We start from the raw sequence: 144,179 nt of genomic DNA, 5'->3' as shown, positions 1-144,179 counted from the left end.
TTAATAAAATTTGGTAGAGATAAAGTAGACTTAATGATGAACTACTACAAAAATAATTAAAATAATATACTCACTAAAAGTGCCAAAAAAAATGTAGAACTACCCAAGGACTGCATCCTATAGTATAATTTAGGAGAAATTTAGTTAAGTGTTAAACTGAATAATCAATGGATTAAGCTTGGGCCATCATTTTCACAAATGAGAAGGCCTAAAACCATTAATACCACTGACTCAACATCACTCAAATACATAGGAAAAATCCAAAAGCCTGTCACTCTCGGGAGTACATTGAAACTCCATATCGGACCTGGACCGCACGTCGAAAGTCCGAAGACCACAAAACTATAAGGTTATATCTGTCCTACTGGGCTTGACAACCATCGCGAGAATCGAGCCCAAATGGTGTCCAGAAACGCATAACTTGAGTCTTGAGTAAAGTGTGTGAGAAACATGAATATCTATAGAAAACATAATGAAACTCAAGTAAATTGGGCCATTCGCTTACGCACGAATTGAAGATTTTGGACCATCAGTTTCTGACCAAACTTCACCCATGGGAAAAGAAAATTTCTCTACAGGAATCTGTTTAGTTGTGGCCCCGATCGAATAAGTATGAACGTTAATCTGATACGGGTCCTCCACGGTCGATTGGCCTATCTAATCGCACCGAAACCACATCCTGGCATAAATTCATTGTCAGAGAACTTACACTATGAGGTATGTGAGTAATGGGCTTTCCTATGAACCCTGTTTGTCGAAAATAGTCACCCTTTGGATAGAAACTAAGTATACCATGGCCCTGGGGTCATTTGCATCACTTATGTGCCTATGTATAGCCCTTAAACCACCACATATCTCTCCCATACGAATTTCTCCAAACCCTAGGAGAGAGAAGAGAGAAAAGAAGGGAAAAGAGGAAGGAGAGAAGAGAAATCTTTGGAGATTGCTGCAGTGGTTCTCTCCCACTACCCCACGTACTGATTCACCTCCCCACTTCACTAAACAATCGTTTTCGGCTACGATTTGGGTAAGAAAAACTAACCCAAGTATCGTTGTAAAGATCCAGATTGAGTAATCAATAAACTAGCTAACCTATTTCATGATTTAGGTACCTGTCGTTCCATTTTTGGGAACGTAAAATTCAAACCGAGTCCGAATAGAGTACTCCGACAAAAGGTGCGGACTACAAATGTTTAAGTTATGGTTTTCAATGCTTTCAATGTTAGCTAGTGATTTATGTCTGACTTGATTGCTGCCATATTGTCTTAGATACACCGCTTTCGATACAATATACATGTGCGAACTATGTTGAGCAAAAATATGCATCTCATGTGTTTGTTGAAATGTTTGAATGAACATGAAAATATGATTTGTTCTTACCATGACTACTAACCTAGGATTCATGTTTGTCATACGCATGATGACCTCTTTGTATAAGAAATTACTAAGATGTATGGTATAACTAACCTAGTCTATGTATTTGGTGAAGCATAGCTTAAGTGTTTGATAAATTGTCTGAATGAGAAAAATATTGATAATTTGTATTTATTAAGAGTATTAAGATAGGATTCTCAATTACTTTAATCATATGTATAGTTTCTTTCATGTAATCATATTTGCCGCTACACAATTTATGGATAAAATGCAAGTGTTTGGTGACATGTTCAATGTGTTTGATAAAATGCTCAAATGAGATATTTATTTGGACTATTTGTTAAATGTTGATATGATTATCACATGTGTCTACCTATTGCATCTGAGTAAGATTGGGGCTACAACGTAGCCCAAGCAATTGGTAACAATCCATGTACAGGTGGCTGAATTAGTCTTGCCACCTTAGGTAATTCGACAAATCCATGTCGCACGATGATTGTCGACAGTGCTTAGGCCACAAGGGGTGCTTATGCGTTCCATGTCGATTAAGTCAATGTGTGCTCATACCAATCGAACTTACCAAAGAAACCGATTGGCATACTGTGTGTTTACCATGTATGGACATCACTACTTGAATCTAAGGTACCACTTACCAATGTAAAGGCTCGTTTCAACCATGGACCATGATCCGCTAAGACTCATGAGCCGGGCATGGTGGTATAGGACACTGTGCTCAAGCTGTCAGCCTACGCTGGGGTGACGAGCCTCCCCATAGTGACCAGTGAGCACCCCAAACTCGTGAGGCGGGCATGGTGGTATGGGACACCGTGTTCGAGCTGTCGGCCTACGCTGAGGTGACGAGCCTCCCCGTAGTGACCGCGAGTATAAACTATTGAATTTGCCTATCGACTGCTTTCCATTAGGGGTGATGCCCTATAACTTGCCTATCGTATGTGATTAACTAGGATTGACGACCCTAGATGAATCCTTCAGTTTGGTTCAATGATAAAAAGGGAGTACCTTAGCTTCCCAAATATGTTGTATGAATGAGCCTAATTAATTACTTGGAACACGACCATGCACCGCATTGCATGTGCTTTAGCGAGGAAGGTGCACTTTAGGGAGGTTGTCATGCATGAATTTGGTTGTTGGAGTCACTTGTGAGGAAGCTTTGTGTGAGGGCATACATCATTACTGCATACCATCCCTGCATTAACAAGAGTTGATTGTTGTGTTGCTTTATCATTACTGCTTGATTGCCTTGATAACATGTTAACCTTTGCCTTATAGTACCACTGAGTTGATCATTCACTCCCACCCTAGGACGGTGTTTTATAACACCAACCAGACTCTAGTTTAGATGTAGGTGATGATGAGGCCTATGCAGCAGAGTTGGACTTCATAGACGAGGAGGAAGAATTCTCCTACGTTCAGCTCTCAGGCAGGTCTATGTAGACCCCGCGCTCATTTGACGAGATTACCACGACATATGGATTAGTGAAACACTTTACATTTTGATATTTTATCTATTTTGAAATAATACATGTATATATTCATCCCGGTTATATAATTATACTCTAGAGGTTGTGAAACACTTACCTGTTCAAACATATATGTTTCAGTCTTCCGCTTGCTTAATTACATTATCTCTAGAGTATGATATGTTGTTTTGGTATAATCACACTCATGTTTAACTCATTAATATGGATAAAATCTGAACATCAATATCCATGTTGTATAAGTGATGTGCTGGATCTCGGGAGTAGAGCTTTGCTCGACCCTTAAAATTCAAGGCGTTACATGGGGTGGCCCACTTCTTCCAGAAAGTCAGTTGAATATAGTGTTTTCTGCCATACTGTATTGCTGAACTGTCCAAAAATTTCTGGACAGTTAGACATCTTTGGCCCAACCCATGGGCCTCAAACATGAGAGGTAGGGTGTGAGCCCTATGCCACATTAAAGTGGGGTCCACACACTACAAAACCCCTAAAGAAATTTGGGATAAAAAGGCCTGCAAATAGGTCTAAAAGTAGCTCAAAACACATGATCCAACTAGACTTGAAATCTAGACAGCAACATAGGCTGTTCGTATTTCAGCCCATGCAAATAAATCAAAGGGGTACATAGCCCTGATTCCTCATATGGGGTCCACCCTAATAGGTTTAAAAAATTCCAGACCCATCAGAGCTCTCAAGCCTCCATGAAAATCCATTTTTGAGGCCATCCAAACCATGCATGCATGATTGGGCCTGGACGTCCAATGAAGGTGGGCTTGGACATCCCATCTTACTAGGGGCCTGGGATGTTGCTGACCTACTTTGGTGGGCCACACATCATCAGAGAATGTACAGAAGAAGATAAGGAAAAAGGGGGGAGAGAAGGAGTAAGATCGGCCATAGGTGGGAGGTCTGGCCACTAATGGACCACCCACACGCAAATCCACACCATCATTATATCATACACTTATATGTAAGCCAAGATACATCAAAATAAGTTGGTGGATGGTAGGGATCCCTCCCCTACATGCATGCAAAGGCCTAGGTGGCCCATGAGATGCAAGAAATAAGAGGAGATCATCATGGTGGGTCCATAAAAAATGACCCTCCATGGAATGGATTATGAAGGATCTAGGCCCTTGACTTTCATCCTAGGAACCATATAGGGCCTCCACCATGGATTGGTGGGCCCTACTTGCTTCCATGCATGTAGCAAAAAGGAAAGGAAGAAGGGAAAGAAGAAGAAGGAGAGATGAAGCCAAGAAGAGCACCCACCTCAAAGATCTCCACCAAAACTCTAAATCTAGGCTTCTAAGGCTCCAAGCAAGCAAGATTGAAGCGGTGAGATGTGATTTTGATGGATGGATTGAGGAGAAATGGAGGAGAAGGGGGCTAGAGTGTCGGAAGCTTGTAAGAGGGAGAGGAGAGGGAGAGATAGAGAAAATGAGAAGAAAGAGAGAGGGAAAGAGAGTTGTAAGAGAGTCACCATTGCTCTCTCCACCTAGGTTAAAGAAAACCATCATACCCTATGATGATACAAACAATGTTACTAGGGTAGGGTAGGTTTGGGTGGTGTGGGTGGTGTTAGTAGTGTGGGTGGTGTAAGAGATGTAGGTTTGGGTAGTGTTGGTTGGAAAATGTGTAGATGGAGTGGACCACCTTAGGAAACGTGTACACCACTCTAGGTTGGCCACACAATCATGATCAAAGGGCTAAAATGATGAAATGCCTACAACTTATGATCTACACATCGGATGGACACACGGGACGTGGCATCGGAACCACGGCGTGATGTGAATAAGATGGCATAGGTCTCGGGTCGATCCGAGTCGGGTATACGTGACTGAACTCAAGGATGACTGCAAACACAATCCGAGGGTCGTGAGTCGCCAGAATTCGATCAGTAGAACTGGAAAACCACAAGAAATGAAATACATACCTACACACATATATACACACAAGAAATCTTGAGTCGGGTCTTACAATCCTCCTCACCAATAAAAAAATTTTGTCTTCAAAATTGCCAAAATCAGAACAACAAAAATGCATAAACATCTTCATATATATCTCAATCATCAATTACAAGAGAAGGCAATACAAGTAATCAATCATCGAACAAATGGGGATAACGGTCTCTAATTTTGGCCTCGCGCTCTCAAGACACCTCAGCCTCTGAATGATGACCCCATTGCACCTTTACCAAGGGAATGACCTTGGTCTTGAGGACCTACTCCTTCTAATCAGGAATACGAATCGACTGCTCAATGTAGGAAGCATCCTCACGGACCTCAAGTGGCTACCAATCAATCACAGGAATAGTGTCCGACCCACATTTTCGTAACATAGAAACATGAAACAGGTCGTGGATCATAGACAACTCAGGAGGTAAGGCAAGCCTATAGGCCACAGCACCCACGTACTCGATAATCTCAAAAGGTCCAATGAATCTCGGGGCAAGCTTGCCCTTCACACCAAAGCGAACCACACCCTTTATAGGCGAGACCTTAAGATATACTATGTCCCCAACTCTAAACTCCAAGGGTCGACGCTGACGATCAGCAAAACTCTTCTACTGGCTCTGAGCTGTGCGCATCCTCTGCCTGGTAACATCAATAGCCTTCGACGTCTACTACACAAGCTCGGGACCTAAGAGACGACTCTCTTTAACCTCGGTCCAACAACTAGGAGATCTACATGGTCTATCATAAAGTGCCTCAAAAGGAGTCATGTCAATAGTCGCCTAATAGCTATTGTTGTACGTGAACTCGGCAATGCGCAAATGCTCATCCTAACTACCCGCAAAGTCGATCACATGAGCTCTGAGCATATCCTCAAGGATCTGGTTGACCTTTTCGGTTTGCCCATCCGTCTGCGGATGATAAGCGGTGCTGAGACGCAAGGTGACCCCCATCGCCTGCTAAAAACTCCTCCAAAACTAAGACGTAAATCTAGAGTCTCGGTCTGAAACGATCAAAACTGGGATGCTGTGCAGTCTCACTATCTCCTTAATGAATACCTTTGCAAATTGGTCCATAGACCAGGAAGAGGCATCGGGATGAAATGAGCCGACTTTGTCAGATGATCGACGATAACTCAGATGGTATCGTGACCACGCTGAGTCCTCGACAAACCTGGGATGAAGTCTATTGATACATGCTCCCACTTCCACTCTGGAACGCTCAACGGCTGCAAGGGACCAGGGGGTCTCTAATGATTGGCCTTGACACGCTGGCATATGTCACACTCGGCCACAAAACTAGCAATCTGGTGCTTTATCCCCTACCAAAAGTACTGTCTCCTCACATCACGATACATCTTCGTGGAGCCCAGGTAAATACTAAGTTTCGATCGGTGTGCCTCGGTCATCAGATCATGACGCAACTCTATCACGTCCGGGACACACAATCGGCCTCTTAAGCGTAATCCACCATAGGACCAATCTGCCAGTCTGACTGCTCCACGGATGTGGCCTCTACTCGGTACTCCTAAAGTGAATCGTCCCTCTGCTGAGCCTTGATCGCCCTAGCCACCAAAGAGGGTTGAATCGATAAGCTCAAAAGCTGAACAATGGAAGACTGCAAACTAAACTCAAAGTCAAACTCTGAAACATCCTCGAGCATCTGCTACTCACGCACCATCATCTGTGCCACCAGGCCTCGTAGCTGATAGCTAAGCGCATCCGTTACCACGTTCGCCTTGCCCGGGTGATACTGAAGATCAAAATCATAATCCTTCAACAGCTTCATCCATCGCCTCTGACCCGGGTTTAACTCAGACTGCAAAAGTAGATACTTCAAGCTCTTATGATTTGATAAGAGCTCGAACCTGACCCCATATAGATAATGCCTCCACACCTTTAGTGCAAAGACAACCGCTGCAAGCTCCAAATCATGGGTGGGGTAGTTCAGCTCATGGACCTTGAGCTGGTGCGAGGCATACGCCACTGGCTTCCCGTGCTGCATCAGGATAGCACCCAAGCCAACTCTAGAGGCATCGGTAAAAACAACAAAACCCTCACTCTCATCAGGAAGAGTGAGAATAGGAGCGGACGTGAGGCGGCCCTTCAACTCCGTAAATGCCTCCTCGCAGGTGTCACTCCACTGGAAGACCTCGTTCATCAGCTGCATAAATATAGTGGGCACATTAGTTAGTCTGAATGACATGACCAGGAACTCGAAGTGACCATAGCGCGTCCAGAAAGCCGTCTTCGGAATATCCTCCTCTCGGACCCGAATCTGATGGTAACCGGAGGGCAAGCCTATCTTGGAAAAATATTATGCACCCTATAACTGGTCAAACAGATCATCAATACAAGGAAGCAGGTATTAGTTCTTGATGGTGACTCTGTTGAGCTCTCGATAGTCTACACAGAGCTGCAACGAGTCATCCTTCTTCTTCACAAACAATACCGGGGCTCCCCAAGGTGAACTGCTGGGACGAATGAAGCCTAACTCTCGGAGCTCATCCAACTGCTCTTGCAGTTCCCTCAACTCCAACGGTGCCATCCGATAGGGGGCCTTTGAGATAGGCATGGTATCGGGCACCAAATCAATCTGAAATTCCACCTATTGACGCGGCGGTAAACCCGGGATCTCCTCGAATACATCTGAGTACTCACAAACAACTGGCAGCTGCACAATACACTTTGCCACAGAATCTTCAACGACAAAAGCCAAGAAACTAGATAACGCCTCTCCTCTGGGCTCGGTGACAAACTGGAATACTGGTAAGCCGGGAATGTGAAACGTAACTATCCTCGCGGCATAGTCCAAGACGGCACAATACACTGCAAGCTAGTCTATACCCATAATAACATCAAAGCCTGTCATCGGCATCACGAGCAGATCGGTGGGAAGAAATATCTCACCCACTAACACCGAGCAAGAAGGATAGTGACGGGTCAACACAACGGACTTCCCCATAGGAGTCGAAACTACCAAGACCTCAGACACGGACTCCGATGGAATACTGGTTGATCGGTAAAACTGCTTGGCCACAAAAGAATGGGAGGCACCAGAGTCAAATAAAACATGGGCTACGCAAGCAGAAATAAGAAGAATACCTTCAACGACTCCACCAGTCGATAACTGCGGGTCCTAGCCTGGCACTTGCTACGCGGGATAAAACTGGCCCTGAGCTGGTAAGGGTAGCAAACCAGAAGACTGTGGATCCGGAGTCTGTGCCTGCTGGGCTGTAATACACACTCGACCCAGGGATTAGACATACGGATATCCCCTCTGCTGCTGTCTCTGTAGTTGCTGTCTCTGCTTCTGATGTCTCTGCTGGGGAGGTCTACTTGGTTGCCCCCACTGTTGAGGAGGAGCCTTAGGAGGGGTAGCTGGAAGCTGTGCTCACTGCTGCTGCTGCTGCTGAGGAGGAGGCAACTACGGTGACCTCTGCTATTGTATGGGGAGAGGGCACTCACGCCTCCGATGCCCGGCTTGTCCATAACCGAAGTAAACACCAGAAAAGGGGCTGGAAGATAGAGCGACTGGCGGTGCTAATGATGGTGATGGAGTTACTGACTGATCCGTGGGCTGTTGATACTCTGATCTGCCCCTCCATCTCTACTGACGGTGCTGCCTGGAACGGTCGGCCGGTGCTCTCCTCTTCTGGTCTCCACCGGAACTTTACTCTCTCGACCTCTGTGTTATAACCCAGTCTTCCTCATAGACCAATGCCCGATGGACAACCTAATCGAACGTCTCCAAACAATGTCCCACCACAAGGCTACAAAGGGCAAGACACAAGTCAGTCACAAAATGACGAACCCTCATCTTCTCATCGCCGGTGAGATGAGGAGCAAATCGATACAAGGCCAAGAAAAGGGCCTCATACTGTGACACTGACAAATCTCCCTGAACTAGGGTCTCAAAATCGATCGCCCTCTGAATCTGAACATGCTCTGGGAAGAATATCTAGTCGAAACGGACCACAAATTCCTCCCAAGTCCAAATAAACTTGTAACACCCTGAAAATCAGGGGTCGATCATAGACTCAACTCCCGAGTTCCAACGCATCACTTATACAACATAAATAATAATGATTAAATGTTGTCCGTATTAATGCCTTAAACATGAATGGGATTATACCAAAACAGCATATCATACTCCAAAGGTAATTAAAGTACGCTAGCAGAAGACTGTGATATGTATATAAACTGTACAAAAGTAATAGTAAGCCCTCAGAGTATGAATGTCACTAGCTTAAATAATTACAAGTTTAATTCAAAATATACAAAATCAGAATGTGTTATGTTCTCTATCCAAAACACTGTAGCCCCGTTAGTGCAACTCAAGGTCTAAATAGACCCGCCAGAGAGTTACATATAGGAAACCTCCTCCTCGTCATCGTAATAGTCCGGCTCTACCTCATAAGCATCGTCATCACCTGCAGCTAAGACAGAGTCTGGTTGGTGTTTAAAACACTGTCCCAGAACGTGGAAGTGAGTGATCAACTCAGTGGAACTATAAGGCGGAGGTTAACATGTTATCAATTCAATCAAGTAGTAATAATAAAGCAATACAATTAAGCATCCCTAAGTACTCTGGTTAATACAAACATGATATGTATTAATGATGCATGCCCTCGCCTGCACTCCCTCTGCGATCTTCCTCTTACGGTCGCGACATGCACTCCTTCCTCTATGCACTTCCTCACTAAAGCACCATGCAATGCGATGTATGGTCGTGTTAGCCAAGTTCTTAATTAGACATATTCATACAACAGGATTGGAAAGCTAAGACACCTCCCTTTACATCATAACTCAAATATTGATCCATCTAGGGTTGTCAATCCTAATAGTCACATACGATAGATGGTTTCCAGGTCGCTACGGAGAGGCTCGTCACCGTCAGCATAGGCCTGGTTTATACTCTAGTTTACTATAGAAAGGCTCGACGCCTCAACATAGTTTCTAGTATATACTCGAGGTCACTACGGGCTCGACGCCTCAACATAGTTTCTAGTATATGCTCGAGGTCACTACGGGCTCGTCACCTGATCATAGGCCGATAACTCGAATACAGTGTCCCATACCACTGTATTCAGCTCACGAGTTTGGTTTGCTCACTGGACAGTACGGGGAGGCTCGTCACCCCAGCGTAGGCCGACAACATGACCACGGTGTCTCATACCACCATGCCTGGCTCATGAGTCTTAGCAAATCAAGGTACCAAGGTTAAACGGGTTTGGCACTAGTAAGTTGGTACTTTAGATTCAAACATTAGCGTCCATACATAGTGAACATACATCGGGTCAATCGGGTTACTTTACAAGCTCAACTAGTATGAGCGTACGTCGACTTAATCGACATGAAATGCATAAGCATTCCGTGTGGCCTCACCACTGCCATCAAACGAATTACGACTCGGATTCGTCGAACGTAACCGTCGTGGCTAAATCAATTCGGCCACATATCATAAACCATTACCGATTTCCTGGGCTATATTGTAGCCCCAATTATACTTCAAACATTAAAATTCACATATAACAACAAAAGCCAGCATGTGACAACCAAATCTGAATATAAATCTTATCTGAGCATTTTAACATAACACATACTACACATGTTACAATACATAAGCAATTCATCCATCAATCACATAGTAGTAAGGTAGGTTACATAAAGAAGTTGTAAGCATAGATAAGGGGATTGAGAATCTCATCTCAACACCCTCATTACATACATTTAAACCAACATTTTCTCATTCAGGCATTTTATCAAACACTTAGTCTACACATATTACATACATGTAATAAATCAATTAAAGCATATGTTACAGCAAATCCTCCTACATAGGAGTTTCCACATGCACAACGATCATGTATTAGCAATCAATAATCATAGCAAGCACAAATCATTATTCCATATTCATTCAAACATTTTAATAAACACTTAGAATGCATTCAAAATAACCTAACCTACATATATGTGTAATATGCTGAAACATCTTAACTACGCATATGTGATAGCACTCAAGTCTATCATAAATCATTGACTGACATTGAAAGCCTTAAAAACCATAACCTAAATGTTTATAGTCCGCACCTTACGCTGGTAGACTCATAACGAACTTAGTTTGTACACTGACTCGCTATCTACGTCACAACGGCAACCTAAAGTATGAAATAGGTTAGCTATTTCATCATTTACTCTATTTGAAACCCTAAAATAGGTCAGGGTTAGGATTTTGTACCCAAAAATGGAACCAAAATCGCTGGTATAGTGATACGGTAGCGGTGATACGATACGTAGAGCAACAGGGAAGGATCTGTGCAGTAAACCCTAACTATCCCTCACACTTTCTCTCTTTCCTTCTCTTTCTTTTTCTCTTCTCTCACCTATGGTTAGAAATTCGTATGTGAAGGGTGAGAGAGGGTTTTAGGCCTCTATATAGGCCCAGGACTGATGAAAATGGCCCCAGGGCCATGGTATACTTAGGTTATAGCCAAAAGTTGGCTGTTTTGATCCAGTGGAGCTGTTCTGGAGGCCCCTTTTCCACATGCGGTTGGACTTAAGCTTCCTGATGTTGGATCTATGTCGAGTTAAGTTTTCGGTCTAATTGGATTTACAGATCGACCGCCGAGGACCAGTTTCAGTTCAACGATCACCGGTACTCGATCAGGGTCACAAGTACACTGACTTGTGTTGAAAATTTTCCCAGATCCGAGGATGTAATTGGGTTAGATTTTGATGGTCTGAATCCTTAGATTCGGCCTGCAAGCGAATGACTCAATTCACTTAAGTTTTAGTTCATTTCCGAAAGATATTCGCGTTTCTCACACACTTCACTCCGGGCTCAAGTTGTGCATTTCGGGATACTATTAGGACTTGATTTTCGAGATAGTTGTCAAGCCCAGTAAGGCAGTCATAACCATATACTTTTGAGGTAATCAGACTTTCGACGTGTAGTTCAGGTCCGATACGAAGTTTCATGATGCTCCCCAGAGCAACTGGGTTTTGAGATGGATCTTAATTTTTTAGATAATATAGTGTTAGGGGTTCTACTCATTTTGGGTCTTGCAGATCGTATTTAAAGCCATTAGTGCTAATTCCACAGATAATTTAGTTTGGCACTTAGCTAATCATCGACTAATTTCTAAAGGATTTGTTCCTTAGTGATTTCTACCTGAGGTGGTAATCGGGTCTTTGTACGGATTTTTTCGTGACGTTACAATCTACCCCTCTTAAAGAAAAAATTTATCCTCAAAATTAGTACCTTTTCGCACTCCTCGAGAATCCGAGGGTAGTTCTTTCGGACCTCGGCTTCTGTTTTCCAAGTAGCCTCCTCCTCAGTTTGGTGTGTCCACAGAACCTTCACAAGTAGAATCACCTTACTGCACAACACCTGCTCCTTCCTATTTAAAACATGCGTCGGTCCCAGTATATAAGTAGCATCCTCACTCAACGACACCTGCTCCCACTTGATAATGTGGGAAGGATCAGGAACGTATTTCTTAAACGTCGATACATGAAATACGTTGTACATGCCTACGAGTGGTGTGGGTAAAGCCAGGCGGTACGCTACCACCCCCACTCGATCCAGTATCTGGAATGGGCCAATAAATCTCAGCGTGAGCTTCCCCTTCTTGCCAAATCGAAGGACTCCCTTTATTGGAAAAACTTTCAGGAATACGTGGTCCCCGACCTCGAACTCTAGCTGTCGCCGCCTCTTATCGGCGTAACTCTTCTGTCTGCTCTGCGCTGCAAGAAGTCGATGCCTGATAATGTCGATCTTCTTTGAAGTCACCTGAACTAACTCAGGGCTAATCAAGCTCTTCTCACCAATCTCTGCCCAACAATGCGATGCCCGACAAGGGCGCCCATATAAGGCCTCATAGGGAGCCATGCCAATACTCACCTGAAAAATGTTGTTATATGCGAACTCTGCATACGGAAGACAGTCGTCCCAACCGTCCTTGAAATCCAGCACACAAGCTCGCATCATATCTTCCAATACCTAATTTACCCGTTCCGTCCGCCCGTCAGTCTGTGGGTGGAACGCGGTACTAAACTTCAATTTCACACCCATTGCTTCCTGGATACGAGTCCAAAAGATAGATGTGAATCGTGTGTCTCGGTCCGACACGATCTCCAAAGGAACTGCATGTAGACGCACAATTTCCTTGATGTACAACCTGGCCAACTCGTCTACGGAGTTCGAAACTCTAATAGGGAGAAAATGGGCCGATTTCATCAACCGATCCACGATCACCCATATGGAATCATGTCCCTTCCTTGTCTTTAGCAGCCCTGAAATGAAATCCATAGAGATGAAGTCCCACTTCCATTCAGCTATAGGCATAGGCTAAAGTAAACTAAGAGGTCGGCGATGCTCAGCTTTGACCTGTTGGCACGTGAGACAACGGGATACATACTCTGCTATGTGGGCCTTCATGTTGTCCCACGAGTACGATCGCTTCATGTCGTGATACATCTTCGTCTTACCAGGATGCATTACCATCCTCAAATTATGAGCAGCCTCGAGAACTTCCTTCCTCAAATTATGAAGATTTGGGATGCATAGGTGGCCACGATAACTTAAACCCCCATCCGTGCTAACTCTCCATTTTGAGTCCTCATCTGCACTAACTTGCTCTCTCATCTTCGCCAATAGCTCGTCGTCTTTCTGAGCAGCGATGATCCTATCATCAATAAGTGGTTGTACCCTGAATATGTGCGATGCTCTCGAATAGCTCAAGTTTTTGCTCAAAGTCTCGCACAAACTCTACCATATCCCACTCTGCTATCATCAGCGGAGCCGCAAATGCTATCATATTCTTGCGGCTCAACACATCTGCCACAAGGTTAGCCTTACCAGGATGGTAGGAGACCTCGAACTTAAAGTCCTTCAAGGTTTCTATCAACCGCCGCTGTCTCATATTCAAGTTCCTCTACGTGAATATGTACCTGAGGCTCTTGTGATCGCAAAAGAGCTTGAACTCCTCTCCATAGAGGTAATGTCTCCAGAGCTTCAATGCAAAGATGACGGCTGTTTACTCCAGGTCATGCATGGGGTAATTTTTCTCTTATTTTCTCAATTACCGCGATGCATAGGCAATAACCCTATCCTTCTGCATAAGGACACAACCCAAATCAACACGAGACGCGTCGATATATATCGTATACTTGACCCCTTGCTCTGGCAATACTAACACAGGGGTGGACGTCAACTTGTCCTTTAGCTCACGAAACGCTGCTTCTGCCTTCTCATTCTAGACAAACTTAAGATCCTTCCGAGTCAGCTGAGACAATGGCTTGGCTATCTTGGAGAAATCTCTAACGAATCGATGGTAGTAGCCTGTCAGGCCAAGAAAACTCCTCACCTCAGTAACCGAACCGGGCTACTCCCAGTCCTGAACTGCGGCCACCTTAGCAAGGTCCACAGCTACCCCTTCCTTGGACACCACATGTCCCAGGAACTTAACTTCTTCTTTCCAGAAGTCACACTTCTTGGACTGTGCAAACAATTGGTTCTTCCTGAGAGTATCGAAGACTACTCGCAGGTGCTCCTCATGATCTTCCCAACTCTTAGAGTAGATCAGAATGTCATCAATAAACATGATGATGAATCGGAAAAGAAACAGCTGAAACACCCTGTTCATCAAGTCCATGAACACAGCCAGTGCGTTCGTAAGGCCGAACGACATAACAAGAAACTCATAATGCCCAAAACTGGTCCTGAAAGTTGTCTTTTGCATGTCCTCATCCCTGACGCGCAACTGGTGATACCCTGACTGTAAGTCGATCTTCATAAAATACTGCGCCCTCTTCAACTGATCGAACAGGTCATCTATCCTGGGCAAAGGATACTTGTTCTTCACTGTCACTTGATTTAACCTGCGATAATCAATACACAATTGCAAAAATCCATCATTCTTCTTCATAAACAGCACAAGTGCTCCCCACGGAGCCACGTTAGGCTGTATAAAGCCCACGTATAACAGATCATCTATCTATTTCCTCAATTCCTCCATCTCACATGGAGGCATGTGATAGGTCGGTAATGAAATGAGCATCACACCTAGCACAAGATCAATCGTAAAATCAATCTCACACTGAGGAGGCAATCCAGGTATCTTCTTGAACATGTCCTCAAAATTCCGAACTACTGGCGTGTTCCCAAGTGTTGGACCATCGTCCTTCTTCAGTAAGGAAGCATAACAAAGAATTCGAAAAAGGCAACGGACCTGCATGGGAAAAGTAAAAGTCATGCCGTCAGGCCCGAAGGCTGTCACTAGTTGGGTCCGCAGTCAATCTCGGCCCTCATTTCAATAAGCCAATCCATACCAAGGATGACGCCGAAATGGTATATCGTGGTAACGATCATGTCAATGCATATCGTCCTGCTCCCTAGATCTACCAAGCAACCCTCACACATCTTAGTGGCATCTGTAAAAGTTCTTGGTGCTGCAATAACTCTCACCCCAACCATCAAGGTCGTATTTATCCCTAGGCGTTTGACTGCAGAACATGATATCACTGAAATAGTGGACCCGGAGTCCACCAGCAGAAATATGGGGTTACCTTAGATGTGGGCAATGACCTCGAAAGCTAAAGGCACCGAAGCTGCTGAATCAGACGCTTCAGCTATAAGCACATGTACTCACGCCTGCTGAGAACGGTTGGGTTGCGGTACCATAGGTCACTTAGGTGGCCTAAATCGAGGTGCAGGCGGCCGAAAAGATGGATGTGCTGGTGCTGACCGTAGAGGTGGAGCTATAATCATCTGAGGAAGCGGGCAGTTGATCCTCTAAGGCGGCGAGAAGCCGTTGTCCCTCATCTTGGTGAAACAGTAGGTATCTGCATGGCCCAACCTCTTGCAGTAAGTGCACCACAAGTCTGGTCGTCTCACAAGGGCTGGTGGAGCTGCAAGTCTAGGAGGTGAGTCTACACGGGGCCTCTTACCAAGGAACGGCCTGCTCAACAAATCTGGTCGCGGCCTAGGAACCATAGGCATGCACGTGCGGAATCTCTTCTCCCACTTACTAGCGCAATCCTTCTCACTAGCATGCACCAATCCCTTCTCGACACCCATAACACGAGCAATATCATCCACACCAATCATAATCTCCTGCCTACCTAAAGGAATGGTAAACTGGAGGGGCTTATATATCGGATTCCAAATGAGGGCATAAAAAGTGCGCACAGTGTTTGCACTTGCAGGAGCTTTTCCCTCGAATATGGGACCCCACCTATTTTTGCGAGAAAGTCGATGACCAGATACGTCCCAAACATCTTCACATCGACATATGCTTCAAACATGACCTTTCGGTTGCAGAACTTACCGAGACCAATGTTCGGTAGTAGGGATATCTCCAACAGAATCTGAGGATCGAGGTCCCACTTGGACCTCCGTTCATGCTCGGCACTAGTACTTGCTTCGGCGCCCACCCTCCTCATAGGACGACGTGATCGGCTTGGCCCAGCCTCATCCGGGGCCGCTCTTTTCCTCGTCATGAGAGACAAGAGCATAGAGATGGAGAAGATGGCGGTGACCACTTCAAAGAAAGCCATTGGGAATAGGATGGGTTGATGGGTCTTGGAGTTTTGAGACACACAAGTGGGTTTGTGTACTCAAATGGGAAGGAAAGAGGGAGATGGTGTGAAAAATGAAGGAAAAGGTGGTGTTTGGAAGATATGGAAAAAGATTTGAGAGGGATTGAAAAAGTTAATGGGATTTGAGCCACTTGGAAAGGGAGATAGAGAGGTAACGATGATGAAAGAAGAAGATTTGAAGCTTGAAGATGGGTTTTGTGCAATGGGTTAGAGAGGAAGAAAGATTTAAGGGGTTTGGGAGAGAATATGGAGTAGAGGGTGGTTGAGATTTTGTAAAAACACCCAAAAATGGGTTTTTAGAGAGGGGAGAGGGGTCCCACACGTGTGTGGAGGACCCTACAGTCGGTCGGTTGGCGGGGCCCCGCCGGGCGGGCGGAGGCTCCGCCCGGGCACTGTTTAGCCGAGTGGGGCCCAGCCGATCTGGCGGAGGCTCTGCCCGGGGTCTGTCTAGTCGGCAGTGGCTCTGCAAGGGGGCGGTGTCCACCCCCCCCCCCCCCGCATTCGTCCGATGTACATTCGCACTCTAACTTGCGAGTATTCACGCTTTTGACGTGTTTTATACATGGGATTGACTGAATTGACGTCCATACTCATCAATTGATGGACTAGAGGGAGATTAGGATCGTTTTACACGATCAAAGGTGCCTACGGGGTGAACTACGATGGTTAGTTTCGGTCGAATCAAACGACCGATGAAACTAGAAATCCTATAACCGTTTCTATATTTTATCACACCCTCCTAAGTCAAAGTACGTTAGTGGGCGTCATGTGACCCTAACCCAGGTCCAGTTTAATCCAAATCATGCTCTGATACTAATTTATAACACCCTGAAAATTGGGAGTCGATCATAGACTCAACTCCCGAGTTCCAACGCATCACTTATATAACATAGATAATAATGATTAAATGTTGTCCGTATTAGTGCCTTAAACATGAATGGGATTATACCAAAACAACATATCATACTCCAAAGGCAATTAAAGTACGCTAGCGGAAGACTGTGATATGTATATAAACTGTACAAAAGTAATAGTAAGCCCTCAGAGTATGAATGTCTCTAGCTTAAATAATTACAAGTTTAATTCAAAATATACAAAATCAGAATGTGTTATGTTCTCTATCCAAAACACTGTAGCCCCGTCAGCGCAACTCAAGGTCTAAATAGACCCGCCAGAGAGTTCCATATAGGAGACCTCCTCCTCGTCATCGTAATAGTCCGGCTCTGCCTCATAAGCATCGCCATCACCTACAGCTAAGACAAAGTCTGGTTGGTGTTTAAAACACTATCCTAGAACGTGGAAGTGAGTGATCAACTCAGTGGAACTATAAGGCGGAGGTTAACATGTTATCAATTCAATTAAGCAGTAATAATAAAGCAATACAATCAAGCATCCCTAAGTACTCTGGTTAATACAAACATGATATGTATTAATGATGCATGCCCTCGCCTGCACTCCCTCTATGATCTTCCTCTTACGGTCGCGGCATGCACCCCTTCCTCTATGCACTTCCTCGCCAAAGCACCATGCAATGCGATGTATGGTCGTGGTAGCCAAGTTCTTAATTAGAAGCTAAGACACCTCCCTTTACATCATAACCCAAACATTGATCCATCTAGGGTTGTCAATCCTAGTAGTCACATACGATAGATGGTTTCCACGTCGCTATGGAGAGGCTCATCACCGTCAGCATAGGCCTAGTTTATACTCTAGTTTACTATAGAAAGGCTCGTCGCCTCAACGTAGTTTCTAGTATATGCTTGAGGTCACTATGGGCTTGTCACCTGATCATAGGCCGATAGTCGAATACAATGTCCCATACCACCATATTCGGCTCACGAGTTTGGTTTACTCACTGGACAGTACGGGGAGGCTCGTCACCCCAGCGTAGGCCGACAACATGACCACGGTGTCCCATACCACCATGCCTGGCTCATGAATCTTAGCAGATCGAGGTACCAAGGTTAAACGGGTTTGACACTGGTAAGTTGGTACCTTAGATTCAAACAGTAGCATCCATACATGATGAACATACATCGGGTCAATCAGGTTACTTTACAAGCTCGACTAGTACGAGCGTACATCGACTTAATCGACATGAAATGCATAAGCATTCCACGTGGCCTAACCACTGCCGTCAAACGACTTACGACTCGGATTCGTCGAACGTATCCGTCGTGGCTAAATCAATTCGGCCACCGATCGTAAACCGTTACCGATTGCCTGGGCTACATTATAGCCCCAATCATACTTCAAACATTAACATTCACGTGTAACAACAAAAGCCAGCATGTGACAACCAAATCTGAATATAAATCTTATCTGAGCATTTTAACATAACACATACTACACATGTTACAATACATAAGCAATTCATCCATCAATCACATAGTAGTAAAGTAGGTTACATAAAGAAGCTGTAACCATAGATAAAGGGATTGAGAATCTCATCTCAACACCCTCATTACATACATTTAAACCAACATTTCTTATTCAGGGATTTTATCAAACACTTAGTCTACACATATTATATACATGTAATAAATCAGTTAAAGCACATGTTATATCAAATCCTCTTACATAAGAGTTTTCACATGCACAACGATCATGTTTTAGCAATCAATAATCATAGCAAGCACAAATCATAATTCCATATTCATTCAAACATTTTAATAAACACTTAGAATGCATTCAAAATAACCTAACCTACATATATGTGTAATATGCTGAAACATCCTAACTACACATATGTGATAGCACTCAAGTCTGTCATAAATCATTGACTGACATTGAAAGCCTTGAAAACCATAAGCTAAACATTTATAGTCCGCACCTTATGCCGGTAGACTCGTAACGATCTCAATTTGTACACTGACTCGCTATCTACGACACAGCAGCAACCTAAAGTATGAAATAAGTTAGCTATTTCATCATTTACTCTATTTGAAACCCTAAAATAGGTTAGGGTTAGGATTTCTTACAAGAAAATGGAACCAGAATCGCTGGTATAGTGATACGGTAGGGGTGATACGATACGTAGAGCAACAGGGAAGGATCTCTGCAGTAAACCCTAACTATCCCTCACACTTTCTCTCTCTTTCCTTCTCTTTCTTTTTCTCTTCTCTCACCTAGGGTTAGAAATTCGTATGTGAAGGGTGAGAGAGGGTTTTGGGCCTTTATATAGGCCCAGGACTGATGAAAATGGCCCCAGGGCCATGGTATACTTGGGTTATAACCAAAAGTTGGTTGTTCGGTCCAGTGGAGCTGTTTTGGAGGCCCCTTTTCCACATGTGGTCGGACTTAAGCTTCCTGACATTGGATCTAAGCTTCCTGACATTGGATCTATGTCGAGTTAAGTTTTCGGTCTGATTGGATTTACAGATTGACCGAGGAGGACCAGTTTCAGTTCTGGATCACTTCAGACAAAACAAAATAGAGAGATTTTTTTAGCACAATCTCAACGAAAGTGTAACGCCCTGAAATTCGGGGGTCGAGCATAACTCAACTCCCGAGTTTCAAAACATCACTTATGCAACATATTGAATGATGGATGTATGTTGTCTATATGAGTGCATAAAACATGGAATAGATTAAGCCAAATAGCAAATATAATTCAGGGATAAGTGTAGAAAGTAAGCGGAAGACTTATAGAAATATATATGTACATGTGCAAATCCCTGAAATACATATACATACCAGGTCATATTACAAGTGTTGCTATCAAAATTACAAGTATTAAATTACATCATTTAATCCCAAAAGAAATCCCAGCATCCCGCGCGTCAGAACAAGGCTCACTAGAACCCGTCTGAAAACTGCATAAAAGAGAAAGCAGCCTCATCATCCTCGATCTCCCGCTCTGCCTCAGAAGTCTCATCAACATCTACAGCTAAGACAGAGTCTGGTGGGTGTTTAACACCGCCCCAGAATGTGGGAGTGAGTGATCAACTCAGTGGAACAATAAAGCAAAGGTTAACATGTTATCAGTTCAATCAAGCAGTAATGATAAAGCAGAACAATCAAACATGTCCTAAGTACTCTTGTTAATGCAAAGATGTATGCAGAATGATGCGTGCCCTCGCGCGTACACCCTCAGCGTCTTCATCTTACGTTCCGCATGACATCGCCTCAAAGTGCGCTACGTCTACAAAGCACATGCAAATGCGGTGCATGAACATGATTACCAAGTTGTTATTAGTCCTTTTCATACAGCAGGATTGGAAAGCTAAGGTACCTTCCTCATATCGTCATCCAAACAGTGATCCATTCTAGGGTCGTCGGTCCTAGACATCTCATACGATCATATGGTTTTAGGTCGTTGCAAATGGCTCGTCACCAATCAATGCACGCCTATCATACCTTCGTTACTACAATAAGGCTCGTTACCTCAATGCGGTATCCAGGCATGCTCGAGGTCACTACAAAGGGCTCGTCACCAATCAATGTAGGCCGACAGCACGAATATAGTGTCCCATACCACCATAATCGGCTCACGAGTTTGGTTGCTCACTGGTCACTACGGGGAGGCTCGTCACCTCAGCGTAGGCCGACAGCTCGACCTCGATGTCCCATACCACCATGTCCGGCTCATGAGTCTTAGCGGATCAAGGTACCATGGTTAACAGGATTTCATTGGTAAGTTCGGTACCCTAGATTCAAACAGTAGCGTCCATACATGGTGAACATACATCGGACAATCGAGTTACTTGACGAACTAGACTAACACGAGCACATGTTGGGTTGAACGACATAGAGTGCACAAACACTCCGTGTGGCCAAACCACTGCCAACAACTCTAATACAACTCGAGTTCGTCTAATCACGTCCTACATGACGAAAACAACCTCAGCCACAATCTCAAGGCCGATTACCGATTTCCTAGACTATTCATAGTCTCAAACATATTCCACTATAACAGATATTGATATCAACAATTTATAATAGTAATGGAACAACAACTCAAATCATGCGGTATGTAAGCATTTGAAGAATGTCAACTTAACATGGATTTAAGCACAAGTAAGACTTGAAATTAAACAACAAGGAATGTAACTTGCATGAAGGAAATCATACACACTAGTGGGAGAGTTGAGAATCGCTTCTCAACGCCCATACTAGGTTGATATATCACACTTTAGATCATTCAGACATTTCTACAAACACTTAGAATACGTAATACAACATACATGACTTATGTTGAAATACATGCATTTGGACAATTCCTTTTACCGAGGAGTTGTCACACATACATCTAGCATAAATACACGACAGTTAATCATGGCAATCACATATTCATATTTTATACGTATATGGTACTTTATACATACACATAGAATACACAAATCTCAATGTAACACATGCATATCAGGAATGCAAAATAAACATAACATTTGGCATGTGAAATCTCATCCATAGGAAGAATAAATCATTCACTAGCATTGAAAGCCTTGAAAACCATAACCTATACAATTAAAATCCGCACCTTAACCAGAAATAGACACTGAACTGATTCAGACGATATGTCTTCGTCAACGGCGACAAGACAACCTAAAGCAAGAATAGAAATGAGCTACAACAATACAAGGACTATTCTAAGCTCTAATATAGATTAGGGTTAGGTTAACTTACCCAAAGATGAACTCAGAATCGCCGGAATAACGATTCTAAAGTGAAGGTTTAAGGATGAAGGAGAACAGGAAAGAATCTAAGATGATTCACCAACTTCTCTCTCACTTTCTCTCTCTTTTCCTCTCTCTTTCTTAACTAGGGTTAGGAAATTCGTATGAAAAAGAGAGCTAGGGTTTTAAGGTCTATATATAGGCCTAACATTGATGAAAATAACCCCAGGGCCAAGGTATACTTAGGGTATAACCAAAACAGGCCTCTCTCGATCCAACGGAGCACTTCCAGTGGGCCTATTACCACGAAAGGTCGGGCTTAAGCTCACTGACCATGGATCTAGGTCAAGTTGAGTTTTCGTACCGACCAGATCTTCAGATCAGCCGTGACGGACCACACTCAATACAACGGTCACCAAAACTCGATCAGGTCCACAAGCACCAGGACATGCCTGGGCCACCTTCCCTGATCAGAGGGTGAAATTGGGTCAGAATCCAACGATCAGATTGCTTAAAATCGTCGCGCAAGCGACACGACTTAGATTTCATAAAATCTTATTTAATTTCTCACCGTTCTCACACTCTTCATTCCAGACTCAATCAAATTGACCCAGAACATCATCTGGACTTGATTTTTGAGGTGATGGCCAAGTCCAATATGGTGACCAAAACAGCCTAAGATCATCGCTATCGGACTTTCGACGCGCGGTCCAGATCCGATCCAGAACTTCCAAAAATTCCCAAGAGCAACTGGCTTTAGCGATGGATCCCAGATTTCAGAGTAACCTAGCACTAACCATTCTACAGATTTAGAGTCATGCAAATCAAATTTAAAGTGATTGATGCAAATTTCACAAGCAATCGAGTTTAGTGCTAATTACCCCAATAAGCTTCTAAGGAAAAATAGAGGTAGTACTCGGGTCTTGGCACAAAATTTTTCGGGTTATTACAAATGGTGTAATTGGGTTAGATTCCGACAGTCTGAATCCTTAGATTCGGCCTGCAAGCAAAAAACTCAATTCACTTAAGTTTTAGTTCATTTCCTAAAGATATTCGCGTTTCTCACACACTTCGCTCCGGGCTCAAGTGTGTGTTTCAGAATACTATTAGGACTTGATTTCTGAGATGGTTGTCAAGCCCAATAAGGTGATCATAACCGTATAGTTTTAGGTCAATCGGAATTTTGACATGCAGTCCAGGTCCGATATGAAGTTTCATAATGCTCCCGAGAGCAACTGGGTTTTGAGATGGATCCTAAGTTTTTAGGTAATATAGCATTAGCAGTTCTACTCATTTTGGGTCTTGGAGATCATATGTAAAGTGATTAGTGCTAATTTCACAGATCATATAGTTTGACACTTAGTTAATCCTCGACTAATTTCTAAAGGATTTGTTCCTTAGTGATTTCTGCCTGAGGTGGTAATCGGGTCTTTGTACGGATTTTTTTGAGACGTTACAAAACTGAGGCCCGACCATCCTGGATACAGATGACCACCAATGATGGGCCTCACCCTGAAGAAGATAGGTCGCAAGGGAAACTCTCTGATCCGCAGGACAATGCATAGTGTCGAAAATCCTCGCGATCTTAGTGCGTCATGCCTCAGCGGCAGAAGGGTCGGGGTCACCACTAAACCTCGGAGGATCATGCTGCCGGAACTCTCGAGATATCGCGCTCACACGCGGTAAGTCAGACTGCTCAGGAACCTTGGCGGTAGTAAGCTAACAGGTCTGCAACGTGGTAGCGGCAAGCTACATCAGGTACTGAAAATGCTCGACACCTACTGGCATTGTCGGGAAAATAGGAGCAGCCTGCTGGCGGAGCAGGAGCCTCTAAACTGGAACAGCAGGCTCAGGAGGGGGAACCGATGAGGGAACTGGAGCAACTGAAGGAACGGGGACTACAGGCTTAACCGGAGGAACAAGCTGAATCGGGACCTCGGGAATAGGATCCTCTACGACGGGAGCGGGATGCGCTCGAGTAGAACGGGTATCTCGGGTGCCTCATCCACGGGCACCACAACCACGGGCGTCACGACCATGGGTGCCACGACTAATGGTGCCACGTCTAGGCGGCATCGTCTATAAAATAACAATGATGCAAGGAATCTGGACAATTACAGGCTCAACACGGAGCGAAAGGAAGGGCCTTAGGACACTACTTGTCCTATGCTCTTAGCACACATGCGATGTTATCCCGAGTTACTCTAGAATTACTTACTATGCTCTAATATCAACTCCTATCACACCAAAGACTCGGTAACCGGACTCACAAGGAACCCGATAGCCGGTTCTGGCTGCAACAGCCTCCGTAATACCCCATTCTTGGCTCCTGAGGCAGGTTCCGATCCTAGGATCCTACAAGGAGGATTTCCATAATAGTATAATCATTACCAATACAAGCATACCTAAGAACATAACAAGTATATCTGAGAATAACAAAGGCACACATCACAAAATCTACTATGAATTTGAACTTTTACAAGTCTTCATAAGGTCCAACAGGGCATACATAAGATAATAGAAGGAGAGAAAAGTCTGCAACACTAGGGTCCTTAAGCTCAACTCTAATCCAAGCACTGCCGCTATGACACCTGCCTAGGATCTCCTGCACACATCAATCATACATAAGCTTATAGAAGCTTAGAGGGTGGTGAAAGTGTGTGACCATGGTGCACAGAATAATAGTAGGAGGTATAGGAAAGGAAACTTGCTCAATGACAATATCACCAGCCTTACCAAGGCTTGTCGTGAATACGATGCAATGAGTATTGGGAGCCTTACCAAGGCGATGCATAAAGCGGCTTATACAGCTGATGCAATGCGATGCAAAGTGATGTCAGTGCTCATATCCAATCCGCATATCAAATACATTTCCAATCATAAGAAAATCACCAGGGTCCATTACACTGCTAGATGACTGTCACTCTACAGATGCCGCACAATCAAACCAGCGTAAAAGACCTTACTACCCGCTCGTGGACAGCCAATCACCAGCAAGGCTTGATGGTAGCGAACCCATTTATGAGCTGCTTAGACTCAGCCTAACAATGCCTCCTTACATCAGGCGAGTAACGCCACACCCTTACCCAATCGACTACATGACAGTGGGAGTCGCTGCCTAACGATATAAGGCCCTCGTGCGCTCATAGTTTGTACTCGATCACGGCGTTGGGGCAGATCCTTGGTACCATGGAAGTTTTAAAAATTTCACCCATGGGTGTCCTATGCACGCGGTATGCTCAAATAATATTTTTAGTGTCCACACATACGACCATCCACGAATGTCCCTGTGGAGACAAGGCCCTGGTGAAGCAAGGGTGGTATCATCATGAAATGCGATGCCAATGCATGAGTCACACATACAAATCATGCACAAGCTTCAAGCACTGAATGTGTACAAGGGAAGAAACTTCATCCCTCTATGGCCACCACACAATGCAATCAATTCACACAGATGATGCATATGGGTCACAATGATGTAAGTGCGCTACCTGTAGAATATATTCCTCCTTCCCAAAGAGGGATAAGGTCTAGATATATAGACAGGTACTCTAAGGAGAATTGAAGTCCTCTAGTGGAGGCCCAATACTTTGGGGTGGCCCACAAGCTAAGAGAGTCATAAAGTCTCAATGGAGGAAATGGTCCTAACAAGCTCCAAGGTGGGCCTTCAACCACCTATAAGGGTCCTATGGGCCTACCTTAGGGCCACTAAGGAGGACATCCAACCTCAACCGGGTCCCAAAAGGTAGCCCGCTACGCATATAAAGTAAGGTCCAAGGCCCAAGCAATCCATGGCCTAATGGGCCATACACTAAGCCCAATACATAAGCAAGATGGTAGGCCCTCAAGCAAGGTTTGGACCCAACCGTAAAGATCATAAGACTACTCATTGTGGTGGGCCTAATGGGCAGCCCATTATTCCAACATATGGGTAACCCTTATATTTAAAATAAGTAAGTTGGGCCTCACATCTCGGCCCAAGTATGGATTTATTTTAATGAGCAAGCAAGGGCCCAAGTACTTGAATATTGGCCCATAAAACCCATCACAATGGCATAAATAAATATAAGCCCCAAGGGTCTAATGGGCCTATCAAGAGTTTCAAGGTAATGGGCCTAGGAAAACCCAACAAATAACTAAGAAGACTAGTCCAATAAAAACTCAATTGGAATGGGACTTAAATATACACTAATTAAGCCCAAAAAAATCTAACTGAAATGGAGCAAGATATGTGTAATAATTTTCCCAAATTTGGTGGACTATGCTGCCCCAAAACATTCATTTATGGGCAGCAATCATGGGCCCATTGCTAAAATTCCAGCCCACCCACAATCTGGGCTTGCTGAAAATTTCAAAATAATTAATTCATAAATTTATTTTAGTCCTTGGTGACCCATACATGTCATAGGGGTCCACCAGATAAAGGGATTGAATTTAACACATAAACCAGATGGGCCATGTTGCTGGACTAGACGTCCAGCAGAAGCCCAATGGGCTGGGCGTCCCATGCATAGGGAGCTCTATGGGCCTGGGTATATGGCCCAAAAACTCATCCAATGGGCCCCAATTGAATGCTACTGAAGGGGAGGATGATCAAGTCCCCTATAGACCCCACATGGATGAATGGTGGGATATAAAATACATTAAGGTGGGCCCACAAAGTGGCTTGAACGGCCAGCCAAGGCTGGACGCCCCAGCCTGGGTGTCCCAACCTGGTGGGCCACTCTAGGCCGTACCATGGACGGTAGAGGGACCCGTTAGCCCTAAATTTTTGTAAGTTGGTACTTCCATGAGTGGCCCATACTTTCACAAAATTTTACAATTTTTTGATAACTAGAAGTATTTTAATAAATTTAAAGAAAACAGTCTGCCTAGAAAAATTTGTCTGACCAGGACGTCCCAACGTGGTGGGGTAGTCCAGCCCTTGGCACGGTATACGCAGGGGTCCGTTGGCCCCAAAAATTGGTAGGTGGGTCCTAACATGGGTAAGACACCTCTATATAAATGTTTCATGATTTTTGGATACTCAAAAGTATTTTAATTAAATTCAGAATTACAATCTATCCAGGGTGAAATGTTGCTGAAATTATAACTGTCCCTATGTTTGGGACCACATGGAGTGGGCCTGGACCCACCCAAACCCTTAGAAAATTAGGGGAAAAGGTGTCCCTACATATGAAAAATAATTAGAGTCCACTGGGGTGGCCCAATTCTTCCAGAAAGTCAGGTGAATATAGTGTTTTCTGCCATACTATATTGTTGAACTATCCAAAAATTTCTAGACAGTTAGCCATCTTTAGCCCAACCCATAGGCCTCAAACATGAGAGGTAGGGTGTGGGCCCTATACCATATCAAAGTGGGGTCCACACACTACAAAAATCCTAAAGAAATTTGGGATAAAAAGGCCTGCAAATAGGTTTAAACAATAGCTCAAAACACATGCTCCAACTGGACCTGAAATCTGGACAGCAACATAGGTTGTCCATATTTCAGCCCATGCAAATAAATCAAAGGGGTCCATAGCCCTGATTCCTCATGTGGGGTCCACCCTGATAGGTTCACAAAATTTCAGACCCATCAGAGCTCTTAAGCCTCCATGAAAATTCATTTTAGAAGCCATCCAAACCATGCATGCATGATTGGGCCTGGACGTCCAATCAAGGTGGGCTTGGACGTCCCATCTTGCTAGGGGCTTGGGATGTTGCTGACTACTTTGGTGGGCCACACATCATCAGAGAATGTACAGAAGAAGATAAGGAAAAGGGAGGAGAGAATGAGGAAGATCGGCCATAGGTGGGAGGTCTCGCCACTAATGGACCACCCACACACAAATCCACACCATCATTATATTATACACTTACATGCAAGCCAAGATACATCAAAATAAGTTGTTGGATGGTAGGGATCCCTCCCCTACATGCATGCAAAGGCCTAGGTGGCCCATGAGATGCAAGAAATAAGAGGAGATCATCATGGTGGGTCCATAAAAAATGGCCCTCCATGGAATGGATTGTGAAGGCCCTTGGCCTTCATCCTAGGAACCATATAGGGCCTCCACCATGGATTGGTGGGCCCTACATGCTTCCATGCATGTAGCAAAAAGAAAAGGAAGAAGGAAAAGAAGAAGAAGGAGAGATGAAGCCAAGAAGAGCACCCACCTCAAAGATCTCCACCAAAACTCCAACTCTAGGCTTCTAAGGCTCCAAGCAAGCAAGATTGTAAGGGGTGAGATGTGATTTTGATGGATGGATTGAGGAAAAATGGAGGAGAAGGGGGCTGGAGTGTTGGAAGCTTGCAAAAGGGAGGGGAGAGAGAGAGATGGAGAGAATGAGAAGAAAGAGAGAGGGAGAGATAGTTGTAGAAGAGTCATCATTGCTCTCTTCACTTAGGTTAGAGAAAACCATCATACCCTATGGTGATACAAACAATATTGCTAGGGTAGGGTAGGTTTGGGTGGTGTGGGTGGTGTTGGTAGTGTGGGTGGTGTAAGAGATATAGGTTTAGGTGGTGTTGGTTGGAAAATGTGTAGATGGAGTGAGCCACCTTGGGAAACATGTACACCGCTCTAGGTAGGCCACACAATCATGATCAAAGGGCTAAAATGATGAAATGATTACAACTTATGATCTACACATCGGATAGACGCACGAGACACGGCATCGGAACCGCGGCGACAATGCAAACAAAATGGCATAGGTCTTGGGTTGAATCGAGTCTGGTCTACATGACCGGACTCAAAGATGATCGCAAACACAATCCGAGGGTCATGGGTCACCGAAATTCGATCGGTAGGACTACAAGAAATGAAATGTATACCTACACACACATGCACATACAAGAAATCTCGGGTCGAGTCTTACAAAAACCCTTTAGTTGTTCAAAGTAAACTCTTCCTCACTTAAATCACCATTTAGAAAAGTACTTTTTACATCCATTTGATATATTTTGAACTTTTTATAACATGCAATGGAATTAAATAATCTGATCGATTTAAGACACACGATTGGCACAAATATTTCATCGTAATCAATACCTTCAATTTGTGTATAACCTTGTACAACCAGTCGTACCTTATTTCTTATAATATTTCCTATTTCGTCAGTTTTATTTTTTAAAATCCACTTGGTTCCAATCAAATGTTTATTGGAAGGTCTAGGAACCAGATACCATAAATCGTTTATAAAAAATTGATTTAATTCATCTTGCATGACAAATATCCACTTTCATCAACAGGTGCCTCATTTACATTACCCAGTTCAATCCAGGAAGTAAAGCAAACATGATTACATATATTTTCAAGCTGTCTTCTGGTTTGAACACCAATGTGAGGGTTACTAAGTATTTGATCAATCGAATGGTCTTTGACTAACCTTAAGTTACTATTATCTGATTTAGATGAGAATTCTGGTTAATTAACCAAGTTGATGTCATCATTAACATCTTGATCAAGACTGGGCGTGATCGGTTGATCATCTATTACAACATTTATCAATTCTTGTATAACCCTAGTTCTTTTATTTAGTACTTGGTATGCTCAACTATTTATAGCATATAAAAGAATATTTCCTCATCACTTTTGGCTTTAAATTTTTCCAATTTTTCATGGTCACGTAAAATAAAGTATTTGCTTCCAAAAGTTTGAAAATATTCAATAGTGGGCTTTTTGTTAAACCATAGTTCATAAGATGTTTTGTTTTTAGCATTCTAATGTAAACACGATTAATTATATAACATGCAGTATTAACAACTTCAGCCCATAAATATTTAGGTAAATTCATGCTATTTAGCATTACACTAGCCATTTCTTATAAAAATCTGTTTTTTCTTTCAACAACCTTATTTTGCTGAGGTGTTTTAGGAGTAGAAAATTCATGCTGTATTCCATAGTCATTACAGTATTTCTCAAAATTGCTATGTTCGAATTCAGTTCCATGATCACTTCTAATTCTAATCACAGATAGTTCCTTTTCAGTCTAGATATGTTTTATAAGTTTTCTGACTTTGTCAAGATCATCTGACTTTTCTCTTAGAAAGACTACCCAAGAATATCTAGTGTAGTCATCAACTACATCCATAAAATATACCTTTCCGCCTCTACTCTCCATTCTAGTTGGTCCGATTAAATCCAGATGGAGTAGTTCAAGAGGTATTATCATGGCTAATGACTTCACTTTCTTGTGACTACTCCTAATTTGCTTACATATCTAACAAACACCACATTCTTTATTTTCAACCTATTTTCAATTTGGGTAAGGCACGCAAGTGATCTCTTTTGCTAAATTTATATAAATCTCTATAATTTATATGTCCAAGACGTTGATGCCATAATTCAGTCTCGTCTGTTTGGACCATGTAGCATGAATGATTTGTTAAGCAAGAGTCATCAATTATATAACAATTTTCAGATATTCTGCAACCATTTAATTTTACATGTCCTTTCTCATTAATTATCTCAGTTTCATGATCAGAAGTTTTACACTATGTTTGTTATCACAAATTTGAAATATGTTCAGAAGATTATGTTTTAGCACTTTAAACTATAAAACATTTTCGAAGAGAGCTAAATTAGGAAGTTGTATATTACCTTGGCCAATAATCTTGCAGTTGCTTCCATCTCTAAATGTAACCGAGCCACCATTAATTTAGTTGATGTTTGGATTATAACTTTATCACCTGCCATGTGTCTCGAACATCCACCATTCAGGTACCATCTTGAATGAATACTTGCTTTGAAATCTGTGTGGATAACAGGACACTTAAACCTTTGGAACCCATTTCATTACGGTGCTAGGTTTAGGAGGGTCTTTTGCTTTTTACTGTGTTTAGGGTTAGGATTTCTCCTGTTTCTATTTACTCTAGTCTTACTAGAGTTGGATTTCAATAGCTTTTTAAGCAAGTCCACAATTTTATTAGCTAAAGGAGGATTTCTATTACTATTCCTTCATTATTTATGATAGTTGGCACTATTTTTTATATTACAGACTTGAAAGGGTTTTGAATTTTTGAAGTCATTCTTTTTACAATTTGACTCTTTTAGAGTTTCTGCTTGAGAGTTTGAGGACTCTTCTTTTACAAAAGTAGGAACAGAATCCTTAGATTTCAAAGAGTTATTTTTAATATAACCCAGTTCAAACTTATCACTACATCACCAATATAAGGTTAACAGTTTTTCAAGTTTCTGGTCACCTTAGGTATATTTCCATGTGTCTTTTGAACTCTAAAGGGAGGAAACTTCAAGTTTTAATATCTCATTTTCATATTTAATTTTTTACAATATAGAAAATTTTAAACTCAAATTTAACTTAGTTTTTTCAAAACAATTGAAAAAAATGAGATTATTCTAAAACAACCTTTTCAAGTTCTAATTGAAGTTTAGCATAATTCTCTTTTTGAATTTTTTGTTTAGTCGCAATCATACAACTTTCTCTATATAGGGCATTATAAGCATCTTGAAGAACATCTTCATTTTTAGAGTCACTTCTTGGTGTCTCATAATCAAACATTTCACAGTCATCTGAAGAAGTGATTCTAACTATAGTCATAAAGGCTTTTAATTCATTTACATTTTTCTGGTCTGATTCATCAGTTTTCAAATTAGTTTTAGATTCTGATGATTCGTCCCAAGTAGTTATCATGCCCTTTCTTCTAGATTTATCCCTTTTAAGACATTTATAAGCTAGATGCCCATATTCAAAACAGTTAAAACATTGAGTGTCTTTTGTTTTAGATTTTCAATAATTTGAATTTCATTTTCTTTTGTCAAACAGTTTTTGAAAATATGTTCTTTTCTTATTTTTGAAAATTCTATAAAATTTCTTTGCCAACATAGTCATATATTGTCTTCATTTTCTTCAATATCAGAATTTACATTATAATTCTTTAAATTTGATTTAGAAGATCTAAGAGCAATGGACCTGATCTTAGGAGCTTTGAAATTTAGCTCATAAGTTTTAAGAGAACCTACTAACTCTTCAACGTTCATAGTATTGGTATCCCTCAATTCCGATATAGCAGTAACTTTTAAATTAAACCTTTCAAGAAGTGATCACAATATTTTTGCTCAAACCTTGCTTTCAGAGATTCTATCTCCAAGACCTCACATATAATTCACTATGTCATTTAGTTTCATATAGAAGTCCATAAAAGACTTATTTTCTTCCATACGAATTTCCTCAAATTTGGTTATGAGGATTTGGATCTTAGATTTTTTGACAATGTTAGTTCTTTCATGTGTCATTTCAAGAATATCATATGCTTATTTAGTTGTATTGCATGAACTAATTCTTTTGCATTCATCTGGCGATAGAGCACAAGTTATTGCATTTAAGGCTTTTGCATTAACACTACTTTCACTTTTCTGAACAGTCGTCCAAAAACTATATGTGGTTTCTTTCATTGATGTGGTTCCATCTTCAGCTACTATTTCCATCATAAGAGGGATCCATTATGTCACAGTGACTTGGCACACACTTTCATCAATAGATTTGAGGAAGATCCTCATCCTAATTTTCCAATATGAATAGTTTGAGCCATCTAAGGGAGGTGGCCTGGTAATGGATAAGCTCCCAAAATTTGATATCTTATAGCTTTGGATCTAGCTCAAGGAGGTAAATCCCAAAAAAAAAGAGCAATCCTCTCTGATACAATTTGAAAAAGCAACATATCGACATCTTAGAGGGGGGTGAATGGGATAATGCTAAATAATTGAAATAAAAGTGGAATATATAAATAATACAAATATCAATCACCTAAGTATTGAAACCTTGATTTCAAATAATTCGTAGGACAACCTTCACTTAAAATATTAGGCATGACAACTTCATTCCACGAATGTCTTTAAAATTAATCTTTCAAACTAGTAAAGGAAGATAAAATAATTACAATATTCACCACAATAATGAAATAAATAATATTCACCACCAAAAGGAATAAAACATTTATCATAAGGCACAAGGGGTTATAGTGGTTCGGTGCTTTAAAAACCACACCTACTACACTCCCAAAATTACTACCCTCGTAATTTTGGATTTCACTATAATAAAGTTTTTATATGTTCACCTTAACAACCTTATACAGTTCCCTATGATTTTCACGGGCTCACCATAATAAAACTCCTTTTGTAATTTTCATAGGGTATCACAAATCAACACATCGAGATTTTCATGGGCTATCTCAGAAAAATCTAAATGAAATAAAATAAATAGTGTACTTATCTTCAAACGTAGATTCAAAGATGCAGTAAAAGCCTGTAGCAGAGATCTTCTTTCTTGTATGTAGATGATACAATATTCGCTCAACAGAAAGAGTATAGAGTTCTAAGGTATTTTAAAAATGAAAAACCCAAATGTTACTAATTCAATTCTCTTAAATCTCAAGAGGAGTATAGACTACTCATTAAAATAAAATTGAAATAATCTTGAGAAAGAGAATTGAATAAGCTTTTTAAAAAATATATAAATAGCACACAATTAGCTTGCCGAGGACCTGAGCTTCTCTCTCACTTGCAGAAGGTTTAGATTGATTTTTCGTTGTAGTTTAGAATGAGATAAGGCTTCTATTTATAGCGAAAGAAATTGAAAATTCAACTAGCCTAAGAATAGGTTTGGCTGGACAGATTCCACCAAATTCGTTCCAACAGCTATCAAATTGCGCGGGATAAGATTTATCCAAAATTCGGCTGACCCGAGGTGAAATTCGGCTAACCGAATTCTTGTGAATTTGAAAAGTTTGCATTGATGGAATTTGACCCGAATTTCGCTCGAGCTGGCTAAATTTCAAGTTAGGCTAGCCAAACCAAAAGTTAGGTTGACCAAATTTTCAACAAATTTTAATTTTTAGCCTGAATTTGAAGTTAGGTTAGCCAAGGAAGTTAGGCTGGCCGAACCAGAAGTTAGGATGGCTGAACTCCAGAGCAAATACACTATAGATAACCCAAAATGAATGAATTTTTTAAAGTACCTAACCTAAGGTCTTTCTAGGATTATATTACCTGTTGTTTAGCAAATACAGAGTTCAACTTGTCTTGAAACCGAGCGACATCTTCTTGAGATGATAAGCCGATCTTGAGTTGATCTTTAGACATATTGAGTAGTTGTGATGTATTTATACTTGCGATCTGTTTGGTATCACTTTTGTCTTATGAAATTTGACAACCTTATGTATGCTAAACATATAAGCACTTACAACATCTCGCTCAATATTCTTAACCCTCATAAGCAATGCATCAGAAGAAGCCCACATAATACTGTTTTTCTTTCTCATGGCATTTCCTTGAAGGGATGGGATAATGGTGTCCACACTCAAAGACGTATTACCATTACACAAAGAGTCCCTGAAAGACTCATACGATGCTGGCAGATAATTCAGCAAAATACATGCCTGATCTTCATCTTTGATCACCTCTTCCATATCTAGCAACATGTAAATCAACTTGTTAAAGTTACTGATGTGGGCCTCCACATCTCCACCCTCTACCGTCCTGAAGTGGAACAGCTGCAATTTCAAGTGTAGGTGATTTTCCAAGAACTTTTTAGCATAAAAGTCTTCTAATTTCGCCCACAACTCTATTGTAGTTTTTGCCCTCATGATGTTGTAGAGAACCTCATCTGTTAGACACGATCGGATTAAGAATTTGGCTTTCTTATCCAGAGTCCTCCAATCATCATCATTTATAGACTCATGTCGCTCCTCAAGAGCCTCATCTAGCCCTTGCTGAGTTAATAGACAAATCATTTTAATCTTCCATAACTCTAAAGTTATTTTTGTCTGAGTACTTCTCAATATCATACTTCAGATCTCCAGCCATTGATACTTCTCCTTTTATATTCAAGTCTATGCCTCAACATTATCTCTGATACCACTTGTTGGGGGCCTGTGGAAACACTCAAAGTAAAATCAAGAGGAGTAATCCAATCCCATAAAGCAACCACAACAAGAACACAACGATTTAACGTGGAAAAACCCTTTCAGGAAAAAACCATGGCATAAAGCAACAAATGATCACTATGAAAATAAAAATTACAACGAGAGAGAGCTTACCCAATTTAAACAACCTCGAATCTCACCCTTACTACACCCTTTGAAACCTTCGGATGAATTAGAAACCCTAGTTGCTCCTCCCAATCTCGCTTACACCCATATATATAGCCTATAGAAGGATCCCAAGCAAAATCATAAACAAATCTCGTAAATTCGCAGTTTTGTGTAAATCTATGCCAAATAGTTTGATAGCATCGAACACACTTCGATGTCATCGAAACTTATCCTTCAATGGCATCGAACTAACACCTAAACTGTCCAGATACAAAACTGAAAAATCTGATTTTCTCCGATTGCATTGAGCCTTGTTCGATGGCATCGAACAAACCTTCGATGTCATTAACACATGTTGATGGCATTGAAAAGACGCCCAATTAGTCTAGCGACCAACTAGAGAAAATCCGAAAATCTCAATGGGATCGAGCACTGTTTGATGTTATCGAAGGTGACATCGAACAATCTGTCAATAGCATCGACAGGCCTTGTATCTGAATAGATTTAAGACATCAAATACAACAGTTTCAACCTCCTTTATTATCTTGGTGTAGTCCAAAGGCTACTGTAACAGTAGCCATTTGGATGCTAGAAAGATTTAGCTGCTATACAATAGATGTTATCTGATGGATCTCACTCGATACACACCGTTAGGCTTCTATGTATTTTGTAATATAATTTTCCCAATTTGTCATCCACATGATGGTAGTAGATTTGGTGCACCCAATACGATGAGACCTTAATGTGTTGAGGTTTGTGTTGTTGATGTCTTAAATCTTTAAATAACAGGGTTTGTTGATGTCATCAATAGACTACTCGATATCTCGAGCAGTAGTCGATGCCATCAAAAAAATTTAGAAAATCCATGTTTTGTTACTTCAACATTTTGGTATTTTACTCAATGCTATCAAAGGTGTTTGATGCTATCGAAGTCCCATCGAAGGTGACATCGAGCGCGGGTACAAAATTGCGTAAGTGCGGGATTTGTTTCCTATTTCGATTGTGATAATATGTTATACTAGATTTGAGATGTTGGGATAGAGTAGATGTGTTTTAGGCTTTTTAATTCATTCTTAAGAGTTTCAAAGGCATAGCTTGGGCTTGTGGAGTAGATTCGAAGCCTTTTCGAATTGATAATCTCTATCTGCTATAATTTTTTATTTTCATAATGCATTACTTGTTGCTTTGTGCCGTGATTTTTATTTGAAAAGATTTTTCTACGTAAAATTTGCATTTGGTTATACAGTTGCTAGTACTATGCTTGATTCGTTTACGGGTGCTTCGGCAATACCCCCAACAGTTTGATCGCCACATGCGGTTGTGCGGTTGTGAAAAATAAGCTAGACGAAACATGTTTCAAAGTAGTTGGTCCAGAGTCACTCTCACTAACCTATCAGGCCTCCCCACGTCAACCCTGCTTAGTTCAGTGAATCTGCTTCCTCCACCTGTTGACTAGACCATTCTGATTTGAGTCACGACACATACATGACTGGATCCACGGGATGAACGGCCTCATGTCACCCACACGTTAAAACGTAGAGAGTAAGATTCTGATAGATGCCCCTGCATGTAGCCCTCTCATATTATAGGTATCTCATGAGGTTTGCTCCAACGCAACTGGCATCCGGGTGTATTACTTTTTCCAACGTTGGTAGCTAATGGCCGTTGAGCTCGGGGTCTTGTTTCAGGAAACGGATTGGCTACTCCCCTTGCAACCAGCCAATGGCTGGTGGTCGGTGCTTTGTGGGCCCCACCATGATATATGTGTTTCATCTATGCCGTCCATCTATTTTTCTAGATCATTTTATGGTATAAGACAGAAAATGAGGTATATCACAATATCAAATGTACCACGTTACAGGAAACAATGTTGAATGAACATTGACCATGAAAACCTTTTTGGGGGCCATACAAGTTTTAGATCAAGCTGATCTTTGTTTTTTTTACCTTCATCTGGATCTGTATGACCTAATAAATAGATTAGATGTCAAATAAAAAGTACAGTGGGCCTTAGGAGGATTTTAATGGTGGATGTCCAATCACTATTGCTTTCCTGTGGTGTGGTCCACCTGAAATTTCTATACATTTCATTTTTGGGTCAAACCCTAAAATGATCTTTAAAAATGGATGAACGGATTGGATGAAACACACACATCATGGTGGGGCCCACAGAGTACCGACCATCAGCCATCGGGCTGATGGCAGGGGCAGTAGCCAATTTGTTTCCCTTGTTTCAATGATCTAAACTGCGATGTGAGTCGTGGATAGTGGATAATCAAAAAAAGGTAACCCATCAATGCCCCTCGAAATAATGATTAAAAGGAGACCGTCCATGCTGAAAGAAACAAATTTCTAGTTCTAAAATAGCAGAAATATTACAATATGACCTAATTTTGTTATTCCTTATCAATCTTAAGTGCCATCAAATAAATGATATGGATCTCTCCTGTAGGCCCGCACGTGTGGTGGCTTGTACATGTGCTTCCTTGTTGAGGCGTGTGCCTAGAGGTGTACACGAGTCGATCTGAGTCGAGCTTGGCACAGCTCAACTCGGCTGGGCCACTAGCTGACCCCAGCTTGAACTCCACTTGGATTGGTCCTCGAGCCTCACTTGCTAGCTCGGCTCGGTTCGGTTAGCAGCTCGGGCCAGTTCGAGCCGAGTTCACCTGTGTTGCATTTCCACAAACACATGAACTGCACCATCAAAATCTCACTACATGTAAAATGACAGCAGCGATTTTACAGGTATTTCATCAAACACCTTGTAGGCACCTTGTAGGCAACATCAAAATCAAGAAAAACTATATTTGTTTCATATACATACCTTCTTTGCCACCAGCTGACACTTCGTTGAGTCATTTCGTCAAACACTTGGTGAGCAACATCAATATCAAAGTAAATGAGTCACCAAACTGGTTTGATCCGAGTTTGATTCGAGCTGGGGTTCGATCCAAGTCGAGTTGAGCTCGGCCAAGCTCAAACTTGGTTTGAAATTTTTTCAAGCTCAAAAAATTAACTCGACGCGGCTCGAACTCAGTTTTCGAACAGAGTCTAATCGAGCTTTTTTGAGTTGAGTCAAGTGAGCTAACCGAGCTAAATCGGTTCGTATACAGCCCTACGTGTGCCTTAGCAAAGCTCCTTTGATTGGACTTGGGTTGTGTACTGAGTAACTCAGTACGCTAAGGGGTACTGAGTTGACGTGTCACGAGCCAATTGGTTCTAAGATGTGGGGCCACTTCCCTCCTCCAAACGGCAAGACAAACGCTGTTAGCTTCTCTCTCTTTCTCTCTCTTCCGTGTAAGGAGGAAACGTAGAAGGATCTACCGCTACTTAGAAAGGTTTCAATGGTACTTAGTAAGCTCTGCTGGGCCCACTATAAATGGATGTAGTCTATCCACGCCATCCATCCATTTTTTAAGCGCATTTTAACGGTTAAGACCAAAATTGAATCATTTCCAATGCTCAAGTGGACCGCGGAACAGGAAACATTGGGAATAATAATTTCCACCATTGAAACATCACAGTGGCCCTTAGAGAGGTTTCAATGGTGGATGTCATTATCACCGCTGCTTCCTTTGGTGTGGTCCACTGGAGATATGAATCTGCTTAATTTTTTAGATCATGCAGTAAAATTATCTGAGAAAAGTTATTAACAGCGTGGATAAAATACTTAAATCACGGTAGACCCCACAGAGCCCTGCTCGGACGGATTACTGTCCGGGCGAGGGTAGGATGCAATCCACTTCCATTGCATACCGGGTAACTCATTAGGCTTAGCATGTTGATTAAATTTTATGACGTTCACCATGATTTATGTATCTTATCTACTCTATTGATCTATTTTACCATATAATTTCAACACTTGAGCCCAAGAATGAATCATATATAAAGTTCAAATGGACCACACCACATAAAAAGTGTGAATTGAATGTCTACCATTGAAAAATTCTTAGGGCCTAAAACGTTTTGGATCAAGCTTATATCTGTGTTTTCCCTTCATGTCTTCATGATATCATGAACAAGTTGGATGACAAATAAAAATCACTATACAACCTAGCAAGGTTTCAGCAGTGGAAATCATTACTCCCATTGTTTCTTGTAGTATGATCCACTTGATCTTTGGATATGCTTAAAATTTGAGCTGAACGCCTTAAATTAGTTGTAAAAACTAATGGACAGTGTAGATAGACCACATACATTCAAGGTGGGCCCAACTAAGTTTACTCTGTACAATAAAACCGTACTAAGTAACTCGTAGGCAATCCGATTTTTGCTGGGAATAGAGAAGCGGTAGATCCTTCTATGTTTCCTCTTACAAAAGAGAGAGAAAGAAAGAGAAGCTAACAGCGTTTGTTTTGGCGTTTGGAGGAGGGAAGCGGCCCCATATCTTAGAGCCAATAAGCTCGTGACACGTCAACTCGGTACCCATTAGCGGACTGAGTTACTAAGTACACAATCCAATTCCCTGATGATTGGCTTAAATCTTCTTCTTTACCAGCGGTTTCGAATCTTCCCAATTCCTAACCACTTTTTATTTACTTTTAATGTTTTAATTTTTAGGCCGTGTTTGGTTTCGCATATAAGGGTGTATTGTATCATAGTAAAGGGCTTGAAATACATTATACAATGTTTGGTTTGGAGTTGAGATCTGTGGATTACAATGCGCGCGAATACATCTATTCACCAAAAAATTCAAACAACAGTAGTGTATTGTCAGATGCCTTTGTTTGCTTCAATACAACCTATTCAAGACGCTGTATTCGCATACGATAGAGGCAGAGTCAGTTGCAGAGGGTTTTCTACCTAAGGAGGATGAGATGTTTTTACTCCAGCAGCGCGGTAGATCATCTCCGACCGAAACAGGAAAGGAACCCAATCTTGTCCGGATTACATGGCCACTTTCTCGCGATTTCACATGGAGGTGCTGAAGGAACCTCTTCATAGCGTCGTGAAGATCACACCCCGATCACAGATTTAGTGGGCCTGGGATATCAAACAGGCAATCCAACCCATCTGTAGGTTTCCACAAGAAGGAAGAATGAGGTGGGACGAATCCACCATGAAAGCACTTTATGGCTTCTCAACGAGGAACCCATCAAGATCGTCCGATCAGGGCCCCAAAGCTAACATGTTAATGTTTTAGTACGCGCTTAATGGCCCAGATGATTCAGATGTAGGGATGCAGAACAAGGAAAACCGGAACTGAAGGATGACACGTTCCAAGTCCTCCAATTCCGATCCGATTACACAACCTCTTCGCAGACCGAGTTATGCAAGAAAACCTACTATAAATATCTATTATTTGTTCCGCTACAAACAAAACGAAGGAAGTGAGAGGAGGATAAGTGCGAAGACGAGGAAGACCGGTCCGACTTTAAACAACTATCGTCGTACAACTACTGTTCAATGTTATATGTATATATAATACGGGCCCTAATACATTGTATGAAAACATTGATCGGAGCAAGAATCTGTATACTTGTCCGAACAATACTTCCTATCCAAACATTGAGTTCATACATGTTGATTTGGATGTATTCTGAAAATGATCGAACATATACATGAACAGTAGCTGAATACAATATAATACATCCTTATATGCGAATCCAAATGGGCCCTTAAGGTTTATTGAAATACATCCTACGAATGGCAATGCGATACATTGGACTCTAGCCGTTGAATTTGGTTTATCTTCCAAAGATCCAAACCGTTTATTCGGCGGGTATCACTCATATATATCAATAAATAAATGTTCCCAATTTGGATCGTTTTAATTCAATGCCGTGATAATTTGGATCTCTACAATGGACGGGCACCGTAATCTTTATACAATCAAAGTATTAAAATATTAGATCTGAGAGTTGTTTTTGGGCGTCCCCCCAACAATGTGGAGTTCTATCACATAAACGGTTCGTGTCGATCGAAAGAATCCAAATCCAACGGCTAACGTCCCGACGAATAGTGTGGTGATACGTTGGGATGTACTCTGCAAATTGATTTCTCTGATATCTACATGAAGGAACGGTAATTAGGATATAATCTTCGGCAGTGCGTTTCCACGCGATTCTGAAAAGAGATCACATGTGCAAAACCGACGCTACCCTAGCAGATGTGTCTTCTTTTCGAGTAGCTAACAGAGAAATCATATAAACACAGAGAGAGAGAGAGAGAGAGAGAGAGAGAGAGAGAGAGAGAGAGAGTCGAAATCTCCCTGGGCCTTTATGGATCCATGGAAATCCGACGGTCTCTGTCAATCTATCCAAGCGAATGGCTATCTGCCTCAAAATCGGTTACAGTCCAACTCCCTCCCGGAATCGAGGTTAGTCGGTCGGATTTCTACTCTCTCGTTTCAATTTTATTTATTCTTTTTTATAATTTTATAAATTCGCTGGCTCTTTACTCAATATCATGCATAATTGGATATTTATTTATTTATTTCCAAATTGGGAGTTTTGGTAAATTCATATGCGGTTTTATTTATTTATTTTTGATAAGATCCCAGCATAATGAATAAAAGTAAAAATAAGAAAATATTGGGGAGTAGTTTTTGATACTCTGGGAGAGCGTGGTACTTGATACACAGGCACTCTGAAATTTCACGCATGGTGGCATACACTAAAACAAGTTATACCAAGTAGTAGACCCCAATGTCGCTAAGTCACAGCACTAAAATATGATTGGTTCAGCAATACTACCTCTGATGTATGGACCTTTTTTTTTTTTTTTTTGGAAATAGGACCCTTGGATGTTTTCCATTTCAACTGTGCGGCATACGTCTACCAATCCCATGGTCAGATAATCAAATAAGCATTTTTTTATTTTTTATTTTATTGTTCATGGTACATCTAAACTGGGACCCCTAAGGGCTTGTTTGGTAGCAAGGAATTGGAGGGTTCTGGATTTGAGAAGAACCCAAATTCCCCCAGCAGAGCTCTTTTTGACCTCCCACCTCAAAGCTATGATTTCAAATCCACTTGATTCCAAATGGACTAAAATCCACGATGCCAAACATACCCTAATTTGAATGGTTTTGTTTGGGTTACATTTTTTTTTTTTGTACACACGCACACACACTCATGCCGTTGTGGAATTTCACCACCTATGGGTACGCGAATCCTCAACCAGGTGTTGAAACTCCTGAGAGTCTACCACCGGAGTAAGAGAAAGGACCCTCTGTTTGGGTTACTTATATGCCCTTTCTAAGTAATTTCTAAGAGCTTGTGTATCATCCATCAGACTTTGCCAGAGCGTTGCAGTTTTTTCTCAAAAATATTTATTGACAAATTGCCACTTGGAGGGGGCAAACCCCCTTGGAATGCTTGGATAATTCTTCCTCCTCTTCAACTAACCTTTCTACCATATTTTTATAATCCTCACCGAATCTGCATCCGGAAAAAAAAATTTTCTTATTCAAATTTGAACTTGCAAATCATATTTAATCCTAACTAACCCATATCAACTCTTATATAAAATGCAAATATAAATGCGCTATAACCAACAATAATAATAATCCGCTTGTTTCTCGAAGGATCTTAGTTTTCTTTTTTCTTTTTTGGTTTCTTGGATGTGTTGGGTTGGGAACTGATTTTGCACTGAAAAATTCTTTGCATTATGGACATAAAATGCTACAAATTCATGTTTGTCATTTTGATCCATCCCTTGTGTATTGTTTTCCTACTGTTATAAAGGTTGGGTAAATCAGATGTTTTTCATTTTGATCCTTTCAGCTGCCTAACAATTGGTTATAACATGACCTCATATTATTGCAACCTCTTATGCATGATTTATTATTAGTTGAGAATCTCTCACCTCCCTAATTGCAATTTGGGAGTGTCTTTTTTTTTTTTTTTTTTTTTTTTTTGGTGCTTGAAGAGTATGATGGGCTGCATGCATGCACTCTCCTATTTTTATGCGTATACCTAAATTCAAATTTTAAACCATTCAAATAATGGGAATCCCCCTAATCAAATTAACTTGACAGTCCTATCCTCTCAGTAATGGACAATTGTTTGTCGAATTCCAGCTACCGATCATTTGTCATCTTAACCAACCATTACATGTCATGAATTGGTCATTGAGGAGCATATTTTTGTGATTTTTTGTTGACCTATCTAAGCGTTACATCGACACGGTTTTGACAGTTTGAATTAAGGTATATGTACACGATGTGCATGTGCATGGATCATCATGCTCTGTGATGAGTATGATCCATGCTCTGTGATGAGTATCATTCCTTTTTTTTTTTGTCCTACCGCAAATATTGATTTTGTTTAGCATAGCTACAAACACAGAATTTCCACTGAATATATAACTTTTTTTTACTTATCATCCATTAAAAGATCTTGGTTGAATAGAGATAGTGAAATATATGGATTTTGTAATCAGAGAACCTTCACATAATCAGAGAGGCACTCTGTATTTTTTGGAATCACATAAGCTCCCACTTGATCAGGAAAAAACCTGAAAAGAAAAAAGAAAATGATGATAGTGGTTGTTTAATTGGTTGCAAGAAACTCTTTTATTGACATTCTTGAGTTTGGGTTGATTTTGATTGGGACTTTATGCTTTCCATATGCATGTGGTTTGGGTGGTAAGTTGGCTTTTCTACATGTAAAGAGTTGACTGTGGAGGCACATTGAAGGATATTTTTAAGCGGCATTTGGATGAGCAATTACTTTGTTTGGCTTCTAGAACATAGCACCCTTGTGGCAATATATTTGATTGTACCAACTGGGATTTCCCTATTGAGCCAGGTAATTTTGGGGCAAGTGAACTGTTCTCATAAAGAGAGAACATGGGCAATGAGAAGAGAGTGTTCTGGTTCATTTTTTGCTGTAGATAAAAATCTGCAAAGAGTTTTTATTCCTTTCTATGTTTATAGAGAGACCTACAGCCATTAAAATATCGGTGCCAATGTGTTCTTGGTATAGTTACCTCGTCCTGGTGGAGTGGACCTAGGGATGTCTTAGAAAAAGATGCATTCCCTTGTGTTACACTCTAATATGGTGAAAACAACCCATCAGGTTTTGAATCAAGTCATTTGCGACTCCTTTGGGTGCCCTTTGTGGTCTCGAGCACAATGTGTTTCCTTGGTTGGTCCACCTAGTATATACATATACACATGTATCTGATGGATATAAGTAACTATAAGCAACAAAATTGAATCATCAAGACAGAGGGAACAAGTTTCTGATACAAAGAGACAACCACCCAATACATTGTTTGTGAAATTGTCACACGGTCATCAGCTATATCATTTGTGATGTAGGATACATGTATGGATGTCATGTTTCACAGGAGATTAGTCAAAGGACAATTCAAAGCACACAGATTCTAGGACCTGTGGGTTATGGGCCAAGCCCACTAAACAATAATTTCAGCAGAACAGTTCACCAAACAGTAATTTCAGCAAGTAAAAATTCATATCATTTCATTAGAAATCATCCCCACATGCACACAATCATATAAAGATTAAATCGCAGGATGTCAAGGTTGTTAGAACAGCCCCTTAGCATAGAATATCAATAAAATAATCATGGGTAGATTCATACACACATAGAATTTACCATACTCATTCACCACATAAACTATGTTTAGAGGAGATGAAGATCACGTGGGATAAATTTGTAATTTAGGAATTGAGGGTTGTGGGAGGAAATTAGGAGAGGGTCGAGGGTAGGTTTTATGTGGGAGGCAGGGATATAGGGTGTCGAGGTTTTGGGCGCAATGGATTGAAGGATTTAGGCTAGATAGGATCAAAGAGGGTTTTTAAAAGGAGTAGAAGGAGATGGAAAGACCATACCTTGTAGAAGATAAACACGTGAGCGAGTCGCACGCCCACAAAAAGATGAAATCTCACCACTTTGCTCTAAGTCTCATGGAGGGTTCTTCCAAGTCGCATGGAAGAAAGAAAGGCTTCTCTTTAGAAAACAAACATGTACTCTTCATCCCCCTAGGGTTGGACGTTTCCCCCCTTAAATAGAGTTTTTACATTTAAAAGTAAAATGACCAACATGCCTCTTTTTAAAATCTAGCAAAGTAGGGGCCCACTAAGAAATCCAAACCAACCAAAATGTGCAGAAAAATAACAAAACAAAAATGGACACTAAAAACTTAAAAAAGACTTGATCACATGGTGGGCCACCATGTGATCGGACGCGATCCAACGGTCGGATCTCAACAAAAACTCTCAAAAATTATCCTGACACTCCAAATAATGCAGCCCATGTGCATCCTCCCAGTCCGGGGCCTTCATGATGCACATCCTATGCACATGGGGTCTTCAAAGTGGCCCACGGGCCAGGCCCAAGTAGTGATCACCCAAATAAAGTGTGGGCCGGGTTGGGCTAGGGCCTGGGGCTCTCTTACGACGACGCTGGTACACTCTGATGTCCGCATCAACTCTCCCCGGCTGAGAACATGGTATGCCAAATCGGTTACGTATCGGCCGATACGTAACGGCAACGGTGTGAACCGTCACCCGTTTCGGGGCCGAAATGGCCGATTCGATTTTTTGTACCCGTATCGGCCGATACGGGACCGATACGGGCGTAACGGGCCGTTACGGGGCGAAACGGTAACTTTTTTTTTTTTTAGCTCTATTTTTGCTGTTTTTTTGAAACCTCTTGCTTCCAAACTGTTTCTAACTCCCTCTACTACTAATTTCGACCAACCTTAGCTAAGTATTTGATAGAAAAACACATTATATTATAGATTTTTTTGAATCAAAGCTCGGTGGGCCATTTTTCAAAAATTCGTCAAAAATAGGTATTTATACTTTTTTTAATATATTTTGCTGTTTTAATCATGTCATATGATGTGTTAATCATAGTAGAACATGTTAATGTGCATTTTACAGATTTGGGGTGCCATTTAATAATTTTTTAATTTTTTTTCTATTTACGCATGAATTTTGGCCCCTTTTTTTAAAATTCGAAAAATCAGTTTTTAATGGTTGTTTTGCTGTTTTAATCATGCCATTTGATGTATTAATCATAGTAGAACATGTTAATGTGCATTTTACAGATTTGGGGTGCCATTTTATATTTTTTTAATATTTTTTTCTATTTACGCATTTATTTCGGCCCTTTTTTTGAAAATTCGAAAAACCATTTTTAAATGATTCTTTTGCTGTTTTAATGATGTCATATGATGTGTTAATCATAGTAGAACATGTTAATGTGCATTTTACAGATTTGGGGTTCCATTTTATATATTTTTTATATTTTTTTCTATTTACGCATTTATTTTGGCCCTTTTTTTGAAAATTCGAAAAATCATTTTTTAATGATTCTTTTGCTGTTTTAATGATGCCATATGATGTGTTAATCATAGTAGAACATGTTAATATGCATTTTACAGATTTGGGGTGCCATTTTATATTTTTTTATATTTTTTTCTATTTACGCATTTATTTCGGCCCTTTTTTTGAAAATTCGAAAAATCATTTTTTAATGATTCTTTTGCTGTTTTAATGATGCCATATGATGCGTTAATCATAGTAGAACATGTTAATGTGCATTTTACATATTTGGGGTGCCATTTTATATTTTTATTTTTATTTTTTTCTATTTACGCATTTATTTCGGCCCTTTTTTTGAAAATTCGAAAAATCATTTTTTAATGATTCTTTTGCTGTTTTAATGATGCCATATGATGTGTTAATCATAGTAGAACATGTTAATGTGCATTTTACATATTTGGGGTGCCATTTTATATTTTTTTTCTATTTACGCATGAATTTTGGCCCTCAAAAATAATTGCAAACACCTAAATGTAAGATATTTTCATATTACATTCATTCTAATATATCTATCATTGATAGTAGATAGTTAGAAAATTAAATATATAAATTTTGTAGTCAAATTCAGGTTATCTGGTTCATAAATTCATCAGACAGTCCGATACAACTTCTCAATAAAGAGTGGACCGTTACACCACCATAAACATGTTCCAATTTATAAATGAATGCATATTTGGAATGCTTAGAATATTCCGGATTTAATCCATATTTTTTCATATTTTTTTGGCAAAAAAAAAATTTTGCGCCGTTACGGGCCGTTACGCCCCCGTATCACCGTTACGCCCCCGTATCCGTATCGGTTTTGGAGGTCACCGTTACGCCAACCGATACCGATACGGGACACCTTGGCTGAGAACGTCTCGCCGTTAGTGAGACAAAACTCCTGTAACGCTCTAGTAGATCAGGGTTAAGCCGCTGTAGCTCTGCCTCTGTAATCCACGTGCAGTCTGATGTAAGTCGATCCTTCCACTTGACGAGAAACTTTTGGAATCCATCGTGGCAGGTAGACACTATCTGCTCATCCAGAATGTCCTCGATTTGCTCTCTCATGTGTACAGATGGTATGGGGGTGCAGGCTGAGAGGAGGGCTCAGGTATAGGCCATGGGTCAGGGGACTGATCAGTAGGAGGCTCAAGGTGTGGATCGTGAGGCACGAGCTCTTCTACATTGAATGTAGAGCTGATATTCAATGTAGGTGGAAGCTCGAGAACATATGCATTGAGACCCATACGGTTTAAAATTTTGTATGGTCCTGCGCTGCGGGCATGTAATTTCTTAGTGGCACCAGGTGGTATCCGCTCTGGCTTAATACGGACCATGACCTCATCACCCACTTGAAATTCCCTGAATTGACGGTGCATGACTGCTTGAAGTTTATAATTTATATTACTTAAATTAATCCTTTTGTTTAATCTCCCCGTGTCAATCATGCATGTAATGTGTAAAGGACTCAACAGACTAAGAAGGACGACGTGACACAGACACGTGAATCAAATCTATAGGTCTCCTAGGCTTATAACCAAGAACAATCTAAAACGGACTCTTACCTGTAGACCTATTTACTGAACTATTATATGCGAACTCTGCAGTAGGCAAGACTGCATCCCAAGTCCTAATATGATCCCCAACCAGACATCTCAACAAGTCACCTAGGCTCCTATTCACCACCTCTGTCTGGCCATCAGTCTGAGGATGGTATGCCGAAGAAAACTGCAGACGAGTTCCCATAATATGCCACAGTGTCTTCCAAAAATAGCTCACAAACTTGACATCCTGGTAAGACACTATGGTTTTTGGCAAACCATGCAATCGAACAACTTCATCAAAGAAGATTTGAGCAATTTGAGGTGTTCAATGTCTTGGAGCACGCAATGAAGTGGGCCATTTTGGAAAAAAGGTCCACCATGACAAATACGGAATCATGCTTCTTGATAGTCTTGGGAAGCCCCAACACGAAATCCATACTAAGATCATCCTAAGGGGCATATGGCACGGGCAAAGGAGTACAATCCTGTGTTCTGTTTCTTTTGCTTTACCAGCTGACATGTATGACATTGCCCTACAATTCTAGCCACATCTTGCTTGAGACTTGGCCAGTAAAATCGGTCCTCAACAAGGGTTATCGTTTTATCCCTTCCAAAATGGCCAGCTACACCTGCATGTAGCTCCCATATCAGGAAATCCCGTAGGGACGTGCGAGGAATGCAGAGCTGATCTCTACGAAACAGGTAATAATCATGAATGACAAACTCACTATCTGTCCTTGTGGGATCCTCTAGAAGTGACACATATCTCTCTCCAAAGTCCGAGCACTCAGGATATTCGTCTTTTAACCGCTCAAAACCCATAACCTCTACTCTCAGAGAATGGAGAATCACAAACCTACGACTGAGGGCATCTGTGAGTTTGTTCTCAACTCTAGCCTTGTGCTTGAGAACAAACAAGTAATCTTGAAGAAACTCGACCCATTTGGCATTCTTAGGGTTCAACTTCTTCTGAGAGCCTAAATATTGCAAGGCCTTATGGTCAGAGAACAAAACGAACTCATGCGGGAGTAAATAGTGGCGCCAATGCCTCAATCACTGCACCACCGCATAAAATTCCTTGTCATAGTTGGAGTATTTCTGTTTTGCCTCATTCAGTTTCTCATTGAAATAGGCAACTGGGTGTCCCTCTTGACTTAGTACTCCCCTTATTCTCACACCTGAGGCGTCACATGCCACTTCAAAGACTTCAGAAAAATCTGGAAGTCGCATGATAGGGGCCTCAACCATCTTGCCCTTTATGTCTTTAAAGGCCTTAGAGGCTGCATTGGTCCACTGAAACTCCCCTTTTTTGATACAATCGGTAATGGGAGCCATAATGGAACTAAAGCCTTTAATGAACCGACGATAAAAGGTAGCTAAGCCGTGGAAGCTACGCACCTCATGAATGTTCTGTGGTTCTGGCCAACTCACTATGGCCTGGACCTTTTCATGATCCACATGCATACCCTCGGACGACACTATGAACCCTAAGAAGATAACTCGATTTGACATAAAAGCGCACCTTTTCAGGTTCGCATATAATTGCTCCGTCTTAAGGATCTCATAGACTTGCCTCAAATGGTGGAGATGTTGTTCCTTAGTGGTACTATAAATGAGAATATTGTTAAAATAAACCACCAGGAACTTGCCCATGAAGGGCCTCAACACCTGGGTCATCACTCGCATAAAAGTACTTGGGGCATTAGTCAACCCAAAGGGCATGACCAGCCATTCGTAGAACCCATCCTTCATCTTGAAGGCTGTCTTCCATTCATCACCTGGGCGAATGCGAATTTGGTGATACCCACTCTTGAGGTCAATCTTCGAGAAAATCGTGGCACCGGCCATCATGTCGAGCATATCATCAAGCCTCGGTATAGGAAATCGATACTTGACTGTGATCTTGTTAATTGCTCGGCTGTCCACGCACATGCGCCACGTGCTATCCTTCTTGGGTGTGAGGAGTGCAGGCACAACACATGGACTCAAACTCTCTCGAATGAACCCTTTTCTTAACAACTCATCGACTTGCCTCTTCAAGCCCGCATGCTCGGTTGGGTCCATTTGTTAGTGAGGCAGGTTCGGGAGAGTAGATTCAGGGACTAAGTCAATGACATGCTGGATGTCCCTCATGGGTGGAAGTTCATCTGGTAAGTTCTCAGGAAATACATCACTAAACTCCTCTAGAACGGGAGTCACCCTAGACGGGATCTCTGCCCTAACCTCTGGTGTCACCTCTCTTGCCACTAGGGCATACAACTGCCAACTCTCTGTAGCCTCTTTCTTAAATTCTTTCGCATTAATAATGTGAAGAGACTTAGTTTGGGATTTCCTCACTTATTTTCCATCACCCTTCTTGACGTCTCCCCTTTATGCCTGGGTGTTCTTGGGTGGCAGAGGCTTCAGAATAATATTTCTGCCTTCGTGTAAGAATGTACACGCATTTGAACGATCATATATCATGACATCCTTATCAAAGAGCTAAGGCCGACCCAAGATGATGTGTCCCACATCCATGGGCAAAACATCACAACACAGTGTCTTTATAGGATCCAAACTCCAAAGGCACTAGACAACACTGGGACACTGGCATGGAAGAGTCGCCAACCCAAGATACTTTATAGGGTTGAGGGTGGGGAGTGGGCTTCAGGCCCAAACGATCCAAGGTGCTAGCGGAGACCACATTTGCACAACTTCCACTGTCGACAATGACTTTGCAATTCTTTTCCCCACTTTTGGTGTAAGTATGGAAAATAGTAGAACAACGCCAGTCATCCTGGTCCTTAGCCTGAGTTAGGATACGTCTGACTATAGCAAGTGGGATAGTCTCCTCATTGTCTTCATCACTAGCTTGACTGATGGGGACATCACGCGCATACGCGCACTCACGCCGCCCCCTACGCACATACGCCAGAAGGAGGGCCCCACCGTCGATCTGGATCGATGATGACGTCCAGGAAGGGCCTCCTACCTAGAAGACGAAGTTTTGATTCAAAAGAGTGGGCCTGTTAGTCAAGAAAAGCTCATCATGGGATCTCATGATCATGGCCCACTAGTCAGATTGATTTCATATTTTAGGTTTTGCTTATTAATGTTATTTAGCACATCATGGACACTTTAGATTTCTTTGATTAGTTTTTATTTTGGTTTTCTTGATCGCCAAGTAATAGGTTGCGCACATGGCGCGAGTTTTGGAGTATATGGTTTTCTTATAAATAGGCACCCCTTGTAGCTTTTTTTAATTGATTGAAGATTAATAAAAATTCTGCGTTTTCCTACTCTCTGAGTTGTGAAGCCTAATTGGGTGTGAAGCCCTCCCTTCATCGAAGGGTTAACTACCGTGGTGCGAAGCCACATCTATCCCGATTCACCCCATCCATCGCTATCTCTACTACCCATCTTCTACCATCCCTTCTACTCATCTCACCCCATCATCTACACTTCGAATCAATCATCTATTGCAGCAATTCTCCTCCCTAAGCAGAATTTAAGAATCTGGCCTTACAGGAGGGCTGAAACTTCGGCGGAGCACCACGCACAAACCGTACATCGGATTGAGTTGAGATTTGAGGGTTTTGGAGTCCATCCCTGGCTGACTAGGGCCAAGGTGGCCTTTTTCTGAATAGTGGGCCCCACACACTTGCGGCCGAGATCACACACGTGTGTCTGGACCATTGTTGTTGTCCACGCGTGCGGTACTTCTCTGGTTCGTCTCTCCTCTCTTTCACTCCACTTTCACCCAAAATCCCTAAACCTAACCGTAAATTACTCAAATCTCTATTTTTATGCCCCTTTTCTTACCATAGGGTTCCTTGATTTGAAATTGGTGAATCCCTTGGATTAGGGACTGATTACTATGCATGTGTGGATGATTATTTCTTATCTTTGAGTATCGTTTGGTTCATAATTTTTATTGATCCAACCCTATCATGTGTAGGCCTGGATCCGCATAGATTCCCCTTAAATGAATGTTTGGACTTTCATGTGGGATATGGAATTTGTGTAATTGTTTTTGAACTAATGTGATCTTAAGCCTGAAATCTCGCATATCATATTTAATTTTCATGTCCTGCATCAAATTTGTTTTCATGTCCTGCATCAAATTTGGTATCAGAGCCTAGGGTTCTTGTAGGGGAATTCATCACATGTTTAGGGTTTGGTTGTTTATGTCCATTACGCATCAATTCTCATCATATATGGCTGTTTAGAGGTCCATAAACCCTAACATAAGTTGCTGAAATTTTCTGTTATCCCCTTATTTGAATTATTTTAGAAATTAACTTAGTTTTCTATTTCTAGGTTTGGAAACTTTCCTTTTCTGTTTTTAGAAACTATTTTTTTAGAAACTTTCTTAATCTGTTTTTAGAAACTAATTTCCTTTCCTTTTTCTTTTTTTGAAACTAGTTTACTTTCCTTTTTCTTTTTTAGAAACTAACTTACTTTCTATTTTTAGAAACTTTCCTTTTTCTTTTTCTTTTTCTTTAGAAACTAGGTTGTTTTTTTTAAAAGAAACTTTTTAATTTGTTTTTTTTAGAAGCTTTCCTAATTTGTTTCTTTAGAAACTTTCCTAATTTGTTTTTAGAAACTTTTCTTTTTCGTTTTTAGAAACTAGGTTACTTTTCTTTAGAAACTTTCCTAATTTGTTTATTTTTTTTATTTTATATATATATATATATATATATATATATATATATATATATATATATATATATATATATATATATCAATATAGAAACTTTCCTAATTTGTTTTTCTTAGAAACTTTCCTTTTTCGTTTTTAGAAACTAGGTTGCTTTTTTTTTGGAAACTTTCCTAACTTGTTTTAAAAACTTTCCTTTTTCGTTTTTAGAAACTAGGTTGTTTCTTTTAAAATTTTTTTTAAAAAAATCTTATATATAGACAACTATATTGCTGAATTTTGGTTGGCACCCTACACTAAACATGGAACAATTGCAAGAGTCACTAAACAAGTTGTCCCAAAAGTTTGAGTTTATGATTAAGCGCTTAGAAATGGACCAATACTTAGAACAACTTGATGTGCGCATTACCTGTTTAAAGACCATCGCCAGGACAAACCCCACCATTGGGGTAGATGTCTCATCTCAGGCAGGTGGCTTGGTGGATAGACCAATGAATGGAGTTGGTGAAGGAATCAATTATGGGTGTGCACCTGTGCACCCACCCCATGAGAGACATCAAGACCACTATTTTGAGGGGTTCGACATGTGTGGCCTTATGGCTGGAGAGAGTGCACTAGACGCTAGTGTAGAGTTACCCACTAAGGCCATTCCGATAATGGATAAGTTACGTGATGTCTTTCCTAATGATCTACAAGATGAGTCTCCCCCTAGGAGGGATATAGAGCACACCAGAACATGGGACATCGTAATACCTACAGTCGAGTTTGCGTTTAATAGTTCTGTCGATAGGTCCATAGGTCTCAGTCCTTATGAAGTCGTTACTGTTTATAAACCTGGGGAACCTATTGATCTTGTCCCTATGTCACTGTCCCATAGGGTGTCAGAGCTTGCGGAGTCCTTTGCGTATCACATTCATTCATGGCATCAAGAAATCAGGCAAAAGATCACTACTAGTAATGAACATTACAAATTTTCTGCAAACCAACATAAACGTTTCAAAGAATTCAATATTGGGGACTCTGTGATAGTCCGCATCTGGCCCGAACAGTACCCTCCGGGGGTCGTTCGTAAGTTACACGCGCGTAGCGCTGGACCTTTCAAAATTATAAAACGAAACGGTCTCAATGCGTATGAGGTAGATCTTCCACCTTCTATAGGAATTAGTTCTACATTCAACGTGGAGGATCTAGTTACTTTTCAGGGGACCACTAATACTTTGTCCGACCCTTCGCCTACTCGTCCTCATTCCCCATATTTATCCCTTGAACCATGGCCCCTTCCCGACCCATTTTCTCAGCCTCTACCTTCCATACTTACTCTTCCTGATCTTTCTTCTCAGCCTCTACCTCCCATACCTATCATTCCCGACCCATTTTCCCAGCCTCTGCATCTCATATGTACCCGTCCCGACCCATTTTCCCAGCCTCTACCTCCCATACCTACCCGTCCTGACCCATTTTCCCAGCCTCTACGTCTCATACCTACCCTTCCCAACCCATTTTTCCAGCTTCTACCTCCCATACCTACCCGTCCCGACCCATCTTCCCAGCCTCTACCTCTCATACCTATCCTTCCCGACCCATTTTCCCAGCCTCTACCTCCCATACCTAACTTTCACATACCCAAAAAGGAAATAGAGGATATCCTGAACTATCAGATAGTTTCAATATCAGACGGCGGGTTTCAGAAGTACCTGGTTAAATGGAAGTCACGCCCAGCTTTAGAAAGCACGTGGCTCACTGATGAGGAGCTTTAGAGATTTGATCTTGACATCCTGGAGCGGTTCAGGAGTTTTATTTCGCCAATGGCGAAATCTTCGCAGTCGGGGAGAATTGATGGGGACATCACGCGCACACACGCACTCATGCCACCCCCCCTACGCACGTACGCCAAAAGGAGGGCCCCACTGTTAATTTGGATTGATGACGATGTCCAGGGAGGGCCTCCTACCTAGAAGACGAAGTTTTGATTCAAAAGAGTGTGCCCGTTAGTCAAGAAAAGCTCATCATGGGATTTCATGATCGTGGCCCACTAGTCGGATTGATTTCATATTTTAAGTTTTGCTTATTAATGTTATTTAGAATATCATGAACGCGTTAGATTTCTTTGATTAGTTTTTATTTTGGTTTACTTCATCACTTAGTAATAGGTTGGGGTATAGGATTTTCTTATAAATAGGCACGCCCTGTAGCTTTTTTTTTAATTGATTGAAGATTAATAAAAATTCCTCATTTTCCTACTCTCTGAGTTGTGAAGCCTAATTGGGTGTGAAGCCCTCCCTTCATCGAAGGGTTAACTACCGTGGTGCGAAGCCACATCTATCCCGATTCACCCCAATTCATCGCCATCTCTACTATCCATCTTCTACCATCCCTTCTTCTCATCTCACCCAATCATCTACACTTCGAATCAATCATCTATTACAACAATTCTCCTCCCCACAACAGAATTTAAGAATCTGGCCCTACAAGAGGGCTGAAACTTCGGCGGAGCACCACACACAAACCATACATCGGATCGAGCTGAGATTTGGGAGTTTTGGAGTCCATCCCTGGCCGACCAGGGCCAAGGTGGCCTTTTTCTGAATAGTGGGCCCCACACACGTGTGGTCGAGATCACACACATGTGCGTCGGGCCATTGTTGTTGTCCACGCGTGCGGTACTTCTTTGGTTCGTCTCTCTCCTCTCTTTCACTCCACTTTCACCCAAAATCCCTAAATCTAACCCTAAATTACTCAAATCTCCAATTTTATGCCCATTTTCTTACCCTAGGGTTCCTTGATTTGAAATTGGTGAATCCCTTAGATTAGGGACTGATTACTATGCATGTGTGGATGATTATTTCTTATCTTTGAGTATCGTTTGGTTCATAAGTTTTTATTGATCCAGCCCTATCATGTGTAGGCCTGGACCCGCATAGATTCCCCTTAGTTGAATGTTTGGACTTTCATGTGAGATATGGAATTTGTGTAATTGTTTTTGAACTAACGTGATCTTAAGCCTGAAATCTCGCATATCATATTTAATTTTCATGTCCTGCATCACTGACTTTATAGGGTTGAGGGTGGGGAGTGGGCTTTAGGCCCAAACGATCCAAGGTGCTAGCAGAGACCACATTTGCACAACTTCCACTGTCGACAATGACTTTGCAATTCTTTTCCCCACTTTTGGCGTAAGTATGGAAAATAGTAGAATGACGCCAGTCATCTTGGTCCTAAGCCTGAGTTAGGATACATCTGACTATAGCAAGTGGGATAGTCTCCTCATCGTCTTCATCACTAGCACCAACATCAGGGTGATACTCTTCTTCTTCATAGTTGCCCTGGTCATTATGACCTTTCCCTTGATCTTCAATCAGGAGGGCCTTTCCTCGCACCTTTTGGGGACACTCACATGCGAAATAACCCGTTTTACCGCACTGGTAGCATTCTATAGGCTCACCTCCTCTTGAGCTAGATCCCTCAATGGTCTTACCCTTGAAATCTCTAGGATTGGGTCAACTAGAGGAGGATGGTTTGGACTGAGTCCCATAATTAGGTCTCATACCCTGAAATGGAGCCCTAGAACTGGGATCTCGATAGTCAATATGTCGAGAACGCTGGAGTGCTACATACCGCTCTAACTTAGGCACCAACTGGTATGCATGATCCAAGGTGCCAACCTCGCGAGTGAGCAGCTCGTGCTGAAGATCAGGTCGGAGCTCCATCCTAAATCTGGAGAGTGTCGCAATGGGGTCCTCCTGGATGTCACATTGCAACATATGCTCATCAAATTTAGTAATATAATCTGTGGCTGACATGTTGCCCTGGCGAAAGGATTGCCACTGATCCATGAGCTTCTGTTAGTATGATAGGGGAAGATACTTCTCCCTCAAGGCCTCTTTCATCTCGGCCCATAGTGTGATGAGAGGTTGCCTAGACCTCTCAAGTCGGCTCTTATAGTTCAGCCAAAAAGATGTAGCCTGACTAACAAGCTTCATCTTAGCGAACCGCACTTGACAGTCGTCAGGCATGTCATGCCACTCGAAAAAGTGGTCCATGTCTGCCAACCAGTCGACAAAGACTTTGGGGTCCAGCTGACCATCAAAGCTCAGCGCATCGACTTTCACACCTCTCATGACACGGTCTTCAACATCATGTCAGTCATGGTACTCAAACCGGGGTGGCTGAGGACGCACCCCAGCACGACCAACTACTGGGCCATGCCCCCTCACATAATCCCTAACAGGCTCTCTTTGAGGGGTAGGACGTGCTATGGGAGCCCTAGCTGGCTCTACTGGGGTTGTGGGATCCCCCCTAGCACCACGCTCCAATACCTCAGCCTGAGACTCATGCCAGTCACCAGGATCCTTAAGGTCAACAAGGCGCTGCTTATTGGATTCTGTCGCCGTGTGCTGCTTCTCATCGACTGTTTCAAGACGATCTAGCCTAGACATGATGGCTTGTAGTTGTGCTAGGATCTGTTGAGATAACGGGTCGGGATCACAACTATTACTTGCGGTTGCCATACCGCGACACACCTAAGACAACTTTAATGTAAGGACTCACTCAAAAGGAAGAAACTAATTCTAGGACTGACACGAAAACTGATTTGATGGGGCACGGGGTGTATCCAATGTAACCTTAGACGCTAGTTCAGATTTTCTATCCTAATGGTGTGGCCTAAACACTATATGAGATGCAATCTCAACCTATATGCATGCACACAAAAGACCCTAACTTTATATGGGACTCACAAATACTCTATGCTAAACCTTCTCTCAGATACCAAAAATAATGTAGGATACATGTATGGATGTCATGTTTCACAGGAGATTAGTCAAAGGACAATTCAAAGCATACAGATTCTAAGACCTGTGGGTTATGGGCCAAGCCCACTAAATAATAATTTCAGCAGAATAGTTCACCAAACAGTAATTTCAGCAAGCAAAAATTCATGTTATTTCATTAGAAATCATCCCCACATGCACACAATCATATAAAGATTAAATTGTAGGATGTTAAGGTTGTTAGAACAATCCCTTAGCACAGAATATCGACAAAATACTCATGGGTAGATTCATACACACATAGAATTTACCATATTCACCACATAAACTATGTTTGGAGGAGATGAAGATTACGTGGGATATGGGGTGGGATAAATCTGTAATTTGGGAATTGAGGGTTGTGGGAGGAAATTGGGGGAGGGTCGAGGGTAGGTTTTATGTGGGAGGTAGGGACAGGGTGTCGAGGTTTTGAGCACAATAGATTGAAGGATTTAGGCTAGATAAGATCAAAGAGGGTTTTTAAAAGGAGTATAAGGGGATGGAAAGACCATACCTTGCAGAAGATAAACACGTGAGTGAGTCGCACGCCCACAAAAAGATGGAATCTCACCACCTTGCTCCAAGTCTCATGGAGGGTTCTTCCAAGTCGCATGGAAGAAAGAAAGGCTTCTCTTTAGAAAACAAACGTGAACTCTTCAGCCCCCTAGGGTTGGACGTTTTCCCCCCCCTTAAATAGAGTTTTTACATTTAAAAGTAAAATGACCACCATGCCTCTTTTTAAAATCTAGCAAAGTAGGGGCCCACTAAGAAATCTAAACCAACCAAAATGTGCAGAAAAATAACAAAACATAAATGGACACTAAAAACTGAGAAAGGACTTAATCACATGGTGGGCCACCATGTGATCGGACGCAATCCAACGGTCGGATCTCAACAAAAACTCTCAAAAACTATCCTGACACTCCAAATAAAGCAGCCCATGTTCATCCTCCCAGTTTGGGGCCTTCATGATGCACATCCTATACACATGGGGTCTTCAAAGTGGCCCACGAGCTAGGCCCAAGTAGTGATCACCCAAATAAAGTGTGGTTTGGGTTGGGCCAGGGCCTAGGGCTCTCCTACGGCGACGCTGGTACACCCTGATGTCTGCATCAATTTGCCTCTTGACTGATCTGGTTTTAAACAAAGTGTTTAACCTTGAGGTAAAAGATAGGATTTGTTGATGTAGGCCCGAGGTCCAACATGTGCTGATTTTAGGCTGTTTGTTGATGAATTCAAGGCCTAAATTTCAGATATCACATTTACTATTTTCGGTGGGGGGTTTGATGCGGAAGATATAATCGAAAATTTTGGGAGATTTGTTTTTATTATTTTAGGCCAAATCTTGGGGGATTGTTGTTATCTTAAATAAATCAGATTGATTTGAAGTCAATCTAATATTTGGGGGACCTTCATCTTTATCAAATATTCATGGGGATTGCCTTTTAGGGTGTATTGGGGGGCAAGACATTCCCCATTTCCGAATTTATGAGTGTTTTTCCCCCAAGTATTTGTAAGAGAAGAAGTTTGAATATCAATAAAGTTATTTCTCCATCTTTACTTAAATGTTCTTGTAGGTGTACTCTTGTCCATTTCTTTGCGATTCATGTATTGAGATCTCATTGATTCAATCATTGGATTACGTCATTTTGATATCAGAGTAGATGGTTCATTGATTCGATCATTGGATTACATCATTTTGGTATCAGAGTAGATGGTTGGGGATTTTCGACTCTCTATAATCTCCTAAATGGCTTCTAAAGGAGTGATCAAGAAGATTTTACCTTAATGACCTAATTGATCCATCTGCTCATAGAGTGAGTAGATCAACTCACACATATGGTAGGTAATCTCACTCATCAAGAGGGAGAGATCCACGTGGAGGGAATGAAGAGGCTAAAGTTGGAGGACAAGGACATGTAGGGGAAGGTTCCTTCCAAGGTCCTAACACACACTGAGTGGTCTCAATTGATGAAAAACGTGACAGAGAGCCCGAACTTAAGGTGGAAAATTTGGAATTCTACAGTTGTTTGCATGTCAATGATTCATTGATTGGCTTAGTGGAAAAGTTGTTCGAGTATCAGGAATTTTGGACAATTGGAAGGTTAAATTAATATCTATGAAGTTTTCTGGTTACGTGTTAGCTTGGTGGGACAATATCTATGTTGGATGAATCCATCAAGGTAAGCAAAAAGCAAATTTTTTTTTTTTTGGAAAAGATAAGGAAGCTAAAACGAAAGTTTCTATCCATAACTTATGCCTGTGACCAAGGAAATAAATGAGTGAATGAATACACCGAGGAATCCCATACCTTGACATTGCGGGCAGGGTTTCATGAGTATGAAGAATAAAAGATTTCAAGACATCTTAATGGTCTTAATCCAAACATAAGAATGAATTGACTTTCAAAGATACATTTAAGATGTCTAATGCATACACACTTACATTAAAAGATGGGGAGGTAATTAATGAGGATGTCGGAGATGATTTGGTGCTGTTAAGGACCATCGTCGGGCACCAAATCGTTAATGATGGGGCAACATGCTAACTTCTCACATAATACGACCACAAGGCGTACCGAACGTTGATGGGGCCAATGTTCAACAATCAAGCTAGACCCTAACTTTATGTTTCTTATGGATAAGGGACATGCAATGAAGATGGGACAAAGCAACAATCCTTTCACATGCTTTAAGTGTGGAGTTGGGACATTGTTCTTTTCAATGTCTTGTACATCAATCCACAATTAAAGTGAATTTGGCTATGTTTAAGACACTCCCGATCGTAAGCAAATGAAAGTAGAGGATGACACAAAGTATGAAGGACATGCATATGTCGATGAGACAAATGATGGGGAACATGTAATTGTCGTGTTTGGAGATAAGGGCAAGATATTGATTATCCAATGGACAATGTAATTGTTGCCCTGGGTGATTGATAAGGGGTGATGGTTGCGACACCATGTCTTCTGCACCACTTGCACTTTTGGTTGGAAGATATGCACAATTCTAGTAGACGATGCACACAATGAAAATGTTGTCTCACAAGAAATGGTGGATAAAATTAAAAGAACATGAGGACCCATATTAAAATTAGATTTGTTGGTGAAAGCAAAGAGTGAAGTCACTGTTAACTCTAGGTGCATAGTTTCCTTTTGTATTGGATCTAAGTACAAGGAAGAAATGTGGTATGATGTCATCCTCATGAATGCATGCCACATTTTGTTGAGAAGACCATGGCTATGGGACTGAGATATGCTGGATTTGACTCAAGCTTTGCCTATTGTTAAGGATGGTGTTAACATCACATTAAATCCAATGAAACAACTTCCAACACTTAAATCTATTAAAGAGGAGGCTCAAAAATCACTCAATGTAGAAAAGTTTGAAGAAGAAGCCAAGGAAACTGACATCTTTTGTCTAGGTTGCTAAAGACGACATGAAATAGTGAGATGCTCTACATCCTATGAAGATCTCCTTCATGAATATGTAGACTTGGTGCTAGAATAACTCCTAGCTGGGTTTCCTTCTATCAGGAATAGTCAGCACCATAATAACTTGGTGCAAGGTTCGAGCTTGCAATATTTTGTGCATTACCGAATGAGTCCAATCAAACACGCCAAGCTCCATCGACAAGTTATTGAGTTACTACCAAAGGGTTTAATCTGGGAAAGCATGTCACCATGTGTTGTTCTTGTATTAGGAACTCCTAAGAAAGATGGATCTTGGAGAGTGTGTGCGAATAGTTATGAGATGAACCAAATTACTATTGAGTACTAGTTTCCTATTCCAAGATTGGACAATATGTCAGACATGTTGCATGGAGCAAAGATCTTTTCGAAGATTGACTTTAGGAGTAGATATGATTAGATTCCTATCTAGCTCGGGGAAGAGTGGAAGATCGAGTTTAAGATTCAAAATGGGTTATACGAGTGGCTTGTGATGCCATTTCGGTCTTTCAAATGCATTGAGTACTTTCATGAGGTTGATTTAACGCCCCGTGTTTTCAGGACCCGAGTATAGAACCCGTTTCCCAAAAACCCGAGCGTTAGCTTATAAAATCCAGTGTAAATTTAAACCGTTTATCATTAATCAGAGTTAACAGCAATGAGGCTAGATTAAACCATGCATTGTATAAAAACATTCTGATTATTACAAAATTCCAAATGTAATGCCCATACAGGACTTATACAATCTCAAATAACAAAGTTCAGGTAAGTAAAACGTGAGTGTATCAACTAGTAGTGGAGATCAATGCGGGCCGCAAGGACCCCGTCTAGCTCCCTAGCTACTCGATCTGCTCCAGCAACCTAGTGAACAACATCGACTTGCCCTATACCTGCATCAATTGTTATGGTTTGATAGTGTCAATGGCTATCGCAGTGAGGCGCACCCTTTAAGATTACGCACTCATCATTCATAATCCAATATAGATCACAAGTCATGAAGTTGGATACACTAAACAGGGCATTTCATAGTCATACTCATACTTTAGAAAATCAAACCAATCAACAGAGTTTCATCATAAGCAACATATTATGGCAGTCGCAATACAAGGAAACATGTCTAGATAACCAAACAATCAAACATACGATTTTCTATTGCGCCTGAAATCACATTGTACGTGAACTCCGCAAGATTGCTAGAAAATCGATAAGCGAACTTCAGCTCCACCCGAAAATCATGGTACAAGTGGAATTCGCAAGGCGAATGAAAATCAACCTTCAAACCTCTCCTTCATCCGGAGATCATGTCGTACGTGAACTCCGCAAGATGGCTAGAAAATCGATAAGCGAACTTCAGCTCCACCCGAAAATCATGGTACGAATGACACTGCAGATGAAGAGACAAACAAAATACAAACCCTAGACCACCCGGAAATCATGTCGTACGTGAACACCACAAGATGGCTAGAAAATCGATAAACGAACTTCAGCTCCACCCGAAAATCATGGTACGACTGAACACCGCAAGATGGCTAGGAAAAACAAACATACAACTCTAGACCACCCGGAAATCATGTTGTACGTGAACACCGCAAGATGGCTAGAAAATCGATAAACGAACTTCAGCTCCACCTGGAAATCATGGTACGACTGAACTCCGCAAGATGGCTAGGAAACAACAGATGTGTAAATATAACTAATAAGCCATAAAGGGCACTAATGACCCATCCAAGCCACAAAGGCAAATGTGCGATTCAAGCCGTGTGAGGCAAATGTGGGCTGCAAGATCATAAGTCCATGGTAAGTTCCATTCAATTCATCATTCAAGCATGAGTGGCAGTATATAAATAAATTAATACATATACAATAAAGGATAGCATGTTATCATTGAACCATTCATGTATGTTATAATTTAAAAGAAACGTTTATCATCCAACACATGAATTAACTATACCACAAGTTAGCATACTCAATAGTAAAGTAAGAAACTTAGTTAAGGGAATCATGCTATCATCTATATCTAGATTGATGAAATCGAGTGGGAAGCTCAAAGGGTGAGTCCTCACCTTTGATAAATTATTAGATGTAATCAACTTGAATCCAATCGCAACGTTCACACCTACTTGACTTCAACGGGAGTAATCTAAGGTAGCCTCTACTAAATACCTACACTCAACCAACACAAGAAGATAGATAACATAGCTATTTATTTATTTATACTAATAGAAGGTGACTAGAGAGTCAGCTAACCTTGGTCCAACTTAGGGATGATTTGATTTTACTTGATCAAGTAGGCAAGTCTCAATGTCGAAATTTTGGAGCTTTGAGATAGTCGGTCAGATAATCATACCTGCCCTCAAGGCAAGGCCTCCTACAGTGGTGGAACCTTCATGAAGCTCAATCGATCGGGTCTCCTCAAGACCCCACGAAGTGCACTGAGTTGGCAAGTTAATTTGTTAGTTGGTGCAATACGAGTGTAACTTAGCTCAACCCAATCCCAAAACTCAAGTCTGATTCATAAACCAATTATCCATGCCATCTCCATTGAGAAACCTAACCTAAAGGACATCCCAAAAATGAGTCAAGCTCTACTTTAAATAAGCCCAAGTGCACTGGGTCGATGATCTAGTGACGGAATAGAGCTCTAGGTGCAAAATGGCTCATAAACTCAGTTTTAGACGGAGTTTGCTGAACTAGTGGCTAACCACACACGATTTAATTAACTCATCACAACCAAAGGTCATCTAAAGCCCATGCCCCAGCTAAGTGTAGATACAGGGGATCAGTAATGCATACAGGCCAAGAGCTAGTTGGAAAGGGAAACAACTTACTGAGTTCTCGAAACTCGCCCTCATCTCTCACCCCTCTGCTGAACTAGAGAGGATCATTCTCACCTTGGCTCGAACTGAGTCAGACTCAGCAGCTTCTAGGGACGAGCACACGACTGCCCAATGCGGTCTGTTGCTGGTTTCAGATTTGCTCCATGACCCTCAATCGAGTGGTCCTTTTCTTATATAGGAATCATTTTCCCTAATTACAATATATCCCTTAATTATAGTATCCCCTAATTACAGCATAATATCTCCTAATTACAGCAACATCTATATCCTTTAATTGCAGCATAATATCTCCTCATTACAGCATAATATCTCCTAATTACGGCAACATCTATATCCTCTAATTGCAGCATAATATCTCCTAATTATAGCATCTATATCCCCTAATTACAGCAGCATCTATATCCCCTAATTACAACATAATATGCCTAATTACAACATCTATATCCCCTAATTACAGCAGCATCTATATCCCCTAATTCCGGAAAGATATTTACAGATCCGTTTCCTAAATAACTGTACAATTTATTTATAGTATGTTATCAATCCTACTAGCATCCCCCCTCAAATTGATGCTGGTCGATCAAGAAGCATCAATTTGCCAACAAGAAACTGATGACGTAGTCGTGTCATAGTTTTGGTGAAGACGTCTGCTATCTGAAGGTCGCTTGAGACATGTGGAAGAGAGATAACCCGAGTATCAACAGCTTCCTGAATAGAATGACAATCCACCTCGATATGTTTGGTACGCTCGTGATAGACGGGATTGGTAGCAATCTGAATAGCACTCGTATTATCAGCATGAAGAGGAGTGGGAGTAGACTGAGGACAACTTATTTCAGCAAGTAAGCCACGGAGCCACGTAATCTCCGAGCAGGCTACCGACATGGCATGGTACTCGGACTCGGTCGAAGATTTGGAAACACGATCCTGTTTCTTACTTTTCCAAGAGATAAGTGAATCACTAAGAAACATACACCATCCGGTGACAGACCAGCGAGTATCAGGACATCCTGACCAGTCAACATCACTAAAAGCCACAAGGCGAAGAGGAGTACCAGTAGAGAAGAACAAGCCACGGTGAGAGGAACCTCGGAGATATCGAATAATTCGGCGAATCGCGGCAAGATGAAGGTGGCGAGGAGACTGCATAAATTGATTGACTTGCTGGACAGCAAATGAGATGTCAGGCCGTGTAATAGTGAGATAATTGAGACTACCAACTAACTGTCGAAACACCATGGGATCAGGAAGGAGATCCCCCTCCTCATGTCGAATCTTAACATTCACTTCCAAAGGGGTATCCACAGGAGAGGAGTCTTGCAAACTAGACAAGGAAATCAAGTCCTCCGTGTACTTATGCTGATGCAGGAAAACCCTAGAGGAATCGGACTGAACTTCCAAACCAAGGAAATACCGGAGAGGACCAAGATCCTTCATATGGAATGAATCATGAAGATGCTGCTTGAGTTGATCAATGAGGGCAGAATCAGTCCCAGTGATGACAATGTCGTTGACATAAACCAGAAGAAGAACGATACCAACAGAAGTCATACTAAGAAACAACAAAGAATCATATTGGCTTTGTATGAAAGAAAATCGAAGTAAGGTAGCCCGAAACTTATCAAACCAGGCCCGGGGAGCCTGTTTCAAACCATACAGAGAGTGCTTCAGCTTACACACATTCGACGTCGACGACGAGCAGAGGCCAGGAGGAGGTGTCATGTAAACATCTTCCTGTAAATCACCGTGAAGAAATGCATTCTTCACATCCATGTCGCAAAGGGACCATCCCCGAGAGGCTGCAATGGCAATAATAGTACGCACAATTGTCATTTTAGCGACAAGAGCAAAGGTCTTCTCATAGTCAACCCCATACTTCTGGCGGTTACCAAGGGCAACCAAACGAGCCTTATAACGGTTCACAGACCCATCGGGCGGAAGTTTTATAGAAAAAACCCACTTACACCCAATTAGCTTGACATGAGAAAGACAAGGGACTATGTCCTAAGTCTGATTTTCTTGAAGAGCTTGAAGTTCTTCCTGCATAGCCTTTCTCCAATACTCATGTTTATCAGCTTGTGAGTAGGAATTAGAAATCGACATAGTTGATAAGGTAGCCATGAAGGAGGTATGAGGGAAACCATACCTATCCGGTTGATGAGAAGTACGGCCAGATTGTCGAGGAGGGTGCAAAACGGGATCAGGTGGTAGATCATACTCAGGAAGGGGTAGAGTTGGTCGACAGTGTTCATACACAAAACCGGGCTTGAAGCGTTCAGGAGGGTACATCAAGTCATCAAAGTGAGGAAGAACAGAAACTGCAGGAGATGATGTAATAAAACTAGGAAAGAAATATTGATGTTCAAAGAAAACGGCATTACGAGATATATGAAATTTATTGGAAGAAGCATCATAGCACTCAAATCTTTTTTGAGATAAGTTATATCCCATAAAGACGCATTTCACAGATTGCGCAGAGAGTTTGTGACGTTGATGCAGAGGTAGATGCACAAAACAGACACAGCCAAAAGTGTTTCAGTCAAGAAAGCTAGGGTGCTGTTTACGCAGATGATATAATGGAGAGTCGAAATTTAGCACTTTAGAAGGCAACCTATTGGTCAAGTATACTGCTGTAACTAAAGCTTCAACCCAAAATTTAGGAGGAATAGAAGATGCAAGTAACAAGGTCCTAGCAACATCTAACAAATGTCGATTTTTGCGCTAAGCCACGCCATTCTGTTGAGGCGTATAAGGACACGAGCGGTGAGAAACAATTCCTTTGTGATGAAGAAACTCAAGAAATTCATGAGACATATATTCTCCACCAGAATCAGATCGTAAAGTCTTAATGCTAGTGGTAAATTGATTTTCAACATATGCTAGAAACGATTTGAAAATAGCAAAGACTTCAGACTTATAGCGCAGAAAATATACCCAAGTATGCTGACTATGGTCATCTATGAATGTCACAAAATATTTATAATGAGCATGAGAAATGACAGGAGTAATGCCCCATACATCACTATGAACAAGGTCAAAGCAATTCTTTGCCCTACTCCCGGAAGAAGAGAAGGGAAGAATCTTATTTTTTCTGATTTTACACGTAGAACAATCAAAAGACAAAGCATGAGGCAAAGAAGAATATTTTTTTCCCAACGAACCAGAATTCAGCAAATGAGATAAAACACCATTGTTTGGATGGCCTAAACGTTTGTGCCATACTTCACAATTATTGGAGACAGTAGTACAAGCTAAAGAAATGATACTAGGAATAGAAAAGTATAATGGAAACAATCTCCCAACTTTAGGCCCCTTCGCTATTGTCCTCCCCGACACCGGATCCTACACATGATAACCATCACGAGAAAACTGAACATTGTAATTATCATTCACAAATTGTCCAACTGAGATAAGACTCGTAGAAAGCTCAAGTGATACGAAAATATTAGTTAGTGATGGTGCGATATCAACCCCAGTAATTGGTAAACGATGGCCATTAGCAACTTGAATATTAGAAGAACTAGTGTACTTACGAACATTGCTAAGCATATCAGGAGAACTGGTAATGTGATTGGATGCAGCGGAGTCAACAAGCCAAGATTGAGAGGGTATAGTACCCTTACCTTGTAGCTCTAAAGCAGAAAATGCCGATACAATCATTTGCTGCACCATTTCTGGTGTAAGGGCAGGTGTAGCAGCAGTGGAAGATGACATTGGAGCGAGATTTTGAGTGTTGGTTACCCCATCCGAAGTGTGGCCAGTAGCAGTAACATGATAAGCATTCACGGGTCGGTTTTGAGGACGTGTTGGGCATTTTTTGATGATGTGCCCCTTCTGTTTACAGTAGTCGCAGAACTTTTTAGCACAATGGGCAGCAATATGCCCATAATCTTTGCAACTGTAGCACTGAACTATATGCATGTCTCGAACCCTCCCTTTGCCTTAAGCAGTGTATGTGACAGCATTCTCTTGCGGAAGCGAAGATTGAGTAAGAAGACGTTGTTCCTCTCAAAGAAATGCTCCAAAACAGACGTCAAGATATGGTGAAGGATCCCTGTGCATCAAGTTGGAGCGAATAGACTCGAATTCTGGCCTTAGTTTCATTAAAAACTGGTCTCTTTTGCTAACTTGATGGACTGCTTGAACAACAGAGAGGGACTCGGCCAACACGTCGGCATACACAATGTCGGAAAACTCAGCCCAAAGATTTTGAAAACCACAGAAATATTCCTGAACAGAGAGTGTACCTTGGGAATAGACAGCAAGATCAGTTTCCAACTGAAATCGCCGGGCGGAATGATCGTGATGATAGACCTTTTTCAAGTACTCCCACATCGATATAGCCATCTTGTGCGGCCTTAAATTGAGTATAAGCAGTGGATCAATAGACCCAAGAATCCAAGTCATCACGCGAGCATCTTTCACCTTCCATTGAACCAACGTCGTAGGATCGGTAGGTGCTGGATCACTCCCATCAACATGACCCCACAACTCTTTTCCCATGACAAAAAGTTGAAACCGAAACTCCCAGGCAGCATAATTCTTCCCAGTAAACCGAGTTTGAAAGACTTCTGAGTTGGAGTTGTTAGCCATAACTAGAATCTCTCGAAATGCACTAAAAAAACTACAAACCAAAACCCGCACCTAAGAAACCAGAGCCTATAACCACAAAATTTGGACTAAAGACAAGGTTGTAGAGAGTGGCTCTGATATCATGTCAGATTTGCTCAATGACCCTTCTTTTATAGAAATCATTTTTCCTAATTACAATATATCCCTTAAGTACAGTATCCCCTAATTACAGCATAATATCTCCTAATTACAGCAACATCTATATCCCCTAATTACAACATAATATCTCCTAATTACAGCATCTATATCCCCTAATTACAGCAACATCTATATCCCCTAATTACAACATAATATCCCCTAATTACAGCAGCATCTGTATCCCCTAATTACAGCATAATATCACCTAATTACAGCATCTATATCCCCTAATTACAGCAACATCTATATCCCCTAATTCAGGAAAGATATTTACAGATCTGTTTCCTAAATAACTGTACAATTTATTTATAGTAAGTATGTTATCAATCCTACTAACAGATGGGACCTCCCACAACAATCTAGGCCGAGTCAATCTGGGCTCAACTCAGCAGCTCCAACCTCCTCTCTCTCACTTTTCTTTTCTTAATTTTTTTTTTCTATTTTTCTCCTATTTTTGCTGGAAGGTCCAGCAATGTCTGGACAACCCAACCCGAACCAGATCCAAGCCCAACTCGGAACTCAGACTCGGTCTGAACTCAGTGAAGTCCAATTGAGTCAGCTCGGTTTGGAAATTGCTGGCTCAACCCTTCTTCCTTTCTCCTTCCTTTTCAAATGGCCAGGCAGGGCCGGTGATCGAACTTGGACCGAAATGGGTCTGAGCGCAGTTGGTGCGGCGCGGCAGAAGGAGGACGCTGCTCTCTCTCTCTCTCTCGACCCTCTCCCTTTCTCAGTCTTATACCTTCTCTCCTCTGCTTCCTTTTTCTTTTCTTTTCTTTTCTTTTTTCTTCTCTCCAGATTGATTGGAATTGAGTCTGGACCTTCCCAGATGCAAGTAGAACTCGGTCCAGCGGCACCAGCATCATTGTTGGATGAGGAAAACCGTTGGGGAAGACGAGCTCCTCCAATGGTGGATCTCGACTCGGTGGGTATTCCTTCAATCGGGGGCTTCTAGGCGACTCCTGTGCATCTGCTGAAGCTTAAGGAAGCTAGAAATCGAAGCTCTGAGATGATTTTTCCGGTGGTTTCACGGCAAGAAGGTTTTTGGTTATTTCCTCTTGCAATTGCAATAAAACGAGGGATCCCCACTGCTATTCGATCCACTCTCATTTTCAGTTGCCCTCAACTCTCCCAGCACTGTTGGATCGAAGTTAAACGGCCCGGATTCATTCCGTGGCAGGGAGAAACTGTTGGCGCAACAAAACCAGCGTCGGTTTCCACAGATAGTCCTAGCCTGTGTGAAAACGGACGGTCGGGATGAGCTCATTCCAATGGCTAGGATGAAGGGAGAGCCTTTCACAAGGATCCGTCCAGCTGGAAAGCAAGAAAATGGATTTCTTTCCGTTTTGGGAATATGTGTGTTTCTAGCCTGATTTATGGCTAAGATTGTGCGCACACGAGTGAACTCCAACGGCTGGATCAACCGTCATCCTGGTCGTCCATGTCTTCTAATTGAAATGGACGGTTTGGATCAAGCAAAAGATGCATGATGGTGGGCCACAATCTGATGAGACGGGATCTCTATCCGTCTGCTGTTTCGGCGGACGAAATTCAAAAAAAGAAAAAAAAAGAGGGAATCCTTTCCCCTTTTGGTTTTTCACGGGTCAGACATGGTCTGACCGGTCTACCCAATTTGGTGCACCACGGGTGTGCACCAACCGTGCATATGCACTCCCGTGCAGGGTCCACCATGATGTCTGTGATCTGAACCAGACCGTACATCAGTTTTGTCAGCCAGACTTAGGGCCCAATCCAGAGTATGGGGTAGATCCAAGTCTTAGGTGGGCCGTATCATCTGAATCATGGCCATTAAGTGCTTGTTGTCATTGATTCGGGGTAGAACATGATCCACACCTGTGATCAACATCGTTCATCTAGCTAGTGGGCCACCCAGGGCCACTTTCCATTTTAAATTATACAATAGAAATATATATATACATTTGTTTAGTATAATATATCGATAGTTAAGTATTTATTTACAATCATTAATACTTATTATGTATATATTTTTTTGATTATATATGCATTTATAGTGTAGTAAAACTAATATTAAGTGATATATATTTTATATATAGTATGATATGATAACCTATAGCTTAAAATTATAAAAATGTAAATGTTAGTTAATATATATAATAATGTGTTGGTATACCATTTATTTTATATATAGTTTAAATAATATACATGATTGAATAATTCATGAAACATATGTATTGTTACGAATAATTATAAAGTTACCTTGTATTATAGTATATATATACGATTACGTCACATTTAAAATGAGTCATTTGGGTATCAACTTAAGATGGCCCACCCATCTAACTTAAGGTAGATCTACATCTCTAGATTCGACGATCACTCCTACAATTAGAGTCCCTTACATCTCAATTGGACGGTAGATCTCGAATCTCGTAGTTGCTCCACCCCTCGACGGTTGGATTTAGGCCATAGTGTGAACGTTCTCATAGATCGGGATTGTATTTATACTAAGTTAGGTTCTCATGGTAACACCCGAGTACATAAAGGTACGGGGTGTTATAGTTGATGACATGACAGAGGTACTCCACCCCTTCATAGGGAAGTTCTTAGTTTTTTTGTTTCAATGTATATTCTTATTGTCAGTATTGATTCATCTATTTACCTTGATCATTGATGATAAATATTTCATGTATTACAAAGGGAGTTACCATATGATAACTTGAAAAAAGTGTTCCTTGTTGACATGACAGAGGTACTCCACCCCTTCATAGGGAAGTTATTAGTTTTTGGTTTTGATGAATATTCTTATTGTTAGTTTTGATTCATCTGTTTACCTTGATCATTTATGATAAATATTCGATGTATTATAGACGGAGTCACCATATGTTAACTTGAAAAAGTGTTCCTTGTTGATAATGTTGTATTTTTTGGAGGTACGGTGTTTGCAAAAGGGATCAAAATTTATTAGGAGACGATCAAGGGCATTGCACAGTTGCCCACCCAACAAATCCTTTTGGAGGTCCATTCTTTCCATAGCTTGGTGACATTTTACCGAAGATTTATCTGGAATTTCAACACTATTATCTCACTCATTACTTATTACATGCGTGGAGGGAAGTTCGAAATGGATTAAAGCGGCTGATAAAAGCTTCATTACCATTAAAAACAAGATGACCGAGGCTTCAGTTCTTGTACTTTTGGACTCTAACAAAGTATTCGAGGTGGAAAGTGATGCTTTGAATGTTGGCATTGATTCGGTGCCAAGTTAGGAAGGAAATCCAATCGCTTTCTTTAGCTGGAAGCTTAATGATGCGTGGAAGAACTAATCTTCATATGATATTAAGTTCTATGCAGGGTGTGCCGAATCGGTTACGTATCGGCCGTATCGGCCGATACGTAACGGTAACGGTGGGAACCATTACGCGTTTCGGGGTCGTATCGGCCGATATCCGATTTTGTACCCGTATCGGCCGATACGGGCCCGTTACGGGGTGTAACGGCTGTAATGGGCCGTAACGGGCCGGTAACGGGCCCATAACGGTAACTTTTTTTTTTTCCATTTTAAGCTCTGTTTTTGCTGTTTTTTTGAAACCTCTTGTTTCCAAACTGTTTTTCACTCGTTCTACTACTAATTTCGACCAACCTTAGCTAGGTATTTGAAATAAAAACACATTATATCACAGATTTTTTTGAATCAAAGCTCGGTGGGCCATTTTTTAGAAATTCGTCAAAAATAGGTATTTATACTTTTTTTAATATGTTTTGCTGCTTTAATCATGTCATATGATGTGTTAATCATAGTAGAACATGTTAATGTACATTTTACAGATTTGGGGTGCCATTTAATAATTTTTTAATATTTTTTTCTATTTACGCATGAATTTTGGCCCCTTTTTTTAAAATTTGAAAAATCAAATTTTAATGGTTGTTTTGCTGTTTTAATCATGCCATTTGATGTGTTAATCATAGTAGAACATGTTAATGTGCATTTTACAGATTTGGGGTGCCATTTTATATTTTTTTAATATTTTTTTCTATTTACGCATTTATTTTGGCCCTTTTTTTGAAAATTCGAAAAATCATTTTTTAATGATTCTTTTGCTGTTTTAATGACATCATATGATGTGTTAATCATAGTAGAACATGTTAATGTGCATTTTACAGATTTGGGGTGCCATTTTATATTTTTTTTATATTTTTTTCTATTTACGCATTTATTTTGGCCCTTTTTTTGAAAATTCGAAAAATCATTTTTTAATGATTCTTTTGCTGTTTTAATGACATCATATGATGTGTTAATCATAGTAGAACATGTTAATGTGCAATTTACATATTTGGGGTGCCATTTTATATTTTTTTTATATTTTTTTCTATTTACGCATTTATTTCGGCCCTTTTTTTGAAAATTCGAAAAATCATTTTTTAATGATTCTTTTGCTGTTTTAATGATGTCATATGATGTGTTAATCATAGTAGAACATGTTAATGTGCATTTTACATATTTGGGGTGCCATTTTATATTTTTTTTATATATTTTTTTCTATTTACGCATGAATTTTGGCCCTCAAAAATAATTGCAAACACCTAAATGTAAGATATTTTCATATTACATTCATTCTAATATATCTATCATTGACAGTAGATAGTTAGAAAATTAAATATATGAATTTTGTAGTCAAATTCAGGTTATCTGGTTCATAAATTCATCAGATAGTCCGATACAACTTCTCACCAAAGAGTGGACCGTTACACCACCATAAACATGTTCCAATTTATAAATGAATGCATATTTGGAATGCTTAGAATATTCCGGATTTAATCCATATTTTTTCATATTTTTTTGACAAAAAAAAATTTTTGCACCGTTACGGGCCGTTACGCCCCCGTATCACCGTTACGCCCCCGTATCCGTATCGGTTTTGAAGGTCACCGTTACGCCAACCGATACCGATACGGGACACCTTGGTTCTATGTAGTGATCCAGACACTATGACAGTAGAGGCGTTACTTGAATCATCAGGAATTCATTCTATGCTTGAACCATGAGACGTTGAGATAACTTCCAAAAAAAAGATGAGTGCTCATCATGCAAAGTGGGCAACTTTTCTACAAGAATATACCTTCCTTTTGCATCACAAAGCTGAAAGTCAAAACAAAGTGGTAGATGCTTTAAGTAGGAGGGTGGTGCTTTTAGGGACACTCATTGTGGTGGTCATGGGATCCAAAGTGTTAAAAAAGCAATACAAGGACCTATATTTGGCAAGGTACTTTGCAGATCTGTGGATGGTGGAGATCCAATGTGTGAATTCATCTCACATGATGGATTATTCAAGGGTTCATGTTTGTGCATTCCTGAAGGATTGTTGTGGGAAAAGATCCTTTTTGAGTTACACAAAGGAGGACTAAGTGGAAACTTTAGAAATAAAACGTTGGCTATGGTAGAGGAAAAATATTATTGGCATCACATGCATCGTGACGTTGAAAGGTTCGTAGGACGTTGTTGCAGGTGTGAAGTCTCCAAGGGTCATATGTAGAATATCGGCCTTTATATGTCTCTTCTTATTTCGATCGCTTAGTGGGTCGATATTTCCATGGACTTCATTCTAGGTCTTCCTAAGACTTATAATGGAGCAGATTTGATTTCCATTATAGCATGGAGCAGATTTGATTTCCATGGTAGTGGATTGTTTCTCTAAAATGATTCACTTCATTCCGTGCAAAAGGAAGATGGACACTACACTTATCACCAAAATATTCTTCATGGAGATTGTGCGACTTCGTGGGATACCGAGCAATTTGAAGTTTGTGCCTTCATGGGACACTTCTGGCGCATTTTTGGGAAGCGTCTAGGAACTAAGCTTCAGTTCTTTAGCACATATCATCCTTAAATGGACAACCAAATAGAGATAGTTAACTGGAGGCTTAGTAACCTCTTGAGGAGTATTGTGGGTAGCAAGGTATCTCAGACTTGGCTTTACCCCAAGCTGAGTTCGCCTACAATATCTTAGTAAATTGTACCATCAGAAATCCCCTTTTGAGATTGTAAATGGAAGAAATCCACATCATGTACTCGACTCAATACCGTTATTTGTATAAGATCAAGTGAGAGAAGATGTTGATGCTTTCGCCAGGCATATCCAAGACTTGTAATCTAAGATGAAGAAGAAGATTGAAGAGAACAAGAAGTTGTAAATGAACATTGGCAGGTAAAGATATATACAGAAGGTGGCTTTTATGGTTTATCCACGAAGAAAGGTCTTTGTGGAGAACTTATAACAAGCCCAAGTCTAAGAAGATTGGCTATGTTGAGTCAAGAGAAAGTTGGGTGACAGTGATTATGAGATTTGGTTGTTAGATGATTTAGATATCTCGCTGACTCTCAATGTGGTAGATTTGTTTGAATACCATAGTGAGGTGCTTGACGTGCAAGATGAGGTTACTGTCATTTTTTTTAATTTTTAATTTTTGTTTGAAAGATGATGAAGTTATCACTAATATTGATAAACATCTTCTGAAGAAGAAGGAAGAAAGTGATCAAGTGTTACACATGAAGTCAATTGACACTTGACGAGCCCAATACAAAGAGTACTCGGTGAAACGCAAGAGCAAGCCCTATTCTGAATGCACATCGATCACGGGCAATGGATTTAAAAGACTGGATTAGAGGCTTTAGTGCATATATGAAGCGTCTAACTTGCTAGAGTCCTGTTCCCTCCAACCTGGGTGGAATTGATGTAGGGCCTAGGGTCCACCATGGGGTCCATCATGTGCTGATTTTGTGTTTTCTTTTGCCAGGTTTGGGGTCCAGGTACAATTTTTTGGAGGCATGGGCCTAGTTATCAAAACTCCATTTTAATCTTCGTACTTCTAGAAAATACTTGTGTAATTGATCAACCATTTAAAACTCCTTATATTTCGAAAAATAAGGAAAAAAAGCTATTTTTTGAGGAAATTGAATTAAACACATATTTTCCAATAAAACATGTTTTATTAAAAAAAAAACTTTTGGGATCAACCTATGTATAAAATTGAGTAGAATGCGATTATTTATTTATTTATTAAAAAAATAAGGACAGATTAATTTATAGGGAAAAGGAAGGATTCAAGAAAGGCAAAGAACAAAATTCTACTTACCATACACTATTGTTCTTACATATAGTAATATTAATTTATTTGAATGAAAGTTTTCTATTTTAACATTATTTATATGATACATACACAAACATATGCTCTTTTATGATAATTTTTTAAAATTCCAACCCGTATTTAATCTGAACTTCTCATTCACCGAAATTTTGGCATTTTTGTTTTTTGACAGAATTTTGATCCTATATATATATTTTTAATGGTTGCTACCGGATTAAATATGAACATCTCTGGTACCCTTTTTTTTTTTTTTTGTTGTCATTTTGAATAAATAAGATTGATTTGAAATCAATTAATAGTTGAGGATCTTCAATAAATACTCATGTAGATTGTCGTTAGGGTCTATAAAAGGGTTGGTGGTGTAGGAGGTAGGGTATTCTACATTTCGGAGTTTTATGAGTTATTTCTCAAGTATTTGTAAGAGAAGAAGTTTGAGTATCAATAAAGCTATATCTATGTCTTTCCTCAAATATTCTTCTGGATACTCTTGTTCATTTCTTTGCGATTAGGGCTTTGAGATTTGATTGATTTGATAACCAGAGTGCGTTATTTGTTGAAGATGTATGTTGGCTACCTGGTTTCTACACATTGGACAACCTAAGATTTCAGCAAATTCATCTACCTAACTGCAAAATCTTAGTGGGAAGAGGAGTGATAACCCTCGGTATCATGGTTTTGTATTTTGGCAAAAGAGTTGGAATGTTTGACAACCCAGAAGTTTCGTTGTTAGTATTGTCCTAATTTGTAATTCTTGCACCTTAGTCTCATGTAATGTATCGAAATACCCTTAGAATTATTCACTTTATAGGTCAGTGATATTCATGATACAACCTGAGCATGTAGAAACCATATTCGAGAGCAAATATTAATTGTGCACAGTTGGTTTATACTTTCAATTGCAAAGTTGGGAACCTTTTTTTTTTTTTTTTGGGAACCTTATGCAGACCTTCTCTTTGTTTATGGGACTTATGCATTGCCTTGATGGATCTTTTGTTTCGTTTTGTTTCTTTTTTTTAGTCACATCGCAAACCCCCAGAGAAGAAGAAGAAGAAAGAAAAAAAAAAAAGAAAAGAAAAAATAAAAGAAAAAGAAAACCTCTCATGATGGTTTTTCCTAAATTGGTGCTTTCGACTTCTATTCGTTAAAGTAGACTTAGATTCATGATGTTCTTGCTCAAATGTGCTTCTGATCTTCATATCATTGCGTAAAAGTGCTATATCAGCCAATTTGGTGAAAATTTTGGGCCTACGAGAAGAAAAAATAAAAGAATTTTTTATTTTATTTTTTGGGAACCTTATGCAGACCTTCTCTTTGTTTATGGGACTTATGCATTGCCTTGATGGATTTTTTGTCCCCCCCGGTCTTTCGATAGGTTGCTGAAAAAAAGAAGAAGAAAGAACCCAACATGGTTTGGGCGAATGGTCTTCACCGTAGTTTTGCTCCCTATAGGTGAGGGTTCGATTCCCCTCCTTGACTTTACCCGATACACGTGGTTGTGGGTGATTGCGTGTATTCGCAGGGATTAGGCTCACTTCAAAAAGAGGTGCGGATGTCTTCAAAAAAAAAAAAAAAAAAAAAAAAAGAAGAAGAAGAAGAAAGAAAAAAAGAAAAGAAAAAGAAAACCTCTCATGAAGGTTTTTCCTAAATTGGTGCTTTCGACTTCTATCCGTTAAAGTAGACTTAGATTCATGATGTTCTTGCTCAAATGTGCTTCCAATCTTCATATCATTGCTTAAAAGTGCTATATCAGCCAATTTGGTGAAAATTTTGGGCCTACGAGAAGAAAAAATAAAAGAAGATGAAAAAAGTGAGCTTCCAATCTCCGTAACATTGTGTAACGGTGTTGTATTGGCCCATTTGGTGAAAATTTTGGGGTTTGGAAATATTGCAACAGTGACTCCCAATATGCAATTTGTACTAGCCATTATTCTAATAAATTTATTTTGTTGTTGTACAATTTAGATATCTTTAATATATTGATTGGTGATGGTGTAGTACATTTTGATCCTTCTGAGACGGGGGGTGGTTTGGAAAGAAAGTTCATTGTGTCTACTTTTATGTTCTTCTCCCTACCTCTACCTCCTTTGGTACCTTCCCTCCTCCACTGTATTCTCCCTCAATTTGAAGTAGGTACCTTTGCTCAAAGAATCATAATTTTTTGTTTTTTTTTTCTTCCCGCGACTATCTACTTCTCTTTGTTGAAAAAATAGAGTGAATAATTGCCACTCTTTTGTAACACCTAAACCTTTATGCATAACCATAATTACCTCTTTTCCACATCGGCTAAGTTTGGTTTTTTGGAAGAGAGTAGGTGAAATTAGTTACTTGCTTTTGAAGTGACTCATTTTGGAAGAGCTTCCCATATTGGCTGGCACCTTAGGTGAGGATCCAAAGGAGTTTAGCTTTATAGATAGTGACTACAGATGGTTGGTCGTCTCCTTGCCGACATTTGCTGATATAGAAGAGCCTATGGTGGTTGCCTCAATTCATTCTGGTCAGATACTGATATTGGTGGGTTCTCATCAAAGTTATATGACAGAAGGGGCTATCTTTGTTGGTCCGTGCATTGATCATATATGGGAAGACTTCAATTATGAATTTCGAGTTTCTATGACCTTATGTATCGACTGTGACATCTGCTATATGGGGTTTTTGATGTTTGACAAAGTGAGATTCATCATCGGCTAGGACACGAGTCCTTTTCAACTAGGAGAGTCTGATGTGGGGGGGGGGGGGGGGTCGTGAGCACCGAGGATTCAGTGATTTAGTCTTTTTGGGCCCTCAATTACAGGTGGATCATTGGCAAAGCTTCGTCTTCGATTTGGGAGGACGAAGCAACCCCTTGTTTCGGGCCTTGGGTCCATTAAGGGTATTTTGTCATTTTAATGGTTTTTTTAGTTTTTATTTAGGAATTACAAAGGTTGTTAAAGTTAGTTTTCATTAATTGAGGATTAGTTGTGAGTAGCACATTAATCACCAAGATTAGTTAGAGGCATCGTTCGAAATATCGATATCGGGCAATGTATCGCACCCGTAGCAGTTATCACACGGGATATATCGTTTGTATAACGTAATTTATCGCACTTTTCGGGAAACATGGGGAAACATTGGAAAATTTGTTGAATTTTTCAGATTATTAAAAAAGACCCTAATACACACTTTTAAATGATAAAATCTCAAAAAAGAAATGGACATAATAGGTTTCCTTTGTATAGGGTCCTCAACTATGTGTTGTCCGATTGAACTAAGACAACTATATTTAGTATCCACCCTGTCCATCCATTTTTTCATATCATTTTAGGACATTATCCAAAAAATGAAGTAGATCCAATAATCAGGTGGACCATACCATAGGAAACAATCGTGATTGACCATTAATGGGCCACAAAAGTTTGGATCAAGCCGATAATTGTTTTTTCTCTTCACTCAAGCTTATGTGAATTTATCAACAAATTAGGTGCCTAATAAAATATAGAGAAAATCAAGGTACACCTTAAGAAGTTTTTAATGGTACCGTGTTCAACCACCATTGTTTCCTTGAGTAAAGTCCACCTAATAATTGGATCTTCTTAATTCTTGGGATCATGCTGTAAGATGATATGAAAAAACAGATGGACGGAATGGATATAAAATGCACACATCAAGTTGGGCCCCATGGTAGGGGTTGTATGTTCTTGGGTGAGGCTGGGTCTCACCTAATCTACTCCCGCCACCACACTGGATCTTATCATACCGAGTAAACTCTGTTGGGCCCACCATAAATGTATGTGATTTATTCACATCGTCCATTCATTTGTTCAGCTCATTTTAGGGGTTAACACAATTTTGAAACGTATCCAAAGCTCGAATGGACCATACTGCATGAAATAGTAGGAATACTAATTTCCACCGTCGAAACCTTCCTAGGGCCTAAAGTGATGTTTCCTTTTCATCCAACCTGTTCATAAGATCACAAAGACATGGATGAAGGAAAAGAACAAATATCAGCTTGATCCAAAACTTCTTTACCCCTAATGATTTTTCAACGGTAGACTTTCAATTCACACTGTTTTCTATGGTCTGGTCCACTTGAGCTTTGGATATGCTTCATTTTTTGGGCTAAAATCATAAAATTATCTGGTAAAATAGATAGACGGAGTGGATAAAATACATTAATTACAGTGGCCCCGCAAAGTTTACTCAGTATCCTATAACATGCAATCCACTTCCCATCACACTGGCAATATGAGGGACCCGGATTTCCTACAGAAGGCTTCCTTTGCAAGGATGTTGGGTGGGGCCCACTATAATGTATGTTAGAAATCCATTTCGTAAATCCGTTTTGCGAGCTCATTTTAGGACGTGTGACCAAAATTGAGGTGGATACAAAACTAAAGTTGGTCACACGAGAGGGAAAATTAGGGAAAGAAATTCCTACCATTGAAACCTTTCGGGCTCCACCTTGATGTTTATACGCTATCCAAACCGTTTATAAGGTCATTACAAATGGGATGAAGTGAAAACATCGAAAAGATAGCCTGATACAAAACTTTTTTGGCCATAAGAATGCTTCAACAGTGCGCACTGAATGCCCACCTTTTCCTCTCGTGTGACCCACTTGAATGTTGGATACACCTCATTTTTGGTCAGACGTCCTAAAATGAGCTCACAAAACGTATGGACGAGGTGGATTTCTCACAAACATCTCGGTGGGCCCCACCCAACATCCTTGCGTAGGAAGTTCTAGCAAAAGGCTTTCACAGGAAATCCGCATCCCAATACCAGCGCTACTCCTGGAGCTTGAGTTGTACGAACGATTCAAAGTTATATGGGCCCCACAATAATGTATCTATTATATCCACACCATTCAATCATTTGGAGAGATCATTTTAGATTATGAGCCCAAAAACTGAGTCATATCCAAAGCTCAAGTGGACCACACCACAAATAGCAGTTGGGTAGTGATTCTCACCATTAAAACATTCGTTAGGCCCTCCATAACTTTTATTTTCCATCCAATCTGTTCATGAGGTCACACAGACCTGGATGAAGAGGAAAAACAAATATCATATTGATCCAAAACTTCTATAACCTCCAAAGGGTTTCAATGATAGGTGTTCAATATCCCACTTCTGTTTGCAGTGTGGTCCACTTGATCTTTGAATTTGTCTTACTTTTCGGCTCAAGCCTTACGATGAGCTTGAGAAATGGACAAACAGTTTGGATATAACTCATACCTTATGATGGGACACATGGACCTTGGTGATGTCAACACACCCGTCAGCTCGGTGGTGTGCAGTACAACGACCAACCCAAATTCCATTAAAAAGGGCCCAGACGCCCTTTTTTTCGATGCAGAGAGGGTTCCGGCGTCCTGGAACCCTAAAATCTCTCCCAAATCGATGATTTCTTCGGATCTCGGTGATGATTTCGCTGGATTTTGGAGAAGATTTCTTTGGAATTCACCCAAATCCAATCGAAAGCTACTCTCTTAGGCAGATTAGATAGGTAAGAGATTTTTTTCTATATTTTTGGAATTTCTGGATGGGATGCGGATGAGATGTTGCCGGAAAATCTGCAATATCAGGCATTATCGTGTGATATATCGGCGATATCTCACGATATTTTGTGATATATTGCATGATAAATGGATTTTGGCAATTTTTCAGCATTTTTCTGTATCTATGGAGGGTTTTGTATCGCTGACTGTCGATGCCGATATTATCAATATTACGAACACTGGTTAGAGGTTTGTTAGGGTTGTTCTATAAATACCATGTTCAAGAGATTGTAATAACTTTTTGGAATTTTGAGATGAAAATTTACTATCTTCTAAGGAGAGGAGGAAGAAGAAGAAGAGGAGGAGAAAGGAGATTCCCCATGTTATGCTTTTGTTGAGATTCGGTTGAGCATCGCTTGAGATGCTTGTGAATCACCCGATCTTGAAGGATTTCTGATGGTCCATGCTAGAGATGCATACCAAATTCGGATTCCTCATCACGGGAGGCTGCAGCGTGCATTCAGCGTCCCCCTCCTGCATCATCTGCACTTTTCTGGAGTGATTAATTCTACTTATTTTTGCAAACGAATACACTGGGCAATGGCCACTTTCCATTCATGCAGTTAATTCCCACTTCCCACATCGACTTCCTCTTTCCCAGAGTGGTGATTTCTCATTTTGTTTGCAGAATATAATGTGCAATTGGTTACTCTAGTTTGAAACAACCAATTTACAAACACAAGTACATAGTTATAATTTTTTTGAAGCTGCTAATTTTATTCAAACATTGATTAATTTTCAAGGAAGAGTAGGGAGGGGCCTGGAGGGTGTTGAAAACAATTTTCCAAGGAGAACAACTCTTGCATCTTTAAAACATAGTTGGCACTGTGAAAAGATGCCCATAGTGGGGATTCAACCAAAAACATAAATGAAGGAACAAGGAAAAATATGGAGGGCTTAAGAATGGTTTTTGGAGAAACAGAGGTTCTTGCCTTGGTGATTAGAGGTCGAGATGGGATAGGGAGTGAGTAGCGTGGATCTGTGGGAATAAACATGGAGTGGGAAGTTAAAATATCTCACTTCCTCTTATCTTTTAGAGATCCATCCTTTCTGCTTTAATTTTCTTTTGTTTTTCATATCTGCTAATATTAAATTCTTGAATTAAAGTGTTAAAGAAAATGCTGCTGATGAGCATTTCAACATGCAACTCATATGGGCACTTGTGCCACGAAGGTGAAAACTGAGACTACAAAGTAATTTCCCTTTTTCTATGTTTTGTCAATATTAGCCACAGGAAGTTTCAATGCCTGAAGGATAAACAGGTGTAAATTAACTATGCTACTGACAAGCCATTAACCCAGGGATGATATATTGGTAAATATGGTTATTTAGCCCAGCGCAGCTGAAACATAAACACAAACTGACAAGCAGTTGGCCTAGGGATTTATTGATAAATATGGTTCTTCATTGCAACCTTTGTGCCGATAGACGAACATTGTGGGCTTTTCACGTAGTAAAGTTGAAGACCAGGTTCAATGCATGGGGTCATCGAGGTGGATGCTTCTTTAGTATAACTGTACAGGAAACGTTTAAGGACATAAAAAACCCTCTTGGCATACCTTTCTTGAGGCTTACCCCGAACAATGTTCAGAGTAGACATAAAAAAACCTCTTGGCACACTTTTCTTGAGGCTTACCTCGAGCAATGTTCAGAGTATCAGTATTGTTACATGTACCAGCTGGGGGTACAGAAACATGTATTGATATTGCTCGTATTTGGAAAAATACCACTGACTGTGGGAAACTTAGGGAAAAAAGGTGGAATTTTTCAGTGAAACTTCAGGATATGTTAAATGACACATGTTTACACATTTAGGAATCAAAAAAATAAAAAATAAAAATAAAAAAACAGCGACATAATAAGTTTCCATTTTGTAGGGGCCTAAATCATGTGTTGTCGGGAAAAAAAGGAAGCAGTGCAACTATAACTAAAATGAGTTCATTCATTCAAATATCATATAATGCAATTAGTATTACATCCACAAACTAAAAAGTGGAAAAAAAAAACCTTTGCCTCAAACCCACATGAAGTCACGAGGCAGCGAGAAGTCATCATCTGTCCCCATTACATACATGATACATCCATGCATCCATCCATACATGCATGATACATCCATGCTTCCATCTATATGCACTTTACATACATACATTTATTGCATCTACATTCACTCATGCATGCATCTACATGCATAACACATCTATCCATCCATCCACTCATGCATACATGATACATCCATCCATACATGCATACATAATTATGAAACAACATATCATTTTTAAGAAATAAACAGATTTCTAAGTTATTTTTCTTAAAATTTAAATCATTCAATGATATCCCTTGTATCAGCGATAATAGTGACGATATTGCTGATATAGGTAAATACTTGTACTGACAGGTCAGCAATATATTGGCCATATCGATGGTTTGGCGATATGGGTGATATTATCACCAATAAAAGTAAATTTCTTATTTATCCCAGTAACTATATCGACCACCCGGTGATGCCATAGCATCGCTAATATATATCGGTGATATTTGGAATCCTAACCTTGAATATGACACTCTAAAGGCACTGATCCATGGATGTAATGTTGGAGCACTTGAAGCACTTATAATTTCGGTTGGGGGCATAGTTAACACATACACAAATGTATATGTTCGATTGGTCTTTACATTTACATGTAATTGCAACCTGTGCTGTGACTGGATTAGGTGGGTTGGACAATGTTATTCATGGGAACTACAAAGAAGGTTACAGTCCCTTTAAAGGCATGTTCCTGCTGCGATCGCATTTGCTTGGGATGGCCTTAATTGGATACTAGATAACAGATGTCAGGGACATCCCACTACCCTGAATATATAATCATGAGTGCAATTTTTTACATTCATGTGTGAATTGTGTTGGTTGATCCTGTTATAACTGTTGAGGACCTGACTCACACCATGGATTTGTTCTCATATGTTTGTAGTAAATGTGGAATTTTTCTACTCAAGCTATTTTTTCATATTGCATCAGCACCTTATTTTATTTATTTTTGGGCTCTGTGCATGCATATGGGCCATGCCTTTCAAGTTAATTTTGTTTTGTAATTTTCTTATTTCTTTAGCACAAACTCTTCTTGTTGTAAATGATTTAAGGTTTTTATTTATTTATATTTTTTTAATCTTTTACAGTCAACAAGGGGAACTAGAAGTAAAGGATTCCATTACTGCAAGAAAAGTTCAGAAGGCAGACCGTGAGAAATTGAGGAGGGATCGACTAAATGAGCAGTTTCTGGAGCTGGGAAATGCACTAGGTAAATAATGCAAATTATTATTATTTTTAATTTTTTAAAAACTATGACGAATGACAGTACATCACCCTAAAAAGTGCTGCTGGTGCTGATTTGGCACTACTGGTTCCATCTGTATGCAATGAAGTAGCTGACATCATTTGGGTGGGCCCCACTATGTGGCACAATCAGCGCTAGATGCATCATTCGATGCATCATCATATATTCCTTATTAAGCAATCACATTACATCACATGAACGATTTAGTGTTGCCACATCTTCAAGTTTGTGTTATGGTAGTTGAAGAGGCTATTTTCAATTTTTTCGTATGCCAAGCATATAATGACAGTGTTGTGGTGTTCTATCTTACCTAATGCCTAACGATACAAGTTTGATTCTGGGCAGCAGATTTGATGGAATGTAGTTGGTAAGAAATGAAAACCCTAATTCTCTTGATCACCTAAGAGATATCATCATCATCATCTAAGCCTTGTCCCAATTAATTGGGGTCAGCTATATGAATCCTTTTCTGCCATTCACTGTATCAAGGGCTAGACCTTCAGTGAGATGCGTGTCGAACATCTACCCCATCAGTCAGATGCACCATTCCGTGGTGGGCCTCAGGCTTAAAAATCAAGTCAATCTATGACTTGTGTGGGCCACAACACATACAAAAGTTGAGAGGTGTTACCCTCCCATTAAAACATTCATAATCATTTGTTGGGCGCACTAAGATGTGGTTCACAAATCCAGCCCATCCATTATGTGTGTCCCACTTGGATGAGGGGTCAGACCAAGTTTCAGACGCAGCCAAATTTTAGGTGGGCCCCACCAAGTGCTTGTATATGTTTTAGGCATGTATTCACATGATTTTAGATGGTATGGCCCACCTGAGTTCCATATACGGCTGATTTTTGGGATATCCCATAATTTAAAGGGGACCCATCAAATGCACGATGTTGATGTTCGACAGCTTGACCTCAGGGGAAGTTCCCATGAGGTCAACCGCATAGAACCATTTCCCTATATATATATATATATATATAAGGAAAAGGTTCTATATGGTCGAGCTCCCATGAGGTCGAGCTGTGTGGGACCCACCATGACGTATGTCGAACATCTACCCCATCAGTCAGATGCACCATTCCATAGTGGGCCTAGGGCTTAAAAAATTAAGTCAATCCGTGATTTGTGTGGGCCACACCACATACAAAAGTTGAGAGGGGTCACCCTCCATTAAAACATTCATAATCATTTTTTGGGCCTACCGAGATGTGGTTCACAAATCCAGCTCATCCATTATGTGTGTCCCACTTGGATGAGGGGTCAGACCAAGTTTCAGACTTATCCAAATTTCATGTGGGCCCCACCAAGTGCTTTTATATGTTTTAGGCATGTCTTCACATGATTTTAGATGGTATGGCCCACCGGAGTTCCGCATATGGCTGATTTTTGGCATATCCCATAATTTAAAGGGAACCCATCAAATGCACGGTATTGATGTTCGACATACATCATGGTGGGTCCCACACAGCTCGAACTTATGGGGAGTTCCCATAAGCTCGACCATATAGAACCTTTTCCCATATATATATATATATATATAGCCGAATGCTCAGCTGCGTACCAGTTCGCACGGAACTCGTGCGAACTTTTTGAGAACTCATCATACGTGATGTGAGTCCAAAATCTGAATGGTCCGCATGATGCGGCACCCCATGAAACCCCAGTGCCCAACTTTTGCTTTGATCTAAAGCTTTGGTGGGCCATGAAGAAAGAAAACAGTTTCCTCCCTTGATTTGCATCTCTCTTTGCTATGGCCCACTAGAGTTTTAGATCAGGGTTAAAATTGGTTCCTTAGGGTTTCATGGGATGTCGCATCACATGGACTGTTCGGATTGGACGCCCATGACACATGTGCAAAGGTGTGCATGTGCGTAGGTGCGCATGTGAGCATCTCTCTCTCTCTCTCTCTCTCTCTCTTTCTCTCTCTCTCTCTCTCTCTATATATATATATATATATATATACACACCCTACGAACCATAGCCTAGGGGAGCTATATGCGTGCACACTACCGTCCTTATAGTTTGTTGACGTCAAGTTCTATGGGCCCCATCGTGATGTTTGTGTTATATTCAAACCGTCCATCCATTTGATGAGATTTTTTTATGGGCATGAGCAAAAAAATGAGACAAATCCAAAGCTCAAGAGGGCCACATGGCCCACACCACATAAGGCAATGTGGATTGAGCGCCTACCATTGAAATCTTCTTGGGGCAGCATAAGTTTTGGATCAAGCTGATATTTGATTTTTCCCTAATTCCAGGTCCGAGTGACTTTTTGAATAGGTTGGATTGCAAATAAACATCATGGTGGGCCCTAGAAAGGTTTCAATGGTGGTTGTCATTGTTTCCACTACTTTCTGTGGTACAGTCCACTTGAGCTTTGGATCTGCCACATTTTTGGCTCATGCCCTAAAATGATCTCACCAAGTGGATGAACGGTTTGGATGTAATACATACATCATGGTGGGCCCACAATACTTGATGACATCAACACACATCCGAAGTCAGCAGTGTGGCACACCAATCAATCATGCATGGATTGGGTACTACCCCTACCAGGACCTAGCTAGAAACAAATGGTCCTATCAAGGGCTATGGGGCACACCATGATGTGTGTTTTATCCATGCCGTTCATCCATTTTGAAAAATCATTTTAGGGCATGAGCCCAAAAATGAGGCAGATGTTGCAGATTGAATGATCAAGTATACCACACCACAGAATGATCAAGTATACCACACCACAGGAAACAATGGGGATTGAATGCCTACTATTGAAAACCTATTGGGGGCCATAGGAGTTTTGAATGAAGCTGATATTTATGTTTTCCTTTCATCCAGGTCTATGCGACCTTATGAACAGGTTGGATGGAAAATAAACATCACAGTGGGCCCTAAGAAGGTTTCAATGTTGGGGTCATTGTCACCAATGCTTCCTGTGGTGTGGTCCACTCGAACATTCGATCTATCTCTTTTTTGAGATCATGCCCTAAAATGATCTTTCATAATAGATGGACGGCTTGGATAAAACAAATATATCACAGTGGGCCCCATAAAGCCTTTGATAAAGCAAATGGGCTCATACTTTTCCTAATGTATCCATTTTCCATTAATTCGGTGACTTACCATTTCAATTTATCATGCTTTTTCGGGCTATCCTGTAGGCTGCTCGATTGGGTACACTTGATCTTGGCACCAAGTTAATGCAATGTTGCATATCCCTCATCAGTGGTAATCCTAGAGGTAGCTCATCTAAGAGTATATCTTTGTATTCGCCAATTAGGTTTTCCATTGGTTTACTTATAGTGGTGGCAACATTAACATTTTTTCCAATCAAACATATAAACCACATCATGATCCTCAATCTCCAAAAACCTTGCACGAGATAGAAGGCGGACATCCCTTTGGTTGCGGGTTTTGCTCGAACCTTCTTTCTCATGAGTTTTAATACTATTTTCTAATAATCTTTCATGAAGGTGTATGTATTTTTCCAATCATTGTGAATTGTCCATGGGTCATACTACCATAATCGATCCAATAATATGTGGCACATGTCCATTCCTAGGACTATGTTGCACCACACATTGTCGTGATAGGTTTTACCAATTGTGAAAAAACTAAACAACGACGGGAAACCTTTACTTTGCTACCTTTCTTAAACCAAGCAAGTCTATATGGAACTGGATATCTCTTAGTCTTCAAGTGGAGCTTTTCTACAACCTCTTTCAAGATGACATTTTCACAGTTGCCCTATCAATGATCACCCCATTACTTTGCCATTCACTCTGCAGCTCGTGTAGAAGATATTAGTCCGCAACCAATCATCTTCTAGTCGACTTGGGCATAAGAAGAGCCTTTCGGATCACAACGTATTTGGACCATCACCATATATTCTGTCATTTTCACTGTCACTATCATAATCTGCATCATGCGATCCTTCCATGGTCTCACCCTCACTGTCAATTGACCATTCTCCCACAAATTCTTTGGATCTACTGCCCCAATCGACTTGTCGCTTCCTACATTCAGAGGAAATATGCCCAAGTCTGTTGCATATATAGCACCAGATGTTATTCTGACCTATTCGTCCTACTACCCCGTTGTTTAGAACTCGCGATAAAGATGTTGAAGTGACATATTTGGTCTGACTCGAATCCTTTGTAGGCTTACTGTTCTCCCGAATACCATTGGATCTAATTAGAAGCTTCCATGCGGCCATACTTGGCTTTACTCCTATTTTCAATCAAGGTGGCTTGTTGCATGCTTTTGCAATGGTAAACGCTGGTTGAATCCCCAACCGATCTACAATAATGACTTGCAACCCAATCTGCAATAATGAGCTACAATCCATCCATGAAACAAGTAACTAACTGCTCTTCAGTCTCAGATAAATTATTATGAGCCACCAAATGATGGAACTATTTCGCGTACTCCTCCGCAATCCTATCCCTTGTCAGATATGGCTGTAATCGTTGAAAAAGAGACTGCACTACTCAATGGGTAGAAAGGCCTCCTTCATGAGAGACTTCATCTTATGTTTTCACCTAGGATTTTTTGCTCATTTCTCGGGTGGCCCTTAACTTGTTCCCACCATGTTGCAGTTCAACCTTTCAACTTTATGGTGATTATTTTTTTTTAAACCTTTTTTGCTTCGTCTACATCTTTTTAATCAAAGATTCTTTCCATTGCATCATTCCAATCTAGAAAATCATCCCCGCACATACTACCAGGATATTCAAAGACTTCCACCTTCACTTCTAACTTCCTACTTCGGTCATAATAATCCCTCCTCTTTCCTGTTCATCGTGGCTCAATAAACAGAGATTCATAATGGAATGAGTTAATGTCATTCCCACTCGACTCATTATTATCGTCTTCGGAAGTCGGTGGTTCATTCCCCACTAATAGTGTAGTGAGATGGTTTGCATTTGCCTCTCTAACATGTCAAATCTCTCTTTTACTGGACTTGCATGTTCTTCATCCATTCCTTCCGCGCCTTGACCTCTACCTCTATGCGACATAATCATAGAATAAGAAGCTCAAGCAAGAAAAAGAAAATGGTGGAAGCAGAGGCTTTGATACCAAATCTGATGTAGCTAACGAATGCGGTTCGTTAACCACATGTAGTTTTATCAAACCCTAGAAGTAAATCATACCCAAACACACCCAAACCCAAGAATAGAGATTCTTCTACTTGAAAAGAAAGAAAAAACAATGCAATCACTAGTGAAAAATCAAAGCTCTCACCAGTTTGGATGCTCTAAATCACATGCTCTAGTTGTGAAAATATGCACCTGCACAAACCCTAGAGAAGGGTTGATGCCCAAGGCTTGTAGAGAAGAAAATTGTCCCAAAAGTTGCTGGACATTTTCTCTTTATTGAGTTTTTTTATCAAGGAAAACAAAAGAGAAACCGTAACACTAATGTAGGCTTTACATCAAGCATATGCTATGAGCTAGATGTGATAATCTTAGCCCTAAAAAGGAAAATGATTAAAATACCGCTGTCCACTTGAGACGTAAGCAAAAAAAAAAAAAAAACAAACAAACAAACCAAAATTCGTCTAATATATATATACAGAGAGAGAGAGAGAGAGAGAGAGAGAGAGAGAGAGAGAGGAATGCTCACTTGTGCACCAGTTCTCACGAGAACTCGTGAGAACTTTTTCAAAACTCATCACACGTGGTGTAGGCCCGAAATCTGAACCGTCCATGTGATGCAACACCCCATGAAATCTCCATGGCTTGACTTTCACTCTGATCCAAAACTTTGGTGGGCCATAGAAAAAGGAAACAATTTCCTCCCTTGATTTGTCTCTCTTTTGCCATGGCCCACCAAAGTTTTGAATAAGGGTAAAAGTTGGGCCCGAAGGGTTTCATGGGATGCTGCATCACATGGACGGTTCAGATTTTGGGCCCACATCATGTGTGATGAGTTCTGAAAAAGTTCCTCACGAGTTCTCGTGAGAACTGGTGTGCAGGTGAGCATTCCTCTCTGTCTCTCTCTCTCTCTCTCTCTCTCTCTATATATATATATATATATATATATATATATATATTTGTAACTTAAGGTAAATGCCACAAAAAGATCATTTTATGGACCCAAAAGTGTATCACGGGTGCCATAATGTGTGGTCGATTGATGGGTCCACGGATTTGGCACATTATGGAAGATATTTGGGCCCCGTTCCATGCTCTAATCCATCTCAAAATTCTTTAGCAAGTACATTAGCCCGATCCATCAACATTTGGTTGTCCACGTCCTCATTAAGATGATGGTGAATCTTTTAGATTTGTTTTGCATTTATTTTGATCTTATCATTAATAAAAATCAGTCTATAAATAAGAGCAAGTAGAGGGAGAGAAATGTGAAGACAGTATTCTCCTCTCTTTTCTCTCTCTACATCTTCCACAATGTAGTCTTTTGAGTTTAACATGGTATCAAAGCAATGATACATTTCTTCTATCAATATCTATATTCCTTCCCATTTTTTCCTTTCTCACCACCTTGTTAAGAGGTTTTGGAGGGCTCTTCCTCATCGATAGATTTAATGGCCTCTTTAGATTTGGTAAAAAAATAGATCTGGTAAAAAATAATAAGGGCGTCATTGTGTGTCACCAACAATTGCAAGTGCTACCAAATTGTCATTTGGTCATCGGAAGTGCTTCAGGATTGTCATACAACCACCAGACGTGTTGATTGAACATTGCTTCTTGAACATTCTACAATCACTGGAAGTGCTGTGGGAACATTCTATAGCCATCAAAGTTGCTGCTAGTATGTCGTCGAGCAATTGAAAATATCATTGCATGATACAACAACCACCGAAAGAATGATCTCTTTTGGCAACCACTGACATGCTCATGACTCATGTTTCAACCACCAGAAGTGCCTATGATTCAAATCCAACCACCACAATGATTGGATCAAGTGCAATAAGCTTCTTTGCAATCTCAGAATCACATAATTAGCCTCAAGGCACCTGCTCTCAAAAGTTGGCTCCTCACCCTTAAGGCAGTACCGCAAAGTAGCGCAGCGCCATCTAAAACAGTACCTGATTCTAGCCCTCAACACCTAGGGGGGCGTCCGTACGGTTGTACAATTGAGTAGGGTTTAGGCCTAGAGGGTTTTAGGGATGGTGGAGATGGGATTTGGGAGGAAACAAAAGAAAAATAAAGGAAATAGAGAGATGGAAGAACATAAAAGTGAAAAATACCTTGAAGAGGAGAAAAAGAGAGGAAATAGTTGGAATTACTCCATGGTTTTACACCAAACTCCAATCACATGAGGCTTTTCTTTGTTCAAAGCAACAAAGAAGAAAATTTTATTTTCCATCTCCCCTAGGGCTTCACACGCCCAACCCTTTAAAAATCTTTTTGGGGCATTTTTACAAAAATATCCTTATTGCATATAAAATGTCTAAAACACCCTTATTTCAACTAAATTATAAAATAAACCAAATACTTAAAATAAATAAACAAAATAGCTAAACTATGCCATCCTAATGGCTCCATCGTGTCCAATGGTCCACGACCAAGATGCTCCGCGGTCACAATCCAATGGTCCACGTGTGAAATTCAACAGTCCAACACTCCCAACTAAGTAACCTGCATGCATCATCCTAGTGTAGGGTCTTCAAAGATACACGATCATGTATGTGGGGTCTTCAATGGGGCTATGAACTTAAATTGGGCCCACTGGGCCCCTTATAATGATCATCTAGCCACAACGAAACTGGGGTAGCTCTCCTTCGTCTCTGATAAACTCTAAAAGGAAATCAGATGACCTCATCAACTCTCATTGGCTGGGAAGAGTTCGTCTTTGATGAAATAAAACTGCGATAATGCTCTAGGAGATCCGAGTTTAGTATTTGAATCTCAGTCTCTGTAATCCATGTACTATCTGACTTTGACCTGTTCTTCCACTTGCATCAAAGCTACTGTCGATCTCCACTTTTAGCAGGCATGGATGGTAAAGAAGGCAAAGGCTGGGAAGAATCGTCTGGCAAGGGCCATAGGTAACGGGGCAGATTGGGCAGGTCGGGAGCACCACCATCTGGGTCAACGTGAGGGTCGGTATAAAGGCTAGCGGGTGAAACTGCTGGACCCTTGTAAGACACAAGATCTTCCACATTAAATGTAGAACTAATGCCCATATCAGGTGAAAGATCTACAACATACGCATTGAAGTACAATATTTTCAATCTCTTATAAGGTCATACACTACAGTCTCGTAATTTCTTCACGACACCTTGCGGAAACTGTTATGGCCTTATTCGAACCGTCACATAATCTCTTACCTGAAAGTATTTAAACTTGCGATCAGAGTCGGAAAATATTTGTACTTTTCATTGCTCGCATTAATCTCTTTCTTAATTTCAACGTTCAAATCATGACTGCGTCGTGCAAATGCATCTGCAGACTCTGATGGCCTATGGGAGAATGACATAAGAATGATATCCATAGGCTTCCTAGGTTTATAGCCATGAACTACTTTAAAGGGACTCATGACTATTGACTTATTGATTGAACTGGTATAAGCAAACTCTACGGATGGTAAAATTGAATCCCAAGCCATAACATTGTCACCCACAAGACATCGTAATAGGTTTCCTAAGCTTCAATTAACCACTTTCACCAGACCGCTAGTTTGGGGATGGTATGCCGATGAGAACTGGAGTCTCGTACCCATCATATGCCAAAGTGTCTTTCAAAAATAACTCATGAGTCCCACATTTCTATTAGACACAATAGTCTTTGGCAAACCATGCAAGTGAACCACCTCTCCAAAGAAAAGCTTGGCAATGTTGGAGGCATCATGGGTTTTGGAACATGGGAGAAAATGGGTAGTTTTCGAAAGATGGTCCACTATCAAAAAGATGGAATCATGCTTTCTAATTGTCTTGGATAGCCCAAGTACGAAATCCACACTTGATGAGGACATCAGACCCTTCAAAGTTTATCAAAGACGAAGGCAGCCGATGAATACATCTTTATGGCTCGATGATGATTCGTGGCACAACCAAGGAGGATTTTAAAGACCTTACATGTGTCCCTGATTTAATTGAAGGCCCCACATTAGGAGGACACACATGCAGCATGAGTTAGAAGACCATACGAACGAACATTTTTTTTGGTTGTGGGGGTAGTTTAGTCATTTTTATCCAAATTTTATAAGTAGGGTGTTTTCTTTCCTAAACGGGATGATGTTTTTCTTAATGAAATCTTGGTGTCTCCTTCTCCTTTCTCTTTGTGGTAATTTCTTCTCTTCCCCTAATCTTATCTTCTTTTGAATTCCATTCTAACCCTCCAACCTTCTTTTTCTCTTTCTATGCCTAGTATTCTTTAATTACAACTGTTTACAATTAGATTCTTTGAAGTCCCCTTACCCTGAAAATCTGAGAATTGATCCCAACCCTCTTTCAGATTTTCCAGCTGTTCCTATTCCAGAAATCCTTTGATTTCCTGGACTAGAAAAACTGCATTGACTGTTGGATTAAAACCATGCAAGATCGGGAGGTCCTATCCCTCGTTGGATCTAATCCATGCATGATTTGAATACGGTATTGTAGGATTGTGATGATGGTTTTTAACCATTGCATGTTTCATTTGTTATTATCTTTACTATGATGTTGAATATTGAATATTTCAATTGATTTGCTTAGTTTATTTCGTTGGATAATTTCTGTGCGCACACATGCATTCTAGTTTATACCGTCTTGTATCAAATTTGGTATCAGAGCGAGGTTTTGCATGGTTTTTGTTAGATTGAATTATTTGAACTTAGGATGATCTGTTTTCTTATATATGATTGTCTATATAATTCCAGATCTACACAAAAATTATCCAGCGAAATAAACTAAGTAAATCAATTGAAGTATTCAACATTCCACATCATAGTAAAGATAATAACAAAAGAAACATGCAATAGTTGAAGACTATCATCACAATCCTGCAATTTCGTATTCAAACATGCGTGGATTGGATTCGGTGAGGGATGGGACCTCCCGATCTTGCATGGTTTCAATCCAACAGTCAATGCAATTTTTCTAGTCCATGAAATCAAAGGATTTCTGGAATAGGAATGACTGTAAAATTTGAAAGAGGGTTGGGATCAATTCTTAGATTTTCAGGGTAAGGGGACTTCAAAGAATCTAATTGTAAACAGTAGCAATCAAAGAATACTAGGCATAAACAGAGAAGAAGGAGGTTGGGAGGTTTAAAATGGAATTCAGAAGAAAAGGAGATTAGGGGAAGAGAAGAAATTAGCACAGAGAGAGGAGAAGGAAGCACCAAGCTTTCATTAAGAAAAACATCATCCCATTTAGGATAGAAAACTCCCTATTTATAAAATTCGGATAAAAATGACTAAACTACCCCTATAACAAAAAAAAAGTTCCTACGTATGGTCTTCTAACTTATCATGCACATGTCTCCTCCTAATGCGAGGCCTTCAATTAATCCATGAACATGTGTAAGGTCTTCAAAATCTTCCTTGGTTGTGCCACGAACCATCATCGAGCCATAAGGATGTATTCGTCAACCACCTTCGTTTTTGATAAACTTTGAAGGGTCTGATATCCTCATCAACTATTTTGCATGGATTTTGTTAGATCGAATTATCTGAACTTAGGATCATCTGTTTTCTCATCTAGGAATGTTTAGATAATTCTAGATCTACATCCCACAGAAATTGTGAAATTGATTTTTCAGATTCACAGTCCCATGAGATATAAATCTGAATTTCCAGATTTGTGTTTTCATTCTAGTTAAATTTGAAAATCTGCAGCATTCATACATCATATAGAAAGAGGATCATACATCCATATTGACGTCTGTTCAAACCTTATAGTTGAGCTTAGGAAAATCGAGTTCGAGTTTTTGGTGTATGCCCACTAGAAGAGGTAAGGGTTTTGGCCAACACCCCATCATGAGTAACGAGTAATTAACCGATCACCTTGCTCAATTACTCCAAAAGATAACTGCTATAGAAATATCCAACAAAAATATCGAATGAAAACTGACCGCCACCGAAACTAGACTCGAGTGATTAGAGGCATCCCAAAGGGAGAAGCCCCCTATTGGGGGAGATGCGTAGTCGCTGGTAGGTGCTGTTGGTGAGGAGACAGCCCTTAGATAAATCCCCACCATTGGTGGGCATGTGGGTAGAGAACGGGTATATCAAGACGGCTTTGATCCTGACAAGAGGGCCATAAAGAATGTCGGGATTGATGCCCCGAGCTTTGATAGTCACTTTGACCACAAGGCATTCCTTGATTGGTTAGCTGACATGGACCACTATTTTGAGTGGCATGAGATGTCAAAGAACCGGCAAGTGCGATTTGCTAAAATGAAGCTTGGAGGGCAAGCGAAGATGTATTGGACCAATACAGAGCGTATGATTGAACGAGTGGGAGGAGCTCCCATTACCCAATGGAGCGAGATGAAAGTTATGCTAAGAGAGAAGTACCTCCCTCTCTCTTATCGACATAAGCTCCTAGAACAATAACAATCTTTACGCCAAGGATCCATGCCTGTCACGGAATACATTGCAAAATTTGAGGAATTCATGATGTGGTGTGATATTGAGGAAGACCCTCTAGTAACGCTCATGCGTTTCAAGACGGGCCTTCGATCGGATCTTTAGCGTGAGCTTTGGACTCGTCCCGTGACAGATTTGGACAAGATGTACCAATTGGTGCAGGAATTAGAGCAATATCTAAAGAATCCTGTCACAAGACAGTTCGATTCCCGAGACTAATGTTAGGACTGGTTCTTAGGGAACTATACCCAGCATTGGTACTCAACCCAGGATGCAGGCGAATGTTCCGCCTAGGCCTAGGGATGACAAGGGAAAAGGCGTCCTTGGTGCTGGTCCAGGTGAAGGATAGAATGTGCGATGCTACGAATGTAGGGGTATTGACCATTTTGTAAATCAGTGTCCCACTAAGAGCAAAGTAAAAGCCTTAGTCATAGGCGTTTCCTAGGACATCGAGTATGTTCAGGGCGACTTTGAAGTTGAAGAATATGCCTCTAGGATCATTGAGTGATGAGGATGAGGTGGGTGATGATGCCACACTAGCAGTTGTCAGGTGTGTGCTAGCCTAGACTAGAAATAGCGTTGATTGCCGTCGCAACACTATCTTCTACACGATCGCCAAGTGTGGTGAGAAAAATCGTAAGGTGATAGTGGACAGTGGGAGTTGCCAGAATGTAATTCCACTAGCACCTTAGGCCGTCAAAAGTTAGAGGCTCCCCCTCATCCTGACCCGTACAAAGTCTTATGGTTAGACAAGACTTTCCTTCCTGTCACCCATCAATGTCTTGTACCCGTCGAGTTTGAATCTTATAAGGAGTCCCTGTGGTGTGATGTGTTGCCCATGGATGTAGGTCACATTATCCTAGGCAGACCATGGCTATTTGATAATGACATCACGATCTACAGCCGTTTTAATGTGTACCTTCATGCATAACGGCAAGAAGATTAAAATTAATCCTATGCCACCACAAAACACTGCATAGAAGAAAGGTGAGAAGGCTAGTGAGCCTAAAGAAGTGAGGAAATCCACACCCAAGTCTCTCCACATCTTCACACCTGAAGAGTTTGAAAGAGAGATTGAGCAGGATTCGACAGTGTATGCATTAGTGGGTAGAGGCTACACCAGAGGTACCAGTAGAGTTACCTTACTAGGTAGCCCCGGTCTTAGAGGGGTACAGAGATGTATTCCCTGAAGATTTGCCTGATGAGTTGCCACCCATGAGGGACATCCAGTATGTCATTGATCTTGTCCTTGGGTCGATTCTACCAAACCTTCCTCACTATAGGATGAACCTTGCAGAGCATGCAGAGTTGAAGAAGCAGGTAGATGAGCTCCTACAAAAGGGTTTCATCTAGGAGAGCATGAGCCCGTGCGCCGTCCCGCTTTACTGACACCTAAGAAAGACGGCACTTGGCGCATGTGTGTGGACAGTAGAGCCATCAACAAAATCACGGTCAAGTATAGGTTTCCCATACCCAGGCTTGATGACATGTTAGACATGATAGCTAAGTCCACCATTTTCTCCAAAATAGATCTCAGGAGTGGATATCACCAAATCCATATATGCCCTGGTGATGAATGGAAGACAACCTTCAAGACGAATGATGGGCTATGTGAGTGGTTGGTCATGACTTTTGGCTTGACTAATGCACCTAGCACTTTCATGTGGGTGATGACCTAGGTCTTGAGACCGTTCATGGGGAAATTCTTAGTGGTGTACTTTGACGATATCCTGATCTATAGCACCACTAGAGAATCGCACCTTGAACATTTAAAGTTGGTCTGTAGCATCCTTAGGGCGGATAAATTATACGTTAATCTTAAGAAGTGTTCGATCAGGTTGTGTTCTTAGGGTTTATAGTGTCAGCAGAAAGGATGCATGCAGACCCAGAGAAAGTCAAAGCCATAGTTGATTGGCCTGAACCGAGGAACATCCATGAGGTGCGAAGCTTCCATGGCTTAGCCACATTATATCGTCGGTTCATTAGGAGTTTTAGCACAATTATGGCTCCCATTACAGAGTGTATAAAGAAGGGAGAATTCGTGTGGTCGAAAGTTACAGCTAGGACTTTCAAAGAAATTAAGGGCAAGATAGTCGAAGCTCCTGTCATGCGCCTTCTTGACTTTTCTAAAGTCTTTAAAGTTGTGTGAGATGCGTTTGGTGTTGGTTTAGGTGGAGTCCTGAGTCAAGAGGGTCATCCTGTTGCCTATTTCAGTGAGAAACTGAATGAGGTAAAACAAAGATACTCTACCTATGAGAAGGAGTTCTATATGGTAGTGCAGTCTTTGAGACGTTGGTGCCACTACCTCTTACTGCAGGAATTTGTCTTATTATCTGATTATGATGCCTTAGGTTATCTTCACTCTCAGAAGAAACTTAACCTAAGGCATGCTAAGTGGTTGTGTTCCTTCAAGAGTATTCGTTTGTCTTGAAACACAAGGCTAGAGTAAAGAATAAACCAGTTGATGCCCTTAGCCATAAAGTGGCATTGCTCAATTCTTTGAGTATAGGAGTTGTCGGCTTTGAGCAACTGAGAGACGAGTACCCCACATGTCTAGATTTTGGGGGTACCTATACGTCACTCTCGAGTGATCAGCAAAGCGCAAGGGATTTCGTGTTGAGAGATGGATTCCTTTTTAAAGGAAATCGTTTATGTATTCCCCATATGTTTCTCCGTGAATTCCTCGTCTGGGAGCTTTATTCGGGAGGGATAGCTGGCCACTTGGGCCGTAATAAGACTTGCCCTCGTGGAGGATCGTTTCTGCTGGCCAAGTCTCAAGCGAGATGTCGCCAAAATTTTAGGGTAGTGTAGAACGTGTTAGATGACGAAACATTAAAAGAAAAATTCTGGATTATATACGCCATTACCTATGCCACATGCTCCGTGGCAAGACATTAACATGGATTTCGTGCTTGGGCTTCCCAAGACGATTAAAAAGCACGATTCCATTTTTGTTGTTGTGGACCGCTTCTCTAAGATGACGCATTTCATCCTATGTTCTAAAACTTCAGATGCTTCTGATATTGCTAAGGTCTTTTTCAATGGTATTGTCCGTCTCCATGGTTTACCTAAGACCATAGTGTCTGACGGTGATGTCAGATTTATTAGCTATTTTTGGAAGATACTATGGCACATGACGGGAACACATTTGCAGTTTTCTACTACATACCACCCCTAAACTGATGGCCAAACTGAGGTGGTCAATTGCAGCCTTGGAAATCTCTTACGATGCTTAGTGGGTGAACATGTGAAAACTTGGGATTTTGATTCTACCTATAGCCGAGTTCGCTTACAACAGTTCAGTCAATAGATGTCACGCCCCAAACTCGGAAACCGGGCTCACAAAATTCCTGATCGCCGAATCTGGCGCCGACAGCCTCCGTAGTACCCCATTCTTGGCTCCCGGCATCCATACACCAGGTTCCGATCCTGGGATGCTACAAGGAGGATTTCAAATCATCAGTTTAACTGTAATGAGCATAACCAAAGCATAACCCACGAACAATAACCACAAGAACACCATCACAAAATCCACTTTGATCAAAAATTTTAAGTACAATGCGTCTGAAGGGAAATACAAGATAATGCGAATAACAAAACTCCAAAGGCTCGACCACACACTCCTGCTGCTGCTATGCTACGGCTGGGACCTGGCGTCACCTGCACGCATCAATCGTGCATAAGCTTATAGAAAGCTTAGAGGGTGGTGTAAGTGTGTGCGTAATATGAGCGTGCTCAGGATGCAAGGTCAGAGAAATGCGGGATCATGCTGATGGATACATGTATGCAATCAGCCATACCAAGGCCATGCGGTGCAAAACATGAATGCGATCGGCCACATCAAAGCCATGCGATGCAGAGTGCAAGTCAAGCATGTCAATCCTCATCCACATATCAATGCAGCTCCTCACTAGGGCATTAAATCAGTGCGGTTCTCAGTATGGATAATCACCGGGGTCAAGTACACTCTACGCCAGCTTGCCGCCCCTATCCGGACGCACAACTGGGAGGGTGGAAGAGACCTCACTATCTGCCTGCCAATATCGGGCCGGGCTCGTCGATAGCGGACCGATTCCTCAAGCTGGTTAAACTCAACCTAGAAATTACCCCCTCACTCAGGCGGGTAAGGTCACACCCCTTTCCAACCGACCACAACACAGTGGGAGATGTGGCCTACTGGTATACGGCCCTCGCGTGCTCGTGTATCCACTCGGTCTCGACGTTGGAGTCATCCTCTGGTACCATCGGGTTTAGGGATTTTCACCCAGGGACATCTATGGCGCCCGTATGCTAGAACCAAATATTTCCGGTATCTAATCCTGCCATCCACGATGTGTTTGTGGAGGCTATGGCCCTGATGTCGCTAGGGCATACAGTAACTACAATCACACAAATGCAAGTGCATGAGTAACACTATCAGTCATGCAGCAGTCCTGCGTGTACCATGCACTTATATGGGGCAACTTCGCCTATCAGGGAGCCCATAAACAGTCCACCCGAAGGCATATGCTATGATCGGTCACTCCTCACATCAGGCATACATATGATGTGAATGATCGTGAATCATGGATCTATACTAAACATGTATAAAGAGATGGGCTCTGTGTATAACGGAAATAGGCCTAGACGGCCTACTTACTACAAGTATGAGCCTATCAGTGGGCCTTAGGGAGAGTGACAATGCGGACATTTAACCAACATTGTACTTGCAATGTGGACATCAAACCAACATTGTTCCCAAGGCATAGCCCACTACAATAGTCAAGACATGAATCATGGTAGAATCACGTTGTAATGGGCTTTATATAAATCTTGTTGGGCCTCAACCCAAGGGCCCAAATACATCAAATGGGCCTCAAACCATGGGCTCATATATCTCAAGTGGGCCTTAGTGGGCAGGCCACAAATACATCAAGCTGGGCCTAATCACACGAGCCTTACATACTTCACAATGGGCCTCATAAGATAGGCCTTATACAAGTCAAGGTAGGCCTCAACAAGGACCACCAATACATCAAGATGGGCCTCAACAATGAGCCTTAAATTATCTCCAAAAATGATTGGACAGTTGGATGAAACACATGCATCATGATGGAGCCCACTCTAATGGAGGGTGTGGTTTACAATACATACATAAGTGGGTCCCATGTGGGGCCTACCATAATGTTTATTTTCCACCCAACTATTCATAAGGCCACGTGGACCAAGGTAGGGCCCACTGTAATATTTATTTTCCACCCACCTGGGCCCACTTGTAATATTTATTTACATCCAACCTGTACATAAGGTCATGTGGACCAGGGCCCACCATAACATTTATTTACATCCAACCCGTTCACAAGGCCACGTGGACCGGGGGGGTAGGGCCCACTGAAATATTTATTTGCCACCAATCTGTTGACTGGTCACGTGGGCAGGAGCCCACCGTGATATTTATATGCCGTCCAACCTGTTTATAAGGTCAATTGGACCTGGGGGTGGGCATGGGGCCCACCGAAACGTGGTTCACAAATCTAGCCCACCCATTATGTGAGTCCCACCTGGCTGACGGTCCAGACCAAGTTTCAGCAACATCCAAAACTCAGGTAGGCCCCACCAAGTGATTTTATATGTTTTGACATGTCTTCGCATGATTTTAAATGATGTGGCCCACCTGAGTTCCGTATAAGGCTGATTTTTGGGGTGGGCACCTAGTCTGAGGGGACCCTACAAGTGCATGGTGTGGATGTTCGAAATGCATCACAGTGGGGCGCACAGCTAGGGCCGTGAGGCCCAGCTAGTCCGTCCCCCCGCCCATTGACAACGGCAGCAGCAGATGCTGCTGCCTTCTATTCCATTTTTTTTTTTTTTTTTTTGAAAAACCAAAGATCTGATGGTTTTTGATAGATGGGGCCCACCACAGACGAATCCATCCCAGCCATTGGTCCCTGTGGCTCGATACAATCCCATTGAGTCCAATATTGGGTGGTTTTTGCTATACAGGAGCATCAGGGAGGTATTTTAATGGTAAGAAACTTGTTTGCTATGCTACGACCCATTATAAATTCGGATTGAGATCATTTTTCGTCTCAACGCCTAAAATGATCTGGGAAATAGGATGGTCGGCTTGGATTATATAAAAACATCAAGGTGGGGCCTGCATGAGTGGCCCACCACTCCCTTCTCTTTTGGCTAGCTCGTTAGTACACTCCCATGTCAGTTTACACTTCACTGTTCGCCAACGTCTAGCATCCAGGGACACTGGACGACATACATAAACACATCATTGTGGTGGGTCCCATGTGGACGTGGCCCACCAACATATATATATATATATATATATATATATATATATAATATCTTATATTATATATATACAATACATATTATATTATATATATATTATATAAAATATAACATATAGAAAGAAGGATGTATTGGGCCCATCCAAACAGTGGATGGTGTGGATCATCACCTGCAATAGGGTGGGCCACACCGTCTGATGTAGATGGACGGGGTAGATATAACACATTGGTGGGATCCACACCATCACAAAGAGAGAGAGAGAGAGAGAGAGAGAGAGAGAGAGAGAGAGAGAGAGAGAGAGAGAGAGATATACGGTGAGATAGAGGGACCCCGCCACTATGGGCCCCTCTTGCTTAAATCACATACATCAAAATGGGTCCCACCAACAAGTGGGCCCTAAAATCGAAAATAACGGTAAATCACCCACCTTATCTTCCTTCTTCTTGGTCCCTTAGACTCCAATGCTCCTTAGCTTGCCTTTTGATGGAGGTTGATGGGAGATTGATGGTGTGGATGAAAGATGAGAGGGTGTAGATGGAAGATGAGAAGGTGGACCACACTTGTGGTTTGGGAGAGAGGGTTGGACGTGTGAAATTTTTTGTTGATTGGGAGATTTGAGAAATGAGAGAGAGAGAGAGAGAAGTGATGGGTGATAAGAGGTGATGGAGTGATGGGTGATGTAAGGAGAGGTGATGAGAAGTATGGTTTGGTTTGAAAATTGGTAAAAGAGGGATGGGTAGGGAGAGAGAGAGTTGACTTATGGAAAAGAGAGAAATGGGTTGCATGTACTTGACTTGTACTTGAGGTATGGAGTGTACTTGATTGATTGATTGATTGATTGATGGGACATGTGGTAGAGATTCCCTTGTAATTCGCAACGCGCGGCGTTTCTTCGGAATGAACGCAGGTCCACATCTCCTGGTCTGGGTATCGGTTCGGTGCGCAAGTTACGGCGTTGAAACCGCGGCGACGGTGCGGTCGCTATGATACAAGTTTCGGTTCGAGCCGACTTCGGTATGCGGGACTTGGTTTAGGATTGCCCGCAATCGTCGGATACGGTGCGAAGGTTGTCGGAATTCGACCGGAAGGATCGCGGAAGCTAATGGAACGGTACAGACTAGGACACAGGTCTTACAATAGATCTACAAGGTTGAGTCTATTTGAAATTGTTAGTGGGTACAAACCTAGGATACCCATAGACTTGTTACCCATGTTAGTTACCCAAAGATATTTTGAGTTAGCCGATGCATTTGCACGACACATTCATGACTTGCATGCACATGTTAGACAACAAATAAATGCAAGTAATGATAATTATAACTGTTTAGTTGACCAACATCGTAGGTGGACAAAATTTAATGAAAGGGATTATGTAATGGTTAGGATTAGACCAGAGCGGTTTCTTTAGGGTTCCGCTAAGAAATTACTAGCTCAATGTACTGGACTGTTCAAAGTATTGTGTAAAATTGGGTCTATTATGTACAAGGTAGACCTTCTACCCGAAATGGGAATAAGTCTGACGATCAATGTGGAAGATCTAGTCCTCTGTCCTAACCCTTCCATTGTTTCTTCTTCTCACCCTTGGCTACTTTTTGACTTTATTTCTTAACCCACTTCACCACTTCTCCCATTAATTGACCGTATGGAAGAGATCGAAGGGATAATGGATGAGGATGGGGGCTTCTAAAGGTACCTTGTCAAATGGAAGAACAAGCCACCATCCGGTTCCAAGTAGAACTGCAGCGGATTGATTCGGACCTTCTCAAGATGCACAAAAGTCTTAACTCGTCGGAGCCGAGTTCTTCTCACCCAAGGGCAGTTGATGAGGACATCGAACCCTTTAAAGTTTATCAAAGACGAAGGCGGCTGACGAATACATCTTTATGGCTCAATGATGGTTTGTGGCACAACCAAGGAGGATTTTGAAGACCTTACACGTCCTTGGATTAATCGAAGGCTTCACATTAGGAGGACACACGTGTAGGATGAGTTAAAAGACCATATGGAGGAACATTTTTTTTTTTTTTTGTTATAGGGGTAGTTTAGTCATTTTTATCCGAATTTTATAAATAGGGTGTTTTCTATCCTAAATGGGATAATGTTTTTCTTAATGAAAGCTTGGTGCCTCCTCATTTCTCTGTGGCAATTTCTTCTCTTCCCCTAATCTCTTCTCTTGTTCTGAATTCTATCTCTAACTCTCCAACCTTCTTCTTCTCTTTGTATGTCTAATATTTTTTTTTTTATTGCTACTGTTTACAATTAGATTCTTTGAAGCCCCCTCACCCTGAAAATCTAAGAATTGATCCCAACAGTCTTTTAGATTTTCCAACATTCCCAATTCCAGAAATCCTTTGATTTCTTGGACTAGAAAAACTGCATTGAAACCATGCAAGATCGGGAAGTCCCATCCCTCATCGGATCCAATCCATGCATGATTTGAATACGGTACTGTAGGATTGTAATGATGGTCTTCAACCATTGCATGTTTCCTTTATTATTATCTTTACTATGATGTGGAATGTTGAATATTTCAATTGATTTGCTTATTTTATTTCGCTGGATAATTTTTGTGCTTACACATGCATTCTAGTTTAGACCATCCTGCATCAATACTAATATCTTGCCACGGAGTGTGTGGCATTGGCAAAGGCATATATAATCCAGTGTTTTGCCTTTTCTGTTTTGCCAACTAACAGGTCCTACATTGCTCAATAATTTTGGCAACATCTCGCTTGAGATTGGTCTAATAAAATCTATCCTCGACAAGGGCAATAGTCTTGTCTCTAAAAAAATGACCAGTTACTCCTCTAACATGAAGCTCCCAAACTAGAAAATCCTGTAGGGAGGTGTGGGGAATGCAGTGTTTGTCACCTTTAAATAAAAACTCATCGATTAAGACAAATCCACTATCACTCCTTGATTAATCATCCAAAAGTGATGTGTACATTTTCTCAAAATTTGGGCACGCAGAATTTTCTCACTTCAATTGTTCTAACCCAAGGACTTCCATGCTTATAGATTAGAGTAATGCCACTCGACGATTAAGGGCATCGGCAGGTTTGTTCTCGACCTCAGCCTTGTATTTCAGAACAAAGGTGTACTCCTGGAGAAACTTAACCCACTTGGCATGCCTAGGGTTTAATTTCTTTTGGGTGTTAAGGTATTGCAAAGCCTCATGATTGGAAAACAAAACGAACTCTTGCGGTAGTAGGTAATGTTGCAAGGATTGGACTACTGCGTAGAATTCCTTGTCATGGGTAGAGTATTGTTGCTTCGCCTCATTCAACTTCTCACTGAAATAGGTAACAGGGTGCCTTTCTTGGCTAAGCACTCTACCTATACCTACTCCAAGTGTATTACACACAACCACGAAGACTATAGAAAAGTCAGGAAGGGGCATGATAGGAGCCTTAATAATCTTGCTCTTAATCTCTTTGAACACTTTGGAGCCGCGTTAGTCCATTTGAACTCGCCCTTCTTAATGCAATCCGTGATGGGAGCCATAATAGAACTAAACCATGGAAGCTACGCACCTCATGAATGTTTTGTGGTTCAGGCCAATTTACTATAACCATGATTTTCTCGAGATCCATTGACATGCCCTCAGATAAAACAATGTAGCCTAAGAAGATAACGTTATCAGATATGTAAGAACACTTTTTTAGGTTGGCATATAACTTCTTCGTTCTAAGGATCCTGCAAATTTGCCTCAAATGGTGGAGGTGTTGTTTCTTGGAGGCACTATGAATAAGGATGTCGTCGAAATATACCACCAGTAACTCACTCATTAAGGGCCTCAACACTTGGGTCATACTCTCATGAACGTACTCGGAGTGTTGGTCAAGCCAAAAGGCATCATTAGCCATTCATATAACCCATCCTTCATCTTGAAGGCAATCTTCTATTCATCTCTTGGGCGAATCTGTATCTAATGATACACATTTTTAAGGTCAATCTTGGAAAAGATCATGACACTAGCCATCATATCTAACATGTCATTAGGACGTGGTATAGGAAATCGATACTTCACCGTGCTCTTGGTGATGGCCCAATTGCCCACACACATGCGCCAAGTGCCATCTTTCTTAGGTGTGAGGAGGGCTGGCTCGACACATGGACTCAAACTCTCCTGAATGAACCCTTTTTAAAGATGTTCATCTACTTGCTTCTTCAACTCTGCATGCTCTATGGAGTTCATTTGGTAGTGAGGAAGGTTTGGTAGAGTCGACCCGGGGACAATATCTATGGCATACTGAATGTCCCGCATGGGTGGAAGCTCATCCGGTAGGTCCTCAGGGAAAACATCGCCAAACTCCTCCAACACTGGAATCACTTTAGGTAACAACTCTACGCTAACCTCGGGTAATGCATGGGCATTTTCACATTAGGCTTGAATGGGGTGGCCCGTGGGATGCAGGAGCACACTTGGGGTGGGCAGCCCGTATGAGGCGGAACCCATGTGATGTGGGGCCAACGAGGGGAGTTTGGCCAAAGACCTAACCCATGGGAAGTGGGGCTTGGGCTATGAGATAAAGGGGTTGATTCACCATGATCTATCAGTTCGAGCTTTTAGAGCAAGTGGTTAGTTGTCCTACGTCATCGGGCGTGACCTCTCTTGCCACGAGAGCATACATCATCAAATCATCCTTAGTTTCCCTTTCAAACTCTTTGACATTTATGATGTGGAGAGACTTAGGCTGAGACTTCTTCACATTTTTTGGATCACCGTTCTTGACGTCCTCCTTCTCTGGAGTACTTTTGGGTGGAAGAGAATTTAACTTTATTCTCTTACCTTCATACATAAATGAAAACCTATTTGAACGGCCAAATGATATCACATCACAATCATACAGTCTACCCAAGATGATGTGGCATACATCCATAGACAAAACATCACACTATAGTGTGTCTTTATAGGAAGCAAACTAAATGGGAATAAGACACCACTGAGAAATTGGTATTGAGGATATGTCAACCCATGCAACTCAATAGAGTTGAGGGTGAGAAACGAGTTTCAAACCCAAACAAGATATAGTGCTAGTGGAGATCACGTTTGTGCAACTACCACTATCAATTATCACCTTGCAATTTTTGTCATTACACTTAACGTAAGTGTGGAAAATTAAATTCATGTGCCAAGCATCACTCTCTTTGGCTTGGGCTAAGGCGCATTTGAAAATTGCAAGTAGCACGATCTCAACTCCATCTTCTTTATCACTAGCATTGAATTCGGGCTAATATTCTTCTTTTTGGCAATCGCCCTGATCATTCGCATTCTCATCAAACTTGCCAATTACGAGTGTCTTATTTTGCTCTTCACCTCCCCTCAAGTTGGTACTCCTTAGACCTTTATTCTTCACATCCTTATTGTTGATTGAGTACTAATAGGGGATCTAGATTGACTCCCAAAACTAGGCTTAGCTCCTTGGGGAGTGGTCTTGACATTGGATTTACGAGAGTTGAATCGCCTCTCGAATTGCGGTTTTAAATACTGCTCAAGTTCTTGCACCACTTGATAAGCATGCTTTAGGGTGTTGATGTTGAGAGGAATGAGCTTACGCCGAAGCTCGGATCAGAGGCCCATTCTAAAACAGAAAAGGGTCACTAATGGATCCTCAATGTTACAATGTATCATATATTCATCAAACTTGGCGATGTAATTAGCCACGGGCATTGATCCCTGCCGAAGGGATTGCCACTGATCCAAAAGCTTCTAGCAGTAAGAGAGTAGAATATGCTTTTCTTGCAAGATCTCTTTCATATTAGCCCACAGTGAGACCGGGACATCTCCAGACCTCTCCACCTTCCGCTCGACATTCGTCCAAAACAACTTGGCTTGGCCCACCAACTTCATCTTGACGAATCTCACCCGACGATGATCGGACATATCGTACAACTTGAAATAATGATTCATGTCCGAGAGCCAATTGATGAAGGCCTTGGGGTCCAAGCGACCATCATAACTTAGGGCCTCAATCTTCATACTCTTCATTACTCGCCCATCAGGATCATGTGGTCTTGATACTCTCCAAGGGGTAGCTAGGTACGCACCCCACCATAGTGATTACCTCGGTCATGACCTCTCCCACATCCTCCAACTTCACCTCCCGCTTAAGATTGATCATCTTCTCCATTGTCGGGGTTTGCCTAGAGGGAAGCTTCTAACTGGATCATACGAATGTTAGTTGTTGCCAATTGATTGTTGGTGGTCCTACCTTGGGCCTCAAGGGCCGCAAGATGGTTATCCATGGCATTTAATAACCTCGGTAAGCTGTTCCGAACTCATTGTGTGGTGTAAGGCCAAAACCACAACTAGTACGAGTGCGCATAAATCTAGGATGTAATGAGGAACCTAAGAACTAAGGACTCTAGATGCAATTTGATGAGAATGGAGAGTGCTAACCCTATGCTAAACCCTAGGCTCTGATATCGAAATTTGATGTAGGACGGATAGTCTAAACTATAGTGATGCGAATGAATTAATAAACAAATTATTAGAGTAAATCAAAATATAAAATATTGCCAATCCATCACAAATCGAAAGAAATCAATTAGTCAACTACGCTCAAATATAAGGCCACATCACAATCCCGTAGATGGATCTTAAGATTATCAATTGAAAATGGCCTAAGGTAAGGTAGAACTTCCATCTATCATAGGATTTGATCTAAATATGAGGATTCACTTGTGCTTTGCTAGGGTTTGGAGATTGAAGGTTTACGGAATTTGGTAGATTAGGGTTTGGAATTCTATGTTCTAGGGTTAGGGTTTTAGGTTTAGTGTTATGGGGTTTTAAAGGGGAAGGATCAAGGACAAAAAAAGAAGGGAAAGAAGGGGGGAATGGGGCTGGCTGTATGGTCGTACGGACAAGTCTAGAGGGTTTATGGGATGGTGGGGATGGGATTTGGAAGAAAACAAAAGAAAAAGAAAGAAAATAGAGAGAAGAAAAAAGTGAAAAAAATACCTTGAAGAGAAGAAAAAAGAGAGTATAGTTGGAATCACTCCATGGCCTCACACCAAACTCTAATTACAGGGGACTTTTCTTTGCTCAAAGCGATAAAGAAAATTTTATTTTCCATCTTCCTTGGTGCTTCACACGCCCAACCCTTTAATAGTCTTTTTAGGATGTTTTTATAAAAATACCCTTATTGCATAGAAAATGTCTAAACCACCCTTATTTCAACTAAATTATAAAATAAATACAAATACCTAAAATAAATTAATAAAAAGACTAATCTATGCCATCCCAATGGCTCCATCGTGTCCAATGGTCCACGATGAAGATGATCCATGGTCATGATCTAGCGATCCACGTGCAAAATTCAACAGTCCAACACTCCTAACTACGCAACCTACATGCATCTTCCTAGTGTAGGGTCTTCAAAAATGCACGATCATGCATGTAGGGTCTTCAACGAGGCCAGGAACTTAAATTGGGCCTACTGGGCCCCATGTAATGATCATCTAACCATAACGAAACTAGGGTAGCTCTCATCCGTCTCTGATAACCTCTAAAAGGAGCTCGGATGTCTTCATCAATACGCTACAAAGGGCATATGGCTATTTGATGCTTTGTTGGCTAGATTGTATGTAAAGCCCGTGCCACTTTGGATACCTAAGTTGCAGCTTATGCTAATATCCCAATGCCCAGCTGGCTATATGGAATGGCTAAATGCCCAACAACTATATTAGAAACGTGACGCCAAATGGCTATCAAGTTTCTGAGGCTCTTGATTGCTATTCTTATCGATGCTCGAGACACTCCAAGACAAAGGACATTAGATTAGTATAAAACCATGCATCATTTACTTTTGCCTCATACAATCTACTCTCCTTAGTTTTCCTTTTTAATCAAGGGTTTAAGGGTTGTACTTAAAGACTTCTGGTATGTCACAGCCTGGAATATACTTTCCCCAGATCATAAAACCCTTAATAAAAGCCTTCTGTAAAGGCATTTTTGGATCTAAATACAATGATTGCCGTGACTAGAACAAATAAACCGAACCGATCAAAGAGAAGGCAAGTAATTCTGTCCTTTATCTATTTCATTCATTTGTCCTTTTCTCCTAAACTGATCTTGTGAAAGTACTAAGAATCTAAGATGCCCTTTGAAATGATCTTACCTTAAGATTGGGTAAAGTAATTTGCTAAGAGTAAGATTTTAAGGGTAAAGTAATTTGCTAAGAGCACTCTTATAGATGTAGTAGAAGAAGAAACTGATTGGAGCCTTAGAGCAGTAAATTAGGCTATTGGAGTGCAAAAGACATTTTGGAACTTGCCTCACAACTTACCTTAACTGCACACACCATTACACAGCTGCAAATATGTCAATCCCTCAATCGTTGTAAGACATCTATATGGTGAATAAGGTGAGCAGAGGATACAATGTGTGGTTGAGTCATCAAGTGGGCCACCCTTGTACAAAAAGAATGGATGGTTTAAAAACAATTGCCAGCAGTTCACATTCAACGTACATGTGGCCCACTTGATGAGTATACAATGGTCTACTTTTTTATATGGGCATCTTCAAGATGGGGTCCACCAAATGCACAAATAGATATCTCAAGTCACATACCCATTTAGCTTGCTCTTATTCTTGAATTTTGTTTTCACTAGGCAATCCCAAACAGTTGATCTGTCTGGTTTCTCTTGAATTCCATTTTAAGTGAGGAATCCTAACCTGTTGATCGTTGCATTTTTTTTTTCTTTTCTTTTCTTTTCTTTTCCTTTCCCATTCGTTGCAAATAGTTTCTCATGTTTCCTCAACCAGTGATTTAAATAACGATAGTATCGCCCAAAATATCGCATGATATTGCAATGTATCTATGATATATCAATACACCACAGTATTTCCAAAATATCGCAGTATAAAAGTGCCAGATATCGTCGATACATGTGATACGTATAACTCTTTTGTGAAAGAAAAAGAAAAATCAGAAAAAACAAAAAAAAAGCCTCCAAATCAATGTGGGGCCTATTAAAGTCCTTTGATATACATTGATACACTATCCTCTAACAGCTCGAGCTTTTAGAGAAAGTGGTTGTTTGACATAGTATCAGATAGGAAGGTCTTGTGTTCGAATCCCGAGAGTAGCAAATATGCCTCCCTAATATATTCTCTCACGGGGGGCTGTTTATGGTGTGAGTTTTGAGTGTCCCTCCACCCTTGCCCAGTATATTTCCATGTGGAGTTCTACCTGCACATGTGGGGGAGTGTTGAAGTCCCTTCATATACATTGATACACCATCCTCTAACGGCATCAGGTGCTTTCAAAAGACTTCACTAGTGAACCTTCTGTTTACATACCTTGTTCTCCTGGCCAGGAGGACCAACCTACATATCTCCATCCTGCTTATGCGACCAAGACCTGAGGTGTAATGACTGAAATTTTTAGATAACTCAAACTACAGGAGGCAGCGGTAGCAACGAGTTACCTCGTGAGTCTTAGCAGGCTTAATGGTTGACGGTGATTATATATAAATGCACCAAGCCCCTTTCGACTTGAAATAAAAACAACAGTGTTGAGTTTTCTTGTCGTTCCTGTCTTTCTACCTTCACCACTTGCTTTACTAGTTCTTCCTCTTCTTATCCATGCCGTATGGCCTACTAGCGGCCTCTGAAATGGAGGATGACTCTCACTTTTGAGGTGGATCGCATGCCTTCAGCCAAAGTGAGGGGACGTCTTTAGTTCATATAGATTCTATATTTCTACCATGGCTACATGGAGGGGATTTTTGTTATCAACTGAAAACTAGGGGTTATTTGCCTGTTGGTTTCTGGTCGACATGTCTTTTATTCTCTCCATGTGGACCAGAGTGAATTTGACTACCATGTGGACTAGAGTGAATATGACTAAGGTTTTTCAAACTGCAGATCCAGATAGGCCCAAAAATGACAAGGCAACCATCCTCACTGACACAATCCAGATGCTGAAGGATTTAACTGCTCAAGTCAACAGACTGAAAGCTGAATACGCATCTCTTTCAGAAGAATCTCGTGAGGTAAACTGCCTTTGCTGTAGAATGCCCCAGGTTTGAACTGCTTACAGGTGCCATTGATGACCCCCCTCCATTTTTTATCTTATATTTTTTATTTGTAGTTGACGCAGGAGAAGAATGAACTCAGGGAAGAGAAGGCAGCTTTAAAATCTGATATTGACAATCTTAGTGTTCAGTATCAACAGAGACTCAGGGTCATGTTTCCGTGGGCTGCGATGGATCCTTCAGTTGTCATGGGCCCACCAGCATATCCATTTCCAATGCCGGTTCCAGTTCCTGCAGGCCCGATTCCAGTGCATCCGTCCCTGCAACCATATCCATTTTTTAGGAACCTGAGTCCGGGAGCCATGCCTAATCCCTGCTCAACCTTTTTGCCATTTTCTTCTGCGGGTCACCCCCAAATTGAACAGCAATCCACTCAATACGTTTCCCCTCATCCGCAGCTGAGCAGGTCTCACAATGCAAGCAAGCAAGATTCAAGAAGCAAATCATCAGACCGTCAGCGGGGAAGTAATGTAGAGAAAAGTGTCAATTCTATTGATGTCGTGACAGAGCTAGAACTTAAGACACCTGGATCCGCAAGCTCTAGTTGTCATGTTGAATCTGTTCCTCCTGACCAGGTGCGTTAACTCCATCATTCTCCAGCTGCTGCTGCATTCCTTGCCATGATGCATTTTCTGCCAGTTATCCTCTAGGTTCATTTGAATCCTTGAGACCAGTGAATCAAGGTTCCAGTTCCAGTAGTAATGATGTCAACAGACTAGGTGGGTCATGGGTCCTGATCTATTTGCTTGTTAGGTCTGATATTAGACCTATGTCCTGGCCATGGGCCTGAAGCGACAGCTATAATGGCCCTGGACTGGGTTGGCTCAAACCTAAGCCCAGCCCAGCCTGTTCACCTCTTTGGGCCTGAAATCATAGACCCTGGCTCAGCCCAGCAACCTGAGGTGTAGGCCAAGCCTGATCTGCATCCAGCCATTCGAGCCCAACAGATTTTTAGCCTGCCATGGCTATTGACAGCCCTATCCATTATCCCTTGAACAAAAAGAAAAGGGTACGAAAACGTTTGCAACAGCTATGACCAGATGGAGGCTAAACTGAAAACGATGCATGGACTAAAATTACAAAACATTTTGCAGGACTTATCATCCGAAGGGAGGAAAGGGAAGCAGCGGTCATCGCTGACCAAGGGTAGTGGGGTTACAGATGAGAGCTGTTCAAGCAGGTCTTCATCGTCATGTGGTCCGCTTGATAGCTCCTCCAATAGTGCAGGAGTTGGTCGGTAGCCAGTAATTAGAGAAATTTAGGTCAAGACTACATTGTGCAGGCATACTAGTAATCTACAGAGGCTCCTATGTATTAAATGTAATAGGGTGTAGGCTTATATGAGGTTGATCTTCTGGTCCTAGGCCAGCAACTCCGTCCATGTAGTCACATCTTGCTGCTGCAGTTCTTGTAAACAAAGGAAATGAGAAAAGAAAGAAACGTCCTCAGCGTTTTCTGTTATTGGGTGTTTCTGCTGCTTCATGCTTACAAACTAACAAACCAGTTGGGAACAAGAATGCTCAGGCAATATCTAGGCATACAATGTAATTCTAATTATTATTTTTGGGAAATTTGGTGTATGGGTAATTGGAATCATAAGGAGTGTAAAGAAAGATTTCTTTGTCTTTTTTGAAACAAAATCTCAATATAATATTCTCTTTATCCTGTTTGAATGATCGGATTGTCACAAGCTCAATTTTGGATTGAAGAGAGATTTCGAAATTTTTTTTTTTAAAAAAATTAAAATAAATAGAAAGGCCATTTTTAGAAAAGAGGATCCATGCAAAACCCCATTCTTGCGCCTAATTTGCGTCCAAACATTTAGGTTGGATTATATATATATATATATATATATATATATATATATATATATATATATATATATATATATATATATATATATATATATATATAGGCTTCTGAAAAAACATCTAACCAGGTTCTACACATTCTAGGCTCCAAATTGCATCTAAACAAGAGAAAGTGGACAATTTATGAAATCTTTTTTCATAACTTGGCATTTTCAATGAGCCAAAACTGCCATGAAACAGTAACCATGTTATATTATAGATTGATATGCGTAGAAAATCTGTCTTTTTTTTTTGAATCAGAAATTCTGTTAATTTGGTTTCCAGCAGTGTTGAACCCACAAAAAGTTGCTCAGGATAGTATACAGTATGCGTTTCCTCAACCTAAATTCTGTTAATTTAGGTCGAGGATTGCATGATGTGTTGATAGATAAAAATTGCTTACTGACAATAATCTAGTGGGCTTGCGAATTTATACATCGTCCCTTCATGTTGATGCTCAAAGTCAGAGCAAGCCTTTCCCAACATATTAATGGAGATGCACCGTAGGCATCTTTCCCCTATCAAAATTAATGGAGGGCTGATTCATGGGGCCAAAACAGAGAAAAACTCTTCACCAATCAAAATCAATGGAGGGCTGAATCATAGCCCCAGCCCCCTAGGTTCTAGGTTATAGAATGTGGTGCGGGTTCATCTCTCTCGACCAGTTCAAGTTCAAGGAAGGGTGATCGAGGGGACCAAGACTTTAGATCTCTTCTCTATGGTGGGAGTCGACTGCTCTATGATGGGCTTCCCTATTTCCTGGGCTCTGCTCACTCGTCTACGCTCCGACCAAGCAAGTTATAATTGAAAAACGATGTTTCCTTGCCTAGGAGACTATCTAGCTTGGTTCGGAGAGCACTTGTTGGGTTAAAGATTTGTTTGTTGCTAAATGTTACGGCCGTATTGTATAATGTTCATGTTGAGCGTATATTGAACCGACACTGTACACTCATCCATGAACATCGTGATTCCGGCACTCATGGGTAATCGACCTTGAAACAACAACGATTAATTACTATTGCTATAAAACAAGCTCGTATTTTATCTTCGTTACTCTCTCTGGAAGTAGGACCATTGAGGATTTAGGCAGCCACGCCCTCCACTCTGCCCCACATAGGGATCATAGGGAACATTTTCCACTTTGACCTCGTAGGATACACGAATTAATAGTTTTCAGCTTCGCATAAAAGATGATTGATCGAGACCATAAAGAGGATGCAAGGAGTGGAACTAGTCACAACTCTTTAACCGCTGTATATATTTGCCAAATGACTACTATAGTAATGCTTAGCCTCCCAAGCCCTTCAAGGTCTACCTAGACTTGCATGACCATGCTGGATATAGATAACACCTGATCTTGATTTTCTCGAGCCTATATACACACACTAATCAACTTATCAAGTGAACAATATTTAAAGCTCCAGAAAATATGTTCATATTTACATATACATAATCATGTATGGTAATCAGGAATCTTGTAATGGTGGTCCGCCGTGTGGATACACTTCCTAGTTTTGGTAAAATAATCCCCTTTTCAATTAAATTTTGGGATATGGCCGATCAACACGGAATCCCACCAATTTGATGGACATCCAAAAGTCCACGATACCTATGCTCTCGGTCGGATCTTTTACACGTGTCCCATCCCTGTCAAGACAGCCCCATGCTAAAAGACTATGCTTTGTACCACCTATCTGTTGGACCATTTTTTCGATCTTCTTTTAGCACGGATGGTCTAAGCGCCGATGTAGGCAGACATAGAGTATGATTGAGGTTTGAGAATATCGGTCGCCTATTCAGCCACTCGCTTAGTGTGTAAATTGATTAGGCGATAGTCAGACGGTGGGGTTTGTCTTATAATGATGGGTTACTCCTTTGCTTTCCGTATAAAATGACTTAAAATGACTTTTTTGTACAGATAAGATAGAATAGAAAAAATCCTTTCCGTAGAAAATGACTTTTTGGTACAAATAAGATAGAATAGAAAAGAAATCCTTACAACTGGCCGCTATCAGCTGTTGAAGGATACTCTTCTGGTGGTCGAGCAAAGTTCAGCGTGCAAGTGTAAACTCCAATTACAGCCAAAGTTATCAGCTATGGGATTAATGTTACAAATTACGCTATGCAATGCAAATGACGAATGCGGAAAGTAAATAGTTATGTTAAGAAAAGTAATTTATTAAACAAGTAAATTACATTAAGGAATGTAAATCTGACCAGGCAATTGAAAGATAAGTTTTGGTTTGATTGGTTTGGAATGAGATGAGTTTTTCTGCTTGCTTTGCTTTCCTATTTATAAGCTTTGAACAATAACTCTAGATCTTTCCCATGTTCAGACGTTTATTGTAACCGTTTCACTATTACTCTGCTTCTACATACTTGCCACGTTCTACTTCTTTGAATCCTTCTTTAGCCACCTATCCAACAGTTGTGCGAATTCGACCGTTAGCCACCTGTCACTTAGCTAACCGAATTCGACCGTACCTTCCTCGACCACTTTAGTGCAATTGATACGTTATGACTCTATTTCTGAAATGCGACCGTACATATCTGCAGAAAATTCGCAACCAGAACATATGCATCCATATAGATTACACGCATTTGGCCCTAATTGGCTAAAAACGGGACTCGGCTGGATATAGTACAAACATTGCTCCTCTTGTCGTTGTCCTTTCAAAGAAAGAGACAACGACATTTGATGTTTCATTAATGCAGTAGTAAATGCCCACATGTGTGATAGAAAACGAACCACCTTCGATCGATTGCTTTACCATCGGTCGCGTCGATTCGAGGCGTCGAATGAATCTCAAGCCAACACGTCTTTATTAGCTGTTTTGCTGCAATAATTACGATTTTGCAATAAATACTGCATTCCTTTCACGTTTATATATTTGCCATTTTAAATCTAATTTCATCACACTTCCAAACTTCTTCTTTCTTCACAACTTTTCCCTTTCGAAATCTCTGCTTTTCTCATCTCTTTGCAATGGCTTCTTCATCGTCTGAACCTTCATCCAATCAAAAAGGCATAATGGCCATGATGGATTTGTTCACCAACAAATGCATCGAGGAGATAATCTTCAAATCTCCCTTGGGTGAAGAAGCCCTCTGTATCAGCCTGGTATTTTCTCCAGAAGTTTCAGTCGATGAAATGCGGCCTCGAATCCATTCTTCTTGATCTACCTAGGTGATAACATTCTTATTAGATCTGGATCTATTCCTGATGTGGCCAACACATTGAAAATGCTAAGACTATGGCTGAAACCACTTCCAAGATGGGAGATTGGTTTACTCGAGTATCATCTCAATACAGATATTTGTGGAAAGGGCTTGACATATACGAATGCATCAAATTATCCCTCTCTAAGTATGCGGCCAACACATCTCTTCTTCTTTCTCTATCGTCATTATGGAGTACTTCCACCAATAGCTTCATGTTTGATTGTAGTCTGATGAGTGTCACTAGAAAAGATATCTGTCATCTAACAGAGCTTTTACCTTTTGGGAAGACATACCATGTAAAGGCCAAGACATCAAAAACTTTTCCAGTAAGATCGCCAAGGGCTATACCAATTCCATGACTATCTATCGCAAATTTGAAGGACCGGTCGAAGAAGATGAACACATTGCATTCCTTCTCTTTTGGATCTGCTGAAATGCCCCAAAAATCGGGGGTCGAGTAAAGGCTCAACACCCGAGATCCGTCGCATCACTTATGCAACAGAGAAAATGATGATTAAATGTTGTCCGTATTATTGCATTAAACATGAATGGGATTACACTAAATCAGCATATCATACTCTAAAGAGAGATAAATTAAGCAAGCGGAAGACTGCGATAGATATATAAAGTATATGTGTGTTTCACAACCTCTAGAGTATGAGTGTATTACTGGGTTGAATATATACATGGTTTGTTCCAAAATATGCAAAATGACAAAATATGAATGTCTGACTAAATCATATAGTCTCTGTAATCCCGTCGATCAGTACATGGTCTACATAGACATGCCTGATAGCTGAACGTAGGAGAATTCTTCCTCCTCTTCTATGAAATCCCAATCAGCAGCGTAGACATCGTCGCCACCTGCATCTACAACAGAGTCTGGTTGGTGTTTTAAAACATCGTCCCGGAGTGGGAGTGAGTGATCAACTCAGTGGTACTATAAGGCAAAGGTTAACATGTTATCAATTCAGTCAAGCAGTAATGATAAAACAATGCAACCAACATTTCTTAACTACTCTGGTTAATGCAAGCATGATAAGTGGTAATGATGAATGCCCTCGCCTGCACTCCCTTAGCGACACCATCTCACGGTCGCACATGCTACTCCCACTGTGCCTTAATCGCCAAAGCACATGCAGTGCAGTGCATGCACGTGTTAGCCGAGTTCTTAATTAAGCTTATTCATACAGTAGATTTAGGAAGCTAAGGTACTTCCTTTTATATCATCTACCCAAAAAATGATCCATCTAGGGTCGTGAATCCTAGTTAATCACATACGATAGGCAAGTTATAGGGCAACATCACCCCTAATTTGAAAGCAGTGGATAGGCAAGTTCACGAGTTTACACTCGAGGTCACTACGAGAGGCACGTCACCATCCGCGTAGGCCTATTTTATACTCGAGGTCACTACGAGGGGCTCGTCACCTAATTGTAGGTCGACAGCTCGAATACAGTGTCTCATACCACCGTATTCGGCTCACGAGTTTGAGTTACTCACTAGTCACTACGGGGAGGCTCGTCACCTCAGCGTAGGCTGATAGCTCGACCACGGTGTCCCATACCACATGCCCAGCTCATGAGTCTTAGCGGATCGTGGGACCAAGGTTAAACGTGCTTTGCATTGGTAAGTGGTACCTTAGATTCAATCAATAGCGTCCATACATGGTAAACACACATTAGGCCAATCGGGTTATTTGACAAGTTCGATTGGTATCAGTGCACGCTAAATTAACCGACATGGAGCACATACGCACTCCTCGTGGCCTAACCACTGCCGATAATTACCGTACGACTCGGATTCATCGAACGTACCTGTTGTGGCGAAAGTAGTTCGACCACTTGATCGGAAACTGTTACTAATTGCCTGGACTACATATTAGTCCCAATCATACTCAAATATAATAGACATTCATAAGTTATAGTCAAAACAATATTTAATAACCAATTCAAATACAATTCTCACTCGGGCATTTTAACAACCATATTGCACATGTTTTTATACATAAGCATTTCATCCATAAATCACGTAGTAGCAAGATATGTTATATGAAGGAAACTGTAACTATAGATAAGGTAATTGAGAATCCTATGTCAACACCCTCATAAAATACATTTCAATAAATAATTTCTCATTCAGACATTTTATCAAACACTTAGACTACACATTTCAACATACATGTAATAAATTAGTTATAACATATATTATGGCAAATTCTTTCGCAAAGGAGTTGTCATACGTACAAGAAACATGAATTCTAGATTATAGTCATAGGAAGCATAAATCATAATTTCCTATTCATTCAAACATTTCAACAAACATGTGGAATACATTTTAGTATACAACCTTGCTTACACATACATGATATATCGAAAACGTCGTAATTAAGATCATATGGCAGCAATCAAGTCAGATATAAATCATTGCTGACATTGAAAGCCTTGAAAACCATAACCTAAACGTTTATAGTCCACGCCTTTCGTTGGTTTGCTCGTTACAAGCTCGGTTCGTACACTAAGTTTCCGTCTATAGTACAATGGCTACCTAACCTATTTCGTCGTTTCCTCTATTTATATTTCTAAAACAAGATTAGGGTTAGGATTTCTTACAAAAATCAAAGTCAGAGTCGACGGTGTAGCGATGGTGGGGTGGCGATTTGGCATGTGGAGTCGTGGGAAAGGATCCCAGCAACGATCTCCCTATCTCACTCTCTTCTCCTCACTCTTTCCTCCTCTTTTCTCTCTTCTCTCTCCTAGGGTTAGAGAAAATCGTATGAAATGAGAGAGGGGTGGGTTAAGGGCATTATATAGGCCCAGAACTGATGTCAATGGCCCCAGGGCCATGATATACTTAGGTTATAGTTGAAAGGCAGCTGTTTCGGGCCAACGAAGCTCATATGGAGGTCCATTGCTGGCATACAGTCTGGAAAAAGTTTCCTGACGATGGATCTATGCTAGATTAAGATTTCGGTCCGATCGGATTAGTGGATTGATCGTGGAGGACCCGTTTCAGTTCAACGGTCATCGTTACTCGATCAGGGCCATAAGTATACCAATGGGTGCAGGAGAATTTTCCTAATCCAAGGGTGTAATTGGGTCAGAATCTGACAGTCTGAAATCTTAAATTTGGCCTATAAGCGAACGGCCCAATTCACTTAAGTTTGAGTTCATTTTCTAAAGATATTCGCATTTCTCACACATTTCGCTCTAGGCTTAAGTTGTGCGTTTCTAGATACTATTTGGATTCGATTCTCACGTTGGTTGTCAAGCCTAGTATGGCGGTCATAACCTTATATTTTCGTGGTAATCAGACTTTCGACGCGCAGTACAGGTTCGATACGGAGTTTCAATGTGCTCCCGCGAGCAACTGGGTTTTAAGATTGCTCATATGTTTTTATGTAATGTTGAACTAGCGATTTTAATGGTTTTGGGTCTTGCAGTTCGTATAGAAAGTGGTTCGAGCTAATTCTCTGATATAAATTAGTTTAGTACTTAATTAAACTTCGCCTAAATTCTAAAGAATTCGGTCCTTAGTGATTTCTGCATGAGGTGGTACTCGGGTCTTTGTACGAATTTTTCCAAAACGTTACAATCTACCACCCTTAAAAGAAAAATTTCATCCTCGAAATTAGTACCTTTTCGTACTCCTCGAGAATCTGAGGGTAGTTCTTACTGATCTCGGCTTCTATTTCCCAAGTAGCCTCTTCCTCAGTGTGATGCGTCCACAGTACTTTCACAAGCGGGATAACTTTACTATGAAGCACTTACTCTGTCTTGTCTAGGATACACGTCGGTCGCAGTACCTAAGTAGTATCTTCACTCAACTGTACCTGCTCCCATTTGATAATGTGGGAAGGATCGGGAACGTATTTCTTCAGCATTAATATGTGAAATATGTAGTGCACACCTGCGAGTGGAGTGGGCAAAGTGAGGCGGTATGCTACCATACCCACTCGGCCTAGAATCTGGAACGGACTAATAAATCGTGGTGTGAGTTTCCCCTTCTTGTCAAATCGAAGGACTCCCTTCATTGGGGAAACCTTCAGGAATACATCATCCCCAACCTCAAACTCTAGCTGTCGCCGCCTCGTATCAATGTAACTCTTCTGTTTGCTCTGTGCTGTAAGAAGTCGACACCTGATAATGTCGATCCTCTGAGGTTGCCTGTACTAAATCTAGGCCAATCAAACTCTTCTCGCCAACTTTTGCCCAACAATGCGGTGCTCGACATGGACGTCCATATAGTGCTTCGTAGGGAGTCATGCCAATGCTCGCTTGAAAATTGTTGTTATAAGCGAACTCTGCATAAGGAAGACAGTCATCCCAATTGTCTTTAAAATCGAGCACACATGCCCGCAACATGTCTTCTAACACCTGATTTACTCGTTCTGTCTGCCCGTCAGTATGTGGGTGGAACGCGGTACTGAACTTCAGTTTCACCCCCATCGCTTCCTGGATACGAGTCTAGAAGATGGACGTGAATCATGTGTCTCGATCCGACACAATCTCCATAGGCACTCCATGTAGACGTAACTATCTCCTTGATGTATAGCCTGGCCAAATCATCTGCTGAGTTTGAAACTCTAATAGGGAGAAAACGAGCCGATTTCATCAATCAGTCCACAATCACCCAAATGGAGTCATGTCCCTTCCTCATCTTCGGTAACCTTGAAATGAAATCCATAGAGATGAAATCCCATTTCCATTCAGCTATAGGCATGGGCTGAAGTAAACCTAGAGGGCGGCAATGTTCGACTTTGACTTGCTGGCACGTAAGACAACGGGACACATAGTCTGCTATGTGGGCCGTCATGTTGTCCCACCAGTACGAACGCTTCTTGTCTTGGTACATCTTCGTACTGCCAGGATGCATTGTCATCCTCGAATTGTGAGCGGCTTCTAGAACTTCCTTTCTCAAGTCATGAAGATTCGGGACGCATAAGCGGCCACGATAATGTAAACCCCCATCCGAACCAACTCTCCATTCGGACTCTTCGTTGTCAGTTGTCTGCTCTCTCATCTTTATCAACCATTCATCTTCTCTCTGAGCCACAATGATTCGGTCATCAATAAGTGGCGGATGTGTGCGACACTCTCAAATGGCTCCTTTACCGTAAGCTTTTGTTTGAAGTCTCGCACAAACTTGACCATATTCTATTCCTGTATCATCAGTGGAGCTGTAAATGCTATCATTTTCTTGCGGCTCAACGCATTTGCCACAAGGTTGGCCTTGCTGGGATGGTAGGAGACCTCAAACTTGAAGTCCTTCAAGGTTTCCATCCATCGCCGTTGCCTCATATTCAGGTCTCTTTGCGTGAATATGTACCTGAGGCTCTTGTGGTAGCAAAAGAGCTCGAACACCTCCCCATAGTGCTATTGTCTCCAGAGCTTTAATGCAAAGATGATGACCACAAACTTTAGGTCGTGCGTAGGGTAGTTCTCCTTGTGTTTCCTCAACTGTCGCAATGCATAGGCAATCACTCTATCTTTCAGCATAAGAACACAACCCAAACCAACATGAGAGGTGTCAGTGTATATGGTATATCTGACCCCTTGCTCTGGCAATACTAGCACGGGTGCTGACATCAACTTGTTCTTCAGTTCCTGAAAGGCTGCTTCTGCCTTCTCATTCCAGGTAAACTTGAGATCTTTCCGAGTGAGCTGAGACAACGGTTTGGCTATCTTGGAAAAGTCTCTAATGAATCGACGATAGTAACTTGCCAGGCTGGAGAGACTCCTCACTTCAGTAACTGAACAGGGCTGCTCCCAGTCCTGAACTGCGGTCACCTTAGCAAGGTCCACAGCTATTCCTTCCTTGGACACCACATGTCCTAGGAACTTGACTTCTTCTTTCCAGAAGTCACATTTCTTGTACTGAGCAAACAACTGGTTCTTCCTGAGAGTATCAAAGACTGCTTGCAGGTGCTCCTCGTGATCTTTCCGACTCTTGGAGTATATTAGGATGTCATCTATAAATACGATGACGAATTGGTACAGATACGGCTGAAACACCCGGTTCATAAGGTCCATGAACACTGCTGGTGCGTTTGTGAGTCTAAACGACATCACAAGTAACTTGTAGTGCCCAAAGCTGGTTCTGAATGCTGTTTTCTGCACGTCCTCATCCCTGACACGCAACTGGTGATACCTTGACTATAAGTCGATCTTTGAAAAATATTGTGCCCCTTTCAACTGGTCGAACAGATCATCAATCCTGGGCAGAGGATACTTGTTCTTCACTGTCACTTGGTTCAACCTACGATAATCAATACACAATCACAGTGATCCGTCCTTCTTCTTTATAAACAACATAGGTGCTTCCCAAGGAGATACACTCGATCATATGAAGCTTGATTCCAACAGACCGTTGATCTGTCTCCTCAATTCCTCCATTTCACATGGAGGCATGCAATACGTCGGTAGCGAAATGGGTGTCGCACCAGGCACAAGGTCTATAGTAAAGTCGATCTCGCGCCAAGGAGGTAGTCCAGGTATCATCCTGAACAAGTCCGTAAAATCTCAGACTACAGGCGTGTTCCCAAGTATCGGACCATCAACATTCTCTAGCAAGGTAGTATAATAACTAATGCGGTAGTACCAATTGACCTGAACTGGGAAAGTAAAGGTTGTGCCCTCAGGTCCATGGGCTGTCACCACTCTAGTATCGCAATCGATCTCTGCCTTCATCTCGGTGAGCCAATCCATACTGAGGATGACATCGTAATGACACAGCAGGCGACAATCAAGTTAATGAGTACTGTTCTGCTTCCTAGGTCTATCGAGCAACCCTTACAAATCTTGGTAGTGTCTGAGAAGTTCCCTGTGGCGGTAAGGAATCCCAACCATAGGAGTAGTTCTCAATACTAGTCGCTTGACTGCGGTGCATGATATTATTGAAATAGTGGACCTGGTGTCTACTAATAGGAAGACTGGTATACGTTGGATATGTGTTGTGACTTTAAAAGCTAATGGTGCTGCGGTTGCTGTCTCAGAAGCCTCAGCTGCAAGTGAGTGTACCCAAGCTTGTTGAGGACGATTCTGTTGTGCTGCCATAGGTCATTGAGGTGGCCTAAATCGAGGTGCGAGTGGCCGGTAAGATGGCTGTGCAGGCGGTGCTAATCGTAGAGGTGGAGCTGAGATAGGTTGTGGCATTTGACGGTTGGTCTTCTGAGGAGGGGTGAAGCTGTTGTCCCTTATCCTAGTAAAGTAGTAAGTGTCAGTATGGCCCAACCTCTTGCAGTAGGTGCACCACACATCTGATCGCCTCAGCTGGGTCGGTGGAGCTGGGAGGCAAATCTGCACGTGGCCTCTTACCGAGGAACAGTTTGCTCAGCAAATCAGGTCGAGTCCTCGGACCCATGTGTACATGTGTACGGGAAAGTCTATCCCTATCCTGCTCAGCTCGCAGGGACATGTTCACTAGCTCAGCATAGTTGGAAATGCTAGCGCAACACATCTTCGTACGTATTTCAGGTCGCAGACCCTCAGAAAATCATCGCATTCGCATCGGCTCGTCTGTTTGTATTAAAGGAGTGTATCTGGCCAGCTCCGTGAAGCTGTTCTCATATTCCGACACGGTCATTCTTCCCTGTCGGAGGTGAAGAAACTCTCCCTCCTTTTCATTGCGGTAAGTGAGGGAGAAGTATTTCCTATGGAAGCGGGTCTCAAAAGCTTCCTATGTCCATACATACCCAGTAGCAACTGTCCGTAGGATGCTGTCCCACTATAGACTAGCCTCCTTCTTGAACATGTACGTAACCAATTCAACTTGATCGGCCTCAATGCAATACAACGGCTTTAGCATCTTAGAGATGCAGTCAAGCCAGTTTTCGGCCTCCTCGGGTCTGTGTGTACTTAAAAAAGTGGGAGGTCGAAAGCATTGGAATTGCTGAAATAAACTGTTGACATTCATGTTTTCAGCAGGGTGCACAGTTGGTGCAGGTGGGGCCACCTTCATGTTCTGGGCAAGAGGCCCCACAATGGTGGTCCAAATCTGCTGTTGTTGCTACATAATGAGCATCTCTGCTCCAACCTATCAGGAGGAGAAGCCGCCTGAGGCATGCGTGGCGCCAAGGTGGACACATGGTTCTGTTCCGGAACCAGTGGTGCACTAGGTGTTGACCCATTTATGGGGCTAGTGGCCAGTAGAGAATCCGGCATAGTCTCGTAATTGAGGCCGAAACTGGGGTCCATGTGGCTATCACTTAGGGGAGGTGCTCTGTTAAATTATCCGCCAAGTACGAGATGTGCAGTGCTCTGAGTAGCCTTAGGTGACATTCCTTATATAAAACATAGGGTGCAACCCATGTAAGATTTAACATAAGAACACACACGCATCTAAACATCATTCACATTCCAAATCAAAAGAAACTTCATGCATTTCATTTAGCCAAAATCATCACAATACATGAGATGTAGTCTTACATGGATCATGACAGAAGATGCATGTGAGCTATTCTAACACAAGTTTTGAATGCTAAACACACTAACAACCAACCAAGCCTACCAAGGCTAGTATAAAAGAAAACTAGTAACAAAGCAAACTAAAAGACGACTACAACATATGACTAGTCGTCCGAATCTAGTGATGGTGGTGGAGCACCCTTGTCTTGCATACAACGCAGGAGAGCCTTCAAGGTGTGAGACACCTTCTTAAACCTTTGTTTCATGTAAGCCTGACTCTTGTCAAGCTTTTGCTTCACTTCGGCCCGGGTCTCTCTGACCTCCTGTCTCGGGGCGACTTGGCTCTCCTCAATTTTAGCCAAGCAGGCTTCTAAAGCAGTCTGATCACGGTGGTGCTGATGTTTAGCAGGAGGAGGGCCCCAATCAAAGTCTTGGGCCTCCTCTTCTTCTTCTTCCTGCTCTTCCTCATCATCACTTCCCCCTTAATCACTTCCTTCTCCCACATTTCCTTCTTCAAATTCTTCTTCCTCCTCCTCTTCACTACTTCCTTCCTCTTTCTCTATCTCGTCACTATAGTCGTTAAGTCGGGCTTGACGTTGTTACGGCCCAATACCCATGTTGTTGAGTGTGGTGTCATTGATGAAATGGATCGGCGCAAGCTCATCCGCGTTAAGTTTGTAGCCGAATTCACGAGCAAGCTTGCTCATGAGTCGGCCAAATGGGAGTGAAATATCTGTCTTAACGGCGCATGCGGTCTAGACTATCTGTAATAGTACATACGTAAGCAAACACAGCTTGTCTCCTTGCCCAGCTCTGTATAAAAAGTCCACCATCAAACGTGCGCATTCGGCGTGGTTGCTCCACCTTGGATACACATTGTATGTGAATATGTGGTGGAGTAGGCGAAAGTCATGAGACATCTCGGTCGCCGGGAGGCAATTGCCTCGCTTCTAGTGAACCAGTTAGTCGCAAAGAAACCACGTGCGACGATCTCTTTGTCGCATACTCTTGTGATTCTTCTAGCTAGCGTGTACCTCTCCAAGTGGAATCCCCATGATTCGGTCTATCACACCAACATTGACAATGGCTTCCTGCCATCCCACGGGGATAGTAAACTGTAGAGGCTCTAGCAGTGGATCTCGTATGTGGGCGTAGAAGGCTCGGACAGTGCTCTCACACCCACATGACTTGCCTTTAAATATGGGTCCCCACCCGGCGTCTAACAGGAGGTTCATCACCGGATAAAGCCTAAATAGTCTTTCGTCCACGTGTGTTTCAAAGATAACTCTAAGGCCTTGAAACGTACCATGTCTGATGCCCGCTGGCAGAGCTCCGCTTCGTCCTTCGCTCTGGCTCAATGCTAGTGCTAGCCTCGGCGCCTTTCTACTTCCTTGGATGGGTAGTGCCAGCCACCCGTCACTTAGCTGACCGAAATTGACCGTACCTTCCTCGACCACTTTAGTGCAATTGATACGTTATGACTCTATTTCTGAAATGCGACCATACATATCTGCAGAAAATCCGCAACCAGAGCATGTGCATCCATATAGATTACACGTATTTGGCCCTGATTGGCTAAAAACGGGACTCGGTTGGATATAGTACAAACATTGCTCCCCTTATCGTTGTCCTTTCAAAGAAACAGACAACGACATTTGATGTTTCATTAATTCAGTAGTAAATGCCCACATGTGTGATAGAAAACGAACCGCCTTCGATCGGTTGCTTTACCATCGGTCGCGTCGATTCGAGGCATTGAATGAATCTCGAGCCAACACATGTCTTTATTAGCTGTTTTGCTCAATAATTACAATTTTGCTATAAATATTGCATTCCTTTCACGTTTATATATTAGCCATTTAAAATCAATTTCATCACACTTCCAAACTTCTTCTTTCTTCACAACTTTCCCCTTCCGAAATCTCTGCTTTTCTCATCTCTTTGCAATAACTTCTTCATCGTCTGAACCTTCATTCAATCAAAAAGGCATAATGGCCATGATGGATTTGTTCACCAACAAATGCATCGAGGAGATAATCTTCAAATCTCCCTTGGGTGAAGAAGCCCTCTGTATCAGCTCGGTATTTTCTCCAGAAGTTTCAGCCGATGAAATGCGGCCTCGAATCCATTCTTCTTTATCTACCCAGGAGAAAACATTCTTATTAGATCCGGATCTATTCCTGATGCGGCCACCACATTGAAAATGCTAAGACTATGGCCAAAACCACTTCCAAGATGGGAGATTGGTTTACTCGAGTATCATCTCAATACAGAGATCTATGAAAAGGGCTTGACATATACGAATGCATCAAATTATCCCTCTCTGAGTATGCAGCCAACACATCTATTCCACCAATAGCTTCATGTTTGATTGTAGTCCGATGAGTGTCACCAGAAAAGATATCTGTCATCTAACAGAGCTTTTACCTTTTAGGAAGACATACCATGCAAAAGCCAAGACGGGGCAACGCAAAAACTTTTCCAGTAAGATCGCCAAGGGCTATACCAATTTCATGACTATCTATCGCAAATTTGAAGGACTGGTCGAAGAAGATGAACACATCGCATTCCTTCTGTTTTAGATCTGCTAAAATGCCCCGAAAATCGGGGGTCGAGTAAAGGCTCAACTCCTGAGATCCGTCGCATCACTTATGCAACATAGAAAATGATGATTAAATGTTGTCCGTATTAGTGCATTAAACATGAATGGGATTACACTAAATCAGCATATCATACTCTAAAGAGAGATAAATTAAGCAAGTGAAAGATTGCGATAGATATATAAAGTATATGCGTGTTTCACAACCTCTAGAGTATGAGTGTATTACTGGGTTGAATATATACATGGTTTGTTCCAAAATATGCAAAATGACAAAATGTGAATGTTTGACTAAATCATATAGTCCCTGTAATCCCGTCGATTAGTACATGGTCTACATAGACCTACCTGATAGCTGAACGTAGGAGAATTCTTCCTCCTCGTCTATGAAATCCCAATCAGCAGCGTAGACATCATCGCCACCTACATCTACAACAGAGTCTGGTTGGTGTTTTAAAACACCATCCTAGAGTGGGAGTGAGTGATCAACTCAGTGGTACTATAAGGCAAAAGTTAACATGTTATCAATTCAGTCAAGCAGTAATGATAAAGCAATACAACAAACATTTCTTAACTACTCTGGTTATGCATGCCCTCGCCTGCAATCCCTCAGCGGCACCATCTCACGGTTGCACATGCTAGTCCCATTGTGCCTTCATCGCCAAAGCACATGCAGTGTAGGGCATGCACGTGTTAGCCGAGTTCTTAATTAAGCTTATTCATACAGCAGATTTGGGAAGCTAAGGTACTTTCCTTTATATCATTTACCCAAACAATGATCCATATAGGGTCGTCAATCCTAGTTAATCACATATGATAGGCAAGTTATAGGGCAACATCACCCCTAATTTGAAAGCAGTGGATAGGTAAGTTCGCGAATTTATACTCGAGGTCACTACGGGAGGCTCGTCACCATTCGCGTAGGCCTATTTTATATTCGAGGTCACTATAAGAGACTCGTCACCTAATTGTAGGCCGACAGTTCGTATACAGTGTCCCATACCACCGTATTTGGCTCACGAGTTTGGGTTGCTCATTGATCACTACGGGGAGGCTCGTCACCCCAGCGTAGGTCGACAGCTCGACCACGGTGTCTCATACCACCTTGCCCGGCTCATGAGTCTTAGTGGATCGTGGGACCAAAGTTAAACGTGCTTTGCATTGGTAAGTGGTACCTTAGATTCAATCAATAACGTCCATACATGGCAAACACACATTAGGCCAATTGGGTTACTTGACAAGTTCGATTGGTACGAGTGCATGCTAAATTAACTGACATGGAGTACATACGCACTCTTCGTGGCCTAACCACTGCCTATAATCACCGTACGACTCGGATTCATCGAACGTACCCGTTGTGGCGAAACTAGTTCGACCACTTGATCGGAAACTGTTACCGATTGCCTGGACTAAGTATTAGTCCCAATCATATTCAAATACAATAGGCATTCATATGTGATAGTCAAAACAACATTTAATAACCAATTCAAATACAATTCTCACTCGGGCATTTTAACAACCATATTGCACATGTTATCATACATAAGCATTTCATCCATAAATCACGTAGTAGCAAGATATGTTATATGAAGGAAACTGTAACTATAGATAAGGTAATTGAGAATCCTATGTCAACACCCTCATAAAATACATTTCAATAAATAATTTCTCATTCAGACATTTTATTAAACACTTAGACTACACATTTCAACATACATATAATAAATTAGTTATAACATATATTATGGCAAATCCTTTCGCAAAGGAGTTGTTATACGTACAAGAAACATGAATTCTAGATTATAGTCATGGGAAGCATAAACCATAATTTCCTATTCATTCAAACATTTCAACAAACATGTGGAATGCATTTAGTATACAACCTAGCTTACACATACATGATATATCGAAAACGTCGTAACTAAGATCATATGGCAGCAATCAAGTTAGACATAAATCATTGCTGACATTGAAAGCCTTGAAAACCATAACCTAAATGTTTGTAGTCCGCACCTTTCGTCGGTTTGCTCGTTACGTGCTCGGTTCGTATATTATGCTTCCGTCTACAGCACAATGGCTACCTAAATCACGAAATAGGTTAGCTATTTCGTCGTTTCCTTTATTTGAATTTCTAAAATGAGATTAGGGTTAGGATTTCTTACCCAAATCGAAGTCAGAGTCGACGGTGTAGCGAGGGTGGGGTGGTGATTTGGCGTGTGGAGTTGTGGGAAAGGATCCCAGCAACGATCTCCCTATCTCACTCTCTTCTCCTCACTCTTTCCTCCTCTTTTATCTCTTCTCTCTCCTAAGATTAGAGAAAATCATATGGAATGAGAGACGGGTGGGTTAAGGGCATTATATAGGCCCCAGAACTGATGTCAATGGCCCCATGGCCATGGTATACTTAGGTTATAGCCAAAAGGCGGCTGTTTTAGGCCAACGGAGCTCATCTGGAGGTCCATTGCTTGCATACGGTCTGGAGAAAGTTCCCTGATGTTGGATCTACGCCAGGTTAAGATTTCGGTTCGATCGGATTAGTGGATCGATCGTGGAGGACCCATTTCAGTTCAATGGTCATTGTCACTCGATCAAGGCCACAAGTATACCATTGGGTGCATGAAAATTTCCTTGAACCAAGGGTGTAGTTGGGTCAGAATCTGATGGCCTAAAACCTTAAATTTGGGCTGCAAGCGAATGACCTAATTCACTTAAGTTTGAGTTCATTTTCTAAAGATATTCGCGTTTCTCACACACTTCGCTCCAAGCTCATGTTGTGCGTTTCTGGATACTATTTGGATTTGATTCCCATGTTGGTTGCAAGCCCAGTATGGCAGTCATAACCTTATAGTTTCATGGTAATCGAACTTTCGACGCGCGGTACAGGTCCGATCCGGAGTTTCAATGTGCTCCCGCGAGCAACTGGGTTTTAAGATTGCTCATATGTTTTTAGGTAATATTGAACTAGCGATTCTAATGGTTTTGGGTCTTGCAGTTCGTTTTGAAAGTGGTTCGAGCTAATTCTCCGATTTAAATTAGTTTAGTACTTAATTAAACTTCGCCTAAATTTTAAAGAATTCAGTCCTTAGTGATTTCTGCCTGAGGTGGTACTCGGGTCTTTGTACAGATTTTTCTGAGACGTTACATCTGCCATCACCTGTTATGTGTTAATGCCTAGTAAGTCACGACAGAGTACGTCGATTTGGCCAAATGCCTTGTTCAAAAGCAATGCGTAGCCTTGGCACCATATGTCTTTAACCATTTATTTCGAGGTCTTTACAAAGTCAATCGTAAAGGATTATATTCCGCAGGAGGGCTTATATGGCTCGTACAGATGTGTTTTCGGTCTTCTCTTTTAGATCATGAGAAGCATACTGGTCAGTCATTTTGTAAGGCTCGTATCCTAGTCCATACCATTCCGTAGACTCCCGTGATCCTCCCTGTCGAATTCTGACAACTCGCGACCTGTAATTGGCGTTTGCGCATGACCCTAAGTCGTATCCTGTAGATCGAGTTGACTCGACTCGACACATATACCATTGCGACCGCACCATCGTCGCTGTTTTAACGCCACGTCTTGTGCACCAATGCGATACCCAGGCTAGGAGATGTGGGCCCGCGTTTATATCGAAAAAATGTCGCACATTTGTAAATCCTGATAGAATCTCTACAACCTATCACATCAATCAATCAAATCAAGTCAAGTACACATCCCATATCTAGCCCGTGCTTTCTTTCTCCCGAAGACAAGCAACCCACCTAAGTCAATCTTAAGTCAAGTATATCCATCACTCACCCATCACACCCATCCTTCTCCCTTACAACCTCTCTCTCTCTCTTCCCTACCCATTTTTCAAGCAACCAAAGAGGAGAGAGCAATTGTCCAAGCTTCCCAAGGAGAAAGGAGCCTGGTGTGGCCCACTCCCTACTACCCAATCTCCCATCCTAGCCATCCATACTTCATCAACCTTCATTAAAGTTGAAGCTTAAGAGCCAAGGATTCCAAAGAGTTAAAGAAGAAGGCAATCGGTGGGTGATGTTAGAATTTTCACCGTTGATTTTATTTGAGGGCCCACTTTTGGTGGGACCCATTTGACGTACATGTAAACGGAGAGGGGCTTATAATGGCGGAGCTCCTCCCTTGCATACACACTGTCTTTCTCTCTCTTTATCTCTCTTTCCCATTTTGTGGCCCACCATGATGTATTTTTTTAATCCATGCCATCCACCATGTGGACCACACCGCTATCCAAGTGGGGCCCACCATGCCTACGTCCAGCAGGTGGCTGGACTGTCCAGTGTTGTTGGCATCGTCTAGTAGACCTGGATGAAGAGAACACATAAATATCAGCTTGCTCCAAGGCTGGTGGGCCACGGTGACATGGACCCCACCTTGATGTATGTTGTTGCCCACCGTGTAGCAAGTCTAAACGATGGGAAAATATAAATATCAACTTGATTCACTACAGATGGGCCACGTATATGTGGGACCCACCTGCTGCACGTCCATCCTCACTAGGTCTGGACAGTGGAGAAAACACAAATATCTACTCGATCCAAAGCTCTGGTGGGCCACACATGTGGACCCACCTTGATGATGTGTAGATCCACACCGTTCGTCCATTGGGCAAGATGGTGGGTCCCAGTAGCCTCAACTGCCCATTGACGTCAGTAAGTTCTGTGGCTCCATCATGAGGTATATGTTATATCCCACCGTCCGTCCATTTCTTTCAGGACGTGTGGGGCCCACCCCACACGTGTAGCACGTGTGGGGGGTGGGCCCCACCTTAATGTATATATTTTGTATCCACACCGTTCGTCCTTAGACGGTGTCCTGTGGGACGCACATGATGTTTGAAGCCATACCATCCATCTGTTTTGTGCTGAGCAGGCTACCATGATGTGTGGGCTTGATCCACACTGTCCAACACTCTGGACGGTGGGACCCACCTTATGTATATATTGTATATCTAGTCCATCCGTCCATCTGGACATGGGACCCACGTTGATATAAGTATTCTATAGCCACACCTTCCATTTGATTGGGATGGTGGGCCTTCGTCATGCTGCATGTGGGGTCGACTGTGATGTATGGGCCTTATCCCCACCATCGTCCATCTGTTTTCTGGGGTGAGACCCACCTTAATGTATGCATTGTATATCAGTATTGTCCATCTGGACGTGCTGTGGGCCGCACCATAATGTATCTGTTTTATCCTCGCCGTCCGGCCCACCTTGTGATGTATCGTATATTCACACCATCCATTCACTTGGCCCCCACGTGATGTATGTGTTTGATCCTAGCTGTCCATCTGGTGGGGCCCATTTGGAATGTGCAAGGCCCACCTTAATGTGATGTATTTGTGACCCATTTAGTGAGGCCCATTGTGATGTATTTATGATCCATTGCAATGTATTTGAGGCCCATGGGTTGTGGCCCATTGTAATGTATTTGAGGCACATGGGTTGTGGCCCAGTGCGATGTATATTGGCCCATATGATGAGGCCCAACGTGTTGTATATGAGGCCCGATGTGTTGTATATGAAGCCCATGTGATGCGGCCCACTTGATGCATATCAGGCCCATGTGATGCGGCCCATTGTAATGTGTATGAGGCCTATGTGATGCGGCCCATTGTGATATGTGAGGCCCAGTGTGATGTATGCGAGGCCCATGTGATGAGGCCCATTGGGATGTATGAGACCCTTGTATAAGGCTCATCGTGATTGTATAAGGCCCATTATGATTGTATGAGGCCCATTGAGATTGTATGTGGCCCATTATTTTGTGTATGAGGCCCTTGTGTGAGGTCATGGGCCCACTATATGTTAGCTCTATGTTGGCCACTCCTTGGGAGCAATGTTGGTTGAATGTCCACATTGATGGATAATGATGGTTAAATGTCCACATTGTGACCTTCCCTTAGACCTTATTAGGCCCATTCTTGATATGAGTAGGCTTTCTAGGCCCATCCTTGATATGAGGAGAGTACATTATCATCATATAGCATGCTTAGTATAGCTCCATGATACATGCCCATGCAAATCATATGTATGCTTGATATAAGGAGTAATTGATTATAGCATTGCCATTGAGTTAAGTTATTTAGGGGACTCCTTAAGAGATGGAGTTGCCCCACATGATCGTGCAACATGCGTAGGTTTGATGCATGACTGGATGGTATGACTCATACATCTTGCATTTATGTGACATGATCACTTGACGCCCTAGCGATATCAAGGTTGTGGCCTCCACAGGTTCATCGTGGATGGCCAGATGAGATACGAAAAATATTTAGTTCTACCACTGTGGGCACATAGGATGTCCTTAGGTGAGAGTCCCAGAATCCTCTCGGTATCGGAGGATACTCTAACGTCTAGACCAAGTGGATACATGAGCGCCTGAGTGCCGAATACTAGTAGACAGTAAAACACCTCACCCAAGGACATAATATTGTTCGCTTTGCCCATGGGGCTCACGGTTTTGTTCTCGAGGTTGCCCCCAAAACGCATTTTGGGGCTAACCTCGTGAACAAAACCGTGAGGCCATGGGCAAAGAGGATAATTTTATGTCCTTAGGTGAGGCATTTCATATGGTATCAGAGCCGAGGACGGTTCTGCCCTCGATGGGGGATATTGTGACGCCCTATCACTGTTGCACGTGTGGGCGGGTGCATATGGGTGGTCGCTGATGTGGGCGAGGCCTAAGGGCCTGGGCGAGCTACCAGTGGTTGGCAGGCTACTGTATTGGCAGGCTACTGTGTATGTAGTGGGAGTTGAACTTGTCCCAAATTGGAAGAGTTGTAGGAAGTTGTGGTGGTTATATGTGGGGTTTGCACCTTAAGGATACAACGCATTTTGGGGGCAACCTCGAGAACAAAACCGTGAGCCCCATGGGCAAAGCGGACACTATTGTGTCCTTGGGTGAGGCGTTTTATACTCTCTCTTACTCTTCAAAACATGAAAATTCATAGATCTATCTTGTGTTGAAAAAGAGTGAATGTCCAAGCCTCCTTAAGCTATTTACGCTGTAATTTTTATATTTGTTTTAGCTAATTCTATTCTCTCTCTCAAGTTAGTTTAAACTGTTTTAATAGAGTAATCCATACTCTACTTGAGAAATAGAGAATTGAATTTGCAGCATTAGCGTATTATTCATTTTATTAAAAATACATTAGATCCCTTTATTTCTTTTTGGGTTGAACTCATACAAAGACTTCATCTACATCCCAAGAGGAAGATCGCTGCATTCAAGTTACAACTACGACTTTGACTTGCCAATCGATGATAAGTACTTTCTTTATATTTATTTCAGTTTGGGTTTTTTCGAGATAGCCTGGAGATCTCAATGGGTTTGTTTGTGGTGATCCCATGAAAATCATAAAGTGAGTTTAATTGTGATAGCCGATTAAAATTTTAATAACTATATCACGTTGTTAAGGTGAGCATGGGAAAACCTTGAGATCGTGAAAGCCAAAATTGCGAGAGTAGTAATTTTGGGAGTGGAGTAGGTTGCATTTAGGCATAGAACCACTATAATTCTTTTGTGCATTATTGTGATTGATTTTTATTATTTATGCCTATCTTGTGCTTCATTTATTCTTATTATAGTTTCATATTTTGATTTCAAAGACGTCGTGAAATGGGGTTGTCCTGCCTAAATCCTTTAGGTGAAGGTTGTCCTACAAACTATTTGATATCCAGAATTCAATACTTTAAGCAATTGAGTTTATTTGATTTATTATTCTGCATTGAATCGAAATATTTGACATTGTCCTATTCACCCCCCCTCTAGAACATCTATAGCTCGTCCTTTCAGAGTTTGAATACATGGAGAAATTCTGTAAAAGTGCAGAGTCGTTGCGCGGAAATGATTGTGCAAACGATTCTATTGTGCAAGGGGCACTGTTGCGCAGGAAGTTCTATCATGTGAGAAGTTTCGTTGCGTGGAAGGATATTTCACGTAAAACAAGGGGGAGTCTTCTCTGAAAGACAGATGAATGAATGAGAACCAAGCCTGTCTTATATAGGGGTTTGGATTCGGGTCCGTTGCGCGGACTCGATAGTGCACTAAGCATAGTTATTGTGCGATAATGGAGATTGGAATGCGATTCTTTGGTTGATCCTCCATTTAATCAAAAGAGATCAAATGCAGGATCAAGGGGGCATCTGTTGGAGCACAAAAAATTAATTAGGAGAAGGAAATGGAATCAATAGTCTTTGGTTGCATGGCGCGTAATAAAGCTGTGATGGGATTCATTGCGCGGTCGTACAATAGAAGTGGTATCCGCGCAATAGGAATATTAGTGCAATGGGATAAGTCATTACGTGAATGAAAAGGTTCACACGTGCAGAAGACTATAAATACCCCTCTACCCTCTTCATTCAGTCAGTTAAGGATTTTAGAAGTAGAGGGTAGAATTTTTAGAGACTTTGGAGAAGAGCCAGGTACAAGCAGTACCTATTGCGCAGTGCGCAATGGGTTAGTTACTCAACCAATGGGAGAAACTCTACTTGTCATCAGCGCAACAAGTCCATTGCATGGACAATAAGTTTTTTTCTGATAAAAAGTTGTCTTTGTTGCTTATTTCGGGACAAAAGATGGAAGTTCTCTAAATCTACAAGATCAATTGAGATGATATCATTTCCGAACATCGAATTTTACAATTGGAAGATTATATTGTGATCCGAAATGCTGCCGAAATTGATATCAAACTTATTTAGTCTTTGTACTTTCTGTTACATATGTTACATGTACTTTATTTTGGAATCAAGGGACAAATGATGATGTAAATGAATCTAGAATGAATAAAATACATTGTGATGATTGTTCTCTCTATCTTTCTTTGTTACCATTGAAAAAGATAATTCCTTAAATCAAATGTCTTTCATTTCATGTCGAAACAACTGTGAAAAGGACGACTTGAGTGAAGACGAGGTCATCGATTGGAAGGTATCTTCAGTCCTCCCTTGAAACTACCTACTCTTTCTTTCCAGCAACCAGAACCTTCTAAGTCTCAATTGATGACTCAAGATCGACCAAAATTATGACTGAGTCGGTCATCGAATACATCTACGGCCGAAGTTATAGCGGCCTTCGAGAAATATTTTGAAGTGAAGTATTGGCTTGGTCTTAGCATTAAAGACTATTTGTACGAGATTGATGAGGGTATAAAACACATGAGGAGGCTCATTTTAAGAAGTACTGGCTTAAATGGTAGCAGGATAGAGAAAGATTGAACAATCCTAACATCCCATTCAACGAAAAGTATGTTACCCCTTATTGTCTTAAACCACCATCATTCCCCACTTCCATTCGGCCGCTGGTGACCGGTAGAAAAAATCCCCTGAGTGTTGGGAATCAACCAGTCTTTCAAGCCATTTGGTCCAACTTAGGTCTTAAGAGTGACTTTGGTCGTCATCTGCCTTGGCGGCTATTTGTACAACTGATATCCTTCTTTAGCGGGCAATCTATGCTCAACTAGGGACTTGTCAAGCTCAGGCATATTGTGGTAATCTCATGCGAAACAATCTGCGAACTCCAGGAGCAGGCTAATTAATTCTTCTCACTTCGGTGGTTGTAACAGATTGCTTATAAACATGGGCCTCAGATCCTGATTCGTTCCTAGATTAATCTCGACTAGTGGATCCTGGGTCTACGGTCGACGATCTTTTACTTCCCTTGAGAGGTCTTCCAACTTAAAGCTATCTTCTTCGGTCGATTCATCTAACTCAGCCAAGTTGAAGAAAATTCCTTCATTAGTTTCCTTCATACTTTCTTCAAGCCTCTTTATTCTATCTGTGAAGTCGGCCTCGAGCGCTCTACTTTTCACTATCATAATCATGGCATCTCTTCAATAATGTAGTAAGTAGTCGGCTGATAAGGGACAATGTCCTTCGGCTGAGCCTCGTTCGCCTAAGTCACTTCCGGCATAGCTTGCATGATGCTGTCTAGGTTTTTCTTTACCGTGATTCCAGTGGGGCAACTAAGTTTATTTCTCCTAGTGAATCTAATGAGCCCTACTTATTTGTTTTAATAATAAGCCTCATTAGTATTTGACGTAGCTAGAAAAGGTTTATTATCGGCCAAGACCAACTCGACCTTATCTTGATTCCAGAAAATTACAAATTGGTGGAGAGAAGATGGGATGCAGGCGAAGGAGAGAATCCAATCTCTTCCCAACAAAGCATTGTGGCTTGATGAAGTGTCAGCTACATAAAATGGTGCTAAGAGAGTCTTGGTGCCTACGGTGAGGTCGACCGATAAAACGCCATGTGTATTGGTAACATGACCAGCAAAATTACTAACAGTCACCTCTGATGGAATCAGGTCGGCCGCGGTCTTCTCTAATTTGGCCATCAATTCTCTTTGGTAATAGATTTACTGCGGCCCTATTGTCCATCAAAATCCTGGTGATGGGCATCCATCTAGGTGGGCTGATATGTGTAACAGCTTGGGATGTTGCGTCATGTCACTGGTGGGTTTATCTAAAATTACTCTCTCAGAAGCACCGTCAGTGGCTATGGTAACTATGTTAACATGCAATGCCCTGTTAGCCTCAATTTTGTTCTCTCTAACTTCTTCGAAGGGGAAAAAGGCATGTTGTATAGTTACTGGAGTGTGTTCCTCTACATCTCCAAGCATTGTGTTTAGTTGAGTTGGCCTCGCCTGAAAACTCGATGATAATGTAAAAATCATGTTGCAATGGAACATTACCGGTTGTAACGAACAAAACACAATTTCACCGCTCAAACTTTGCGCCCCTAGTGTCTTAGACTCGACTTCCTCAATCTAACTACGACACTCGTTGGTCGTAGGATCAACCAGGAAATCGACCGCTGAGTTCCTCAATGAACTTGTTGTCGATGTGACTTTGCTAGGTAACCATTCCTCTATTGGGAAGCAATCCTCACTAAGGTAATCTGACAAGTTGCCAGTATCGTCTTCTTCTTTAAGACCTCTTAATCTATCCCTATTTTTTGAGGGGATTTTCGTTCTCTTGACTTACAAGTGCTATCATAGCTTTGACTGTGTTCACGGCCACTTATTCATCGAGCGAGGGAATTTTCCAAAATGGACAGGGTAACCTGGGTTCTGGGTAAAGAGGTACTTCTCCCCCTTCCCATTCTCTTCTCGTTGTGGCTCTCTGTCTCTGCCATCGTTGTTTCTGAGTTCTGGTCAAAACTTTTGGTACGACCAAAAATTTCGGGTGGGATATTCGCCTCCAGACTCCTCGCGTTGTAGGAGGCTTGACCACCCTTGTTAAAGGTGGCCTCCATCGTGATTGGTGGTTGGAGGTTGATTGCCTTAGCTGATAATGATCTTGGCCAAAGTAGCGATCGTCACATATCATCTGAGGAGGGTCTCTCAACTGTGGGGGGATTTACCAAGCACATCGATCATAGAATTGGGATCCTTGATGCCTCTGTTGATCGCTGACCGAACAATTGACTTGATAGCGGGGAGTCCATCACCGCCTTGATGAGGGTCGGTGGGACGTTCTCCACAGATTATCTAGGTTAAGGTTAATCTTTGGTCTCAGACGATCCCTTAGATTGGCAATAATTGTATTCATCTCCGTGCTGGCTAAGAATGGGTCGGTATCGATTAACATGACTTCTTTTTCCTTTTCTGGGAACTTCAACAGTCCGTGATCAATGTGATCTTGGATGAGATTCCTGAAAATAACACATTTGTTAGTGGAATGAGATCAAGATAGATGCCAATTGCAATACTTGACTTTTTGTAATTCATGCATCGACCAAAAGTATCTTATGATTAACAAGAACTTTGATAAACTTTACATCTAGCATGAAATCAAATATGTCTTTGGCCTAGGTGATATTGAAAGTATACACTTTTTGAGCCTTCTGTGTAGTCGAGACGGTTGATTCCACTTTGACCAATACCGAACACACTAATGGTTTTTTAGCCACCACTTCAACAATTGCAATTTCATAATTAAAATCATTGTAATACATTCCTAATGACAAATTGACTCGTCTAGGTCCCTCCTGAAGCAGTTCCTCATAATGAGAAATCTTCTTAGTGAGGTCATATAAATTAGTAAACTCCATGCTTACAAACTTTTTACAGAGTTTATATTCTAGACAGTCTTGTGCGAGTTGCATGAATTCAGCCTCAGTCATAACTACCTTATAGCGGCTTTTCACCTGCTTAAACCGCATTATATAACTTTCACATGGTTCCTCAGGAAATTGCCGGAATTGTGCGAGGTCGGCCACGGTTATACCCTTATTCTTGGAGAAGAATTGGGCATCAAAATTTTCTTCCAATTATTGCCAATTGTGTATTGAATCTTGGAGTAGGTTCGAATACTATGTAAAGGTCACAACTTCAATGAGTGATTGAATAATTACAACTTGTAATAATCATTATTGACTAACTCACCACATTACATGGTGAATCGGACGACATGTTCGATAGTTGACTAGCCGTGTTCGCCAGAAAACAAAGCAAAATTTGGCCGATAATTCCTCTACAATGGATGCTTTCGATCTACCCACTCGGGGTATGGCTTATGATATATGGGAATAGTGTTGCTGCCTAGCACTTGGCCAACAACCTCCTACATAACTTGCAATCTTTGGTCGCGGTTAATCCGCTGAGGCTCCACGGCTGGCGATTGATCTGGACTAAATCAATTAAAAATCTTTTGAAATTTGGGGCCAAGCAGTGGGTGAAACCCAACTGGCGGTCCATGATTTCTATTTTTAAAATGTTTAAACTCCCGCTCATGTCGCCTGATATCCATAAGAGGTGGCATGTTCTTGACCTCTGAAGAAGGAATTGGTGGGGAGTTCCGCTATGATGGTGGCATCAATGGGAATGGTACAACATTATTGACCAAGCTTCCGTTGTGTTGCAGTGTTGGTTGCGTCTGCTCTGTTATTACGGCCAACAATCACAGCATAACCTCGGTCTGGTTGGCCATGTAACGATTAGTGCTCTTGGTCTATTGACAGAATTATTTCACTTAGGCTCTCCCATACTCATGTACCATCTAAATGCTTATATGAACATCTTGAAGTACAACTAATACCTCATCCAGAAGCACGGCCCGAGATGTGGATGGTCCAACCTGATTTTCAGTCGAGTTAACATTCAAATTAAGCCCCACTAGGGGTGCCTGAACCTGCACGTCATCCCCCGAGGGTGGTGCAGTTGGTGTTGCAGGTTCGGTCTTAGCAGTTCGGCACTTCTCTGCATTTTTGGTAATAGTTAAACTGGTATTTGATAGACAGGGTCCCACCGGGTGTGTTAGAAAATTATTCGACCATTTTTCGATCTTCTTCCGGCATGGATAGGGTGTGGGAGTGCTAGAATTGGGATTGCTGTTCCAATCCAAACCGAACAACAATGATCCCGAGCACTGAAGTAGGCAGAGATAGAAAATGACCGAGGTCTGAGATGATTGGTCGCCTATTAAGCCACTTGCTCAATGTGTAAATTGAGTCGGCGATAGTCAGAGGGTGGGGTTTATCCTCTGACGATGGGTTACTCATTGGCCTTCCATATGAAAGGAGTTTTTAATACAAATAAGATATAATAGAAAAGAAATCCTTACAATTGGCTGTTAGTTGTTAAAGGATACTTCTCTGGTGGTTGAGCGAAGCTCAGTGTGTGAGTGTAAACTCCAATTACAGCTAAAGTTATCAGTTATGGGAATAATGTCACGAATTATGCTATGGAATGCAAATGATGAATGCGAAAAGTAAATAGTTATGCTAAGAAAAGTAATTTGTTGAACAAGGAAAGTAAATTATTACATTAAGGAATGTAAATTTGACAAGGCAATTGAAAGATAAGTTTTTGTTTGATTGGTTTGGAATGAGACGAGTTTTTCTGCTTACTTTGCTTTCCTAGTTAAAAGTTTTGATCAATAGCTGTAGATCCTTCCCATGTTCAGACGGTTATTGTAACCGTTTCTCCATTACTCTGCTTCTGGATACTTCCCACGTTCTGCTTCTTTGTATCCTTCTTTAGCCACCTATCCAACAGTTGTGCGAATTCGACCATTAGCCACTTTAATGTAATTGATACGTTATGACTCTGTTTTTGAAATGCGACCGTACATATCTGCAGAAAATCCTGTAACCAGAGCATGCACATCCATACAGATTACACGTATTTGGCCCTAGTTGGCTAAAAACAGGACTCGGCCAGATAGATTACAAACACTTTCAATCATATTTTGTAGAGTCAGTTATTTCATACTCTAGTAGGGTATCTTGCTTGATATGTAATTGCTAAAAAATTGCACATATGACATGCAATGACTCAAATTAAATTGTCTAATTTATGGAATCTAAAATTACATTGGTTGATCAATCCTCACCTCTGATTTATTGTAAGTTATCCACAAATCTGATAGTTGACACATCAATTGGGATTTGTTAGAAAATAATTTTATTCTTTCTTAGTCTTGATTATGTTAGCCCTTGTTCCAACTTGTGCCTTCTTATGATGTTCTAGCTTGAGTGAGTTTTGAAATGTTGATATTTGAAGAAGGTTCAATGGGCCCAAGTCTATGGAATAAGGCCGATGGGGTGCATTCATGTTTTAACTATTATAAATAAAGAGCATAGGGTAGGGTTTCAACACACCCTAAGCATCTCATATTCTTGCCATCTCTCTCCTTTCTTTCTCATTGTTTCTCTCTTCCATCTTTCTTCTTCTTTTATAGCTTCTCATAAGCCCTCAAGATTAACACAATGTCGCTATTTAATATGGTGTCAAAGTCTAGGTGTTCCCAAGGTTTCTTTTTCTTCTTCTTCTAGGTTTTTTTTTTTTTTTCGTTTTATTCTTTTACCTTCATTTTTTCTTAGTCATCTTTAATTTTTTAAAAGGCTTGCTGATTTTGTGTTGCCTTGGCTAGGATTTGGCTGGATTTTTTTATTTTTTGTTTTTTAAAGCAAATTTTTGTGTTGCCTTGGTTAGGGGCTGCTAGATTTTTCCTGTTGAAGCAGATTTTTGTGTTGCTTTGGATAAGATTTGCTAATTTTTTCTATCAGGGTAGATTATTTTAATACCTTTTTGTATTTCCCTTCTTAATCCTTAATGGATTTTTTTTTTCTTTTCCTTCCTTTTTCTTTTTCTTCTTCTTCTTCCTCTTAACTCGATAGTTTTTTTCTTCTTCTAATCTTTCTTAATAAGTGATGTTTTCATTCCTTCCCTTTTTAATCATTGACGGTTCCTTCATTCCCTTTCTAATCTTCTTTTGTTTCTTTCCTCTTTCTCACTTTCCTTCCATACACAACAACTTCTTATTAACCTTTCTTCCTTCTACATTCATTCTTTAACTTGATTAACCCTATTCCCTTCACCTTTCATTCTTCTTTTCCATTTTTTTTAAAGAGTTGCAAAGCATTTTCCTCATTGACTTGTGATTCATGAGAAGGGGTAGCTTGCGATTGATATATATATATATATATATATGGATTTTATATCATGTGTTGCTAAATTTGAAGCCTCTTCAATATGGAATTGAAACCTTTTCTAATTTTTCTGTTGTTCGGTTTAATATGTTATTAGAGATTCTTATTTTATTCTTTTTTTTTTTAAAGATTGTTTTTTAGAAATTTACTATTTTTTTGTTGAATGGTTGTTTGTCAAAGTTGAAGGTATTTATTTGGATTGTCTTTTGTAGTGTGATGTGTGCTTGCCTCTTCTCCTCCATCTCCTTCAACAACTTAGCAACTTCATTTCAAGCTCTCATTGCTAAGATATATGATGTGACCAGTATTCATGCTGGGTAGTTGGCTTATCATTTATATACTAAAAATTGGTTTAGACTTTTTCGGATT

The 144,179-nt window shown here is 41.3% G+C and overlaps 1 protein-coding gene across 3 annotated transcripts; it reads left to right on the top strand.

Moving 5' to 3' along the window:
- The first annotated feature begins 40,928 nt into the window (after nt 1–40,928).
- Nucleotides 40,929–113,951, top strand: LOC131237277 (transcription factor bHLH121). Of its 3 annotated transcripts, XM_058234967.1 has the most exons (6): nt 40,929–41,401; nt 71,322–71,407; nt 84,248–84,369; nt 112,109–112,236; nt 112,335–112,853; nt 113,373–113,951. In XM_058234967.1, exons 1-6 carry the CDS (start codon nt 41,312–41,314, stop codon nt 113,517–113,519), a joined length of 1,092 nt encoding a protein of 363 aa, XP_058090950.1. In that variant the 5' UTR covers nt 40,929–41,311; the 3' UTR covers nt 113,520–113,951. The 3 variants fall into 3 exon arrangements, with proteins under 3 accessions (XP_058090950.1, XP_058090951.1, XP_058090952.1); XM_058234968.1 differs by lacking the exon at nt 71,322–71,407 and having other exon boundaries at nt 40,937–41,401; XM_058234969.1 differs by lacking the exons at nt 40,929–41,401; nt 71,322–71,407 and adding an exon at nt 76,589–76,983.
- The last annotated feature ends 30,228 nt before the right edge of the window (nt 113,952–144,179 follow it).

Source organism: Magnolia sinica, chromosome 2 (genome assembly GCF_029962835.1).
Source record: "Magnolia sinica isolate HGM2019 chromosome 2, MsV1, whole genome shotgun sequence".
NCBI lineage: Eukaryota > Viridiplantae > Streptophyta > Magnoliopsida > Magnoliales > Magnoliaceae > Magnolia > Magnolia sinica.
This window is presented reverse-complemented; position numbering and strand designations above follow the sequence as displayed.

Coding starts and splice junctions, on each gene's coding strand:
- LOC131237277 (XM_058234967.1), top strand. CDS start 41,312: ATGGAAATCCGACGGTCTCTGTCAATCTATCCAAGCGAATGGCTATCT. Junction 112,237..112,334: donor TTTCAGAAGAATCTCGTGAG/GTAAACTGCCTT, acceptor TTTTATTTGTAG/TTGACGCAGGAGAAGAATGA. Junction 112,854..113,372: donor AATCTGTTCCTCCTGACCAG/GTGCGTTAACTC, acceptor AACATTTTGCAG/GACTTATCATCCGAAGGGAG.